The sequence below is a fragment of the Suncus etruscus genome, chromosome 19 (genome assembly GCF_024139225.1).
Source record: "Suncus etruscus isolate mSunEtr1 chromosome 19, mSunEtr1.pri.cur, whole genome shotgun sequence".
Classification (NCBI taxonomy): domain Eukaryota; kingdom Metazoa; phylum Chordata; class Mammalia; order Eulipotyphla; family Soricidae; genus Suncus; species Suncus etruscus.
In genome coordinates, this window is record NC_064866.1 from 3,829,203 (window position 1) to 3,973,381 (window position 144,179).

General features: G+C 40.3%; 3 protein-coding genes and 1 long non-coding RNA gene across 5 annotated transcripts; 2 read left to right on the forward strand and 2 right to left on the reverse strand.

The window, feature by feature from the left end:
* Positions 1-1,840: 1,840 nt before the first annotated feature.
* LOC125997548 (uncharacterized) lies at positions 1,841-3,315 on the reverse strand. The gene is made up of 3 exons (XR_007491660.1): positions 3,276-3,315; positions 2,501-2,572; positions 1,841-1,946 (listed from the first exon to the last, which is right to left on the reverse strand). It is a non-coding gene; the product is annotated as an uncharacterized LOC125997548 (long non-coding RNA).
* Positions 3,316-8,904: 5,589 nt separating this feature from the next.
* REG4 (regenerating family member 4) lies at positions 8,905-22,508 on the forward strand. The gene is made up of 5 exons (XM_049765955.1): positions 8,905-8,971; positions 13,345-13,442; positions 18,317-18,454; positions 20,847-20,952; positions 22,441-22,508. Exons 1-5 carry the CDS (start codon positions 8,905-8,907, stop codon positions 22,506-22,508), a joined length of 477 nt encoding a protein of 158 aa, XP_049621912.1.
* Positions 22,509-40,643: 18,135 nt separating this feature from the next.
* On the forward strand, positions 40,644-58,733 carry HMGCS2 (3-hydroxy-3-methylglutaryl-CoA synthase 2). 2 transcript variants are annotated; one of them, XM_049765924.1, is made up of 10 exons: positions 40,644-40,801; positions 43,858-44,312; positions 46,652-46,777; positions 47,342-47,506; positions 49,713-49,878; positions 53,064-53,234; positions 53,955-54,061; positions 54,765-54,890; positions 56,359-56,470; positions 58,721-58,733. In XM_049765924.1, exons 1-9 carry the CDS (start codon positions 40,698-40,700, stop codon positions 56,463-56,465), a joined length of 1,527 nt encoding a protein of 508 aa, XP_049621881.1. In that variant the 5' UTR covers positions 40,644-40,697; the 3' UTR covers positions 56,466-56,470; positions 58,721-58,733. The 2 variants fall into 2 exon arrangements, with proteins under 2 accessions (XP_049621881.1, XP_049621882.1); XM_049765925.1 differs by lacking the exon at positions 58,721-58,733 and adding an exon at positions 56,843-56,861.
* A 7,307-nt stretch (positions 58,734-66,040) lies between these two features.
* On the reverse strand, positions 66,041-102,719 carry PHGDH (phosphoglycerate dehydrogenase). Its single transcript, XM_049765923.1, is given in 13 exon segments — positions 66,041-66,564; positions 67,254-67,491; positions 68,313-68,443; positions 70,723-70,798; positions 70,800-70,856; positions 76,921-77,073; positions 79,611-79,759; positions 80,655-80,787; positions 88,325-88,423; positions 88,526-88,580; positions 90,994-91,059; positions 92,992-93,143; positions 102,520-102,719. Coding segments are annotated over 13 exon segments (1,602 nt in total). The 5' UTR covers positions 102,658-102,719; the 3' UTR covers positions 66,041-66,409.
* Between the last annotated feature and the right edge of the window lie 41,460 nt (positions 102,720-144,179).

Genomic DNA, 144,179 nt, shown 5'->3' on the forward strand with positions numbered 1-144,179 from the left:
ATTCCATGAAACTATCATAGGGACACACAACAGTTTAGTTCTCCTTTACTAGTAAGTAGTCACTTGGTTTTTGTCTGTCAGGAACAAAGCTCTGAATATCTGAACACACGCCTATGAATATATGTATTCCATTCTCTTGGGTATATACCTAGAAATTGAGCTTTGAGCTACTAATAACATAAATGTATACATAACAACTTTAAGTACTGTAATGTTTAATGTTTGTTTGTACGTCATATGAAGATTTCAGAACCTCCTCATCCTTACTGTACTCTCTTCTTTACTAGTGTGTTCTTTTAAGTAATACTAATAACAATGCTAATACTAAGGTTATAAACTATTTCCCCCAATATAAATATCATTTATGTGCAACCCTAAAATATTAAGAACTTTCTTCTTGTCTAAAGCTCAAGTGCTTCATCCTTTTACACTGTAGGTTACCATGAAGAATTTTTCAAAGAGGTTTTTTTTTTATATGTTGGTTGTGTTGGACATGTTTGCTTATAAGCTATTCTAGTACATAAAAACTGAGAGTAGTGTAATGAAGCCATGTGGACCAAAACATAGCATCAGATGCCTCCAGTCATGCAGGATAAAAAATGGAACTTGATAAACTAGATCATCTTGTAAGATTTAGAGGTTGCCAAGAATGACATTAGCATTAGGTTAGTTACTAAAATTTATTAACAAACAGGGAATGATCAGGGTGGAAAGGAGACTGGTGGTGAGGATGAGGGCAGGAAAGGAAGCAAAACAAGAAGGAAGGTTCATGGGGAAATACGGGAAGGAAGACAGTGGGAGGGAGAAAGTCATGGGAAAGAAGACAGTGGGAGGGAGAGAGTCAAGACTATAGGTGTGATATTTTTGTTTCTTCACTGCTTTTTGACCCATTCAAAAATGGCAGACAAGAAAAATAAGACCCCCAGCCCTGGCCTGTGGGTTCTTGCTGAGCAAGGTGGCTTTCCATCATATCATCGTTCTGGGAGCCAGTGTCACAGTATAATGCCAGTATATCAGAGACAAGCAGATACTCTGCCCAGTTCAGTTCACCTCTCACCCATGGCTCTTCCGGGGCATTAAGGTCAATGTCCTCAAATTCTGTGAATTCCACCTGGGGAAAGAGGCAGAATGGAATTTGTGGGCCAAGTGACCTTAGGAAAGACAGTCCCTCCCAGGCATCCAACAATGTACATGGGATGTTAAGTAAAGGAATGGTGTAGGTGGGCCCATGTGTTCCCAGGGAAATAATGGTTTAGAGAAAATGGAGGGAGAGAAGTCAAGAGCTTAGAGTGTTTGACTCAGGAATATAGAGTGGGGGTGTCAAACTGACTTCAACCTCTGGTCCACTGGTTTAAGCCATGGCCTCCTCTTCATCTCTCATGAGCTCCAGCACCTTGGCCCACGGCTCATCTTCTTGGGTGTTTTCCACCTCATTGCCTATGGAGGAGCATCAGGATGTCAGAAAACCCAGGAGCCAGAGCAGAATGGGGCCTGGGCTCAGCTCCCCGCGCCCCAAGGTGGCCTCACACTCCCTGGGAGCTTGTCACTCTGGATTTCACTGGGCTGAGCTTGGAGCTCCTGGTTTACCTCCTGCATTGTTTTCAGGAGACCCTGAAGGGGAGGGAAGAAGGTCATGAGGGCTCCAGGGAGGAAGCCAGCTCCAGGTCCTTCCTGCCATATAGCCCAGGCTGATCTCTCACTTGAGTTTTACTGAGCTGCGCTTCCAGGCTGAGTATCTTGTCTTTGTCCTCTTCTTTCTCCTATTGCAGTTACTCTATCTGCTGCTTCTGCAGGAGCACTTGTTACTTTAGCTCCTCTTTCTCCATGGTGAGCTTCCTCTAGCTGGCCAGGTGTTCTTCAAATTGTTCCAGGCACTGCTGCAGGTGGTAGACATTTTCTATGTGATGTTGGCGCAGGGTCAGCGCCTGCTGGTCCTGCTCTTTCATCTGTGGGCAGAAGGCCTGAAGTGAGGATTGGCAGGAGTGATAGCATGATTCTGAGTTTGGACATGTAAGGCCACTCACAATTTCAAGGGAGACAGGACATAGGACAATCCAATAGTTTCCTCTGCACGTCCTGATAAAATATCTTAAAACAAAAGAAGTTGGGCTAGTCTCTCTCTCTCTCTCTCTCTCTCTCTCTCTCTCTCTCTCTCTCTCTCTCTCTCTCTCTCTCTCTCTCTCTCTCTCAAGGCCACTGGATCCATCCATCTTCCCCCCACTCCTAGGAACCTCCACCCTGGTTTAAGAGTCCTGAGGCTCAGTGTTGCTGTGTGAACTGTGTAGTAAAGTGCATGTTAGTGCATAGCTGATACCATCCAGTATCTGCCTCATCCTTGACCATTACCTTCAGGCCTTTATGTCCTAGAGACCCAGGCAACCCCACTCTCCATTTTGTGATAAAACTGCCTTAGTCCTGTCTCTTTCTCTGGGCCCAGGAGCATGTCCTTCAGCCCCTCAGTGGTCCCTTCCACCTCCCGCCATGCTGGAGCAGGAGTTACCTTCCTCCTTAGGTCTACCAGTTCCTCCCGCAGCAGTGCGACTTTGGCTCCCATAAGGTCTTACTCTTCACACTAGAGAACACAGGAGGCCAGTGAACCCCTCAACAGACCCTCCTCGGAGGACTCATATTCTATTGTGCAAATAGGGCTCTCTGCTCTTTCTTTCCTCTTGGAATAGGGAGAGGAATGCCATGCTTTAGGGGTTACGACAAAGGGAAGACCCCTTTATTCCATCAGAGAGCAAGGAGGAAACAAGGAGTACAATCTGAAGATACCCAGCAGCAGCAACTTGTGTGTCTTTTCCCCAAGATTTCTCTTACTATGCTGTTGCTCATTCACTGTGCCCTCGAGTCCCTCTCATCAGGCCCACGAGGATAGAAGAAATCCAGAAGGGATGCATCCATCCTCCTCAATTTGTCTATTTTAGGAACTAGAACTAGCTTTCCATTGAAGGGGGTTGCTTAAAAAAAAGATGCCAGTGCTGAATGGTCCATCTGACAGAACATAGTATAATCCAACATGATATAGGACTGAAAAGTACAGATTCAAGAGCCTGGTTTCTTTAAGTTGCCCACCAACAGGTGTCCAAAGGCCACTACTACCCATTTGGTGCTAACAAAGTGCCAAAGACCAAAGTCATCTTAGAAATAAGAAACACACTGAAGCAGTTTCCGTCATGTCAGACTGAGCATAACATGGGCTTGTGGGGACCAGTGATTTCTCTGGATGCAATTCCCTCCCTCCTTACTGAAAAGCCACTCAGGGAAAAACTTACTCCTTCTGACTTCGGGCAATCCTTGACAGCAGGGGTGTCCTGCCTCTGATGTTCTTCTTAGCATACCTCTTGCCAGGGACGCAGTTGTTTTTTATTTCTATTTCATACTTTCTCAGATGCAGAAAAGCAAAGCAGTATGATTCTCATCTCCTTTTTTTACAGCCTATTGACAAAGTTCTTTACTAATTTTCCCTCAAAAAGGACAGTGACATGGCAGGATGTAGAATACTCAATAACTTTCAACTAAACTTGGGTGGGGAATGGGGAGGCATTTATGTCATTTAACTTGCTTATCCTCATTCCCAAACTCTGGCATAAACCTATGATTTATGTAGTAGAATATTGAGTATGTGAGTCTTTGGATGAGATGGTGGTAGTCGGTCACATTTTGCTTAGATCTTGGTTAGAGCCATTGTTACAGCTTACCTGAATCTTACTTCTGGAACCTGAGGTAAGCAAGTCAGACCTTGGCAAATTAGGCCACTAAACCTCACCTCCCAACGTTCTGTTCGTATTAAATGTTTTCTCTTAGGAGAAGCCCAACATAGTCTGTGGCCCTCACAATACTCATGGGGGTTATGTTTAGGGGACAGAAACTACTCAGAGGAAAACTACTTCAGGGGATCAGTTAAATTCACTCTAGAGAACCTACCTGATAGTATGTAATGAGAATGTGAGAGCAAAAGATTGAGCAGAAAATGCCCAAATTCCTCAAATGTAGAAAAGACAGGAAAAACTCAACTAAATTTTTATGCAGTGGATGGAGTAAATAGTGTGTTAGAAAGATTGCAGAGACCTGCCTCAAATCCTGTGCACAGCATACTGTCCCCAAGTATCACCTAGTGAGATCTCTGACCACAATTTAGTTTCAGCACCAAACAAAATAACTGTCAGGCGAAGTGGTAAAGGTTAGGCCACAATGAAGTCCAAAGATGGACCATAGCTACATGTGAGGTAACCAACTGCCCTAGCACCCCACTGGACATGGTAATACAGGAAATAAAGTAAAGCTTAAACTCTAGGTAGAGCCTTGTGGAGATGGGAAAATGGTCGAAGGCCAGGCTCTAGTCTAGAGGGGAACAATTCTGATTCTTCCTTGAGTTAAAGGTGGAGACCTTATGAACATGACCCAGGGTTTTGGGTAGGTGAAGGGATGAAGTTATGGGTTCAGTAGATTGAATCCTTGGGGGTCACCAACCTAGTTTGCCAAGGGGCTCAATCTTGGGGTACTTGCCACACACACAATATGGGGCTTTGGAAACACCTTAGGCTTGTCCTGCCATCTGCCCAACACTTGATTTCTTACTATTTCTTTGGCTCAAGCCAATTGCGCCTGCCTCTTCTGCTCAAGAAGCTGATCCAGGTATGGGGTTTGGGAGGGAATTTTGGGGATCCATCTCGGCTGATCTGTGGGTCTTCACCAAGATCCACCGCAACGAAAGACGTTTCCACAGTGACCGAAGGATGCACTAGAGATATGAGCTCTTGGGCAGAGCTCAGGGTCTCGAAACCTCATTGGCCAGTGAGAAATCCAGAACCCTGTGCGAGCCTGACCCCACCTCCTGTCAGTGGGATGATGACAGCTCAATGGGGATGACCCGAGCCTGTGTCACGAGCCTGGACAGGCACGAGATGCTCTCCAGCCACCATGCTCTCTCTCCCCAACAGGGGGCTTTGGAACACCAATGCCCACCAGCATGGAGGAGACAAGGGTCCCCAGAGGGAAAGCACCGCTTTTCCTGAACAGACCAGTCCTGTCTCTCCCTAGCTCAGCCCAGGACTTTCTCCTTCCCGGAAATCAAGTCCAGAGATCCCCATCCTTGATCTCTTCCCTGTAGGTCTTTCCTTTCCAGATGTCTTTCTCATAATTTTATTCTGAATATTCAATAAAGTATTTTAAAAACACTATTAGAAGGGAGAGAAAGAAGGAAGGAAGGAAAGAAGGAAGGAAGGAAGGAAGGAAGACGTGCAAATTAACTACCTAACTTCAAAAAACTAGAAAATTGAGAACAAAAATAGGAGTCCAAATTAATTGGAATGGGGAAAATTTTAAAAAAACTGAGCAGAAGTAAATTATTTAGAATTACACGAAGAGTGGTAAGTGCAGTTAGAGAAATAACTACACTGACAACTATCATAACAATGTGAATAAATGAGGGAGTAGAAAGCCTGTCTCGAGTACATGCAGGGGGTGGGGTAGGGTGGAGGGAGATTTGGGATATTGGTGATGGGAATGTTGCACTGGTGAAGGGGGGTGTTCTACATGATTGAAACCCAACTATAATCATATTTGTAATCAATGTGTTTAAAGATATTAAAAAATTAAAAATCCATTACAAAGGATCAATGAAACCAAGAATTATGTTTTTATTCTTTGACTAAATAAAATAAAAATTGATTTAGCAAGACTCACAATGAGAAGAAGCAAAGTAAAAACCATGCTAAATCAGAAATAATAAAGGAGAAATTAGAACTTCAGAGGTACAGAAAGATAAAATTTGGAAAGGTTCCTGTCAAATCTAGGAAGGGACAGAAGAATTAAAATATGGTTACACAACAAAAGATTTTCACTGGTGTCACAAAATTGAAGAAATTTCATTCCAGGTATGGGTTAGCTTCAATAGATTAAATAGTCCATATTCCGCGGTAGCAAAAGGAAAATCTACAATGGTACAAATCATAGAATAACTCAATGTATTTCTATATAGCAAAAATTGCATTCTTCCTGTCAAAATTTATCCAGTTACAGGCAACCAAATTTGGCATTCTGCAGAGTTGTATTAAGGCAAAAAATATCTCTTTATGTTTCATAATTGCATTTATACCATAGCTAGGAATCCATATAAAAAGAAAGATATAAAGAGTTGACATACGCTCTATATTAGTGTCAAAATTAGATAGAAAATTTCCAACATTTGGACTTCAGTTCTGCAGTAAACAAGTACCTGAGGGCATGTAAGTGAGAATACAAAGGGCTACTACTGGCTCTGCACTCAGAAATCACTACTGGCTTGGGGGATCATATGGGATGCTGGGGGATGGAACCAAGGTTCGTCCTAGGTCAGCACGTGCAAGGCAAACTCCGTACTGCCTCTGACACCACTCAGGCCCCAAGTACCTCATTTATTAATGACCAGTGAAAACACTCTATTGCAAAGTACATCATGTAAGCTATTTCAATGTAATTGCCCTTGGATGAGATTGAGATGTCAGTGTCTAGTTCCTTAAGAGAAGCATAAGTACATATGTGAAGGATCAGGTACATGTTAAGGTGATGAATTTGGTACCAGAAAATCTCTACTTCCATAAATACACAGTACAACTATGTAACCTACATTTAGCCTTGTGGCAAATTTTATTCTGCCAGTGAATAAACATCAGGATTCTCGAGAGTTGAAATGGGGGTTGGGGGGCCAGAGCAGTAGATAATACATGTAGTGAGTGGGGTGTTTGTCTTGCACATGGCTGACCTGAGTTTGATACCTAGTATTTCACATAGTCTCTAAAGCATCGCCAGGAGTTACTCCTGAGCACTGTTGGGAAGAGTATTAAGTACTTTTCTTGCTCCCTTCCATAAAATAGGGCATTTTTATAGGAGGGAAATAGGAACAAGGAAGTCAACACTATGCAGGAATAAAAGAGGCAAAACTAAAGGTAAATAAGATTAAAGGAGGATGGGTTTTTATCAGGTTACAGGATGCTGTCAGGCTTGAATAACATGTGATAAAAAAATATCTGTGCGCAAATAGGGCGAGGCTCCTCCCCCAGCTATTTACAATGAGATTTCAATGACTGAGATCCATTCTTCAGACATCTCTCATAAAGTACACTATGACTGTAGATAAAGCTTTTATGGATTGGTTATTAATTGTAAATAACATTATTGTCTATGATAAAATATAAAATAAAAGTCCTGAGGAGAGAAGATATAAAGGCCTGGACATTGAACAAGACATCTCAGGACACTGAAGAAGGTAAGAGTCATTAGGAACTGGATTGTGAGTTGGGTCATCTTTTCTGCAACTGAGGGGAGAAAGCTTCCTTTGAATATTTACTTTCTTTTGCTATAAAATTAAGGTCAGAAACGACAAGTTCAAATCAAGATGCTCCTAGTCAATCAGAATTTCAGTTATTGTTTTGTTTTATTGGAATTTTATGATGAGCATTGGCTTTGGTGTTATGCAGAGTGGATTCAATCTTGGTTCTGAAAGTGAGCATCTGTACTTTGGGAATGCTACTTAATCTCTACATAAATAAATTTAAAAAATTAACTAGAAAAAATGCTGGCAATATTAAGAGTCCACGGAGGCTTAGGAATAAGCATTTCTGTGCACTCTTAGTAGAACAAACCACACTGTTCATTTGAATGATGCTTTAGCCAAGGAGTTTAATGCAACATTGAAAATCTGTGAAATTGCAGCCCTGCAGATATAAATTTATTCCAAAGAGGGAGTCAAAATAGCATAAAGGTTAGGCGAATGAAAGGAGCTTCATTTTCACTTCTCTGTTTCTGATAAACAAACCTGGATATGAAATTATATAGTCCTATTACATAAGCTATATATATGTATGCATTGAACAATGTCAATAGGTATTAAATTTATAATTTATCCATGAGAAATTGGATTTGCTACTTATTTCTAGGTTTAAAAAAGTGCTGCATGTTTTGTTTGATGTCAGGAAATAGAACAAAGTTTTCCTTTTATTTTGAAAAACATGATAACAAAATAATCAAAAGTAAAAGTAAAATATGTGGCTACTTAAGTATAAAGTGAGGACTCTGGTTACAGCTCTAATGGTAAGAAATGACTTCATTATGACACTATCCTCACAATGTGAATGAATGAGGGAAGTGGGAAGCCTGTCTAGAGTACAGGCGGGGGTGAGGTGGGGAGGAGGAAGATTTGGGACATTGGTGGTGGGAATGTTGCACTGGTGAAGGGGGGTGTTCTTTACATGACTGAAACTCAGCTACAATCATATTTGTAATCAAGGTGTTTAAATAAAGATATTAATAGGAAAATGAAATAAAACTGAAATCCAGAAAAAAAAAAAGAAATGACTTCATAATCATCAACCTAAAATTTGATCAATTTTATGTTGAGTATATTGAATCATATATTAACTTTTAGTATGAGCATTTACAAAAAGTCTCTATTCGGATCGATTTTATTTTTTTATTTGACTTGATTAGATTGATATGGCTGCAGGAAGGCCAGCTGCCTCAACTGAGGGGAAAAATTGCCTTGAGCTCCCTCTTCTGGCTTCTTTGGAAATCATAGGGGCAGACTCCACTACACGGATTATTCCCAGACTTGTAAAACAATTGGGTCCAGTATAATCCAATCTCTAATACAGGCCCAGAGACCTAGCAGATGATGAGAAAACTTCATAAATTAAATTTCCCTGATCTCTACATTTAGTGTGAGATTCCTTTTATTGCATAATTTGGGGTTGCTTCAAAAACATTTTTCTCTTTGCATTTGTGATTTGACATCTAAAGTCCTTGGCCTTCGGTGCAAATCTGTTCAATTTGGTGAATCCGGAGCTGCAAGAAAAAAACTAGCAAGCACCCGGGAGTCTTGCAGCAAAAGGGTCTGAATCCGTTCTGTCCTAGGAAGAGAGAAAGATGGCTTCTAAAAGTATGCAGTTGTTCCTACTGTTGAGCTGTGCAGCCTGCACTGCAGTTCTGGGAGGTGAGTGCATTCTCAGCATATGCTCAGGCAGCACACTGTAATGGTCTTCCAGCCATTTCTACGGTAGTAAGGTACTGTCTGAAATAGATATTAAAGACTAGAATGAAAGACAATGTGATATGATAAGAAGGCAAAGCCTGGAGGGGCCAGAGCAATACTACAGTTCATAGGGTGTTTGCCTTACATGCAGCAGAGCCACGTTCATTCCCTGGCACCACACGTGATTCCTGAACTCAACAGGAATGATTCTTGAATGCAAAGCCAGGAGCAAGCCTTGGGCACCACTGGGAATGGTCTAAATGTCCACTCCTCCCAAATCAGGAAGTTCTGGAGCTGAAGAATTCAAACCTTGCCAATTTGTGCGCCACAGTTAAGTCATCAACTAAATATATATATCTTTTTTGTTTGTTTGTTTTTGGGTCACATCCAGTGGTGCTCAGGGGTTACTTCTGGCTCTGTGTTCACAAGTCGCTCCTGGCAGGCAAGGGGGACCATATGGGATGCTGGGAATTTCAACCAGAGCATGTCCTGTGTTGGCCTTGTGCAAGGCAAACACCCTACAGCTGTGCTATCCCTCTGCCCCCTAAATATATATCTTATAATCAGTTTTTTCAAGTCTATCATGAAGTGTGGTTGTAATGAATTTATGGTCACTGGCTTATAGTAGTCTTAAGTAATATCTATAAAGTTACCTAATTCATATGCCTGGTTTTCCTATTTGAACATATTAAGAATTCCGGGCCCGGAGAGATAGCACAGCGGTGTTTGCCTTGCAAGCAGCCGATCCAGGACCAAAGGTGGTTGGTTCGAATCCCGGTGTCCCATATGGTCCCCCGTGCCTGCCAGGAGCTTTTTCTGAGCAGACAGCCAGGAGTAACCCCTGAGCACCGCTGGGTGTGGCCCCAAAACCAAAAAAAAAAAAAAAAAAAGAATTCCAGTTGATGCAGACATTGAGCCTAATTATGTGGAGGGTCCTATGCCAGTCTCAAGTGCAAAATAACATGTCAAAAAACAGAAGAAACATTATAGAATCTTCTAGAAGCAGGGGAATAAAAACTGCATGAGTGTGGGGCCACAGTGTGGTACAACAGGTAGGACATTTGTTTTGCATGCAGCTGACCTTGGCATCCCACATGGTCTCCTGTAGCCTATAGTAGATCTCAAACTCAGAACTAGGAGTAACTCCTGAACATTGCTCGGTGTGGCTCAAAAGAACATCACAAAATCTGCATAAGTGAGCTAAGAATAAATATCAGGAACCATCAAAAATGAAAAATTAGAAAAAGACTCATCGGTTATATTCTTTACTTCTGAGGAAAAAGAAGCCCAAAGAAGAGTGGAAACTTGCTCCAAAGACACAGGACAAGTTTATCTGATGCTTTTCCTGGTTGTGCTCAGTTCAACTTGGCATTGTACTTGGGCATTGTACTTCTTTCTCAAGGGCGGGAAGGAAACAGGCATGAGCAGAAATTAGTTGTAAAGAGAGCTTCTAGGAAGTTCAAAGCTATACACCACTCCTGGGAATGCCTCAGCCAGAGGAATGAGCAACTGGAAGACAATGCCAAAAGAGGGTATTTTATTAGGTTGTTTTTCATGACGGGTGTCTTTTGCCAGAGGAAACCCTGCACATCCCTAGACTCTAAGCTTTTCTGCCTTCTACTCCAGGCTGATTTCAGAGAGATACCAGTTTTCTCAATCACTCCTGAAGCTCAGAACATGGGGCATTCAGAGCTTTCCTAGAATTATACTGCACTGCAAATACCTCTGAGAGAATGGTTTTTCATATTCTCCCCTACAGAGCTATATTTCATAGCCATTTCTAGCCAACTAGACTAGGTTCACTGGAATCCAAGGAAGAACAACAGAAGAAGGAGCAGTGTAGTTCCTTCCCAATTACTCTAATGCTGGCTTCCTTAAGAGCCTTGACATTTGTCCAAGCTACATCCTGTGGGAGAAGACCCTCACTCCTGGGTTTCATTAAACCTTTCTGGTTTCTCTCTCCCAGAAGAGATAGAACCAAAACCTTCCCCACTGGTCCTGCTGTGTTCTTCCTTGGATCTCAGTAAACCTAGGATTTTCTCCCAGAGACACTCAGTTGATGTGTACAAGCTAGTAATGGGGTACCACTCAGGGGTGGAGATTTTAATGACATCAGTGTCATACCTGGTGCTGCAGGAAGAGTAATAGAGGATGCATGCTATATTGAGAATGGAACTTGGAACCTCATGCATATCAAGCCCTTTGCACTATCCCTGGTCCCCAATATGGCATAAAAAGAAAATAAGGTAAAATAGACACTGACTTTTTGCTTTAAACAGGGCCTAGTGATTGAAATTAGGAACTCACCAGTAATTTCTTTTGTCCTTCACCTGAAGTAAACACAACTGCTTCAATAGGTGAGACAAAGAGCAGCATGATCCTGGAGACAATAAAAGAAACTTCCCCTAGTTACTTTATTTAAAAAAAAAACAATATTAGTAGTGGATCAGGGAGATGACACAGGGGTGAGGGCATGTGCTTGGCATGCATAGAAACTCTGATCTATCCCCATCATTGCATGGCATCCCTAGCACCATCTTCTGAAACTCCCCTTAGTAATGGAGTGAAGCCTTGGACTCCAGCACTACAGAACATGAGCAAGCCTCATTCTTGGGAATAGTTGGCCAAGTATTACCTGTAATGGCTCCTGGGCCCACTGAGCACTGCTTGGGAGTCAACTCCATCGAGTAAAGTCAAATGAAGATTTATACCAGTTGTAATGATACTAAGATTATTTTAGTTGCTCTAATTTATTAAGTGGGTGCCATTTAGTTAATGATGGCTATAGGGTCTGTGCTAATTGCTTTATCCCATTTAATTCCTCCCATAGTCCCATATAGAGATAAATACTTTTAGTTGATTAAAAAGTATTAAAGTGAAGTCTGAAAGACATTGAATGTCATCAGTGCTATATCCAGTAGCCAGCGGTGAAGTAAAAGACTTATTCTAGACAGGACCAGTGGAGTTATTTTGTCTTTGATTTTGTTTTTGCTACACACGGAGATGCTCAGGAATTACTTCTACATTCAGAAATTACTTCTGGCTCAGGGAATCATATGGGGTGCTGGAACCTGGGTTGACTGCATGCAAGACAATTGCCCTATCTGCTATACTTTCACTCCGTCTCCAAGACTGGAGTGAACGTATTTAATCTTTTACTGTCCATGCCCCTTTTGAACTTATTTTTTAAACCTCTACCTTGCCTTTCCCCATTCTATTTTTTGGCTCTGAGTTTTATTTGATGCCTCCATCAACATGATTTTCACTGGTGGCCCCCTTAGCACATCCTGGAGAGTCATGGGGGGCCATATGACCCCCTATTGAGAAATACTGGTTTAGTAAGGTGTCAGGAAGCAAAATCCTCACTGTTTGATTGAGTGGTAAGTGTCCCAGTGCCATAAGAGGTGAAAGGTTATTCAAGGGACATTGTTTCACGGTGGGGAGCAGCATATTGGTTCTCTTCGCTCTGATGTCCTACCTCACTCTGTCTGAAAGATCTCAGCAAGTCAACTCTCCACTCTGTAGAGATTTTTTTTATCAACTGTACACTAAGAATATGTAGATGCTTATCTATGTTTTTTTATAGCAAGGCATTCTGATTGAAGCTGTTTGTTCCCAGGGGCAACCAAATAAATACTTGAGCTCAAATCCCAAAAATAAATAAATATGTCTGCTATTTTATTTCTTTCTTATTTCTACTCTCCTATACTATTTCATGGTCCTTCTTTCTCACGCATTTACTGTGTGGTCTTGGGAGATATTAATTTATTCTCTTCAATTTCTTATATGGAATATCGGTATCATTAGAATTGTTGCTTCATATACATATTTACTGGAGCATGTGTATATGTAGTTAGTAAACATGTACACATAAAGTTAGAAAATATTGCAGAAAACTGGGCATGGCAGAAGCAAACCTGTTTTTTCTCGAGATGCCTTCCATATTGCTACTTGACTGTGGTGATTCTGCATGAGTTTAATATATTTCTTACAATTGTGCTTTCCGAAACTGGGGAAATATCTATGGAATGAGCCATTGAAACTTTATTTCCCCACTGATATTTTGGGTCTCCTGGGACTACAGTGTCATTCAGAAACAGTATCCAGAATCCTCAGAATATATGATTATTTTATATCCTCAATTCACAGTTTCCTGGAGGAGACTATGTGAAATATTAATAGTATAAAATTTTGGCAAAGTAGCAAGACTACTCTCCAAGGTCACCCACCTCCACTTCACTCAAAGTATTCTATGTCTGAAAACTAGATCAGGTCTGGAGATTGGGGATTTTTTTTTGTCTTCATAATATAAAATTGACATTCTTTACCTTTAGAAATCATCATGCGACCCAGCTGTACTACTGGATGGTTTTACCATAATTCCAATTGTTATGGGTATTTCCGAAAGCCAAGGAGCTGGTTTGATGCTGAGGTAAGAAATGTGGCTCTTGCTTGGATTACCTTTTTCAAAATGAAGGGTTGCCCAACGCTTCAGATCTTATTTGATTTAGAACCTAGAATCCTTCCATGACATTCTGAGGAAAGTTGCTTAGTAGGTAAAATAGACGAGTGTGTGTTCAACCCACTCAGAACGTAGGCCACAAGAACTTTAAGAATAAATAAGAAATATTCATTATCCCCAAGGAACCCATACCTAGTAAGGAACTCATAAATACATTAACAAATGGAAGATGACAAGAAACTTCGAGAAGGTTTAATTAAATTGCTTTGTAAGATTTATCAGAGAGAGAATGTGTTTAAAAAGACCTGAAGCATAGGCTCCAGTGATGTGATAGAAAGTCAAACTATTTAAACAAATAGAGATTTTTCTCTGAGCCCAATAAATGTTTTGCTTTTCTTTTGTGGTCCTTTGTCTGGAGATACCCAAAGAGGTAGTTGCAACTGGTTCCTTTTCAGCAGTGCTCAAAGCTTACCCAAAGCTTACTTTAGGGTCTGTGCTCAGAGATCACTCCTGGTGGGCCTTGGGGGATTATATGAAATGCTGGTGATTGGGGCTGAAGAGATAGCATGGCTTTAGGGCGTTTTCCTTGCAGTGGTCAACCGGGGAGGAACCCAGTTTGATTCCAGGCATCCCAAAAGGTCCCCCAGACTATGAAGGGCAATTTCTGAGTGTAGAGCCAGGAGTAACCCCTGAACACCTCTGGGTATGGTTCAAAAAACCAATAAACAAACAAATAAAGTTTAAAAAAAGAAATGCTGGTGGTCAGATAGTTGTCAGTTGCATACAAGGCAAATATCCTACCTTCAGTACTGTTGTTCTGGTCTTGCAATTGATGTGAAGAGTCTGAAAAATCTTTGCTGTTGTTTCCCTAAACATAATATTTTTGTTTTTTATATTAAAATTATAATTATAATAGTTTAGGTCACATGGATATAATAATGTTAACACTTATGGTTTTAATATACACAGTTACAAAAGCAGTTACTAAAATTCTCTACCACCAAAGTATTCAAGGCCTTTTTTACATCTCTTCTAGGCCATCTCTTCATCCTTTGCCTTCTTCCTCCATATTTAGTTTACTAGGCTCTGTAATCCGTGGTCAAGTGTTTGCTATCATTTGATATTGTCTATGTGGTTGTTTTACTGAAGTGATTTGTTGGAGGAATCAGAGAGTTATGATCTGTGCCAGAATGCTCTCAGAATCCCCATCCATATGTATCTAAAAATGAAAAAACTGAGAATATCAAAGTCTTTTGTGGTCTTAAAGCATTCTGGAGTAGTACGAAATTGTGACATTGACGGGGCCAGAATAACAGTACAGAAGTTAGTGTGTTGGCCTTGCATGTAGCTGACCTGGGCTTTATCCTTGACATCTATCAAGTCCCTGGAGCACCACCAGGAGTAATTTCTGAATGCAGAGCCAGGCCTATCTTCTAAGCATTGCTGGGTATGGCATAAAAACAATCACAAGTGTGATATTGAAATAAAATCCTTCAAGAAGTGTGAGCAGAAGTGGTTTTCTCAAGATAACATCAAGAGGTGGAACTAGCAAGCAGAACAACCTCCTAAGTCTACCCTTCTGTAATGATCTTCTGAGCTGATGTATAAAAAAATACTATATATTTTTTTAAAAATAGAAAACAGAATTAATTCAGAGGACTAGAGCATGAGAATAATCCCTTGAACTACATTGAGCTTCTAACACTGGTAGGGCAACCCTGATGACTGCCAGCACCACTGAACCACAATAGCAGTAAATCTTGGGTCAAAACACTGAACTTTGGGCCACATAGCTGAGCCAAGCATAACAGAGAGCATATTACAGAAGCCACTGAACACTACTTGCACTCCATTCCACCTCACCACACACACACACACACACACACACACACACACACACACACACAAACACACACACACACACACCTCTACACAAAGAAGGGTTTCTCTGTAGTCTGATTACTGAAATAAAAAAGACCTTGAGAAATAATTTGAAATCTTGGAAGGATATGTATGCTGATTGTTACCTGACATTAATTTAGAAGAAACCTAGAGGACACTGAAGTGATAAGACTTGAATCTATAAGTCATGAATGTACCCTTTTTTATTACTATACCTCAGTTTTATCACTTCTCTTGCTGCAAAGTGAGAAATAGCACTTTTAGCACTTTTAGACAGATTCTCAGCACTATATGATCTCTCTGAGTACTGGGGACCTTGATCTCCAGCACCCCTGACCCCAAGCAACACCTCCTCATCAGCCAGAGAATAGAATAGAAGGCCTATACCGTTGATTGAATATCACAAGGGCACCAAGTTCTGCTGGAGAATCCATCATCTCCCACATATAAAGTGTGTGGTGTGTGAGAAATGCTCATCTTAGATTTTCAAAACTAAAACTCTCCACTCCCATTCTAATTTCATAGGGATTGTTCCAAAGAGCAGAGGAAAAATGTTGTGGAAAGACTGTTGCTCAGGGGCCGGCGAGGTGGCACTAGAGGTAAGGTGTCTGCCTTGCAAGCGCTAGCCAAGGAAGGACCACGATTTGACCCCCCGGGCATCCCATATGGTCCCCCCAAACCAGGGGCAATTTCTGAGCGCTTAGCCAGGAGTAACCCCTGACCATCAAACAGGTGTGGCCCGAAAAACCAAAAAAAAAATAAATAATAATAATAATAAAAAAAAAAGACTGTTGCTCACTGGGGCCAAAGTAGTGGCAAAAGTGGTAGGATATTTGCTTTGCATGTGCTAACCTAGGATAGACTGTGGTTCCATCTCCCGGTGTCCCATTTAGTCACTTAAGCCAGGAGTGATTTCTGAGTGCATAGCCAGGAGTAACCCCTGAGCATCACTGGGTGTGGCCCAGAAACAAACAAACAAAAAAAACTAACAAAAACAACCCCCCCAAACACACACACACACACACACACAACAGACTTTTCTCATTAATTTATTGACTAGACTGATGGGATACTTAATTGTATAGATTCCTAGAAATAGATCCAGTGGCCCATGAAAATGACAGTAGAATCAATCACAGGCATAAATCTGAATTCTAAATCCAGTTCCATCACTACCAGCTGTGTCAAATTGAATGAGAAATGATATTTAAACTCTTTGAATCTATTTCTTCAATCCCAGGCATCCGCGTAACTGGTATACTCAGCAAATGTCCACTGATAACCTAGTCAACTGGGTCACGTATTTAAAAGTTGAATAAGATTATAATTATAAAAGCATCTTGGTATTTTTTTTTGTCTGTTTCTTTTGGGACACACCAGTTTGATGCTCAGGGGTTACTCCTGGATAAGTGCTCAGAAATTGCCCCTGGCTTGGGGGAACCATATGGGATGCTGGGGGATCGAACCGCTGTCCTTCCTTGGCTAGCACTTGCAAGGCAGACACCTTGCCTCTAGTGCCACCTCACGGGCCCCGCATCTTGGTATTTTAAAGTAATTTGTAAGTGTGAAAACAAGATTATCATTAGCTAATAATCACACCTAATTATTTTATTTTGAATAATATCTTTATTTAAGCTCCATGATTACAAACATGTTTGTTGTTGAGTTTCAGTCATAAAAAGAACACCCCCTGGGGCCGGAGAGATAGCATGGAGAGTAAGGCATTTGCCTTTCATGCAGAAGGTCATCGGTTTGAATCCCGGCATCCCATATGGTCCCCCGAGCTTGCCAGGAGTAATCCCTGAGTGATGCCGGGTGTGATCCAAAAACAAAAAAAAAAAAAGAACACCCCCTTTACCAGTGCAATCTTCCCACCATCAATGTTCCTTATCTCCCTCCTCCCCCACCTCCTGCCTGTATTCAGACAGGCATTCTACTTCTCTCACTCATTAACATTGTCATGATCGTTGTTAGTGTCGTTGTTTCTTCTAACTGCACTCACCACTCTTTGTGGTGAGCTTCATATCCTTAACCGGTCCTTCTAGCCCTCATCTCTATTGTCTCGACCACATCTAATTCTGAGCAAGATACCAAAAGCAAAGGCCAGAAAAGTGGCCACAGTCAAAGCTATGTGCTCTTTTATTTTCATTTAGAATTTGTGTTTAAAATGGCCTCTCAAGTGTGCTTCCACTCCCTGTAGGTGACTCTCAATAACAAGACCAACATTTTCAAAGCAAAGGTCATAGGATACAATGATGCCCTGACCCCGCTGTGCTTGTGTTTAACCAGGTCATACTCTGAGGCACTTGGGGACTTCAGGAAGAACTGTGCCCCATAATATTTGAGATGGAAGTAAAGAGGCTTGGGGGTGGGGTGGGACAGACCCAGCCTGGATGCAAATCATCCCTGGACAAGTCAGCCCTAAATTGGCATACTTTGAGGATATATTTGATGGCTAGGATTCTGCAGAGATGACCAGAAAAGCAGTAAAGCTGAGCCACTTGGTGTGGTGTGGCTACAATTGTAGGGAGAATTTGTGTGTGCAGCTCCCAGGGCTTCTAGCAATTAATTGTATAGCAGTTATTATTTTATTCATTTTAGAGATAAGAAAACAACCTCAGGCTGTTTCAACTGGGTTATAATAATTACTTCTAATTATTGTTGACTTACTAAATCCACATGCCCTACTGAAAAGACAAGACTAGGACTCCAGACCCCTTTCCAGACCTAAAAGCTCATGCTTTGGCCTCTACTCCTTCCTCTGATACCTGATATTAGAGGAAGTTATTTCTCCTCTGGTGACAAGACGTTTCCTATGGGGTTCAGATTGCATCCAGAGGAGAAGGGGACCTCGTGTACCATACTGTTTAGTGCACTGGATGCACTGGCTGTGCTTTTAATTTCCATGTATGTTTACATGACTTTTCCCTGACTGCTTACAGCTAGAGTGCCAGTCACACGGAAATGGAGCTCACTTGGCATCTGTTCTGAATACAAAGGAAGCCAACATCATAGCCGAATACATAAGTGGCTATCAAAAAAACAAGCCTGTTTGGATTGGCCTGCATGACCCACAGAAGGTAACTTCAGACTTGTATCACAAATGTCCCATAAAGTGCCAAACAATGGGTAGGGCATTTGCCTTAAACACAGCCATCTTGGTTCAATCCCTGGTACCCCCCAATGGTTCTTTGATCCTGCCAGAAGCAATCCTGATGAATATCCCGAATGGCTCCCAAGTTTAAGTTGTCCAAAAGAGAAATCTAGAGAGCTAGCTCATACTTGGCAAAGTCTCCAGGCCACATGAAGAATACCACTGATTTTCTTTTGTCATAAGCCTGAACTGATTGAGATCTAGTTTTGGGCCTCAGAGAAAGATATGATTTCAGTTAAAAGCCTTTAAAATTTGTACACACACACACACACACACACACACACACAACTTGACAGTTGACCCTTGAAAAACTTGTAATTTACAACTAATGACCACAACACAGTTGAAAATCTGAGTATAATGCTTCACTTCTCTCAAACTCAATTACTAATAGTCAGCTGTTGACCAGGAATTTCATAATAAATTAACCCAGTAAAAGAAAGTATCTTAAAGAAAGACATGGAGAAGAAAAAATACATTTATCCCACTGTTCTATAGTCACTGGTTTACAAAACAAATGATCAGTTCCTACATTAACATTTTCTTAGTTATATTAAACTATAGGTCTCATATATATCAATAGTACTAGGCATCAAAATTAAAAAATAATATAATAAAGACATTCAGGGAGAGCTCAATATGCTGAATACAAGCTTTGTTTACAGGAGACCTGGATTCAATTCCTGGTACTGTGTGTATTGCTAGGATCAACTTCAAAGCACAGAGCCAGAACAATCCCTAACCACTGTAGTATGTAGTCAAAACAAAAATGAACACATTTTTGAAAAGTAAACTCACACATAAAACAATTTGCACATTGATAAGAAGACATCAGTACAATTGCTTTATGATATCCTAGTGCAATGGATACAATTGCTTCAGAGTACTCACCAATGGTGGAAATGTAAGAAAAATTTTTATCTGCATATAAAATATAAGTGAACCTTGCCATTTAATCTCCTACTATTAAAGGGTCAATTGCATATTCAAATACACACAGATCTGCATAAAACTGAGCTTGATTAAATCTACAACACATCCTGAGTTGAAGTTGAAAAATTTCAGCTAATTTTTGTCTAGAATTATTATTTTTTAGTCACCCTTACCTTTTCCATTGGATTTCTTTCTTCCTCTTTTATATAAGAAACAGCACATTGGGTCTTACTTAGACTAGTAGTTTAGATCTACATGTGGGAATCTAGAGTTTACAAAATGTTTTTGTAGGGCTTCTATAATTTACTCAAACAAACACAAGAAGAGAACTCCCAGACTTTCTATTTTCCATAACATTTGTAGGTGTTACAAATATTTTATGTAATGAATTTTGCTTTCTTATACGTTTGTATTACTATCAGTCAGAGACAAAATAGTAATTTACATATATTTCTATCAGACAGTTCGGTAATATAGTTTCATTACATTCATTACATTTATTGTTCATAATAAATATTCTAGAATTTTTAAGTGCAAAGTGAATTAATAATATCTGACTCATGAAATTATCAAACTTTTTAAAATAAGTAACATTTTTAAGAATATAAACAAGGCCAAGAGACATTACAGCAGTTAGGGCTTATTCTAGATCTGGATTCAATTCCTGGTACCAAATGGTTCCTCAAGCATCCCTAGTTGCAATGCTCAAATCCCCCAATCTATACTTTCTTTGGTCCTTCACAATGACCCAGCATGTGGCTGAGAATCACTGGGGTGGGGGACCCACAGTCTCCCCAAGAGCATGTGGGAAACCCTCTCTCTATAAAAAAAAGATTAGTAAAATTTGATTATGTAAATCTGTAAATACTCATGACTAATTTTTTTGTTAAGTTCTTTAGCAATGCGTACATTCTCATCACCTTCAAACTCTTCATGATCCCTTGGCAATGAATTACAAGGTTTTATCCTAAATAACAATTGTGAGTAGGAGCATATTTATAAAAAAAAAAAAGCTGCTACAATAGCAATTTTCTAATAGTTGGTAATTAGAAGTAATTTAAATATATTAGAGGTATATTATGAAACAGCCTTACCATTTAAAATGCTTACAAAGCAAAGTACATGTTTTAATATATTGTATTAAAAGTATATATTTAAAGATAATAGTGTGATAGACACCAGAAATAAATATGGCCAACTATTGGTAATATTTTTTCTTGGGTTAAATGGAGTTATTTTTCTATTTTTTTTACTTCGTTGTACATTTTTTTGATTTCCCAATATTTTCATGAAAATGACTTTGTAAAGGGGCCTGAGGGGACCACTTGAGTGGCTGTTCACTCAACAACTGGCCTGTTATGTCTTTCATCTCCTCTTGTTTCTAGAGGCATCAGTGGAAGTGGATCGATGGGGCTGTGTATTTGTACAGAACCTGGTCTAACAAATCTGTGGGTGGAAACAAATACTGCGCAGAAATGAGCTATCATAACAGTAAGTTCTTTTTAAAAATTTTTAAATACCTTTATTTAGTCAACATGGTTTACAAACATGTTTGTAGTTGGGTTTCAGTTATAAAAAAGAACACCACCCCCCCTTTACCAGTACAACATGCCCACCACCAATGCCCCTTATCTCCTACCTCCCACAACCCTTGCCTGTATCGAGACAGGCATTTTACTTCTCTCACTCAGTACCATTGTCATAACAGATGTCATCGTAGTTATTTCTCTAATGCACTCACCACTCTTTTGGTAAGCTTCATGACAGCAAGTTCTAATGCATCTCCTTTGCCCATAACTTTTCACAAATCACAGTTCCTTCCTTTTACTTTTTAAAGGCAAAAACAAGCTTTTGTTCCCCTCACTCCAATGGCCTTGTCACAGATAATGGTCAACTTTGGCTGTCTGATCACTATATAATCTTTCATATCAAGTCAATCACTTACTGATATTTTTCTTTACATCTTACTTTTTCTGTTGGTTATTTTTTTTCTACTCTGGAGAAGTTTGCGTTTTCTCTGGAACTTCTCTGTCTCTCTGACACATTCTTTCTCTCTTTTCTCACATCTGTCTATCTCTTTCAATACAAAAATTGAAAATAATATTTTAAGTCACTAAAATTATTACTTTTTTCTTATATATCAATTTCTAATTTATTTGTTACACTATGAGGAGAAAGATGTCATATTTTGGGTAGCCCAGACTGTAGAGAACTTAGATTTATAGTGGATGCTTTTTAATGACCATTAAATAAAATAATAAAACAAACAGACAAATAAGCTTTAATACTAATATATTTTGTATACATAAACATTAATCTGGGTATTGTCACAGGAAAAACTGGCACTGTTGAAGATTTTCTAATAATCTAATAAATTTTTCTATAGCTTCTTTTTTTCTGGGGGGGTCCACCCTTCTCTTGGTGGATCCTTAAATTTCTGCATTCGGGTAATGCCTCAGTTTCTCTTCTCCAAAGAGCTCAATATTTTCATGTCAAAGAGATGTGGTCTTCATGTTTCTGGGCTACGTCAACGATAGAAAATTTCTGCTTTAAGTTTTTATTATTATTATTTCCCAGGGTCTCCTTACCTATCTGCCTAACATCTTAACAGCAACATTTAGATTTTTGCTTAACCAAATATCTGGATACCATATTATAGCCAACATGACATATATAGGGACCAGAGAGATGATAGCACAGTAGTGGGGCATTTGCCTTGCATGCGGCTATCTCGTTACTCCCATGTGGTCTCCCAGCCTGCCAGGGGCAATTTCTGAGTGCAGAGCAAGAAGTAACCCCGAGTGCTGGTGGATGTGACCCAAAAAAACAACCAATCAATCAAACAATAAAGTTTTTAAAAAAGATGACATATATAATTAGCCATCAAAGTACTTTATCCATGATTCCAGAAAGATGCTCAATATAACACCAGTAAACCCAACAAAAATGAATTAAAGTTCTCTCTTTATCCTTTTACAGATTTTTTAAGTTGGAACAACAATGACTGCAACAAACTCCAACATTTTCTGTGCAAGTACCGACCATAGGCCAAGAATCAAGACCTGCCAACTCTCACTGCCCAATCCCCTCTCTGTCATGATGCCTCAATCTGGCCATTGATTCAGACAGTAAACACAGACATTAAGTCTGACAGCAACCTCATTGTACTGACATTTTTAGGCTTTAGAGGCAAAGGTCTCAATACTGGCATAAAAGTAGTTTCCAGTTCTGTATTTATCTTCTGTTCCTAAGCCCTTTCAGATGATTCTACCATTCTCTTTCCCAGCACCTGCTGTCTCATGCTAAGGAGTATTTATCCACCACAGTAGAGTCAAGTCTTTGCCTCTGAGAAATTAAGATTTAAAGACAGTGGAAATGCTCTCTAGAGAAGAAAATAGTGAACCTGATAGAGGGTTAGAAGCATCCACTTGTATACTGACATCCTGAATGAACCCTTGAGTACCCCAGGAGTGACCCCTGAGCATAGAGCCAAAAAAATAACCCCTGATCAAAGCTTGGTGTGGTCCCAAAACAAAAAACCACAACAAAATAAAAACAGATGTGTCAACAAAGAGCAAGATAAATTTGAATCACTTTCAACTGAAAATTATTTCAATTAAAAAAATCGTAGTGATAAAACTATAGCAAATCACTGTCCTCGACACTGTAGAAAATGCCCAAATTTTGCATATACACATGGATTGTGGACATTCCCAAATATGGACAAGCAAAATTTTGCTATCAGAAGACTGAGATTAAAAACTCTGGAGCTGAATTTATTTTCATTTAAGCATATGGTATTACAATAATCCTTAATAATTATTGAAGTCAACATATCATTTAATTAAATTTTATTAAAATCATGCTGGGCCAGAGCTATATTACAGTGGGCAGTGGGTAGAGTGCTCGCCTTGTACTTCGCCAAACTAAGTTCCATCTCCGACATCCTATATAGTCCTCCTAGTACCACCAGAAGTAATTCCTGAAAGAACCAGAAATAAATCTTGAGCATCATTAGCTGTGATTTCAAAAGTTAAAAATTAAAAAGTGGGGCCGGGCGGTGGCGCTGGAGGTAAGGTGCCTGCCTTACCTGCGCTAGCCTAAGGAGACGGACCGCGGTTCGATCCCCCGGCGTCCCATATGGTCCCCCAAGCCAGGAGCGACTTCTGAGCGCATAGCCAGGAGTAACCCCTGAGCGTTACCGGGTGTGGCCCAAAAACCAAAAAAAAAAAAAAAAAAAAAAAAAAAAAAAAAAAAAAATTAAAAAGTGGGCCTGGAGAGATAGCACAGCGGCGTTTGCCTTGCAAGCAGCCAATCCAGGACCAAAGGTGTTTGGTTCAAATCCCGGTGTCCCATATGGTCCCCCGTGCCTGCCAGGAGCTATTTCTGAGCAGACAGCCAGGAGTAACCCCTGAACACTGCCGGGTGTGGCCCCCCCCCCCCAAAAAAAAATTAAAAAGTATGGTATGTTCAAAATCTCATTTCAGGAACTGTGAATCTGTTAGTGAAGACAGATGAAATTCTTTGTCACTATAAAACATACATTTTAGGGAAGGTAAGAGTTGAGATAGAGAAAGTGGTCCAGGGGTTGGAGCAACAATATAGCTAGTACAGTAGTTAGGGCATTTGTCTTGATCCCTAGCACCCCAAATAGTCCCCCAAACATTGCTAGGGATGACCCCTGAGTGTAGAACTAGAAGTATACTATGAGTAGCACAGGGTATGTCCCCACACACAAAAAAAACAGTGAACAAAATAAAGCTGATATTTTATTGGGGAATGTAATAATATACCTTATCATCAGAGTAATGTACCTTAGTAAGATACTTAGTAAAATAGTAATATACCTTAATGCCACAATTGACAGAAGACTACTTCAAAAACAAAAAGAAAAAAAGGACATTTTGGTTTATTTTATTACATAATGTTTAAATAGATTCGAACTTTAAGTATGACTTGACAAAGGACTCAAATAAAGTCACCAGGATAGAGTTTGGGAATAGACCGCAAATAAAAACCTCAAAATAGGGCCCGAAGAAATAGCACTGTGGCGTTTGCCTTGCAAGCAGCCAATCCAGGACCAAAGGTGGTTGGTTCGAATCCCGGTGTCCCATATGGTCCCCCGTGCCTGCCAGGAGCTATTTCTGAGCAGACAGCCAGGAGTAAACCCTGAGCATCGCCAGGTGTGGCCCAAAAACCAAAAACCAAAAACCAAAACCAAAACAAAAACCTCAAAATAGCCAGGAGTTGGGCACTCATTCCTATAAGCCAGAAAGATGGTCATGATAATTACCTGGGACAATAAATATCATATGCAACTACCTTTAAAGGCTAGAAATTTAGTAAACTTCTCATAAAGGAAAGGTCATTTCTCTCTCATATTATGCTTTTATATAATTTTTTAAACGCTATTTCAAAAGACAAAGCCCATGAATCCACAGAATCAAAGCAGGCTGAAATTCAACTATTTATTTGCTTATTAGACACATTCTTTTGTAGCTAACTAGAGTTAAATGAAATCGAATTAAAATTTTAAAAAATGGATAATATCAAATTTTTATGAAGAAGTAGAGTTCCAAGAACCCTCAAATATTATTCTTGGAATGCAAAATGTTGTCCTTTAAAAAACAACTTGGCAATTAAAGTTAGGCATGTTGAGCATAAGACCAAAGGATCTTACTAAGAGTAAAGACAACATAGGCCTACCAAAGGGGTCAATACAATTTCGGGAACTTGTCATCATTTTTGATGACAAAATTGGAAGTGAGCCTGTCCCAAAAACCTGGTATGTCCATATAGTAAAAATATTCTCACACACAGAATTAGACACATTTAAGAAGCATGATACTATGTGGCTGAAACCAAGAACAAATGACTATATAGAAACCCTCTTATCTGAATCTCTTTATAAAGCCAAACTATGGTGACAGAAATCAAAGAAATGCTTGTCAAAATTCACAGAAGGAACAAGGGATTGACTGCACAGAAAATTAGGGAATATTTTGGGATGATTATCTTTATTATAGTTTTGGTAGTTACACAACTGTATACATTTTTCCACCCTTCACACTGTAATTGTAAAAAGGAGAATTTAATAATGTAAATTAGATCTAAATAAAACTGTTGAAAAGGTTACTAAAGTAAAACTTTCTCAAAAGGAATGTAAAAATGCATCCAGAATGGGGGCCGGAGTGATAGCACAGTGGGAAGGTGTTTATCTTGCATGTGACAAACACAGAATGAACCCTGGTTCGAATTCAGGCACCTCATATGGTCCCCCGAGCCCGCCAGGAGCGACTTCTGAGGGCCACCAATTGTAACCCAAAAACAAAACAAGACAAACAAACAAACAAAAAATGCATTTAGAAATCATCTTCAGCATCTTCGCTACTTTCTTCTGGAGAGCATTATTAGAGTTATCAGTCGTCACAAAAATCTCACCCTTGGACAATTAAAAACATCTTTAAATCAGCACATGTGCTCCCAAGACACAAGCTTATATCCCCAACATGCTCATGTCACCTGCATCTCCCCTCTTGAGGTGTGTAGTTTCCAATTTTTATGCTGGGTCATGCACAGGGCTTTCTGTTTAACACATTCCTCTCTCCTTATCTTCTCACTCCTCCTTCAGTTGCCTTCCCATAACATCCGTTTTTACTCTAAAAATATTTAAGTCAAAACTTACTTATTTATAAAAAACCATCATATGCATGTCTCCACCTTAATCTCTTCTTCAAAACCTCACCCCTCAGCAGCAGAACTATTTACTTTTGGTTCCCTGATCCTTGCCCCACTGTCAACACCCTTTCTCCCATTCTCTCAGTACTGACACCATCTTCTTAGAATTCCAAGTCATCTAACCTACTGTTAATTTTTACTATTTTAGCAAACCCTAGTAGTAATATGGGAGTAATATGGGACATGCATTAATCACTTTCCCTCCCTACAACTGTATCTCAACCACAATGATCTGTTTGGGATGCTTTTCATCTGCTAATTTATGATTATGCCTATCTCTCATCAAACTTTAGCTTTGTTATAAAGTTAGGGCTTTAGACTTCACTCAAATGTCTAAGAAAGTCTACTTAGATATGAAAAAGCAAACTAACATCATGTAGTTAGAGTGGAGCAGTCTGGTAGAAGGAAATTAAGATTGGGAAACAGCTCTCATTATTTTCTTTCAACTATGCAAAGCTGGTCCATTGACCTTTGGCCATAGGCTTATTTGGCAACAGTAGAACAAACAATTCCTTCGAACTCCAACATTAACTTGTTCTATTTGTATCTGGATAATGTAGTTCCATGAACCAGGCATCAGTCTCTAAGTCACTTGGAACATTTCGGGGGAGTTGTAGGGGCCACACCTTTTGGTGCTCAGTGTTTACTTCTGGCTTTATACTATGGAATTACTTCTGGTGGACTTGGGTAAAGGTTTGGGATTGAGTCCTGCTCAGCCATGTGCAAGGCAAACACTATACCCACTGGATTATCATGCTAGCCTCATCACTGGGAACTTTTATCAAAGTTACAGTGAGCACATAAGAACAAAACCATGAAGATTTGTGTTCTACTTGAGAATAGTTATTTCAGGTTAATTTGCAAGCAAAAAATAGTCAATACATGTATAAACAGATTGTGAATGCAAAAGTCAGTTATATGACTGTCCTAAGTCATTGCCTTGCCCTGAATTCTAAGCATCTGTGGGGCAACAGAAAATAAGTTTCAGGCCAAAGAGAATAGAATTGTGGTGAGGGCAATTGGTTTGCATGCAGTCAATCTGGGTTTAATATCCAGCAGCCCATATGCTTCCCTGAATTTGCCAGGAATAAGCTTTGAGTGTAGAACAAGGAATAGGTGCTGAACATTGCTACGTGTAGTCATGCAACTAAAAAAATACTACATATAGGGCTAGAGAGATAACACAAAAGGTAGGGTGCTTTTCTTGCACCTATCCTATCTGGGTTCAATCTTTAGGGTCCTATGTAAATAATTGGTTTTAGTTTTGCCAACAAAACAAAGGAAGGTTAAGAAATGTATGTTTTGGATTATTTAAAGGGAAAAAGGAAAGAAAAAAAGGAAGAGGAGGAGGAGAAAAAGAAGAAAGAAGAAAAAAAGAAAAACAAAGGAGGAGAATAAGAATGAGGAAGAAGAAAAAGAAGGAAAAAGAAAAAGAAAAAAGAAGAAAAAGAAGTAAGAAGAAGAAGAAGAAAAAGAAGGAAGAGGAGGAAGAAGTAGAGGAAGAAGATGAAGAAGAAAAGAAGAAGAAAAGAAGAAGAAGAAGAAAAGAAGAAGAAGAAGAAGAAGAAGAAGAAGAAGAAAAGAAGAAGAAGAAGAAAAGAAGAAGAAGAAGAAGAAGAAGAAGAAGAAGAAGAAGAAGAAGAAGAAGAAGAAGAAGAAGAAGAAGAAGAAGAAGAAGAAGAAGAAGAAGAAGACTGTCACAGAAGCAGGCAGAGGGAGGGCGGGAAGGAAACTGGAGACATTAATGGTAGAAAATGGGCACTGGTGAAGGGCATTGTACATTGAATTACTGCAACTCTATCATGGAAAACTTTGTAACTGTGAAAAAACTATATCATGAACAACTGTGTATCCCATGATGCATAAATAATGCAATTAAAAATATATATAGGACTTGTGCCAGTGAGAGAGCTCAATGGGCAGGACTGTATGCTTTTGCATTTCAGAAAGTCCAGGTCAGTATCTGTTTTATTTAGACACATCAAAATTTAACAGTAGTGTCAGCTCAGTAATATCATGGAAAATCTGGTGGGAATGTTTCATAGAAATATACCCAGTTCAATGAAACTGAAGAGTAACACAGAATACTCAGTGAGTACTAACCACAGCCCAGTAAATCCTTACACACTGACTTTAGTAACACCAGAGAGAGATATAATAATCATTTCAAACTGACCTTATTGATAATCCAATTTTCTTTGTGTCACAACAAACAATACCAAGTAAATTTGTGCCTGCCAGGTTGGTGAGTGAGAAACTAAGGACACTGGTGAGGGGAAGGTCTTATTGTTGGTGGAGTTAATGCTTGAACATTAAAGTCTGAAATGACTACATTATGAACAACTCAATAATTCATAGTGTTATAATAAAATTTTTAAAAAGACAATATAAATAATAATAAATTGCTTGTAAAAACTGTGAATATCTCCACCACTCTTAACCCCAGGATATGGGAAAGAGGACAGAGAAAGAGAGAGAGAAATCAAGGCAGGTAGCAATAAGTGAATGGGCAATAATAAAGGGCAGATGCCAAGGGCCTCATGTCCTTTGGTGGTATAGAGAGGTGATACAGCTATATACCCAAGCCACAGAGTTAACACCCTAAAAGATAGTACAACACATAAGTCAACTTACTTTGCATTCAATACCCAAATCCAATATGGTTCCCTAAGCCTCTCCAGTAGTTATTCCAAGGGGCGGAGCCAGGTGTAATCCCTGAGTACTTCTGGATATGAAACAAAATACCAAAATAAATAAATACAAGCAGTTCACAATTTTTCTATTGATGTGTATTTTTTTATATTTAGAATATGTCCTCAGCTACCAACCATAAGGTTACACATAAAGATATTAGCCAGGACTTCACTGGAATTGTGGTGTATTTCTATCTAATTAATTGCATTTTTCTACAATAAGTTTATTTTTCTATTAAAGCCTGTCTCGAGTACAGGTGTAGGGGGGGGGGAGGAGGGAGATCTGGGAAATTGGTGGTGGGAATGTTGCACCGGTGAAGGGGGGTGCTCTTTACATGACTGTAATCATACAACTATAATCATGTTTGTAATCACGGTGTTTAAATAAAGATAAAGGAAAAAAATGTAAAAAAAATTTAAGTACTATAATTTACTTACTAGGATCATTAATTTTTTGAACAGAGTTGTTCTACACAATAGCTGTAAAATGTCAGCGTTTTCATTTGCTTCTAATACTACTAATTAGTAACTATTATATTTTTTCATTGATGTAACAATGATTTGGCAGTGTGCAAATGTAAATAAATTTTATAGGGGCACAGAGTTAGTATATCAGTTCTGCAACGAAAGTTCCAATATTCTTCCCCACTATTACAAGGGCGCTTTCCATCCCTGTACTACCCCCTGATTCTTGGTAATTTTGATGTTTGGTCAGTATCTAAGTTTTTCATTGCACATAGTCTGTTCCATTGAGTTTCTTCTTATTTCTCTACACCTAGCAATGTTTAAGGCTTACTCCTGACTCTACATGAAGGGATCACTCCTGACATAGCTTGGGAAACCCTAGCCAAAAAACCTGGGTCAGTTACATGCAAGATATACAAATGCTCTATCCACTGTTACTATACCAGAGCCCTGATTCATTTCTTTATGTGCCACATAGGAATAAAATTTGATATTTGTCCATTTAAAAAAAAAGATTAACATTTCTAAGTAATTAAGGAAATATCCTTTGTGTAGGAAAATTTTATTTTCTACCTAGTGCTTTTTCTTTTCTTTCTTTTCTTTTCTTTTTGTTTTTGTTTATTTAGGGCCATACCCAATTGTGCTCAGGGTTTATTCCTGACTCTCCACTCAGATATTACATCTGACAGTGCTTGGAAACCATATGGGATGCCAGAGATTGAACTTGAGTCAATTATTTGCAAGTCAAACTGTGCTATCACATGACAATGGCACTGTGCTATCACCCCAGCCCCTGCCTACTGATTTTTCTAAGAAATTTCGATAAGCAGTCATAATTTGGTACACCAGTCTTTACATGCATAGGGGTCTAAAGTCCTTTGTGATACTGCCTGAGCTAAAATATTTTCTTTTCTGAGTCTGTTTACTTTGCTGAATGGCATTCATAGATGACTTTTCCTCTAGATCTTGCCTTCCCATAACTAAACAAACTAATTTCAACAGGAAGGAAAAAGTCTTCCTCTACCTTTTTATTGACATGTAGTAGGGGAGGAAAATGTTTTCTGCTCTGGCATTCTGAAAGTTCAGGTTAGCCAAAATTAGATCATCCCCATGACCTAAATAGAAAAAATCTTTTATTTCCTCACATCACAATTGGGTCCAGAGTAATAGTATAGAGGATAGGTCACTTGCCCTGCACAGAGCCAACCTGGGTTCGATCCTTGGCAATTCATATGGTACTTTAAGCACTGCCAGGGATAATTCTTGAATGCAGAGTCTAGGGCTCACCCTTGATCACTGCCAGGTGTGGCCTCAATAAACAACTTCCCTCTAAAAACAAAGAAAATTGTGATTTGATGCCCTAGATAAATAGGAGGCAGCAATGTTTAATTACATATCTACTACTTTGCACTACTTTCATATAGTCTTTCAGATGTGTCATAAGTGTTAGTGCATTTAATCTCTTGTATATTTTAGAGCACTTTATATTTCCAACTCTATCTTACAAATTCTCTCTCCAATAAAGGACCCCCAAACTGTCTCCAGCTCCCTGTTTGAGTTCAGTTTTGTTTCTCTAAGTAAACCATGTATTAAATAACCCATTCTTTCCCAAATTGATTTGTTTTATATATTGCTACTTAACTTTTATCTTTATTAATATTTATGCAATATATTTTATTCCAACTATTCTCTTTCTTTGCACTCAGTAATTACTTTTGGTGGTGCTTGGGAGATCATAAGAGATACCAGAGATTGAACCTAGGTCAGCCATGTGCAAAGCAAATGCCCTATCTATTGTACTATCTCTCTGGGATCCAACCATTCATTTTCAGCTTTGGTATGCCATTGAATTTAGTAGGATTTTATATTCTTTTCTCTCTTTTTTTGTTTGATTTTGTTTTGCCACACCCAGTGATGCTCAGGGTTTACTCCTGGCTATGCACTCAGAAATCGCTCCTGGCTTGGGGGACCATATGGGACACGGGGGGGGGGGGGGGATCGAACCATAGTCTGTCTTAGGTCAGCCGCATGTAAGACAAGCGTTCTACCACTGCGCCACTGCTCCGGACCCTAGTAGGAGTTTCTTTAGATGACCTATTGTTAAACAGTGTTTTATGACAGATACCTGATATCATTTATTAAATAAATTTAACCCATCACAGCCCTTTGTGGCAAGCTTCCTATCATGGATCTCTTGGCCATAATCTCTATGATATTTGACTATTATTTCCATACTGTATCCTTCAAATGAGTCTGATCATTCTATATCTATCCATCTTTCTCTTAGGCAATTATGTGCTTTAAAATTGGAGAACTGTTAAACCCGGATGTTTGTCACTTCTTAACAAGATGGGGCTAGCACTCTGTTCTATCAATATTTATGTTGAACAACTTCTTTCATATTTCCATTTTTAAAAAAGCTGTTCTTGTTTTTCATTACATATATTAACCTTTATTTTTCTGGTTAAAGGACATATTCCATTTTTATCCCAAGGGATATCTCTATTTTTAATTAAAATTGTTATAATTACTGAAAGCCAATACCTGGGTAAAAAATGTCATGTATGAAACCTTACTAATATTAGTTTATAAACCATAATTACCAAATTAAAATGACAAAAAATAAAGATTGTTACAAGGTTCTTCTTATTCTCTTTTGGTTTTAACTTTTCCATAGACTACATGGCATTTACCAAAGTATTTAGCAGTGAAAATCTGGGGCCGGAGAGATAACACAGCAGCCTTGCATATGGCCAACACAAGATGGATGGCAGTTTGATTCCTGGCATCCCAATGGTCTCCTGTGCCCACCAGGAGCAATTTCAGAGCACAGAGCCAGAAGTGACCCCTGAGCACTGCCAGCTATTACCCAAAACCAAAATTAATAAATAACAGTGAAATTCTGAGCCTATTTAGACCCAGCAGGTTGGAAGAAAGTGGATTCCTGTCCTCAAAGTAGTTATCTTGCCTACATGATCACAAGAAGAGATCTTTCCAAAGGAAGATAACAGTGTTTTCAGAAACACTTAGATCTTTCCAAAGGAAGATAACAGGTTTTTAGAAAGTTGCTAATCGGTAGATTCTCAAATGACAAACTACTTCTTAAACCAATCCCTAGGGGCACATTCTATTGGATTTTCGAAAAAAGCAAGGCTTAGGGAGAAGAGGTAAAATGAGACCTAATTTTAGGGTCTACGAAGGAAGGCTAGGAGATCACCCCAAAGCCAGAACACCTGCTCCTCTTGTGTAATAGCAGTTGTCAGAAAGATAGTCCAGCAGGTGGGGTATTTCCCTAGTATGAGATCAACTCATGTTTGATCCCTAGTACTTCATATAATACCAATGCTGTATTTTCAACTCCAGGTGAGAGGGTCTGAAGCAAGGTCACTGCATGAATTAATAAACCAAGTCAGGCATAGGGGAGACAGAGAGAGAAAGAGAGAAAGAGAGAGAGAGAGACAGAGAGAGACAGAGACAGAGACAGAGAGACAGAGAGAGACAGAGAGATAGAGAGACAGAGAGATAGAGAGACAGAGAGGCAGAGAGAGACAGAGAGAGACAGAGAGACAGAGACACAGAGACAGAGAGACAGAGAAACAGAGAGAGAGACAGAGAGACAGAGACACAGAGACAGAGAGACAGAGAAACAGAGAGAGAGACAGAGAGACAGAGAGACAGACAGGGAGACAGAGAGACAGAGAGAGACAGAGACAAACAGAGACAGACAGAGACAGACAAAGACAGACAGAGACAGAGAATCATGGATTTATGTGGCTTCTTGTCTGGGCCTGCCAAATAGAAACCTCTCTTTTTTGACCAATTCAAATTCAATCAGCAGGGGAAGGGTTGAGTGAGAGACAAACATACTGATCCAGGGAGATTTTGTTATTCTGGGAACAACAGGAATGCATCAGCACTGTTTGATGGTCTGTGGTAACATAATCTTCGTTCACACCCCTTTAATGTTTGTATCAAAAAAGGTTAGCACATGAAAGATCAGATGAGAAAACCCAGTGAGATGAGGAACATCACTGAAATTCTTGGACAGTACACGCCTACACACTTGCCTTCCCTTGGTAAACATTGAGTCTCTTTACTCAACGTTCCATCTCATTTTAGAATTGGTGCTCAAAGTTCTTTCTTCTGATAAATCATCTGGATTCCAGGGCCTCTTTTGGAACTTTTCCCTGGACCTTTCACCTAATCACGTATCATAGGCTTCAGTCTACCTCCCTCACAAGCGGAAGAAACTCTGGAATCAAAATTTTAAATTCAACCCTAAGGCACACAAGGCAAGACTTGACAACGAAGAATCAGATTAACCAGAAATGAATGTACACCATTGTTGGAGCATTCCTTTCCATATCAGTATGTGTCAACACAATTTGAGGCACAGCAGTGATCTCTTTTCCACTGACCTACTCTCAGTTGCTGCCACAAATAAACCCTGTTCCGGCCAGTCAGGTCACCCAGTTTCTTAAATCTACAATATCCAAATCAACTTCAGAGAACTGCTCTGAGTTCTATATGTAAAGCATTTCAAAATCTATAAACATAGACTCTATTTATAATTGCATTGTTAAGAAATAAATAGGGTCTGTTTCCAAAAATATAAAGACATTTCTAGATCTTAATCAGAGATTCCTAAACTTATTTGGATATGACCCCTTTTTTAGATAAAAAAGAAAAGGTCTTCGGTGGCCCTAACTTCAAATCTCCCTTCCTTATATAAACAAAAAGCGCCCCCCAATGCACCTAAGACTACTGACCCCCTGCATAAGTCCCACACCTCAGGAGCAGGGAAGCAAGGAATCACCCATTTTGGAAAATATTGATAAAACTTAGCATAGAAATAACTTTCCTCTCCATTTTTTTGATGCCTAGAATTATGAATGTGTTTTTTCATTTAAGTTGAACCATAAAGCATGAATCTGCATCGGAGGGAATAAACTTCAATTAATCAGTCATGGTAACCTTTGATAAATACTTTTGAGAACATTTATTTGTTTGATTTTGACGTGGGGGCCCAACCTGCAGTTTGGAAATCTCTCCTGAGGTATGCCAGTTGCAGTGCTAGGGATCAAGCTGGTAAACACTACATGCAAGGCAAGTGCCTTAATCCATGTGCTATCTCTTTAGATCCCAAAATGATGAATCTCTGCGGGAGATTCATGTCAGATTTTTCTCTGGGCAGAAAATCCAGACGCCAAAAAACCTGTTTATTATGCTCTTCTAAATCAGTTCTCTTGGCAGAATTGCTTAAATAACAAACATTGTTTTTGCAAGACTTAACCTGAGCTGTTTGAACTTTTTTAATCTGCAGAAATCAATTTTTCTGGTTCTTAATGTTTACCTAGTCACTGACATTAGAACATACTAACAAATATTTTAATTTTCATCAACTCTCTTAGTTGTAAAATACATTGCAGAAGTTGAAGAATTGACCCCAAAAATCTCAAAATAAAATTAATATCTGCCTTAATTTAGGAAGTAACAAAATATGAGCTCATGTGTTTCAAAGGTGTCTTCTATCATCACGACAAACCAAATGTAATTTTCTTCAACACTTTGCATAATAAATGGGAAGACTGATTATTGGATTGTACTCAACTATATATATATATGTATAAGTATAGCATATGTGTATATATATAAGTATAGCATATATGCCAACTAATCTTTCTTTATTATGTAATTATCATTTATCATTTCTCCAACTTATACTTCACTTTAATGTGTTACTGGGATGCTCTCAACCTACAAATCTTCTTTTTATTAAAGTAACAATTTAACATTAGCTTCTATTATATTAAAATTCTACTTTCTTGGGGCCAGAGCGATAGCACAGCAGTAGGTAAGGTGCTTACCTTGCATGCAGCCAACACAGGATGGACCCCAGTTAGAATACTGGCATCCCATATGATTCCCCAAGCCTGCCATGATTGACTTTGGAGAACCAGGAGTAATTCCTGAGTGCCACTGGGTGTGACCACAAAACAAAACAAAAAACCTACATTCTTAGGTAAAATTTGGTTGAAAATTGGTGAGGATTATGTGCAAATTTAGGAAACTTTGAGTCAAAATGTATTCCAGCCATTATTAAATATAAAACCATACATTATCATATACTTTTTCAAAGTATCAGTTTCTTTACCTTTAAAATGGCTATAATAAATGCACCAGCTTCACTTATGAAAATTGAATAAAAATGCACAAAAATTTGCTTAGCAGGGCATGCCTATGGCACAGATTTTGCCAACTTAAAAGAGAGAAGGAAATAAAGTTGATTCACTTGTTTTCCAGTGTGTGCACAATGCCTTGTTTATTGTGCATTATTTATTAGTTTGTACACTAAAGTTCACACCCCAGGCATCGACTGATTTTTACTCTCAACTTTCTTAATAGTTGGATTGTTATTTATTGTATTTTATAAAAGTAACAATTTTCCAATCAATCGTATCTATCTTTTAATAAACTCTGAAGGATATCACCAAGAAGGGGAGAGTGGAGTTAGAGCAGAGAAGGGAACCACTATAGCAATGTTAATAAGAAATGATCGTTCTGGACAAGAACTGGGTACTCAAAGAAGATAAAGTAATATGCATGACATCCTTTCAAAAACAATATTTCCAATTATAGTGCCTAAAAGAGAAAGAAAGAGGAAGTTTGTCGCAGAAGCAGGCAGGGTTAGTGAGGGAGGAGGGGTGAGAGAAACTGGGGACATTAGTGGTAGGTGGTAAATGTGCACTGGTCAAAGAATAGACGCTGGATAATTTATGACTGAAACTCAATTAGAACCAACTTTGCGATTGTATCTCAAGATGCTTCAATTAAAAATTATTTTAAAAATATGACATGTAGGTGCCGGAGCAGTGGCACAGAGCATAAGGCGTCTGCCTCCGTGCACTAGCCTAGTAGGGACTGCGGTTTGATCCCCCAGGGTCCTATATGGCCTCCCAAGCCAGGAGAGATTTCTGAGATCATAGCCAGGAGTAACGCCTGAGCGTCACCGGGTGTGGCCAAAAGATAAAAACAAAAATATGACCTGTATAAGAAATTCTTGGAGTAATCCAAAATTGAGGGGCAAGAGAAAGAGGGTCCACTATGAACCAGTGATTTGGATAAAAAACCATGAAAATTTACAGTTCTGTAAAGCATATTAAAAATGAAAAAGTTTTGGAGCTGAAGAGACACTACAGCAGGTAAAGCACTTGACTTTCACACGGTCTACCTGGGTTCAATTCCTGGCATCATATATGGTCCCCAGAGTATTGCCAGGCATGATTCCTGAGCACAGAGCCAGGAGTACTCCATGAACACTGAAAGATGTGGCCCCAAAACCAAAATAAATAAACAATTTTTTAAATAAGAGGGCACAAAAAACCTTACTCGGTGCTCCTAAGATTTTTCAGGGCAACAATGTATGTATTAGTTTATGATTATGATGTGTGATTAAAACGAGAGGTCGTCACACTCAAAAGGAGAAATACAAATATTAGATGATCTTACTGATACTTTGTACAAATAAGAAATAAACCAAAAAGGAAATAAATCTAGGACTGGACAAAATCCAATAAAATCAAACCCTTACACTCTTAGAATAGTACTGTTTGTTGGGTGGAGGAGTGTATGAAAGTTCCCATGTCTTGTGGTAGAAAGATGTAAGTATCTTGGTGGCAGATATGGTATACCCTGAAAAATCACTTTTACACTCTTTGTAAAATAACATTACATCAATAAAGTGATGAGCTTAAAAAAAAAACTATTTCAATGGAATATTGAGGACAAAAGTCTGGAGTCAGTTAAAGAGAAAGTGAGAGGTAAATACATAAAACACACAGACTACATCATTTTTTAAGTGACATTTCTTATACAGAAAAGGGCCAGAACAAAAGCACAGTGGTAGGACGTTTGCCTTGCACATGACTAATCCAAGACAGACCTTGGTTTGTTCCTCAGAATCCTATATGGTCCCCCTAGCCAGGAGCAATTTCTGAGCACAAAGCCAGGAGTAATCCCTGAGTGTCACAGGGTGTGGCCCAAAAAGCAAAAAAAAAAAAAAAAAAGGGGGGGGGTGGGCATAGATTTAGTGACACACTTAGGAGGATTGGTAGGTTCAAATGAAAACCTTGGGTGTAAACTTCTACAATTGACTTTTTTTTTTTTAATATGTAGGTTCTTGATGTAAGCTTTGATGCCAAAGTTTCAGCCTCTACATTTTCTAAATTTTCTTAGGATTGTTGCTCAAGGATATATTAGGATCATATTATGAAGCTCAAGAAATAGTTCAGTTTTTTTGTCTTAAAAGGAAAAAATACCCGTAGAAAACTCACTGAGACCCAAGTGAGTGTCCCCAGACATTTGTGGCAAATAACATTATCACCAATAGGCAGAGACCATTTATAAATCAGGAGCTATCCTGTTTCTTTTCTGTTTACCTAATCATGTTATAGAAACATTAACTAAATCAAATGGGAAAGTGAGTTTGGTAACATAATTAATCAATTCAAAATCCACAATGACAAAGATAAATTTAGATCAGTGTTATTGGAAGATCAGGTGATGGGAATTTTTTATATTAATAATTTTTATTTTGACCAAAGTGGATTACAAATCATTCATAGTAGTATTTCAGGCACATAGTGACATTGAATCAGGGGCATTCCCACCACCAATGTTGTCCTCCCTCCACCCCTGTTCCCAGCATGCTTCCCATATGTCCCCTCCTTTGCCCGCAGGCTGCTAGTATAAGTTGTCCCTTCTGTGTCTAGCCTGTTGTAGATTGGGTGTCGATTCTGTTGTCGTTGGCTTTGGATTTGGTGTTCAAGTCTGATCATTTTTTATTTCTACTCAATGTTCATATGACTGTTTAGTCTTGGTACCCTCCATTATTTCCCCTTCAATTTGTGAGGCAGAACAAGATGGTTCAAGTTATGTGTTTCTATTTGAAGCAAAATGGAATGAACAGGAGAAGGAAGGACTTGAAAGAAATGGTTGGTTTTGGTTTTGGTTTTTAGTAGTAATGCTCAGGGTGAATTTTTGACTCTACACTCAGGGATTACTCCAGGCAGTGCTTAAGGGGGGACCATCTGGGATGCTGAGGATCGAACCTGGGTCAACTGTGTGCAAGGCCTTACCCACTGTACTATTGCTCCAGACCCTAAAAGACATGTTTGTGTTTCACCACCACTGCTTTGTAGCTGTTGGTCTTTAGGAAGTTTATACACCTAATAACAAGGAAATATTCAATCACCAAGCTAATCTTTTAAAAAATGTTCTGAGAGAGCTTGAGCTTCAAAGGACAGTGTTCTTTTTATGACTGAAACCGAACTACAATCATGTTTGTAATCATGGTGCTTAAATAAAGATATTTTAAAAAGAAATATTTAAAAAAGTGACCTGTACTTCAATTGTGACACTGACTTCCTTCCAACATGCCCAGATATAAGAGTGAAAACAAATGTAAGAAAACTCAGATTTTTGCTAGATGCCAGTATATACCCCCAACTATTTAGAAAGCTTCTATTTTTTATTTTAAATAATTTTTATTGTGACCAACGTGAATTGCAAATCTTTCACAATTCTATTTAAGATACAGAGTGACAGTGAATTAGGGACATTCCCACCACCAATATTGTCCCTCCCTCTGCCCCTGTTCCCAGCATGCATCATACCTTCCCCCTTTGCCCCCTGGACTTCTAGTGTAACAGATCCCCTTTGTATATAGCTTGTTGTAGATTGGGTATCTTGATTCTGTGTCATTAATTTTGGATTTGATGTTTAGGTTTGATCATTTTTATTTCCACTCAATGTCCATGCGATTGTTTGCTCCTGATGCCATCCACTCCTCTTCCCCCCCACTCCAATTTATGAGGCAGAACAAGATGATTGAAGTCCTGTGGTTCTTTTGGAGAAAAAAATAAAAGAAAGCTGTGAGAAGCCCATCTATATATTTTAAATATAAATTTAAAAGAAGAAAGAAAAAAAAAAGAAAACAAATCAAAACAAGCAATGACGAAAAATACAATAATCCAGTAAAAACAACAACAAGAAAGAAAAAAAGCAAGGGGTACTGGTGTGGCAAAGTTTGTGTGTGTGTGTGTTTGTGTTTGTGTGTGTGTGTGTTTTTGCATAGATACAGTAAGTACTGGGAAAATTAGAAAGGAAATTCCCTTGGCCCAAGAGTTACAGGGTTTCTTCACCTTGAAGCATACTGTCATGGGAACAGCTACAGGCTCCAGACACAAAAGCTATTAAAAGACACATTCAGTTTTCCTTTGTGTTGAAACAAGCTCTATGAAGTACATTTGCTTGTGCCTGCAAGGGGTCAGGCTTGGGTGGAAGGTGGTAAACTGGGGACACTGGAGGAAAGGTCACACTTTGTAGGACTGGTGTTGGAACACTGAAAATACAGCCTGAACTAATTGTATTGCATTGTGAACAACTTGGTAAATCATGGTGTTATAATAATAAAAGTAATAAAATAATCAAAAGAAAAAAGATGCATTTCTCTGGTTTTGAAATATTTTTTATTATTCAATAGGATATATTACAATAACATATAATCTCACAGAGAATCTTCTGGACCATTGAATGAGAGTAGCTGAAGAGTTGGAATTGAAAAAAAGTCAAGCTATACATAATAACCATAGGAGGCAGTTGTATATAAACAGGACCTCCTGAGAAAGAAATCAGAGACCTGCATTTCTTTTTTTTTCCTTTTTTTTAATATAATTTTTATTTTGATCATAGTGGCTTACATATTGTTGACAATAATATTTTAGGTACATATTTACATAAAATCAGGGGGGATTCCCATCACCAATTTGTCCTCCCTACACCTCCGTTTTTGTCCTACCTCCCATATCCTCTTCCCTCACCCCCAGGGCTGCTAGAATATGTGGTCCCCTCTGTACCTAGCCTACTACTTAGTAGTCTTGCACCTGTTTGGTCTTGGTGCCTCCCTTTTCCCCCCCTCTAACTGGGAGGCAGGACTAGCTAGTTCAAGTTACGTGGTTTTGTTTGAAGAAGAGAAAAGTAATAAACTGGGGCAAAAGTCTGATACGCCGAAAATGGGCGGAATGAGACTTGCATTTCTACACACACACCCCAAGAGCAGCATACCCATGTACCTGTTGGAGAGATGATGTTTTGCTTTGACTCACCTACGTTCAGAGGGAAACCTTTGGCCCAGTTTTTGAAGCCAAGGGAGTCTTGCTAAGCAGAGGCGGAGCTTCCAAGAGGTACATGCCTCTAGCTCTATAAAACCAGCTAGTACTGCTCTGGGCATCTCTTTGAAGAACTGGGAACTGCTGACTTTGCTGACTTGCAACTCTGAAAATGCAGCGATTATTGACGCCGGTGAAGAAGGTCTTGCAGGTAAAGCGAGTGATACATGAAGCCTCGCTCATGCCTGCTCGCCTGCTCCTAGCAGCTCACCAAAAGTAAGTGAAGTTCCCAGGGACTGTGTAGATGAACATTTAAGATGTGTCTTGGAAGAGGAGAGACCAAATATAAAAGCTTGGGGGCCAGGGCCAAGTGGACTATGATGCTTTGGTGGAGATAACTAAAAAGGACAAAATTAAATATCCAGGCCAAAGTCAATAACAATGGAATTAAGAGCTCCAAACTCTTCACAATCTAAACTTTAAATGGAACTGCTATACTGGGAGGGTGGGGGGGCCAAGGATGGTGGTAGGAATATACTCTGGGAACATGGTGGACGAAGGTCATCACTGGTGGTGGGATTGGCCCTGATTCATTGTATGTTTGAAACCCAACTATGAAGGACTTTGTAAATCACAATGATTTCAATAAAATTACATTAAATTAAAAAAAAAGATGTGTCATGGAAACAGTGCAGCATAGGCAAAGGGTCTATTCTAGGGACAACTTGACTGATCGCAGCCCACAGCTGGTAAGACTCTGTATCTTGGGGGGTTACTCATAACCAGATAACTCTGCTCAGATTTGGGAACTTCAGAATTCCAAGATCCCAAACCTCTAACACCCACTTTGCATAAACAATATCCTCCCAACTAAGCTGCAAAGAGTCATGAAACTACACAAATAGCAGGGGCCTTCTCCTCTCCACTGCCTTGACCCCCAGTGTCTAGAAAGTCTTATAGAATTCTGTGCCAATTGCAATGCTAGAATCACTGCATATTCTAAAAAAGCTGGGGGGAAAAAGATAAGTGTACTATTATCCATTGATTTCATGACTGAAAAAATAGATGTAAAAATAAGTGTGTTTTCATCATGTTTATACATAGAAATATTCTTTCTTGTTCACATGGGCACACACACACTCACTCCTTTTTGTTTTTGCTTATGCAACTTTTGTCTGGAACAAAGTCTGGAGACTGTGGTACCCTAAGCTTTGATAGCACAGCTGTTATTTACACCTCCAGATTCCTAAACAAACCACTTCAAAAGTCTAAACTTTAGAGTCTAAAGCCTTGCCCTTTATTCTCATTTAAACACCAATTTCTACGAATGCTTAAAAAAACAACTCTTCAGCCACTCAGTTGGGTTGTGGGTATACGTATCTTATCTCATTCTTCCTTCTGATCTGGGAGGTCCTGAAAATACTTTGCCTCCTTTTTTTTCTTTGCCTAAGCCCTCCTTCTGCACAACCCCTTCCAACCCAGTGGATGGTGTTTAAGAAGCTAACCTTGAAGGAAAGGAAAAAGTCAAGAAGAAATAAAGAATTAAAAGCCTGATGCATGTTCTTAAATTAAGCAACTCCAGGAAAAACACTATGTCAGTTCAACCAAATGTTTGCTTCTTAGAAAAATGAATATCAAGAAGAAATTCTTAACCCCAATGGTTTGATGCTACTGGAAGCTTCCTCATGTTAATTTTCTTGGAATGCTATGTAATTCGCTTCCAAAAAATAGTCAACTTGCCAGTGTGTTATCTCCCATGTGTTATATTATATCTGAACGCTAATGATCAGTATAACAAATATTGATACTGTCAGTCTCCTTCAGATGGTTCTATCAGATTACTCAGGTAAATTAGCTAAGTAGTATGTGCTTACAAATCAGAGCTTTACAAACTCCTGGGCATCCAGGTATTACTTGCATTAGATATCTAGAGTTAGAAAGATGGTGTATTTGAGGATTACAGCTAATGTCGTGTTGATGATTGAATGTATCAGATTGGGGATTGGTATCTTTGAATTGGACTTCTGGCACCATATTGTATAGGTTCTGACTTCCTATTTCCCCAACCCTCTGTGAAAATGTGTGTGTGGTGCCATAGTGTATATGTTCTGAATTTCCATTTCCCCACCCCTTTGTGAAATATATGTATGTGTGTGTCATTGCAGTTCCCAGAAAGGGCATATTTTTATTTCTCAGGATTGGCTTTATACTAGTGTCAAATAAAAAATACCAGACAAATAGCCAGTATGATTGACCTTGTGTCTTTTATGGAAAACAAAAACAAGTGAAATGAGTCTCTAAGACAGCTACAAATGTTACCAAGTGACTAGTTTTTGAGAGATTTCCTGAAAAAAACTTAGCTTTGTGACTGGAAAGAGAGAAGGCAGTGATCTTGAAAATGTTGGAGTGATGATCAGGCTGAGGGAGACGTCAGCCAGCCAGGCACAGATCAAGCATTAGCTAACCATGAGCTTCTACGTTGCTCATCCACAAATATTTGACAGTACAAACTCCATTTATTCGGGGACACTACGTAAAAAAGGCAGATAAATGAACTTCAAACACCTTTTATCAGACATGGGTGGACACTTGTCACTTTGATTTATTATCATATGATTTACTATCATGTTTCCCCTTTGCCTCACTGATCTTCTTGTTGGAAGAATGGGGTTGCTAGAAGCCCAGAATCCTATAGTTTCTGTGACTTAGAGAAAAATGTCTAGAACCAGGAAGTCATCTTGCTGTCCTTTCAGTATTAGAACTCTTGTAGTCATGCGTGATTCAAAGGAACTTAGTGTTCCCAGGAGTGTCACACACTGGACTGATATGTAAAGATTAAATATTTTTTAACTTTATTTATTTGTTGATTGATTGGTTTTTGGGCCACACCCAGAGGTGCTCAGAGGTTCACTCCTGGTTCTGTACTTGGAAATCGCCCCTGGCAGGTTGGGGGACCATATAAGATGCCAAGAATTTGAACCAGGTCCCTCCCAGGTCGGTCACATGAAAACCATATACCCTACTACTCTTCACTCCTAAGATTGAGTATTTAGAACAAGCAAGAAGCAGGAAGTTACCTTAAGCATAACACTTCATCAGTGTGTTCCTTGGCTTTGTCATCCTCAAAATGAACTATCACTTAAGTGACATCCTTAAGTCAAGAAAGGTTCCTTACTTATAGCTGGAAAGAGAAATTATATTGTCGCCAGGGTGACCAGAAAGCAAATACAACATAAAGATACAACAGTTCTAAATTTGTATTCATCTGAATGATCTCTTGAGGAAATTGACTAGTATCATCATTGAGATTTTGATTTTTCCTTACACTCCAGGTTTTCTACAGTTCCTGCTGCTCCTTTGGCCAAAAGGGATACTTGGCCAAAGGATGTGGGCATCGTTGCTCTGGAAGTCTATTTCCCAGCCCAGTATGTGGATCAAACTGACTTGGAGAAGTATAACAAAGTGGAAGCAGGGAAATACACAGTGGGATTGGGCCAGACAAGGATGGGCTTCTGCTCAGTCCAAGAGGACATCAACTCATTGTGTCTGACAGTAGTCCAGCGGCTGATGGAGCGCATCCAGCTCCCATGGGATGCTATAGGCCGGCTAGAGGTGGGCACGGAAACCATCATAGACAAGTCCAAAGCTGTGAAAACAGTGCTCATGGAACTCTTCCAGGATTCTGGCAATACTGACATTGAAGGTATAGATACTACCAATGCTTGCTACGGTGGCACTGCTTCTCTCTTCAATGCTGCCAACTGGATGGAATCAAGTTCCTGGGACGGTATGTACTGTCAGGTGCCTTATGAATTGGAGGCTAAATTCTATCCATTTTGCTTTTCAGTTCATCAGGTGATTTTATCTAAGAAAAAATTATTCACACAATTCTGCTATTACTTTAGATATTCCATTAGGTTTATGTCCACACAACCATTCGTTTAGTAGTTTTGTATTGAAGTACAAAGGCCTAATAAATTAGTATTTTTTCTGCTTTACTAGCGAAGAAATGGAGAGCCTAATATCTGACATAGTCAATCACTTCCCATTTTATTGATTGTATCTATTTCTCTTAGGTTTCTCTTGAGTGTATTAAATATTGGTGATGTTGAAAAGTTTAAATAAGTGTAACCAAGTGTTAAGGGAAAAACATCCTGGTAGAAATAAACCCCAGAATTATAGAATAGACTATTCTATTCTAAAGAGTATGTCTCTCCTATTACCTGAATTCCTAAAAATTACTTGAACAAACACAGCCTCACACCATATCTTATTTATATCTTACCTCAGTGTTATATTGGACAAAGATCTCTTGTGATAACAAGAAAAGATCTGAAGAAAATGGTTAAACTTGAGTGTTAGGATCTCATCCATGTCAATAATGGCTGGCAAGTTCCTTACTATGCTTTAGGATTTTTTGTTTTGTTTTATTTGATTTGGGTCATACCTGGCTGTGCTCGGAGGCTATTCCTGGCTCTGCACCCAGAAATTGCTGCTGGAAGTCTCAGGGGATTATATGGGATTCTTGATTTGTACTCAAAATAGCTCCTGGATCGAGGGACTATACCGGATGCCAGGAATTGAACCCACATCCGTCCTGGGTCAGTCATGTACAAGGCAAACACTCTACCACTGTGCTACTGCTCCAGCCCCAACACTGTTGGAATTCTTAGGAAAAATGTTGTTAGTTTCTATTAATCTGAGTTGTAATCCCGACACCTTTATCTAACATCAGCCAGCTATGTGACTTTGGGCAAATGACAACTTTAGGTTTCCATTTCTTTATCTATAAAAAGAGGATAACTATCTCATAAAGAAGCTTATTGTAGAGATTAAATTACATAAAATAGGTCTTCCAATGCAACACTAGAGTGAAATTAGGGGACTTACCCAAAGTTATGTAGAATACTAAAATTAAAACTACTCACTATGTACTAAAAAATTACTGTGAAAGATTTATAATTTATTTTGGTCAAAATAAAAATTATTTAATTAAAAACTACTTTTTTTCTCTCACATATTCAAATCTTGCCGACCATATTTCCAGAGAAATTAAAACAAATAGTTACAATAGCAATATTTTATCAGGGCTGGAGAGATAGCATGGAGGTAAGGTGCTTGCCTTGCATGCAGAAGGATGGTGGTTCAAATCCTGGCATCTTATATGGTCCCCTGAGCCTGCCAGGAGCGATTTCTGAGTGTAAAGCCAGGAGAAACCCCTGAGCTCTGCCAGGTGTGGCCCAAAAACCAACCAAACCAAACAATATTTTATTGAATTATTAGTCTATTATAGAGTTAACTATTATGCATCAGTCTGTTTAGTGTCATCACTCAACATAAATTCTTTTCATAATGAAAGTTGTACTGAGTCCTTCAAAACATGATACAAGATCCATTCAGAATTAAAAATAAATGGAAGAGATTGGAGTGATAGCACAGTAGTAAAGCCTTTGCCTTGCAAGCAGCCTATCCGGGACTGACCCTGGTTTGATCCCTGGCATCCAGTATGCCCCCCACCAAGCCTTTCAGGAGTAATTTCTGAGTGCAGAGCCTGGAGTAACCCCTGAATATCTCTGGGTGTGGCCCCAAAACAACAACAAGAAAACTTAAAAAAAATGAATGAAAATTTCACATGCTATAGATGAGTGATCTTAAAAAAGTCATTTAATATATTTATATGGTAATATATTTATCTGTAGACAAGAATATTACCTAAATTATTGTAATGTTTCAAGAATTATTTAAGAAAAAATAAGTATTTAGCTATTACCTCAAGTAATCTTATTCCTGACGTCTTGACATTTTATAATTTAGAGGAATTCTTAGAATCATGGAGTGCTATAAGTTAATTGGTTAAAAGCCAAAATCTGCTCAAACATGTCAATTCATAAACTTTCTATTGATTTTAGGAACACAATTCTGAGAAAATGATCACATTATAGCTAAAGCAACGAGACACTGTGTTGCGACCTTTACATTGCAAATCTATCATAATTTCACAAGAACATAAGCTCCTTGGGACAGGATTTTATTTATGGATTGATCCATCTCTAGTAGCTAAAATTGGATCCACCACAGAGTCTATTCAAGACCTTCTGCTTATAATTATTTCTCTTCTTATTTCAGGTCGCTATGCCTTGGTGGTCTGTGGTGATATCGCAGTCTATCCCAATGGTACCGCTCGTCCCACAGGTGGTGCAGGAGCTGTGGCTATGTTGATTGGGCCCGAGGCTCCTCTGGCCCTTGAGAGAGGTTTGTAATAAATGGTTATTTATTACATGGTTATACTATGGTTATTGCTATGGTTATGTGGTACTAAGAAACTTCAAGGTATAGCCTATATCAGAGTTCCTCGTCTCAAGCAGATGTAGACACTACTTAGGCATACAGCAACCATTTGAGGATATACTGGCAATCAAAAAGCAGAACTTGCAGTAAATGACAGCAAGAAAAAGAGAGATCATCAGTTTCCTTTTTTGCACCATCATACACTAGGACAATGGCATGTCATATGATGGGGCTGAGGCTGCCAACACAGAGAAGTAATTGACACCAAAAGATAAAAGAATAAATTGGGAACCAAGGGAAACTATTGGTATCTATTTCAGGGCTAGTTAAACCCATAGACATGTGGAAAGAGATATACAAATTTCATTTATGACTGAGCAGCAATATATTCTTTTTCTCGTTGGAAAATCAAAGCATGTTGAGTGGACTTAGACAGATAATAGTCAAAAGACTGTTTTTTATCCCATATTCTCTGCTCAATATGGACCACATTGTATTAATCCTTAATCCTACTGTGTATTCTTTCAGGGCTTAGAGGAACTCACATGGAGAATGTGTATGACTTCTACAAACCAGATGGGAGTACAGAATACCCAATGCTCGATGGGAAGCTTTCCATGCATTGCTACTCAAAGGCCTTGGACCGATGTTACGCATATTACCGCCAGAAAATTCAGAAACAGTGGAAGCAAGGTAAGGACAACCCCCACATGACCAAGAGTTTACCCTAAAAACTTAAGGCACGTTTCTGAAATGCTGTTTCATCTGCTCTTGTTACATTCTTCCCAAGGGCAAGATTTGGATGTGCTTCCAAAGTCAAGGATTAAAATGCCTCTAACTATAGGCAAATGAAATAAAACAAACAACTCAGGGTCAAAGCCATCTGTAAATGTCAGCCACTTGGAACTATAAATTGAGCTTTGCTACCATTTAAGTGGAGAATGATTTCTCTCTTGGCTTATTGTTGATCACGTTCATAGTTTTGATTATTGTTAAAAGTCTTCCTGTATTTTCAGATGCTAACATCTTATCTGTGAATTTTTTTTGTGAATGGCAGTTATAAGTTATTTTATATTTACCTTAATTTCTGAATTTTCTGATAAAACAGACATAGATTTTATAATCAAAAGTAACTATCTTTAAGATATATATAAACTTAATTTTTAATAATATCTTTATTTAAGCAGCATGATTACAAACGTGATTGTCATTGGGTTTCAATCATAAGAACATATTAACTTATTTTTATTTTGTTTTATCTTTGTATTAAACTTGATTGATTGATTGGTTTGAGGGCCATAACCAGCAGTGCTCAAGAGTTATTCCTGGCTCTGCATTCAGAAATCTCCCCTGGCAGGCTGGGAGATCCGTCCCTCCCAGGTTGACTGCATGCAAGGCAAATGCTCCATTGCTCCATTCTAGCCCTTGTTTTGCTTTTTGAATTTTTGGTTGTATCCAGCAGGTCTCAAGCCTTATTTCTGGTTCTGCACTCTGGGATCACTCCTGGCGATGCTCAGGAGATCATAACTGCATGCAAGAGATACACTTTAACCATATACTATCTTTCTGGCCCCAGAAAGATTTTTTTCTTAAAAAAATTAAAGAATTCTTACTTGGTTATCCAAGCTCAGGAGGGCATTTTCAACAGGCAAGTTTCAAGTAAGAAAAGATATATACTGAAACTATGAATGCTCTAAGGTTGATGTAAAGAATTACTTCTTGCCCCTTTGCATTGTATAGGTAGGATGTTATTTGGACCTTTGTCAACATCCACTGTAAAAAAATGCTACTGCATAGTTGTTCTTGCCTTCTCTAAATTCTTGTGCAAACCAATTTTTCTTCCTAATTTTGATATAACTTTTATAGATGTTACTTTGAATTCGGACTCTCTCTCCATGAAGAAGTGTCTTCTTAAGCATGAGTGAAATGACCTGGATTGCAAAGTAAAATGCAAATATGGTTCTGTATCTAAATCCAGTCATTTTCAAACTGGGGATCTGTGAGCACCTTAAAAAGACCTCACATGGGCTGGAGCCATAGCACAGCAGATAGGGTCTTTACCCTATCAGGTTTGATCCCTGGCATCCCAGATGCTCCCCAAAGCCTGCCAGGAGTGATTTCTGAATGCAGAGCCAAGAGTAAAACCTTAGCGCCTCTGAATGTAGTCCCAAAACAAACAATCAAACAAAATAAATACAAAATAGCCTCATATTTAGAAGATTTTCCTTCTCTGGAAAATATTCCAATAGGTTGAGCCAGGGGGAACTATTTGCCATAGCAATTGGTGATAGGAGATAGGAAGAATATATTTCTTTCTTGTCTTTCTTGTAGAGTAGAATAGAGTACTTGGTAAAATGCAGATTTGATGAATGAACAAGAGTTCTGTGTGTTTTCTGGAAGTAAAGTTAGTTTCCTAAGAGAAAATTTATTTCTCTTTATTTTTTATTTTTGTCTATTTTTGTTAATAACATCTGTATTTAGACATCTTGATTACAAACATGATTGTAGTTGAGTTTCAATCATAGAAAGAATGCCCCCCTTCACCAGTGCAGCATTCCCACCACCAATGCTCCCTATCTCCCTTCTCTCCTCGACCCCTTGCCTATATTCTACTTTTTTTTTTTTTTTTTTTTTTTGGTTTTTGGGCCACACCCGGCGGTGCTCAGGGGTTACTCCTGGCTGTCTGCTCAGAAATAGCTCCTGGCAGGCACAAGGGACCATATGGGACACCGGGATTCGAACCAACCACCTTTGGTCCTGGATCGGGTGCTTGCAAGGCAAACGCCGCTGTGCTATCTCTCCGGGCCCCGTATTCTACTTCTTTAAAGCTTGGAATGTGAGTCTAAATGACTCCTCCACTTCTCTCCCTCAAACCTTGCTTTTACACTTTCTCTTCCAGCTGGCATCGATCGACCTTTCACCCTTGATGATTTACAGTTTATGATCTTTCACACACCCTTCTGCAAAATGGTCCAAAAATCCCTGGCTCGCCTAATGCTCAATGACTTCCTGTCAGCCAGCAGTGACAATCAGGCCAGCCGCTATAAGGGGTTGGAGGCCTTCAGGTGAGTCTCTTAAAAGTAGCCTAGAGGGTGGGAAGGGTGTAGAAGATGAAATTCAGACCATCTGCCCACTGCTGGGGAAGAAAAAAAAAATTCTCACACACAGTAGAACTAGCTCCAAGAATTTATATGGGTTAATTGGTTATTGTTTCCTGAAAAACTTTATGTCAGAAACTACATTGAATTCACTGGCACTTATAAAACTAGTAAGTATAAGACTCTTTAGAGAATCCTATTTCTTAGGAGTAAAGAGGATGTAGCTAAAAAGTACAACCAAACTAGCATTTTTAACCAGTAGAAACAGAAACATGGGTGCATTTTTATTTATAAGTTAGTATAGTTCTCCACTGAGTCACTCAAATAGAATTAAGAAATAGGATATTATTTTGCTCAGTTCAATGTTTGCCTCTAATCAATATTAATCTATATTGATTTAATATTGAGAATGTGTGATGTACTTACTTCATTGCTAAATAATGGGGATTGTAGGACCAGAGAAAATAGTACAGCAGGTAAGGTGCTGGCCTTGCACATGGCCCATCAGGGTTCAGTCTCCAGCACCCCAGGTTGTCCCTCTAAGCGTCTCCAAGAGAGTGGCCTTGAGTCACTGTATTCTATTTTTTTATTTTTTTCCCTTTGAAAAAAAGTTGATTTTTGTTTCTCTATCTAAATTTTTTTTGTTTTTGTTTTTTCTTTTCTGCTCCGCTCCTTCCCTCCCTCTATCTAAAAATTTTAACTCAGTTGGACTCATATGCAAAGTCTATTTCTTGTACAACCAGTCATATTACTACCCCATCTATTATTTTCCCTTGCAGTATTTTCAATTGGCCAGTACATAGTAATTTTTTTCAATACAATGTTTTTTTTTTTTTATTTTAAACTATTTATTTAGTGATTGATTGGTTTTTTGGGACACACCTAGCGGCACTCAGGGGTTACTCATGGCTTTGCACTCAGAAATCGCCCCTGGCAAGCTGGGGGACAATATGGGATGCTGGAAATCAAATCACGTCCCTCCTGGGTCAGCCACATGCAAGGCAAAAGTCCCATTGCTGTGCTAGCTCTCCAGTCCTTGTCAATAAAATATTTAGGCTTAGTTTGCATAAAAATTTGTCATAGCTTTTGCACCACCTATGATTCCTAGAATTGATCACTGAAGTTCCACTTTAAATTTTCCATTTACTCTAATGATCTGAAACTATCTTGTATATTTTCATAAATATATCAGGTTCTTTTTCTATCAGAATTAAATTACCTGATCTCTGTGTTGTATTGTCTCGTCCTCAAACCAGAAACTATACATTGTAAAGCCTGAGCTACTGACCTGTGCAACCTGCTCTTTCAACTTTATTCGGGGTGGAGGGTGGGGGTCACATTTGGCGGCACTCAGGAATTACTCCTGGCTCTGGACTCAGATATTGCTCCTGGCAGGCACAAGGGAGGCTGGGATTCAAACTACTGTCCGCCTTGAATTGGCTGCATGCAAGGCAAACGCCCTATCGAAGTGCTATCTCTCTGGCCCCCTCCTCTTGCAACTTTTGACATCCTTAACTTTGCCCACATTTCTGGGCACTCCTCTAACTTCAGATAGGTGGAGGTGTAATTTTTAGTTTTATATCGTATTTGTTACCATTTACAGTTGTTCTTATAAAGTGCTAAGGTGTGAGGAATTCATTTCACCATAGAAATTAATCTCAGCTAAATACAAATCTTTTATAATGATGTATAAAGACGCAGAAGCAGGGCTGCACAATGGGTAGGGCACTTGCCTTGCATTTGACTGACCTGAGTTTGAGCCCCCAAATCACACATGATCTCCCAAACTTTGTCAGGAGTCACAAGAGTAAGTCCTGAGCACTGTCGATGTAGTCCCCAAACTACAACAGCAAAATAAACTAGAAAAAAATAGTAAGAAATATCAGAATCTAAATTCCACCTACTTTCTGTATCACATTTTTATTGCATTCTTCATTTGCTTATACTCACAGAACACACTTGCCTTCGCAAACATGCCAGACCAGCTCTCATAAGAACATTGTGTTTGTCCTATTTTCCATTGGCTATTTACGACTCTCTTTAATTACATGTTTGTTTGAAAAACAATTAAATTAAAAGTCATAAAAATAAGAAAGCAGGAGCCTGAGTGATAGCGCAGCAGTAGGCCATTTGCCTTGCACGTGGATGGTCCAGGACGAACCTCAGTTCAGTCTTCGGCATCCCATATGGTCCCCCAACCCAGGAGTGATTTCTGAGTAAAGAGCCAGGAGTAACCCTTGAGTGTCACTGGGTGTGGCCCCAAAACCAAAAAAAGAAAAAAGAAAAAAAACAATAAAATGAAGAATGAAAATTAGGAATGGAGAAATTTGAACAAACTAGGGCACATCTTAACACAGTGGTCCTCAAACTGTGACCCATGGCTCACTGAGGAAACTTATCCAGACTTCTGGGTGTTATTGCCGCTGCTGCCTGTCCTGCTTAGTTTATCCAGGGCCAGCAGAGCATATTGTGAGATGTGTGCCCCAATCTCTGACTCCCTCTTTTCTCTGTCTCTCAACTCCTCCTCTCAGTCTTGGGCAGAGGTCCTCAAACTATGGCCTCACCAAAAGCAGACCCATAGTTCCCACTGAAATACTTGTAAGTTTGTTGGTTTAACTTTACTTGTTCTTCATTTTAAATATCCTATTTGTTCCTGTTTTTTTTTTCTTCTTCAAAAATAAGATATCTGCAGCATGCATAGGAATTTGTTCATAGTTTATTTGTAACTATAGCCTGGCCTCCCAATGGTTTGAAGGACATTGAACTGGCCCCCCTGTTTAAAAAGCTTGAGGCTCCTTGTATTATCATGTCCTAACATTTGAAAATATTATGCCTTTCAAATTAATGTTATAGAAGATGAGTTAATGCTTTTAAGAAAACTAGCTAAGGATTATACTGAACATAAAGTATGATTCTACTTCCCAATACTGTAATCTGTAGAAATAGAATGGATTCCATCGGTCTACATGCTCTTTCTAAAGGGAAGCGTTATTAGTGATAGTTTCTCTTTATATTTTTCTGTCTTTTCAAATATTCTACAGTTGAAATGTGTGCACAAATGTCTTCTTCAGAAGCTGTCACTCTCTTTCTTGCTGTCTACCTCCCATCCTAGGGCCTCTTATTTGTTCTCTTTTCTTTTGACTCCCTTGCAGGGGGCTCAAAATAGAGGACACCTACACCAACAGGGACCTGGAGAAAGTATTAGCAAAGGTCTCTTTGGACACATTCAACAAGAAAACGAAGGCTTCTCTTTACCTGTCCACGAACAATGGGAATATGTACACCTCATCTCTGTATGGTTGTCTAGCTTCTCTTCTGTCCCAGTGAGTACTGAATTTGGTCACACTCCCCCTACCTTCCAGTCGCTCCCCCTCAGAATGGTTGGAGTGAGAGGGTCAGCCAACCTTGGTTTCTCTCCTGGTTCAGATTTTTTTTTTATTTGGGGGCCCAGTGGTACTCATGGATCTGCACTTAAGAATCACTTGTGGCAGTGTTTAAGGGACCATATGGGATGCTGGAAATCAAACCTGGGTGGGATGCATGTAAGGCAAGCATCCTACCCACTAGAGTATAACTCTGGCCCCAGCTCAGATTTTTTTTAAAGAAGATATGGGAGAAAAAGAGAAAGAGGTGTGTGTGAAAGGAAGATAAGTGGGAAAAAAGAAAAATAGAAGATAAGTGGGGAAAAAACATGTGCTTAGAAGGCACATGTTTAGGTAAATTTACTATGTGTATTAAGTAGTAATCATGCCAGTAAAATTTAGTATCAGAGAATCAAAAAATCCTCTGGAATACAAAAAAACAGATGATTTTGCAAAGTTCTAATTCATCCATTGGATATATCTCTATAGTTAGTAGAGCATTATGGTCTAGCTTTCAAGCCATAAACTAGGTGACATTTAAATCTACTTACCACTTACTAGTGGTGTAATTAAAATATATCTATGTGTTTCATTTCTCTGATATGTAAAGTGTAGGTAACTTCTTTGAAATGCAGATTTTAATGCTGTTGAGTTGTTGGGTTCTAAATTTTTTCCCTGCAGACATTCTGCCAAAGAGTTGGCTGGTTCCAGGATTGGTGCCTTCTCTTACGGCTCTGGTTTGGCAGCAAGTTTTTTTTCATTCCAAGTGTCCCAGGATGCTTCTCCAGGTGAGTCCTTCTCTCTGTCAGGTACATTTGCACATCTGCAAGACAAGATTCTCTCTCTCTCTCTCTCTCTCTCTCTCTCTCTCTCTCTCTCTCTCTCTCTCTCACACACACACACACACACACACACACAAGCAGGAACTTCTTTTGTCTTTTTCACAGCTATCATTTGGACAGAATTATGCTAGATTAGAAATTATGCTAGTGATTAGAAACACTCTTTGAAGGGATTTCAGCGAGAGTAAAATTGTCCATTTTATGGATTTGAAGCATTTCCCTCTACAACTTAGATACTAGATCAAAAAGTAACAAAGGTGGATATGGAAAACCCTGTCCGATTGTCCTAGCAGACATTTAGGTCAAGTTACAACTGCTTTAAATAGGGCAGTTGATAGATTTGAGATTTGAGCTATCCAGTAAATATTTATCTAGTAAATATATGTGACAAGAATGTGTCTCTCAACACTGTAGGTAGCATGACTAAATGTCATATTATATGTTTTGCTTCTATTGTTTGTTGACCATTATTATTTTCTTGGTGTTCTAAGCCACACACAAAGTGATAGTTTCCAAACTATGAAAACCTGTAGAGCCTGGCTCATTTTTGACCAGTAACTATGATTGATTGGTTTGTAGCAGTAATTATGACCATTAAACAATCTTTTTTAAACAATCTATGTTTAACAATCTTGCCTTTGTACCCCAGGCTCCCTCTTGGATAAGCTAGTGTCTAGTGTATCAGACCTACCACAACGACTGGACTCCCGGAAGCGTATGTCTCCTGAACAATTCACAGAAATAATGGAGCAAAGGGAACATTTTTTCCACAAGGGTAAGAAAACGGGCAGGGTGAAAGCCAGAGAAAACAATATTTTTTTCTCAGATTCTGTGTCAAGACTTGAGAGTAGGGATTCATCGGAAGACTAAGATGGGTCAAGATGAAGACTTTGATGGATAAAAGAGATATTAAATATAAAGGGGCAGAAAGTCAGAGAGATAGTACAATGGGTAGGGCTCTGCCTTGCACATAGCAGGCCCTGTGTTCATCCCATATGATTTCTCATATACTGCCAGGAGTGATACTGAATGCAGAGGTAGAACAACTCCTGAGCATCACTGGATTTGGCCCCTAAATAACCCCCAAATGGTCTGTTTGTTGTTGTTGTTTTTTTATATAAAGGGACAACATGTAGGTAGAGAAAAAGAAAACAAATTTGGAAAGAGGTAGGACACAGCATGTGACTTTCAACACTAGCCATCCAAAATGGAATATTGAACAATATAGTCTCATGGAGGCCAGAGGTATAGTAGAGTCTTTGGAAATTCTAACTATGCAACAATTTTAAAGAAAAGGCCCAACTTCGGAACTAGACATCCAAATCTAAATTGACATTTGATGCCCACTAAATCTTTATCTTTGGAAAAATTATTAAACTTTCCTTAGTTGTTTCATTTCTAAAACCATAACAAAGTTGCAGGCTTGTCAGATTCAATGAATTTATATATGTGCATACTTTATCCACAAATATTATTATTGTTTCCTCCCAAATGGCCCCCTTTCTTTTCAAAGATGAAAATGAAAAGATGAACAAAGGAAGCTAAAACAAGCTCAAATTAAGATGATCGTTTGAAACCCAGAGTAACCATAATATCTCAAGTGAAACTTGAGACACAGGGTTTTCAATTTTGTCTGGAAAGGGGACAGAACATATAGAATGATCAATGTTCCAGGAAAAGTAGGCCTAACAGGCAATGATCTGGAACAGAGTACATGTGAGAACAAAGAACAACAATTAGAATAAAAATAGTAATGAAAAAATGTAATAAAGAAAAAAAGAAACAAAGAAAATTAATAAAAAATAGAATCACTGTAATAAACAATATTAGACATAACACTAAAATACTACAGTAAATAAGTGCCAGAAAACTAAAGGCTAAGATGAAACCATCTATTAGGAAACTGGTAATTCTAGGTAAGTTCTAGGTTAGTTCTAGGTAGTTCTAGGTTAGTGCTAGGTAACTCAAGGATAAGGTATATCTAGGAAAAGGGACTTGATAAAAATTTTAGAGGAGAAAAGGCATGTTTACTGAAGATTCATAGCCAAATCTTGATAACTAGATCCAACATGTTTACTTTTGTCTCTTCTGCTGGCCCAATTTGCCATTGAGTGGATCTTCTAGTCCCCTCACTACAGAAGTCTAGAGAATTTCATTAGGAAGCTACGCATATCTCTATTATTCTATTCCCTTCCCCAATCCAATAGAGCTCTTTGTGAGTACTGTCTTTTCTCATTCCACAGTGAATTTTTCTCCACCTGGTGACATAAACAGCCTTTTCCCAGGCACTTGGTATTTGGAGAGAATAGATGAGCTATTTCGCCGAAAATATGCCCGGCGTTCTCTCTAAAGTTGGTGAGTGGAAATTTCCAGGGTTGGCAATATCAAGTTCTTCCTCTGGGTAACAAATATAGTTCTGTTACTATACAGAGGTCAGGGAGACTCTATTTAGTGTGTCAAAGAGACCCTGAATCATCATGAACATAGGAATTTGTATCATGAAGATGAACTCAAATTCTTTTGCTCTCAAAGGCAAAAGCTGGAGAATAGCCTTATTCTTAACCTCCAATCTAAAATGTGAAAAAAAAAGGAGTCAACTCGTTTTCCAGGTACCCTCATAATATTAAACCTTCCATCCCTTAATCAGAATTTATTAGAAACAAAGTAAGAGCTCACAAGGATATACAGATAGTTGGTCCAAAGCCATGGATCTCTTTAGTCCAAAAGGTGAGATCAACAACAAAGATGAAGTTTCAGAGAAGATATAAGTGAGTTGGGCATAAACCCAAAAGAAAACAGCATTGGGAATTCTTTTAGAGCCAGAGGCCTCTTCGGTGTGATGAGGTCAGGGAAGGAAAGAGCATTGAGGCAAGAGAAGAAATAGGACAATTCTTTATGCTACTTTATATAAGAAAAAACAAATAATCAGTAGCTCATGAATGCTAATATTGGCCTTTAGTTTTACCATCTAGATTGATAAGTCGAGAGGAATAAGAAACATTTTCCCTTACAGCCAGAAGTCCAAACATTTTTTGATCCCCATTCTCAAACATTACTTCTCTGTTTGAGTGTTGTAATAGATAAAAAAAGAGAAAAATATAAAAGATTATCAAGAGCAGGGTGAGGCACAGAAGAAGAGGAAGATGTCTGTAGATGAAGGAGGGTCCCATATAGAGGAAGGTGTCCTCTCACTATGGACCACTTCCCATATTTTCATTAGTGTTTCCCTCTCTACTACTGATAAAGTGCTATCTCTGAGGTGGTAGAAATGAGGCCAGGAGACAAAGGACCAACAGACCATAGCTGCAGATTGGGGGAAAATTGAGTTCTCTGTATTTCACCACATAAATGTTGCCGATTTTATGATAAAAATATTTTTGCATAAAGTGTGGGCTGCACAAACCATTATGCTGTGCAGCTTCACTTTTTCTATCATTGTGTGGGTATACTTAAAAATAATGTCTTACTAAACTCTTTGGTACAATGCTAGAGTTCATGGATAACTCATGAACATATACTATCTATAAACACAGTTTTGGTTATGCAGTGATATATACCATACTGTATCCACCATACTGTGGCACTCCCAGTCTGCTTGCTTTCTTGCTTGTTTGTTTGAAATATGGTTCTTTTTTTTATTAATATCTTTACTTAAACACCTTATTACAAATATAATTGTACTTGGGTTTTAGTCATGTAAAGAACACTCCCCTTCACCAGTGCAACATTCCCATCACCCTTAATGTCCCAAATCTCTCTCCCCCCACCCCACCCACTCCCCACATTTATACTCTAGACAGGCTTTCTACTTCCCTCATTCATTCATTCATTCATTCATCCATTCATTCATATTGTTATGATAGTTCTCAATGTAGTTATTTCTCTAACTGCACTCATCACTCTGTGGTGAACTTCATGTTGTGAGCTGGACCTTTCAGCGCTCCTCTTTTGCCTCTGAGAATTATTGCAAAAATATCTCTTTATTTTTCTTAAAACCCATAGATGAGTGAGACTATTCTGAGTCTATTTCTCTCCCTCTGACTTATTTCACTCAGCATAATAGATTCCATGTACATCCATCTATAGAAAAATTTCATGACTTTATCTCTCCTGACGGCTGCATAATATTCCACTGTGTATATGTACCACAGTGGACAAGTGAGTCGCCAAGAGAGAGGAAATTAATATATCAAGCAAAGTTCAGTGCTCAGAAGTAGAAGATAGAGGCAGGGCTAGGAGGGAGATGGAGATGGAGAAGCAGAGACAGAGAATGGAAGGAAAATTTGAGACTTTTCAAGGGAGGGTATCCACATAAGGTCCCTTTCTCTTTGGGTACACAAACTTTCCAGGTACCTAGGCAGCACTGTGCTTCCCAAGGCAGGCCAAAAATTGGTGCTCTTGTCCTTTCTCATGCTGGTTTCTCACTGTGACATTGGGCATAGACACCCCAGGAAATTAGTCTTGCAGTTGGGTATAAAGAGATGCAGATTAGACTTCTTTATTACAGGACTTTTTCTACACAGGGGTTAATCATAGGGTTTAATCTAGATGAGAGTTCTGATTAATTGATCATTTTTCCCTCTTTCTTTCTTTTTTTTTTGACAGACCTGTGGAGTAGTCCTGGGAATAGCAGAGCTTTTGCCTATAAATAATATATTTTTTAAAACCCCACTCTTAACTAGTAAATAACCTTGGATTTGACTGTGTCTCATAAGCACTGACCCCATAGAGTGAGGCCCCCTCCATGTCTCTTCCTGCTGTGGTCACCGTCATGAGCTGATGGAGCTGGGTTTTCATCTGTGCATGAAGGAGATGAAGACCCAGACTTGAATCACTGTCAGGAAACGTGGCCAACCCTCGTGCTCTTCAAGATCCAGATAACTTGGTTCCATTTTGTTATTGCATCTTTATTATTATATGTTGGTACTGGTGTAGTTTCATTCATTTCTCTTGATTTCCATGTACTTATCAATTTTTGATCTAGTATGAAGCTAACATAATATAATCATAAGATCTCGGGGTCAGGAGGGGACTATGAAGAGAGAGCACAAAGGGCCAGATCTTGTGTTTTACATGAAGGAAACCCAGTTCTATCCCTGGCACTACTCAATTCTTCTCACCCTCCCAACATCACTGCAGTGATCTCTTTGCAATGAGGCAAGAATAGCTCCTGGGTGTGTCAGAGAGGGGGAGGGAATATCTCCTTGATTGTGTATGAATCATAACTCCAAAACTTCTCAGTGCACATACAGGGAACCTGGCAGACCTCTGGCTAAAAGGACCCCAGAATCCCCGACCCATCACAGCAGTTATTTTGCTGAGCTTCACACTTCACTCTCTCTCCCTCTCTCTCTTCTGTACTTCCCTGAATGAGAAATACAGTGAAAAAAAAACTGCTGGAAGTGAGGAAACCCAGCTTCTTTCCTTAATGTAAAGATATTAAGTAGAGGAGAGCTGACATACAGAGCCCAGAAAGCCAGAAAGGAATTCCAGAACTCATTGGTTATGTCTTCTCAGATCATCTGGGCAAATATACTCAGGGCAGATGTCAATGGCTGTACTGTACTCTTTGGGCCTCACCATCTCCTAACATTTAAGTTTTTTGGTTTGGTTAGAGCCACAGTTGGTAATGCTAGGAGTTACTCTTGGTTCTGCACTCAGGAATTACTCCTGGGAGTGTTCAGGCTCATATGAGATGTTGGAGAAAAAAACCAGGTTGGCTGCATATAAAGCAAATGTCATGCCCACTATACTTCACTCCAGCCCCTGTTTGTTTTTGGCCCAAAATGGTGATGCTCAGGGATTACTCTTCACTGTATACCAAAGGAATTACTCTGGACAGTGCTCAGAAAACCCAGAGATGGAACCTGAATTGGCTGTGTGCAAGGCAAACATTTTTACCTGATGTGCCATTGCTCTGGCCCCCACTTCCCTCCAAAGTTTTGATACCTAACAGAAAAACTTACTTCTAGGCTGTGTGCTCCCCCTGTTATAGGACTTTGACCTCCAATATTCTCTTACAGAACAGTCATGGTTCAAGCTTGTTCTTTCTACTCATGGTCTCCCTTAAACATGTATCTCCATTGTTTATTTCTTGGTATTTTGGGGGGGGTTGTTTAGGGGTCACACCCGGCTGCACTCAGGGGTTACTCCTGGCTTTACGCTCAGAAATAGCTCCTGGCAAGCTCAGGGGATTATATGGAATGCTGGGATTTGAACCACCGTCCTTCTGCATGCAAGGCAAACACTTTACCTCCATGCTATCAAAAAGATACCATTTCTTGGTATCTTTACTTGCTTTTTCCACTCTAGAGAAGCACATATTTTTATTTCTTGAGCAAGTACTTCTCTTTCTCTCCCCTTACATTGTTCTATAAAGTGATTCCAATGGAGGTCTCAAGTGACTTATATCAAGTAAGGAGGAGAGGAAGGATAGCCTCAAGGAGCGAATCTGCCTCTTTCTTTCTATTCCACCTCAACTACCTGGGAAAGTGGCTAGGAAGATTCAGGACTCTGAGCCTTGCTCTAACAAGGAAAGCAAAGTCAATCCTAGACCTTACACAGACCTTTTGAGTTTGTTGCCTTCCCTCACAGAAAAGAATTTCAGGATTGGGGCTGGAGCAATAGCACAGCAGTAGGGAGTTTGCCTTGTAGGCAGCAGACTCAGGACGAACCTGGGTTCAATCCCTGGCTTCCCATATGGTCCCCCAAGCCAGGAGTGATTTCTGAGCACATAGCTAAGAGTAACCCCTGAGCATCACTGGGTTTGGCTCAAAAACCAACCAACCAACCAACCAACCAACCAACCAACCAACCAACCAACCAAACACACTTCAGAAAAGTGCATTTCTTCAAAATAGAGAAAGCCCCAGTACTATAAGATGATATGCAGCAATTAACCCAAAACAAAGGCGTCCCCCCATCTTTTTTCCCCCTGTAACCTCTTTCTTGAACATGTAAAAGCCCACCTGGATCACTCTTCCCTTCCTCACCCTGCTGGTGAGAGCCACTGGCTCCATGTTTCTTTCCTGACTGGCTTGGTTTATTACTTCTTTGCCGCTACTGTCCTTCTTCAGACCCCTCTGCATGGGGTTTAGAAACATGGTGCCTTAGTATGACCTCACAACCTGTGGGTTATATTTTACACAGTACAATGTCCTATAGTTAAAGCATAAAAATACACACCTCAAGAGGAAAGATGTGGGCAACATATGCTCAGGTACTGTGTACCCAGGCAACATGTGAGTGTAGTTCATTTGTTATAAGTTGAGCTTTACAGAGTTTTCCCTGCCTGTCCCACATGGGGCTCCCACACAGGTAGAACAGGTAGAATGAGTATTGTTGCTAGGGTGGTTGCCGGAAGGTAGTTCAAGGTTTTGATATTCCTTTGCTGACATTTATTCCTGCTGGAGCTTCCTTGGTTGTGTTGCTGGTGGGATCATCTCAAGGTTTGGCATGTAACCAATGATAAGATAGCTCCAAGTTCTGTCTCTTGGTTTTCTTTCATCTCAAGAATTAACTTTTGTGTGTGTGTGAGCCCCTTCCCTACCTGCTCACTTGACTGCTTCATAAGTTTCAGTAAAAAATAATCTCACTTCACACACACTCACACACACACACACACACACACACACACACACACACACACACACACACAGTTCATGAATCTGTAGAGTGGGAAAGGGGGAAGCCTGGAGTGCTTCCAGTTACGAAGTTTCCTTGGTCACAGGTGCCAGAATAAGGTGACAGGGAATCTTATTTTGGAAATGACTGACTGGAGGGGAGAAGGAGTCTCCCATAGGTTACTGCCATAAGATACTGGACCTGCCTACTTGTCTCTCTGCCCAAATTGTGTTTGTATCACAATAAACAGCAGAAATCTGAGACAAACCCCAAATTGGGGTGCTAATCCAGGAGCAGCTGACTCCTTTCCAGGGGTCTGTCTTCAGACATCTGCTGATCTCTGTTCAAGTCCACCAGCACAGCTGCAATTTAGAAGCCCCAGCTCTTTGCATTCCTCCTGGGCATTCTGATTGTGGGGGAGAAGGAGCTCCTCAGTGTTGCAGGCAGGCTGGACTCTCCTGGGCTTTTCCTACAAACTCTAGAGTGGTGTTTGTGGTTCTGGAGGAAAAGCCCATGTATGTGGCCTTTTTTGTGTTGAGATAGTCTGGCTTTGATGTCTATTAGATTCGACTTTTCACTACTGGCTTCTAGTTACTAGGGACTTCCATGTCTCCTGGTGCTGGAGTCATTTGAACACACTGTAGAGGGGGTTTTAGAAAACACTTAACTGGGTTGCAGGAGCTTCATCCAGTTCCAAATTGGAACTGAGCATCCATCTGCCAAATCCCCCTGAACACATCCAGTTTCTCTCAAAGATGCTCAACTACTTAATACCACCAGGGGGTAGCAGAGGTACCTGGTTTCCTCTCCAGCAGTTGCCTCTCAGCTTTTTTTCTTTCCTTCCTCCTTCCTTCCTTCCTTCCTTCCTTCCTTCCTTCCTTCCTTCCTTCCTTCCTTCCTTCCGTCCTTCCTTCCTTCCTTCCTTCCTTCCTTCCGTCCTTCCTTCCTTCCTTCCTTCCTTCCTTCCTCCCTCCCTCCCTCCCTCCCTCCCTCCCTTCCTCCCTCCCTCCCTCCCTTCCTCCCTCCCTTCCGCCATGATTAGTGGGACTGAGAGGTTCCGGGTCCTATTATAGTAGAACTGAATGGTCCAGCCCAGCAAAATACGAGGTAGCACTGAAGTTCCCCAGGAACATTGAGCTAGCTCAGTTTGTTTTTTAATGTGGATCTCAGAAGTTAGCATTCCCCGGTTCTCTGGGTCCCACATAAGCCCTGGCTTCAGTGGAAGGCTTACAGAGGTTTCTACTTCCCAACCTAGATTCACAGAATACATTTCATTCTGAAATCTGAAAGTAGAGATGCCCCCCAAATCCTGGGCATGTTTGAGAAGTGGACAGCACTCTTTTACCTAGCACAACTGGATTTGCTCATGAATCTTGCCTTCTTGCCATAGAATTGAGTGGTGTAAGGAAATTGTTCCCTAACTTCCTGTTTCCCTGTGCCCAAAGAGTTATTTTTTGAAATATCCAACTTGGGTTTCTGGATGGTTCTCTCCACAGGAGAAAACAGACTAGGGTTATTTTTGTTTGTTTATTGAAAGAGCCCCGAAGGTACTCAGGAACACTCAACCTCATGGTGTGGGATGCAAGATTCAACACTTCATTGCTTGACCTCATAGTGCAGCTGCTCAGGCCAGTATTCATCTGTTGTGCAGAAGTCAGGCAAGCATCGTATGCTCTTCACCCCCTTGTACTTTCATGGGTAACACTAAGCTCATTTTTGTTTGGAGGTTACATCCAGTGGAGTTTAAGGGGCTACTTACCCTAAGTATTTTGCTTGAGGATTTATTCCGGCATCGCTAAGGGAACAATTCCAGCATTGTGTGGTGTGGGGGACTAACCCCACATACAAAGCATGTGCCATAGCCCTTTAATCTATCTCTGAACTCAAAATATTTCTTGCAACAGTTCTTCGTTTTATTCATGGCTCTATACTTAGGAAGCACTCCTGATAGTGTGTGGCTATCTTCTCCCCAAACTTCTTGTTTGTCCCACCTGAAGGATCAGAACTACCCACATCTGGAATGGTTGGGTAGAGGAGTCTGCCTGGGAGGAGAGAGGGGGTAAGAAAGAGAAAGAGGAGAATATGGCAGCAAGGAAGATGGAGAACAGCTGAAAGGGAGACAGAGAGCTCCTGAGAGAAAGAGGCAGAGAGCCAAAGGAGAAGCAGCAGAGAGAGGCTTCTAGAAAAGTTTAGCATAGAAGCATGTGAGGAAATAAATGCACCTGGCGGTCAGGGTCGTGAAATAAAGCTGGCTGACTCCTATGAAACTTTAACTGCCTGTGAAATTATTTCTCTGCTACTCCCCTTCTACAGACCCACAGTGGAAGGTACCATGCCAAGAAAGGCCTCACCCCCAAAACAGGACTTTATATTTTATATTAAAGCAGCAGTAATGCACAGTAGACTTTCTGGAGAGCCAGGAATAGCAAATACCTTACGCACTATACTATCTCTCCAACATCTAAGTTCAATTTTTTTTTTATTGTTTTGAGATCACATCCAGTAACACTCAGGAGTTATACTTCTGGCTATGTGCTCAGAAATTGCTCCTGGCTCAATAGACCATCTGGGACACTGAGGATTGAACCCAGGTCCATCCTGGGAAGCTGCGTGCAAGGCAAACACCCTACCACTGTGCTATCGCTCTGGCCTCTGAGTTCAAGTTATAAGTTTGTGGCTCAGGGTTAAAGTGCATGCCTTGCATGCATTCAATCCCTAGCACCAAAGTCAATCATCTTATAAGTCATCTCAGCTTGTTTTTCAAATTCCTCCCCCAAGTGATGCACAGCTCAATTTCCAGGAGAGAATGAGTCATTTAATATGCAGAGACTAGAGCCTACAGCTGGCTGAACCCTCACTGGAACTGAAAGTTCAGTGGCATAAGTTCGGTGTGAATCTTTAGGTCTGTTCTGTCTACTTTTTTTTTTTTAAAAAAGGGAAGACATGAAGAAGAGAAATTCATCAAGTACCTTCAGCATCTTCCAAAAAACAATTTAGTCTATTAACTATTGATTTGGGCTCAGTAGAAGGACTCATTACCCCTTACAAATAAAGAAACAAAAACTTAAGGTCAATAAACACTTGCTTGAAGATCAAGAGTGCTGGAAGCCAACTAGACTGTTCCTCCCTCTGATCCCCCATATTAGTTTCAGCAAAGCCAAACATACATGCTCTGGGTCACCACTGACCTCAGCATTGTCATGTCACTTGTGTTTGCCCCTTTGGCCTTTGGCTCAGTAATGGAATTGAAGTCAGTCTTGGGTTCCTTAAATTTTTTTCATGGATTATTTTTTTTGGGGGGGGCACACCTGGTGATACTCAGGGGTTACTCCTAGCTGTGTGTTCAGAAATCGCTCCTGGCTTGGTGAACCATGTGGGATGCCGGGAGATCGAACCACAGTCTGTCCTAGGTCAGCTGTGTGCAAGGCAAATGCCCTACCACTGCGTCACCGCTCCAGCCTCATGTTTTTCATGGGTTTTGAGGTCACACCAGCAGTACCTAGGAGTTACTCCTGACTGCACTCCAGAATTACTTTTGATGGGATTTGGGAGACCATATGTGATTGCAGGGATCAAACCTGGGTTACTTGTGAATAAGACCAGCGCCCTACCTGCTGTACTATCTCTTTGGCCCTGAGGTTACTTCATGCTGCTGCCAACCACAGTTGCAGAGTGTCTGGCATTCTTGACACAAATGGGTTTCTCCAACACTCACAATCATGGTAGAAGCAGATCATCCCATGCTAATCATCTGGTGAATACTCACCTGAGGTCAAAGATCACTGCTTTGGAAAATAAAAACCAAATCCACTCTCCCACCCATACGTGCCCAAAGATGTTCAAACCCATATGTTCTTGCGTTCCTTCCCCTTTATGAAACCCTCTCAAACATCTCAGATACAACCTTTTTAGTTCAGGGGGCTCAGCAAGATTCACACACACCTCTAAATTGTGTCTCCTCCATCCAGCGATTGCATATCCTCTGGCCTGCCAGATGGAAATTCTGGGGTCAGCCTGAGTCTTCTTCTTTTTGGTTTTTGGGCCACACCCAGTGACGCTCAGGGGGTTATTCCTGGCTCTGTGCTCTGAAATTGCTCCTGGCTTGAGGGTCCATATAGGATACCCAGGGATCGAACCCCTGTCTGTCCTAGGTCAGCACTTGCAAGGCAAATGCCCTACTGCTTGCACCACTGCCTCAGGCCCCAGCCTGAGTCTTAACCTTCCTTTAGTACCTTGCCCAGTGCCTGAAACTTAATGTGGTATTGTACTTGTATTAAAATATGGTTTTACAGTAATGTTGCATTATCTAGGTTGAATTGTTTATTAGTATGTAATTCCCCAAATGGAAGGGCTATGAAATACCCTAGAAATATAAACAGAGATGCTCCAAAAAGTATCTCTCCCTACCCTACCTCACCACCTCCCAAACTCAGGATTGCCCATGTTTCCTGGAGTGGGTCTTCAGGCTAATAACACTGCAAAGGAAGGAATTTGGGGCAGGCACTTTATTAGGTGGTTGCTTCTGTTCCAGAAAGGCTGGATGATTCAGCAATCTGCAGTGGCCTAACCAGTACCAGCCCCAGGAATGAGGCTCTGTTCTCCCTGCTAAGTGTGGCAGGCCAGCTGCATCTGAAAAGTCGCCGAGGCTGGACTCCAAGAAGCATCTCGGGGTCAGAAGTGAATCTGAAAAGCCTCTGTCACGTTCGGCTTCCATGCATCCAGGTTGGGCAGTAGGGAGGAGATGCCCATGACATGCCAGGTGGCCCCATCTGACACCGCGGAGGTCTGGTAGGATAGTAACTGCACACCTGCCTCTGCAAGAAGGCCTGAAAGCAAACAGATCTCTGCATTGGCACCAGGATGGAGGAAAGAGAAGCAAGAGGCCGCCATCTTGGATTTCAATGTCCAAGGTACAGAAGGGTGAAGAATTTGGAAACAAAGATGAGAAAAAAAAGCCCATACAATTTCCCTCACTGTTTTTGGAGACTTTAGGGAGAACCCTAAAACCCTGGCTGGGGGCAGGGCAAGGGAGGTCCAGTTGCAAAGACCTCACGGAATCTCCCAACTTGTTGGTTGTCAATTCTACCCAGACCAACAGCAAGGAAGAAAAATAGAATTTTCTGTGGGAAATTGGCCAAGATGATGAAATTAGGCCTGCTGAGATCTATGGGCACATGGACTGAATTTAAAGTTCAATTTTTCAAATTTGTTACAAATTCTGAGCAGGCAGAGCCCCGGAAAAGCAGGGCAGGTCCCCAAGATCCACCACTGATGGAGAGAAGGAAGTAAAGGACCCTGGAATGGAGGCAGTTAGGCTGGCCTCTGGGCAAACATCCTGCACTCAATAAGTGAGTTCAATGGACACAGCTCCAAAATGTGCTTTACTTGGGGTTGCCCATACTTGATAACCTCAGCTATCTCCTTCTCTGAAGGAGAAAGAAAAGTCTATGAAACCCAATGCCAGAACCCCACTACCATCATACCTGTTAGCCCTCCCTAACCCCTCCCTTCTCACCAATCATGGTAGGCAGCATGGCAGGGCTGAAGGACTGAGCTCGGAACATGAGCAGCGGCAGGCCCCGGCGGAGAGGCACTTCTGGTCTAAAGACAGCTCCATTGAGCGCTTGGAGCACGGGTGTAGTACCCTGCACCAAACCCACTGCCTGGTAAGGGGTATCTGCCAGGGCCACAGTGAGCAGGCCTTCCCCACTGCCCTGCTCCCCTGGCACGGCAGGGTTATGCGAAGTGGTGACCTGCAGGGAGAAGACAGGGAGGCAATCAATCCCCTTGCTATCTCCCAAAACCCCTTCTTGGGTCTCTAGGTCAGTTGGGTAGAGTGTCAACCTGGCCAGCAGGCCAGTGGGTAGGGGACAGGCAAAAGGGTTGAGCCTGGTGGCTCTGAGCATTATCTTCCTAGCACTGTTAAGAATCCCTAAAAAGGACAAGAAAAAACTTGGTGAGAATTGGTAAACGCTTGGGTGGAGGTGGGGGAAGGAACAGGGGATAATGAGGGTGTAGTGAGGGATCACATAGGGCTCCACTTTTTGCTTTTGCCTGGAAAGCACAGACAGACCTGGGAGGGTGACACCACAGGGTAGCCCTAGGGTAGCAGAGACTAAGAGAGTATAATGTGGAACCCCCAATTTGGCCAGCCACTCAGTTGCTGGTATGACAGCGACTGCACACCTACCTGCCTCTGCAAGAAGGCCTGAAAGCAAATGGATCTCTGCAGTGGCACCAGGATGGGAGAAAGAGAAACAAGAGGCCGCCATTTTGGATTTCTATGATCCATGGTTATAAAGGGGCTTTGGAAGCAGTGCCAGAAACCACACAGTCTGGGATTTTTCCCAGATTGACTTCAGCCATTTCATTATGGCAGGCTATGAAATGGGAGGGAGAGGTACTGTTCTGTAGTTTCCAGACAGCCTTCTCTCCTTTTTTGGCAGATGAAGAAATCGGGCCTCTCTTGCTCAGGCATCGCCATTGATTCAAGAAGATCCAGGGGTTCCTATTCTGTGGGAAAGGCTCTGAGGGAGGCTGGGAAAGTGCAGGGGAGAAGTTGGTTGGCACATACATTGAGGCCGGCCTCCTGTACCAGCAGCTTGGCGTTCACCAGGTTCACATCAGCCTGCTTGGAAGCTTCTTTCAAAAGGCCAACAATGACAGCAGGACTCAGACAGTTCCCCGCATTCTTCAGGGATGTTCCTGGGAGCGGGACAGAGAAGGCAGATAAGGCATTGGCCTTGCATGCAGCTGATCCTTGTTCCAACCCTGACATCATATAGAGTCACTTGAGCACCGCTAGGAATAATCACTGAGCACAGAGCCAGGAGTAAGTTCTGAGTACCAGTGGATGTGGCCCCCCAAACAAATAATAAAGCACACACAAACACACACGAGAAAAAGAGAAACTCTTCTGTAAAACTCAAACCAACTGCACTGCTCCCCAATCACTAGGCCCTGGCGGGTCACTATCATTTGAGAAAGGACACAAATAATATCTTTTTTTTGGGGGGGGGGGTTTGGGCCACACCCGGTTGTGCTCAGGCTGTCTGCTCAGAAATAGCTCCTGGCAGGCACGGGGGACCATATGGGACACCAGGATTCAAACCAACCACCTTTGGTCCTGGGTCGGCTGCTTGCAAGGCAAACGCCGCTGTGCTATCTCTCCGGGCCCACAAATAATATCTCATTCTTCTCTTGAGCTGGTACTCATGCGTTGCCAGCCTTAGGAAATGGGAGTAGAAGAGGTGAAATAAAACCAAAAGCTACTCTGTTCCCTATGGCCTGGGTAATAAGGTCCCAGCCTTCCCCAATGGAGGCCTCATCCTCAGCCTTCTCATCACATCTGCAGAAGCAGCTGGAGTCTGCGCTGTGCCCCCGTGAGGCCAAATGAGGGCGCTTTCCTCTTTCACTTAAGGTTGCACACAGGCTGGCAGCAATGGCAAGGACACGCTTTCGTCTGCCACAAAGCAGAAGCCCCTGGAACCCCCACTTCTCAGTTCAGGTTCACAGGCTCAGAGAAAGGTCATGTAGCAGGTAAGCCACAAGACTGACATCAGAATCAAACCTAAGGCGCTGTGTCTGGGACTCCCTGACCCTCATCCTATGGCCTAGAATGAATGCTCTATGTGGCCTCTCTTGTATCATATTCACTTTTATTTATTTTATTAAATTGGATTGACTGATTGTGTTTTGGCCATACCCAGTGATGCTCAGGGGTTACTCATGGCTCTACACTCAAAAATCACTTCTGACAGGTTTGGGACCATATGGGATGCCATGAATCAGACCGGGTCCCTCCTGGGTCAGTCACATTCAAGGCAAACACCCTACCATTGTGCTATCTCTCCTCCCCCTCATATTCTTTGTTTTTGTTTTGTTTGTTTGTTTTTAGTTTTGGGCCACATCGGGCAGCGCTCATGAGTTACTCCTGGCTCTATGCTCAGAAATCACTCCTGGCAGGCTCGGGGGGACCATATGGAATGCCAGGATTCGAACCACCATTCTTCTGCATGCGAGACAAATGCCTTACCTCTGTGCTATCTCTCTGGCCCCCCTCCTATTCATTTTTAAAATACTATAAAAAATATGACTTGTGAGGCCGGAGAGATAAGCACAGCGGCGTTTGCCTTGCAAGCAGCAAGATCCAGGACCTAAGGTGGTTGGTTCGAATCCCAGTGTCCCATATGGTCCCCCGTGCCTGCCAGGAGCTATTTCTGAGTAGACAGCCAGGAGTAACCCCCTGAGCACCGCTGGGTGTGGCCCAAAAAATATGACTTGTGAGAGGTAATACAAGATCAAGGCACTTGCTTGCACACCGGCCCACCACAACTTGATTCCCAGCATCATGAGTGGTCTTCCAAGCAACACTAGAATAAGTCCTGAATTCAGAGCCCCCCCAGGAGTAAGCCCTTGAGCATCTGTGCACTATGCCTCCTTAAACAAAAAAAACAACACCCCAAAAATCTCAAAAATCGATTGGTGAAAAGGAAGTCCTTTTTCTCAATAGCCTTGTGTGCTTGTTTGTTCGGGGGCCACACCAGCAGAGCTCAGATTTAACTCTTGAATCTGTACTCAAATTATTTTTGGTGGGCTAGGAGGGACCATATGAAATAACTGGGGATCAAGCTCAAGTGGACAAGAGCCCTACCTGCTGTAGCATCATCACTCCAGTCCCTCAATAATCTTTTTTGAACAGGTCTGTGCTCTGTGCTTGGGGGTTGATGCAGTGCCAGACATCACTCCCTAACCCCAATGCAAAGCATGTGCTCAGTCTGCAGAGCCTCTCTCTAACCCCCTCCCAGTGACTTTTGTGCTCCCCCTTTCCCCTTGCCCCCACAACACTCAGAATGTGGGACGCGAAACCACATGACCAGGGGACTTGAGTCCCTCACTGATCCATGATAAAATTGCAGTGATTAAACCCGGGGGGTTGTAAATTTAGAGTTCTTCTCCCCGTCTTCTGAAGCGTCCTCAGTTACCTTGTGTCACTATGTGGATGGTTCCTTTGGGGGACCCAGCCCAGGATCGTATCAGGGTCCCCAATGCTTCTGCCAGGACCAATCCAAGGTTTTGTGTGTGGAGAGAAAGCACTGGTAAGGAGCTTGAGCATTACCTGCAGAGAAAGGAGGATCAGGGCTGAGATCAGAAGATAGGAGGAAGACAAGATAACAGCTACTCAGCTCTGACCCCCAATTTATTTATTTTTTCAGTTTTCTAACTATGGTTGACAATGCTTAGTGATTATTCTTGACTCTGCACTCAGGAATCACTCCTGGCAATGCTCAGGGAACCATATGGGGGAGTGGTGTCCAGGGATTGAACCCATGCAAAGCAAGTACCCTCTCAGTTGTACTATCATTCCCACCATCCCAACCCCAAATTAAAGCCTTGTTGTCAAGACCTGGCAACATGTCGAAAGCAGAGAGCAGAGGGTCACACAGGCTGGGGGTTGTATGAATGTGTGTATGTATTTGTGAGTGTGGGTGTTGTGTTTGGGTGGTGCATGTGAGACAAAAGCCATCAGCCACCAATAAGAAGACAACAACATGTTCCTCTAGCTGAGGAGAGCTCTAGGATCAAAGATTAAACTCTAACATGTTGCAAGGAGGGAGGATGAAAGCATTTGCCCCCGTACTGAACTGCTACACCTTGTTTAGGGAGGACATGTGTCTCTTGTTTGGGAGAATCCACATGTAGACAGAGTACATAGGGCCATGGAGCACACAGAAGGAGACTGGGAGGCCCCTCTTGTGGACATCTCCTTCAATTTTTTTATCTTTATTTTCAAAATAGGATGTGTCCAAAGTCACGAAACATGGTGACTCAAAGTCATAATAAAGTCGTGTTATCAAGAATACAATACAAAAATCCCTTCCCTCACACCTATATTTATTGCAGCACATATTCACAATAGCCAGACTCATGGAAACAACCAAGATGCCCCTCCAACAGGATGAAAGGCAAAAGAAACTGAGGTACATATATACAATGTACTATTATGCAGCCATCAGGAGAAATGAAGTCATAAAATTTTCCTATACATATGGATGTACATGGAGTCTATTATGCTGAGTGAAATAAGTCTGAGGGAGAGAAAAAAATGCAGAATAGTCTCACTCATCTATGGGTTTTAAGGAGAATGAAAGACATTCTTGCAATAATTTTCAGAGACAAAAGAGAGGAGGGCTGGAAGTTCAATTCATTAAGCTCACCACAAAGAGTGGTGAGTGCAGTTAGAGAAATAACTACACTGAGAACTATCCTAACCATGTGAATGAATGAGGGAAGTAGAAAGCCTATCTCGAGTACAGGTGGGGCTGGGGTGCAGAGGAGGGAGATTTGGGGCACTAGTGATGGGAATGTTGTACTGGTGATGGGGGGTGTTCTTTACATGACTGAAACCCAACCACAATCATGTTTGTTATCAAGGTGTTTAAATAAAATATTATTAAGACATAAATAAAGTCGTGTTATACTTTCCATGATGTTTTCACTCCTCAAACACTACCTCTGTGAGGTCCACTGGAAGGGACATTTATACACTGGACAGTGAAAGGAGGTTGACAACACATATGCATCTAAGATAGTAAGTTTGGGGTTTTATCAACCAGAAAACACTATGAGGCCAAAGCCAGGAATGTCTTGAATATAAATTTCTGTTCCACATGAGGTTAAGATGCTATGGCTCTAGGTAAGTACTTTTACTAGCACCCTTTGAAAGAGAGACCCATCTAAAAAGGACTGAGTTAAAAATCTGGCAGGTGGTAGAAATCCAGCCGGAAGCTTAAGATGTGACAGAAAGAAAATACTCTTCATATCTTGTCTTCATAAAGACATTAACTGGCAGAGAGTTAAAGCAAGTATGGGCTTACGTTGGAAATAGCCTGGGAGACAGGACTGTCCAGCAAACCTTTATGTATAGGCACTGGGTCTGGGGGCTCCCTGGGATGATTTCTAAGGGGGAGGGCACAAAAAGGAGCACAAAAAAATGCAAGAGAGGAGACAGAATAAGAGCAACCCCAGAGTGGGAACAAGAGACAAAGCTGGTCCCGAAGATCATTTCATGCCTCACTTCTGTCTACTGTGCAAGGCCACAGTAATAGGAGTGCTTGTGCCAGCTCCTCTGAGTAAAAGAGGCTTCTAGTATTTTCTAGAAAACAAAGAGGGAGAGTCTGGAATAGCCAGATGTCTCCAGGCACTAACAGGACTCATATATTAATCTGTGTCTGAGATTAGAGCAGAACTAACCTGCAGTAAAGAATTGGGTTACAGAAATTTCCAATGTGTCTGAATTGTCTTCAGCTATCCAAAAATTCACTTTCATGTGGAATATGCCCTACCGAAGCACACTGACAAGGAAATAACAAAATGAATTCCTAGAATTAATAAACACTGATGATTTCCTAAGGGAAAGGGGCAAGAAGAATGAGATAGATGACCAGAGGGTCTTTTGGTAGTGGCAATAATGTCAACTTATAGATGTACATAAGTGTGGAGTGAAATCTCAGAAATTCCAGAATATTGTAAATCAATTATTGGGGGGAGGGAATAAAAAAACCCTAACTTTAAAAAATGTCTTTCCAAGGGGCCGGGCGGTGGCGCTGGAGGTAAGGTGCCTGCCTTGCCTGCGCTAGCCTAGGACGGACCGCGGTTCGATCCCCCGGCTCCCATATGGTCCCCCAAGAAGCCAGGAGCAACTTCTGAGCGCATAGCCAGGAGTAACCCCTGAGCGTCACAGGGTGTGGCCCAAAAAAAAAAAAAAAAAAAAACAAAAAAAAAAAAAAAAAAAAATGTCTTTCCAGATAAGATTGGGTGCATTCAGGGTTTGCTCCTACCAGGAGGGAGCACTGTCAGGAGGAACTCCTGAGCATAGAGCTGGGAGTAGCTCTTAAGCACCAATGAGTTAGGCTCAATGCTTCCTGTAAAAGGAAAGGAGACTTTCCATTCTGGGGCTTTATTATATTTTTTTAGTTTAATTTTTTTTTGGGGGGGTCACACCCGATGGTGCTCAGGGGTTACTCCTGGCTCTGTGCTCATAAATCGCTCCTGGCAGGCTTGGGGGACTCATATGGGATATGCCAGGATTTGAACCACTGTCTGTCCTGGATGGGTTATCTGCAAAGTAAATGCCCTACTGCTGTGCTATCGCTCCGGCCCCTACATTTGCTTTAATCTAAGTATTTTGAATGTTTTGCCCTTAAGTAACAAGGAGACATTTGTGTTTCCATTTAATGTAGCTGGTTTTCCCTTTCATGAAAAGGCCTCAAATGTCTTTCATAATTCATATTACTATGAATAATTTACAGGCTTTGACCACTGAAGGCAAAAAACCCCCAAAAATCCCACATTTACAAAAGCTTCAAAAGGAAAAACAGAAGGGCTGGCAGAAGTTATGCTTCAATGTCAGCCAAAATTATCAAGAAGAAATGAACTGGGCCAGAGAAATAGCACAGCAGTAAGATACCTGCCTTGCATGAGACCAATCCAGGAGGGATCTGGTTCGATTCCTGGCATCCCATATGGTCCTCCAGCCTACCAGGGGTGAAGATAACTGCAGAAGCCAGGAGTTATCCCTGAGCACCGCTGAGTGTGGCCCAAAAACTAATCAATCAATTAACAAATAAAGTTTGAAAAACATGAAATGAACCTGCTCAGAAACCTAGATGCTCTGTGCCCTGAACTATCAGCAGAGGGAGAAACACAAAGGCATGAAAACACACTCCAAGTGTGTTTAGAAGCATTTGCTCTTTGGGTTCCAGGTCAGCCTGTCCTACCCCACCCCAGAGGGCCCTTACTTCTTTGGGAGGTGAAGGAGCACGTGGTACACAAAGCCAGGCAAGCAAATCAATATGGCAGGATTGATACAGGAAAGAAATCATTCTGTCTCTCTTGAGCCACAGCTCTAAGCAATGAGATATCAATGCTGGCAGGAAACCAGAAGTGCCAGCTGCTGCCAAGGCTGAACTCCCTCCCCAAAATCACTCTCCGCACCCACTCACACTCTCTGGCTCTCATTTCATCAGGAAATGCTCAGGCAAGGAGATATCTGAGCAACAAAGGTGCTTTATATTGTGGGTTAGTCCTTGAAGACTCAAAACTTGGCTCAGAAGAATGTGGCTGGCTTTCTTTGTTCTTTTCCTTCCTTCCTTCCTTCCTTCCTTCCTTCCTTCCTTCCTTCCTTCCTTCCTTCCTTCCTTCCTCTTTCTTTCTTCTTTTTCCTTTATTTCTTCCTTCTTTCTTTCATTCTCTCTCCTTTCTCTTTCTTTCTTTCTTTCTTTCTTTCTTTCTTTCTTTCTTTCTTTCTTTCTTTCTTTCTTTCTTTCTTTCTTTCTTTCTTTCTTTCTTTCTTTCTTTATTCTCTCTCCTTTCTCTTTCTTTCTCTGTTTCTTTCCCTCTTTTCTTTCCCTCTTTTCTTTCTTTCTTTCTTTCTTTCTTTCATTCTCTCTTTCTGTCTTTCTGTTTCTTTCCCTCTTTCCCTTTCTTTTTTCTTTCTTCCTTCTTTCTTTTTTCCTTCCTTCCTCTCTCTTTCTCTCATTTTCTTCCTTCCTTCCTTCTTCTCTCTTTCTCTCCCTTCCTTCCTTCCTCTTTCTTTTTCCTTTCTTTCTTCCTTCTTTCATTCTCTCTTCTTTCTCTTTCTTTCTCTGTCTTTCTGTTTCTTTCCCTCTTTCTCTTTCTTTCTTTCTTTCTTTCTTTCTTTCTTTCTTTCTTTCTTTCTTTCTTTCTTTCTTTCTTTCTTTCTTTCTTTCTTTCTTTCTTTCTTTCTTTTCTTTCTTTCTTCTTTCCTTCCTTCCTCTCTCTCTCATTTCCTTCCTTCCTTCCTTCCTTCCTTCCTTCCTTCCTTCCTTCCTTCCTTCCTTCCTTCCTTCCTTCCTTCCTTCCTTCTTTTTCTTAGGATTTAAAGAATAACATTCAAATTCCAAATTTAGGCTATAAACAGTGAACGATGAATACAATATGGTTTTAAAATATGAAAGATTTTTATGGAGGGGGATGACTGGGGAGGGCCCTTATTGATGGGTCTGGTGTTGAATGTATAAATGGAAGTGTAACTACCTGTGTAGTTAAATCTTGGTACTACAGTGAAAATGGTTTTAAAAAATATGAAAGATAAAGGATTTGAACTGGGCTTTTTTGTTTGTTTGTTTGTTTGGTTTGATTTGGCTTTTGTGGCCAGGCCAACAGTGCTCAGGGGTTACTCCTAGCTTTGTACTCAGGGATCATTCCTGGTGGGATTCGAGGGGCCACACTGGGAAATGTGTGGAATGGCACGGGAAAAATCAAATTTGGATAGTCTGTATGGAATGAAGCTGGAAAGACCAAACAAGTCTTTATGAATGAAGGGGGGCAACAAGGATCTCAAGATCTTGGGCTTCCTTATTCATGAAGTTGGTTGGTAACCAACCCCCAAGAGGCAAGGGATATCTAAAGATTGAAAGAGTGTGGCAAGGTAGAAAGGTAAGTCGGGCTTGGCTTGGAGAATGGCATATGCCAAAAGGGTCCAAGCTAAGCAGCGAGGAGCAAAAGACAGAAAATCACAATGCAAGGAAAGAATAGAGTTTGTGTGTGTGTGTGTGTGTGTGTGTGTGTGTGTGTGTGTGGTGTGTTGGGGAGATCTTTAGGGAAAGACAATAACCAGGATTCTAAAATGGAATGAGACGAAAACAGAAAGATAATACAGTAGGTAGCGCATATCCTGTCAGCCTGGGTTCAATCTCTGATCCTAGAGCACCCACAGAAATGACTCCTGAGCACAGAGTCAAGAGTAACCCCTGAACATCACCAGATGTGGCCCCCTAAAAAATTAAATAAATGAGAAGTGCTCAGGGAATTTAGCAGTGAGATCCTCCGAATGAGGCATTCTCCAATGGCCGCTTCCTTACCCTAAGTGTCTGCCCACCTCCCTGGGCACTCCCTCACTCCAAGGCCATGTGGAGAACAAAGGGCCCTTTCTTCAGAGGCAAGGACCTGGGACCAGCCCCAGTCTGCTTCCAGGAGACAAAGTAACAGGATTAGGCAGGGTCAACCTCCAGGGCCAGGCGAAAAGAGGGTGGCCCATCCCCCAAAATCTTGGGGTGGAACTCCTTACTTCCAAGGCTGAATGTGATCACTATGGCAGGCTTCTCATTCCCAGAAGTATGATGCCCTTCCCCATGACACGTCCCCAAGATGGTACTTACAACACCCGTGAGAGATTTCCCCTTCACCATGTCCACGAACTGGATGGCAATTTCCTCCCCACAGCGGCTCTGGGCTTCCTTGGTGCTGGCCCCAAGGTGGGGACAGCTGATGACATTCTCATGGTCCACCAAGGCTCGGTTCCGAGGTGGTTCCTGCCGGGAAAGACACTTCTTGGCCCCTGGCACCCATGGGCTACTCAGGGAAAGAGGGCATTTGTATTAGAAAGAGGGTAGTAGGGATGTACCTTCTATGCCCTTTCAGGAGGCTCACGGATTCAGTAATCAGCTCCTCACATAGTGTTCTACCATGCACAGTGGTCAGATTTTTTTGTTTTTGTTTTTTTGGGTCACACCCAGCAGCACTCAGGGGTTACTCCTGGCTCTGCACTCAGAAATCGCCCCTGGCAGACTGGGGGACTATATGGATGCCAGGATTAGAACCACCGTCCTTCTGCATGCAAGGCAAACGCCCTACTTCCATACTATCTCTCCAGCCCCATGGTGGTCAGATTCTAATCTCAGCTCCAACACACTGGCTAACTCCGTGCCTTCAGTAAACCCTGCAAAAACGAAACACCATTCTCCCTTCCCAAGAAAGAAATTAAAAGGCCCCATTTTCTAATGTTACTGGAGTGATTAAATGCATATTTCTTTTTTAAAATCTTTATTGATTGATTGATTAATTGGTTGATTGGTTGTTGGACCACACCCAGCAGTGCTCAGGGGTTAGTTCTGGCTCAGCACTCAGAAATCACTCCTGGCAGGCTGGGAGTCCATATGGGGGCCGGGAATCGAACCACTGTCCATCCTGGGTTGGCCACATGCAAGGCAAATGCCCTACTGCTGTGCTATCTCTATGGCCCCTAAATGCGTATTTCTCAACTAGACTTGTTACTCGTGTTTGTCCTCATCCCATTGCATGCACCTTCACCTCACTGCCAGCACTTAGCCCAGTGTCAGTCTCCCAACAGGAACTCAGGGCTGGTGTTGGTTCTTCCCCAAGACAGGCTGTTCACCTGGGCACCAATACCCCAAATATCTTCCTAGCCCTGTTTGCTGGGCCTGCCTTTGAAGTAGCACTGAGGCTCCATATCTCTTAGGGTCTTTCTTCCTAGAGCGCTCTCAGCTCCTAGTGAGTGTTGGCCATATTGCCCTGTGATACTCAGTCCCATATGGTCAGGGAAGATGGAGGATGGTGCTACTAGGAAGGAGTCACTTAAGAGTCAACACACACCTGCCTCCAAAGCACTGTATAATTAGGAATGATGATATTAATCTACAGTGTGGCCTGGACAAGGAGCAGAAGGTTGACCTGGACAGATGCAGAGATGGGCTGGAGTCCAAGGTCTCAAGGCTAGTAACCAGCAACACCCATCTGCCTACTCTGACCTGCACTCCTGACACTGAGAGAGCATTTCCTGAGAGGAAATGCACCTGCATCACCAGCCGGAAGTGAGAGCTGTGAGGGAAAAACAGATGAGCAGAGACCTAGGAAGAGCAGCCGCTAAAGATGGTGATGGGGTCGAAGAATCAGGATGTTTCTAACCATGATCATTTTTCTCCTAGGGAAAATGAATTTGTGGATACTGGAGTGGAGTTTTTTCTTAAGAAGGATTTTAGCTCCTCAGAGACTCATGGTAAGGGATTACCACCTTTACTTGGCCTAAATTCTTCTCTTTATCCAAAGCCAATGACAACAGAATCCATATCTATTCGACAACAAGCTAGACACAGATGGGACCACTTATACTAGCAGCCTGGAGGGTAAAGGAGAAGGATATGGGGTGCATGCTGGGAATGGGGAGTGGAGGGAGGACAACATTGGTGGTGAGAATGGTCCTGATTCACTGTCAATATGTACCTAAAATATTACTGTGAAAGATTTGTAATCCACTTTGGTCAAAACAAATATAATAAAAAATATAAATTTGTATTGAATCACCATGAGATACATTTACAAAGTTGTTCATGATTAAGTCTCGGTCATAAAATGTTCCAAAACCCATCTCTTCACCAGTGTACACTTCCTGCTACCAATATACCTAGTTTCCCTCCTACCCATAGACTGCAGATATCTATCGCAGATATTTTTCTTCTCTCTGTCTCTCTCTTCCCCCTTTGTTCTTTAAGCACTGTGGTTTGCAATACTATAAACGAAAATATGCCATGCATATCACTCTATTTTTTTTCAGCACCCAGTTTTTGTTCAGAGGGATCATTTCCAACTATTATTGTCAGAGTGGTCCCCTCTCTGTCCTAACTGCACTCCCCTCTGCACCCCTGCCTTTGTGGGAAGCTTCCTATCGTTGACCAGTCCTCCTGGTCATAGTTTCTATAGTCTTTGGGTTTAAATAAAAAAGAGTGTGGCAATATTGCTCTAAACTCTTAACCTAAGAACCAATTTGCTGCTCTGTTTCTCTCTAAACATAGCAAGAGTCAAGGAGACAGACACAGGAAGTTGAGTCCTACTTCAAGCCAGAGTTTGGCAGAAAAATAAGAAGTCTGCCTCTGCTCCTTATGGGATATGATGTCTTATGCTGAGGGACATAATACTCAAAACTCTAAGGTGTTCCTTTTGCGAACACAACTGTTTCCTTTCTAAGAATTGAACATAGCAAGCCCAAGACCTACAAACATGGCCTTCCAGGCCACAAGCCTCTTCTGCCTCCCCAGGAACAACAGGCACTTACTTCTGTGAACACATCGAGAGCAGCTCCAGCACAGTGACCAGACTGCAGGGCCCGGAGTAAGGCCCCTTCATCCACAATTCCTCCCCGGGCACAGTTCACCACACGCACCCCCTTCTTGCACTGAGCAAAGGTGCCATCATTCAACAAACCTGGAAGAAGAAAGATGCTTTATGCAACAAGTAAGGATGCAGTGTCCTGAATGCTCTTCCTGAACTAGAGTTACCCAAGCTCCCCTCTGCACAGCCAATTCTGTCCCCAAGGGCCTCTCGTCCTGCCAGGTAAAAGCCACTCTGGTCTTACCTCTCACCTCAGACTCTGGGGCAGAATTTAGGGCAAACTCTGTTTATTTGTGATTTTGGAAGTACACAGTTAACAGTGTTTAGGGCTTACTACTAGTTCTCTGCTCAGCATCACTCCTGGTGAAATTCTGAGAACCATATGAAGAACATGGGGTCAAACACATCAGCCACACATATGGCAAGCACCATACCCAATGGCAGTGATGCAGACCCTTATTTAGAAACTTCTGAAAGGGGGACTGGAGCGATAGCACATCAGTAGGGCATTTGCCTTGCATGTGGCTGCCCAGGATAGACCTGGGTTCAATCCCCAACATCCCATATGGTCCCCCAAGCCAGGAGCTAAGCGCAAAGCCAGGAGTAATCCCTGAGCATTATGGGTGTGCCCCCCAAAAAAACACTAAACAAACAAACAAAAGAGAAACTTCTGAAAATTTCCTAAGACATTATTGTTCCCAGTAGGTGCTAGAAGCAGAAAGGCCTGCAGTAGCCCCAGAAGGAACCCTAGAGTTATTGATCATACTTGTTCATACAGCTCACCAGCTGCCATTTTTAGCCAGTAGCCTCCTATCCTCCTCCATGTGAGGCAGAGCTGACCAGCAAAGCATCACCATGTTCCAGACTAACAGAAAGCTGGGTAGGACCTACACACAGTTCAGCTCTTAGTGATGCAGGAGGTTCTGAGCACCCACCCTTATCTGCTCAATGGCTGCCATGGCCACTTCATGGGGAAGGGTGCATCTACCTGTGGTGGAGGGCAGGAGAGGCGTATGTACCGTGATGAAATCACACAGAGGCCAGATCTCTTCCAGGGGCAGCTGCTGAACTCCAAAGGAGGCAGAGACCTCAGGGGAAATGATGGGGTCATACCCTATGGTCTGGTCAGGAGAGAAAAAGAAAAAGAAAATGGCATCAACGATGACCAGTGAGGAGCCCTGTTTACCATTTACCATCAATCAAGCTCTATTACCAGGGTTTTTGCAAACATTATTATTTTCTTTTATTTTTTGATATTTTATTTAAACATCTTGATTGCAAACATTATTATTATTATTATTATTATTATTATTTGGTTTTTGGGTCACACCCGGCAACATGCAGGAGTCACTCCTAGCTCTAAACTCAGAAATCGCTCCAGACAGGCTCGGGGGACCATATGGGATGCAGGGATTCAAACCACCGTCCTTCTGCATGCAAGGCAAATGCCTTACCTTCATGCTGTCTCTCTGGCCATGCAAACATTATTTTAATGATTAAAACAACACAGTTCATGGGCTATAGAGACATAGCACAGCAGTAGGGCATCTGTCTTGCATGCAACCCAAAAAGGTCCTGGTTTGATTCCTGGCATTCCATGTGGTCCCCCAACCTGCCAGGTGAGATTTCTGAGTGCAGAGCCAGGAGGGACCCCTGAGCACCGCTGGGTATGGCCCCAAAACCAATCAATCAATCAATCAATAAACAAATAACGTTAAAAAATAACAACACAGTTAAATTCTTTGTACATTAATTTTTAGGGGTTCTACCCAGCTCTGTGCTTGAGAACATTTTTAGCTCTTGTAGAAATACATATTTAATTATAGAGTCCTGAGTTTTTTATCTTCCATGCTGCTACTTCAGCTGAGCCTCCTTCATGAGTCCTCCTACACCCCTGAGGCAACCCCTTTTATTAGCAACCACAAACCCCTCCCAGAAATAAGTTAGTCTGACTATCAGGTAAGATTACACAGGAAAATGGGAGATAGGATGACAAGCTTTGTGTCCAGAGGATCATTTCTGGGGATCAATTTGAGCTGGGCCACATGCAAAGCAAGTGCCTTAACTTGCTGCACTACTTTTCCAGATGGTTATTTAGACTGTGGAGTTCACAGAAATGGGACTAACACAGTAGGATTGTGCAGGTTTCTGGAAGTGTCTGTCTTCCTGATCAACCAAAAAAAAAAAGAAACCCAAGAGCAACCATCAACCATAACTGCTTGGAAAAAGTGAAACTTAGAAGTCCTGAGAAAGTCAGGAGCCCAATTTAGGAAAAAAAAAAAACAGTTAAACTCGTGGGGGACAACCAGAAAAGGGGGTTGGCTGTTCTCAACCACCTTGTCAAGAAACAGGAAGGGGGCACAGTGAAAAGGAAGTGGGGGAGGTGACAGGGCAGGAGTGGGGGAGATACAGTGCAGATAAAGGGGACCAAGCTGTGGTACCATCTCGGTTGTAGAATTCATCATTTCCCCCTCCCTTTCCTTTGCTTTTCAACTTTTCCTCCACAAATGTCTTTTGAAATTAGGGACACATTAAAACCATTTTAGAAATCATGTGGATTCTAGGTCAAATGCATCAAATGCAGCCCTTCTAGAGAAGAAACCAAGTGACCCCAGCAGAGGCATTATGTTTTAGGACCCCATTTCTCTCCCTTAGCTTGGTAGGTCTACCCCAAACCATCGGCAGGGACTCAGGGAAAGAACTTACTCCCTGTGTCCTATCGAATCACAAGCTCAGCCCTGTCAATGATCTACATGGGCCTACCCTCATACAGAACCTGCTCTGTCCTCACTCTTAAGAGGGACAGTCCAAGAGAAGCTCCAAACTCATGCCATCACAAATCTTCTTTGTCTGCAGGGTCAGAAGCTCGATGAACAATGGCCGCAATCACATCAAATGCAGAGCTACTGTGTTTTCTCAGGGAGGAATAAAGGCCAGCATAAACCATGGTGTTATAAAGCCAAGGCTGATGAAGCGAGTGACCAGAAATCTATGACCTCTGTGATATCAGGAGTCACACTGGGGAGCTTCCCGGGTTCTGGCTGCTACCCTGGCAGAGCTGGCCTCGTGCCCCAGAGCTGTTGGGGAAAGGAAATAAGCTTCTCAGGAGGTTAGCAAGGTCTTGACTCAGCTATCTTTCAGAGTCAGGGTTATTATATTCATCTGCAGATAAGACGGGGAAAGAATTTGACTGAGAAAATACTGTACTTTTCTATTGGACATAGTTCAGGGAAGGGGCCTTCGTGTTTGGGCAGCAGAAAGACAGTGGGCACAGCAGACACAGTTCCATAAAAAGTGAGATCAAAAGTCATAGAGGGAAGTAAAAAAATATGTCAAAAGTGAGCGAGGCAATCCCACAGTGTAAGATATCTTCGCTGTTAACTTTGCTGGGTATTTGTGAATCCAAGAACAGTCCCCAGAATGAGAAATTACTTCCCATCCCCTTGTCCCCTTTCGGGGGAAGACCTTGGTAATATTTATCCGCAGCAAATAATAATCCACACAGACAAGAAGGATAGGGTGTAAAAGATTGGGCAAAGAGAGCCAGAGAATCCTCCTGCAGCCGGCAGCTTTCGCAGAAGGCCCCTCTCCCCTGTCTATCAAGCTATTTATTGCCAACTCCACAGCGCCCCACCTGGAAGGGCTAGGTGGGGCAATAGTCACAGAACAATCCTAAGGAAACACTTTTATATACCACAATTCCAAGGATAATCTTATGGAAACTGTTTCATATATTATACCACAGAACCCTAGTTCCTGCACCAACTGCTGGAACTCTCCCTGCATCCATAAGGCACCTTTCTAGAACTTGTGTCTATGTGGGAGATTTTCAACAATCACTGTATGGGTCAAAAGGAATGCTAGATCATCAGCCTGTCCTAAAAATCTTCTGTCTAGTGACAGGCACTAGTAGTGACATGTTCAGAGGCCCTAAATTCAGGGCTGAGATGAGGGGAGCAGGTAAGGACACCCCGAAGTTGAGTTTGACTCTACCACATACTGGTTCTCTCTGATCTAGAATCTATTTTTTTTTGTGTGTGTGTGTGGGGAGTTGGTTTGGGGCCACACCTGGTGATGTTCAGGGGTTGCTCCTGGCTATGCTCTCAGAAATCACTCCTGGCTCGGAGGACCATATGGGACTCCGGGGGATCCAACTGCAGTCCGTCCTAGGTCACCCACGTGCAAGGCAAATGCCCTATCGTTGCTCCACTGCTCTGGCCCTTAGAATCTATCTGGTGACTTGCCTGGGCCTCAGTTTTCTTATCTTGAAAGGGGGAAAAGTATTGATCTCACAAGGTTACTGGAACACTGACTCAGGGACAGAACACCTCAGCAAACACCAGCTGAAACTAAAACAATCAGTGACAACTGGTGGCTCAGGTCCAACGTTCATCCCTCTGTGCTCATGTCAACCACAACAGCACAAACTCAAAGGCCACTGCTGCTCAGAGAAACTGGCCTATTTTTCAGAGAAATGGTAAGGAAAGGCAGAGATCAAGTCCTGGTTGTCTTTCAGTCTCTTAGAACCTTTGGGGGACATGAATGAGTCACAGCTGAAGCTACCACCTACATTTAGTAAGAATGGCCTAACCATTTATTTAGACTGGTATGAAAAAGTGGTGCAGTTTCATGCAAACACAAGGCCTCCCCCATGCTTGGAAGTCTTCACACAGATGCTAGTGGTCTATTAACAGCCTAATCAGTGATAAGAGGTCAAATAAACAGCCAGATCCTAACTTAGGATAAGACCCCCAGGTGCCAGGAAAAGAAAGAGATTATAAAGATAGTTCCCTTGCTTTGCAGATATGCTGCAAAACACCCCCCTTCCCCGCCACCCAAAGTAGCATCCTCAAGGTAGCGCCCCTGAGATAGGCTTTCAGGTTCACTTTAGTTCTCCAAGTTTCCACAAAAATCCCAAACTTGTCATTGGACACCTTTCCTGAAGCACTGCTCAGGACCATTCCACAGAGAAGGTGGCAGCTCACTGGATGAGACATGTGCAGAAAGCACTCAGCATCTCTGTTTTTCTTGGACATTCATCTCTAGTCTGTCCCTTCCAGGCTGCAAGTGTTGTTCCTCCCTGGACACTCCCCTATAGTACCACTCAGCTCTTCAAAGGCCGCCATTATGGCTGCCAGATTTGGATTGGTAGTGATCCGAGTCCCTTCAACTTTTTCTTAAAAGGAAGAGACATGAGCACCTTCACTGCATTCTCTAGCTCCAGAATCTTATCAACCATGAGACCCTGAATGTTGACAGATCTCACTGGTGGTCTGGCTAATACAGAAAATACAGCTGTCACTACTTCCCTAGCTCTGGAAGTCATACTTCCTTCAGTGCTACCAAAGCTACATGACCTCCATTCAGCTATTAACTGCACTGCACAATGGTCCTTCTCCTTCCTAAACTCACTTTTGACAAATCCCTCTTCATCTAACATTTACATCGCAGCTTGGGGAGGGGGTATATAGAGTGGAGGTATATATATTCTAGATACATTTCCCATTAGGGAGCCAATTGTTATAGTATTCTTATGCTTTTTCTCACCTACTTATTTCTGCATTCTTACTTTTTTGAGAGTGGGGTGGTAGGTCACACTCAGCTTTGTTCAAGGATCACTTCTGGTGGGTTTGGGGGACCATGTAGGGTGCCAGGATTTGAACCTGGGTTAGCTGTCTGCAAGGTAAGTGCCTTAGCCACAATGCTATCTCTCTGACCCCTGTTCTCTTAGTTATTAATAATTATCCTGATTCTTGTACCTACAAATGACCTATCATCCAAGGTGCTAAAGAGAATTTTGAGCAGAATCCTACAATGACCTGTACAACTTCATATCAGAGACAGATTCGTTCTTCAACCTTTAGCACCCAGGTCATGATCTCATCTCAACCTCAAGGACATCACGAAGATCTCAACCAACAAAGTCTTGCTCAGGAGTCCCTATTTGCAAAAAATGTCCAGTGTTGAGGAACTGTGAAAATGAAAAGCTATCTATACAAAGTATTCTATCCAGCAGTGTAAAAGTATGGTAAGTCTGTTTAGTCTAAGACTTACAATTTTACTCTAAATACATGCACAATCTGTTAGCTCTCTAGGCACAGAATCGAATGCGCTTCTTGCATTAGATTCATAGAAACCCACAGGAAAAAGTCTGAGGGGATACCTGAAAACTTGAGGTATCTGTGAGAAGCCTATAGTTGAGACGGCAGTCTTAGCTACGGTTTTTACTTTTATGAGAATGCATTCACTTATTATGATGATGAAATGTAGTTTTATATGATCAAGAAGATGATATCTGGAATTTCCATCATCTACTGGTCTATTTCCAAAGGGTGAACAAGGAATGTCCTTCATTCATAGTCACTGTGTATCGTAAATAATTCTGTGTAAATGAACTTCAGTCACAATAAAAAAAATAAATAAAAATAAAAAAAATATAATTTGTGTTTAGTAAAAACTAATCATATGTCCTATCTGGATACTTATCAGTTATCTCTTTCACAACATATCCAAAAATCTTCCTTCCTTGTCCATTAAAAACCATGCTTTCCACAACTGCTGGAATATCAGCTGAACTTTGAATGACAGAATACCTTCGTCCAATTACAAAATTCACCAGTACCTAGAAATATACTGGAGGACTCAGTTAAAATGAGCATCTGAGGTTACCAAATGTAGGGAGCTCTAGAAACTGAGTTGACCCTCCATAGCATTCTATGAGTAGATTCTTTGTGTACATTCGACACAAATGTCCAGAGGCATAGGCCAGCATTCACAGCATCCTTGAGCAATCTCTTCCCATCAAATATTAGCCTGAGGGGTATCCGTTACTTCCAGACCCTGATGCCCAAGGTTTAACTACTCATCTTCTATGTCTCTCAGAAGCAAAATAGCTGCTCTGTGCCAGATAAATAGGCACATTTACCAATTTCTTCAATTATTCAGGAATTGAGATGAACCTTTTAGTCTCAACTAAATTGCTATAAAGTGCTTGACTATGATATTCTGGATCTAGAATGTGTGCGTCATGGAGCCACAGGAAGAGGAGTGGATGTAAAATGATTTTCACTGACTACATGACCTGCTCCTACCCCAAACTGCTGTTTCATCAAACATTCACTTGTCTGGTGATATGTGTTGAGTTTTGCATAACCCCTGATCTCCTTTTCAATCAATGTCAATTTTCCATGAGGTAAATCTCTACTTAATCTCTTCCAAATTTGGAGGGAGAATAATGGGATCTTGTTGACCCTGTATTTCCTTATCATGATCTGTATTCATAACAAAGTGCTCTCTCAGGAAACATACACTTGAGTCTGCCTTTCCTAGACCATTGGCTGACATATTGGTTTAAATAAATATGGTAGGAAAGTGGGCAGGAAAGGAAGAAAGCTGTTCAATATGGTATAAAGATTTGTAAAGCTATGGAGGTGAGAAAGGAGAAAAAGAGGAGGGAGCAAAGAAAAATTCCATAGACGTGCAATGTGAAATTTTTCAGATTTACAAGACTCTTTGCCTAATGTTTAACTCAAACCTCCTGGGTGCTACAGCAAACATGGTATGGTCTGTCAGCAATCTCAGACACTGTGTTCCTGGCCGGTTACTCCCACAGATCCTTATCAGGGTTGAGTGGCCTCCACTTTGCAAAGTCTCTGAGATGAACCTGGGAGTAGCTGGCAAGCCCTCTATCAATCTACACTGGCAGGGGTCCTCAAACTTTTTAAACAGGGGGCCAGTTCACTGTCCCTCAGACCATTGGAGGGTCTGACTCTAGTAAAAAAAAAACTTATGAACGAATTCTTATGCACATGCATATATCTTATTTTGCAATGAAGAAACAAAACAGATACAAATACAACATGTGGTCCGCAGGCCATAGTTTGAGGACCACTAACAGTCTACTTAAGCCACCAGAACATAATAAAGCATATCTGGAGGGAAGCTGATTTGTGAGAGATGAAACATGAGAGATAGATGAGAACTCTTAATCACTCTGGGCTGAAGGAACAGCTTTAGCATCTCATAGATTTCATATAAAGAAAGTTCAAGGGGCTGGAGCAGTGGCACAAGTGGTAGGGCATTTGCCTTGCACATGCTAACCTAGGACAGACCTCGTTTCAATCTCCCAGCATCCCATATGGTCCCTCCAAACCAGGAGCAATTTCTGAGTGCATAGTCAGGAGTAACCCCTGAGCATTGCCGGGTGTGGCCCCCAAAAACCAAAAACTCAAATAAATAAATAAATAAATAAATAAATAAATAAATAAATAAATAAATAAAAATAAACGAAGCTCAAGGTGAGTAAACCATGGCTCAATTTGTTTTTGTTTTCTAAATTATTACAAGTGACAGAGTAAGACAATGAAGACCTTGCAGGAGGGGACCACAACGGACAAAACACAGGCTCCTCTCTGCTTCACATGGATCCAGGTCAGTAGATCCTTCAATGTCAAAGAATCTCCAACATGTCTTCCCTGGAGCTGATTTCTAGAGGCCAAATCTTCATGCCATACCTTGCTCCCTATTTGGCTTTATTTAATCAGAGACTTCAAATAGGGGGAGACTCTGAGGACAAAATCTTTAGCTTCTATCACCAAATTGCTTCTTTCAAAGTTTCTTCAGGAAGTTCCACACCCCCAGGACTCCCCAATTTCTTACCTTCATTCCAAAGGACTGCATCCGGGTAGCCACCTCTCGCCCAATTCTCCCTAGGCCAAGAATTCCCAAGGTCTTTCCATTCAGCTCTGTTCCCATGAACTGCAGTCAAATAGGCAAAAGGCAAAGAAGCAAACGTCAGACCCAGGGGTCTACCTGGACTCTGAAGTGGGGTGTGGGGGTGAGGCAAGCCTGGATGCTCACCTTCTTCCTGTCCCACTTGCCATCTTTCATTGATGCTGTCGCCTGGGGAATCTGCCTGTGAGAGAGACACAAGATCAGTAGAGCCATCTACTAAGGTTCCCTGGCTGGAGCAGGAAGAAGATATAGCATAAGAGTTGTAAACACTGTCGCTGACTATTACTTCACCAGGGGCCCAAGTTCAGTGGGCTCTTCAAAATGACCAGAGGAAGGTCCAAGAGGGTGGCAAAAGGAGAGTCTGGCAAGATGTGAAGGACATTATAAGACATTCCGAACTAGGAAATAGGAAGCAGAGTCTGACTCTCCCTCAGCCACTGAGAATGGCTCTCTGTGTGGGTGAGTCCAAAACAAGAGCAGATGATGATTCAGGGTTTGTAAGAATGTCAAAATGGGATCTTGAAGAGTAATGTCATCTAGTGCTTCTAGGAAGTTCAAAAGCTTTCATTTCTCTCATTCAGGGATTCAGGGCCACCACCTATGAACATCTTCCACTGTCTGAGGGACAGTGATTTACCTGAAGATTTTCTTAAGCCCCCAAACTCTCAGGCAAGATTGGGGTGGATGTCACAGATCAGACTTTCATTCCTATACATGCACGCACACACCCACACACACACACCATACCCCAGCCTGTCTTTTCCTATCATGAACACAAAAGCCATATCTTTGCATTTTCTGCAGGAAACAAAGGGCAAAATTAAGAAAAGTGTTATGAAGGACAAGATCACACAGAATCGTTGGAAGCAAGAACACAACAAATAAGGGTCAACACATATAAGGAATATCTACAAACTACAGATATTGAAATAGTGAAATCCACATTTGCTTTATCTCTCTTGTTTTTCCTGTGCTCCTTTTTTGTTTGTTTGTTTGTTTTTTAAATCTTTATTTAAGCACCAGATTACAAGCATGTTTGTAGTTGGGTTTCAGTCATAAACAAAATACCTCCCTTCACCAATGCAACATTCTGGACCTTCTGCCTTATGTTCCAGGACCTACCATCTGGTTCATTTAGGTGTTCTCCACCTGGCTGACCCAGTGGCCTTGCCATCCCCACCCCTGCTCTTGCTCAGGCCTGGCGGACAGACCATGAGCCACATCAGAGGCTGAGAGCACAGTAAGTCCTTCACAGGTACATTCCTCTGTTTTGATGCCTCTGTAATGAAGGAGGTCAAGGATGAGTGGCTGGGAATGTACTTCCTTTAAACTGCAAGTTTTCATTAATTAGTTTTAGCTCTGAACTAAAGGGTGGGGGGAGATTATCTCAACTCTTGAGCTTTTCCCTGTTGGGAGGAGGACACAAGCAAATTAGAAAACTGTACTGAGATCTCTCCCGTGTCCTTCAAAGCCCTGAAACAACCAAGTAAACACACCACCCGTGGCTTTATTTTATTTTTGGTTCTTGAGCCATAGTGGCAGTGCTCAGGGCTTAATCCTGACTCTGTGTTTGGGGATCACTCCTGCTGGGTCTGGAGGACCATAGAGGGTATCAGGGATTGAACCCGAGTTGGCTATATGCAAGGCAAAGGCATTCCCCACTATACTATCACTCTGGCCCACCACCTGTGATTTTAATAGCACAGGTAAAATGGGGTACCAGGCCTCATGCCATTAATTGTGCCAATTGTTCCGATCCTCTTTTTCTCCTAAATGCCTCCCACTCAAATCTCCACTGACCAGTGAAAAACAGGAACTCCTAAGGCAGAAATATCAGGAAAGTGCTAGAAAAACAATGAACTTCAGGTCTTCCCTGAACTCCAGAAGGTCTTAATAGGAGAAGACAATTTTTCTTGGCTCCAATGAAGAAGTGGAGAATCTTGGCCCTCTTCTAATCAGAAACCTGGAGAAATTTCAGGCTCACCCATCTTCTCTGTAGCCCCCCCCATTAACTACAAGCATGAGAACTGCTGTTGAACAGCAATATCTGAGGCAATCATTTTTCCAGTCTACTATCCAACACAGTAAGACTCATCGAGATTAGGTGCCATAGTCATTGAATCCGAGAGTTGCCCTTCCACTCAAATGACTTCCACCCCAAAATTCCTACCTTAAATTCAAACTTGGGACTTAACCATTAAGATTTTGGTGTTATAAATTCACGGGAGTCCAGGACAGTTTTCTTTCCATTCTATCATAATACAAACCTATAAAGACAGTTCCCACTGTGTAAGCCCCAGGGACCGGGGAAATCAGAGAAACTAAACTCTACCTTGGAATCTAAATAGACCTCTAGGCATGAATGAATGCTCTATTTCAAGAGTGTTTTTCAACAATTTCACAAGAATCTTGCCTCTAAGATCAATGAATGGAGCCAGAACCCCAGTAAGAAATATTCAGTAGGAGATCAACTGCCTTGAAATGTCTTAACCATCTGCAATGCTGTCCAATTCACCAAATATTTCAAAGTTTCTTCAGGTCAGTTTGCCAAAGGAGCCATGATTTACTGATTTTCTGGGAACCCAAGCACTTACCTTGCCAGACACATGATCATCCCACAGGTGAGTTCAGCTGCACTGAGACTGTTTCCGTTGGGAGTGCTACAATCCAAAAGGGGAGACATCAGTGGCCCAGCCCTGGTTTAAGAGAGAGTCCCCAGAATACATATTCTGCATCTCTGGCTTTAAGAACTCACCAGCTTTTAATAAAACCTCCCAAATGTGACACCACGCTGAGTTCTCTGCTTACCCCTGCCCCAAAACAGAGCGGACGGAAAACCCCTTTGCCTTATGGTTTCATACAACAAACAAACAAACAAAACAGCACAAAGCCGTACATACAAACTTGCTCTTTTTAAGGTAAATAAATGTTAACTCCCTGGGGAAACACATGTGTCTCAGCCCTTTCCTGGTTCCTGTTCTTTCTTAAACTACCTGTCTTCAATAAGCCATCCATTTCCATTTGCTCCCTACTCATTCATCTCATACAAGCTATGCCAACTCTGTACAGAAAATGCATGTACCGCCGTAGGTGTCCCTGGCTGGCTTCCATTAGAAGCAAAGAGTATTATTTCTCTCTTCCTCTTTGACTTCTCTATCATCTCCTGAAAGGTTCTGACCTAACAAATATTCCTCACACCTTCCAACAGAACATAAGGCTGACTTGGCCCATTTTACAGAAAAGAGAGCAGACACAAAACAATTTCCCCTTTCCCGAAGTTTTTTTGTTTTGTGCTCGCTTTGGCAGCACATATACAAAGTTTTTTGTTTGAATTTTCTTTCTATGTCTTTGCTTTTGTCTGGTTGGGAAAACTTTATTCATAAAATGTAAATATGTTCAAACCACCACCCCCTCCAGCAAAAGAAGGTCCAAAGGAGACAGAAAGTCAAAAGATAGTATTTTAAACAATTAAAAGGGGGAGTAGGAGAGGAAGGTTAGAGAAATAGTACAGCAGGTTTGGTGCTTACACAGGTTGACCTGTTCAGTTGGGCCTCCCATATGATCCCCAAGCACAGCCATAAATAATTCCTAAGATCAAAGCCAGGAGTTACACCCGTAGCATCACTGAGTGCAGACCCCCCCAAAAAATTAAATAAAAATAAACAAAGTAGGGGTGAGGAGGGGAGTCCAATTGGCCAGAGAGAAAATGCAATTGGCTGCAGTACGTCCTTTCCAAGCCAGATTTGGAACTGTGCCTGTGTTCCTCCAAAAACACTATAATTAAATAATCAAAAAGATCAAAATAAAGTAGCCTCTGAATCTATCGATTCCGTCAGACCTCCTGGCTTCCTGGATGAAACAGCCGTATGGGAACTGGGGAGGAAGAGCAAACCGAGGTGCTCCAGGAAGGACATAAGTGAGGTGATCACTTTTACTTCTGGGCATTAAGTCAGTCAAATGACCTGACTCAACTGGGGCGATGGAAGGAAAAGTAAAGAAGTGTCCCTAGGGAAGAAAAGAGACGTGGAACAGAGAAGCAGAGTGGGGATAATCTTGCCACAGCAATGTTGAGTGTCAGGACCGGAGCCAGAAACGAGGGTCCCCTGGCACTGATGTGGCTTCTGACCCAGTTTGCTGCAAGAACAGCTGTACAGGGAGAGGGCACGTTGGCTCTCTTGACCCTGAAGTGTCAAAAATCAACTGGGGTCCTGGTGCAGGCAGAAGGGTTCAGGGAACTGAGGAAGAGAAAGCACACAGAGTCACACAAATAGCAAAGGTTGTGCTAATCAGAATTAGGGTGGGAGTGGGGACAGGGGGTGACACAGAGAAGAAAGCTAAGGTCGCCAAGCCAGGCCACATAGTGAAGGCCATAATAAAGGGGGCAGAGGAAGGCCAGGGAATACAGACTGAGTCGTGAGCAGTTTTCTCATTTCCTTGCCAGGCTGCCACCAATGCCAGGAACCAATGGAGGGGCCCACTAAACGCTGATCACCTGTCTAGACTCAGCCTACCCCGACCCCACTACAATCCTCACTCTAACCTGCTCCCTCTCAAGTCCCCCCTTCTTCACCCACCCAGATTCCCCAACTTACTTCATCACCAGGATGCCCTTCCTCGTAGCAGCCTCCAAATCCACATTGTCTACTCCCGTGCCAGCCCTGCCCACGACTTGCAGCTTCTCCGCCGCATTGATGACATCAGCGGTCACCTTGGTGGCTGAGCGCACGATGAGGCCCTCACAGTCCTGAAGCAGAAGGAGAAATATCTGGGTTCACCTGGTCAATCTTGGAGACCAGAAGAACTATAAACAGTACCTGCTGGCTGATACTTAATATTCAAAGAAGAAAAGGCCTCCCAAGATTCCCAGGGAGGGAACCTCAAATCCAGTTCCCTCCCCCATTTAGGTACTGTGAGCCTGAGCTCTGGGTCCCCTCCAACAGAAATGAAATGAGATCAGCAGTTATGGTGCCTTGTCCTGATCTAGCTAGCTAGCTCCTCTGCCATCAGACCCTGAACTACTGAAGAAGGCAAATTCTACTCTGTAAACCCTGGCTCTGGTGGGTGGAAAGGAGGCAATAAATGCTGGCTAGCTGCATGGAAGAAAGGGAGTAAATAAAAGGTAGCAATGTTTATCCCTCTTCCGATTATTTACCTAAAGAAAATGAAAACACCAATTCAAAGGATATTTGATCTCCATATTCATTTCAGTGTTGGCTGCAAGTATGAAGTGCCATGAGTGGGCAAGATGATAGGTTGGGATTGGTTGCAGAGATAGGACAGGGTTGAGACACCTGCCTACCTTGCATGCTGCTGACCCTGGTTCAAACCCTAGCACTGCCATGAATCATCCCAGAGCATAGAGCCAGGATTAGCATCTGAACCCCCACATGTGTGGCCACCCCCACAGCCCCATTAAGTGAACATGATGAGGCAGGAGATGAATACGATGGAGTCATCTATAAGAAAAGGATGGGCCCGGAGAGATAGCACAGCGGCGTTTGCCTTGCAAGCAGCTGATCAGGACCAAAGGTGATTGGTTCGAATCCTGGTGTCCCACATGGTCCCCCGTGCCTGCCAGGAGCTATTTCTGAGCAGACAGCCAGGAGTAACCCCTGAGCACCGCCGGGTGTGACCCAAAAACCAAAAACCAAAAAAAAAAAAAAAAAAAAAAAAGAAAAGGTGAAATGCTGCTATTGACAACCCTATGGATGAATCTAGGAGGAATTGTGTTTAGTGAAATAAATCACATTCAGAAGTCAAATATGATGACTTCTCTCTTCTGTGGAAAATAAACAAAACTAGTGAAAAACAAATTACAACAAATTACAAAAGCAAATTTATAATCTGGAAGCAAAAGCAGTAGTTATTTGGAGGGAAGAAAGAATTGGGTAAAAGAATGTAACTCTATGAGAAAAGATGGATACTAGTCTCTTCTTTCCTTGAAAGTAATCTTTTTATGATAAAAATAATATTGCCTATACAAGTATAGATTTATAATGCATCACCTGACACCCATGTATTAAAACAATGTGAATTCAACTAAAATAAATTGAGACCCAACTGTTGAAAAAAAAATATTTAGTAAAACAAAGATCAAAGTATAGAACATAAAGGAATAAAAAACATTAAATTACTGTCAGTTGATCAGAAAACCAAGCAAGGTTAGATTAAAAATAGACATTAATGATAAAGTAAGACTTCCTTGGTTCATTGTGGTCACTTTACCTGGCTGAAATAGAGACCAAAACTCTTTTTCTTAGACTTTTTCAGAATCCTATAGTCCAGAATCCAGAATTTTCACAAACTAAATGTATTGCCCTAACACTCAAAGAAAATCTCCAGGAAATGTGATAGGTCCTGAACCTATTTCAGACCATGTCCTGAACTAACAGTGCCAGATCAGTGAAGAAGCAGCAAGGGTCGTCAGAGAAGCAAATAGGACCTCAGGAGGACAGGGTTCTGGTCCCATGTCTGCCAAGAACAGTCGGATCATCATCAGCACTCCATTCCCATCTGTACAAAAACATATTTTCAAAGGCTGATCAGATCTTGCTCAGGTCTGATCATGAGAGTAATATTTGATCATGAGACATGTATTTTCTCTGTGTTTTCTTAAGTGAAGTTTGCTCAGCTGGAGCCCATGCAAGGCTGGCTTTCTTCCAGCCCCACAGGGATCCAGCAAGCAAAGAAAACTCATGGGTTGACACTTATTATATATATATGATATATATATATATATATATATATATATATATATATATATATATATATATATATATATATATATATATTTGGTTTGGGGTCATAACCTGGCAGCTCTCAGGGGTTACTCCTGGTTCTGTGCTCAGAAATTGCTCCTGGCAGACCTGGGGGACCATATGGGATGCCGGGATTCAAACCACCATTGGTCCTGGATTGGCTGTTTGCAAGGCAAATGCCCTACCGCTGTGCTAACTCTCCAGCCCCAAAACTTACTATATTGAAGTCTAGGAACAGGTTTAGACAAATGACATAAATGGAGTTTTATATGAGGGAAGTGTAATATGCTGTACATAGGCTAGTACATAGTCCTGGAGGATTTCTAACACTGCAAGAATGGTTCACGAGCAGCTACAGAATTATGTCTCAGACAGTGTTTGCTTCAAGCCTTACCTCAGAGAGCTGAACTCAGAATTCTTTATGGGCACTCCACATCCTACCCTCCCTCACATGGATAAAGTTCTAAGTAGAAACTCAAAATGTGAAATTCAAAGACTCCTATACAAGTAGGTAGTTCAAGCCTAGCAACATCAAGACTGCCCAATTCTCCTCCACTTTCCTTCCCTCTTCTTCACTTCTTCCTTCCACTTATGGGGTTCCTGGAATACAAGTCTTTGAAAATAAGCTAGGCTCTGTCAATATGGGGTTAAGTCACAGTCCCACTCCTCAAGGTGCTCACAGTGACAGACTCCCTGACATTCACTGCCACACATTCATCTTCGAGTGTACCAGTGCGAGAACACTGAAAGGTCAGAGAAAACTTGGGGCTGGCTGCCAATATCAGTATGAGGGCCCTGCCAATACCTGACTACAATAATCAATCTCGCTGAAAACCAGTGAGTGCCTGGCAAAGAGGGGTCAGCACAGCCCTTTGTGCAGTGACAGAGCTCACCATGGGCCACAAAGAAAAGTATTCCCCTTACAGGTCACAAATACACAATTTAGAGGCAATGAACTTCTATTCCATGAAACTATTGCCAATACCCCCAATTATTGACCATTCACTCCCTCTATATTTATTTCTTTTTGTTTTGTTTTTGGGCTACAACCGGTGATGCTCAGGGGTTACTCCTGGCTATTTGCTCAGAAATTACTCCTGGGTTAGGGGACCATATGGGACACCAGGGATTCAACTGAGGTCTATCCTAGGTCAGCCGTGTGCAAGGCAAACACCTTACTGCTGTGCTATCACTGAGGCCCCTTTATCTTTATTTCTTTGAATATTTCATTTCAACTTTATTCCTGTAGTAAAATTTTCATTTCTTCATGGAGATTTAAATTGAGCTTTAACTTTTTGTTTGTTTGTTTGTTTGTTTGTTTGTGCCACACCCGGTGATGCTCAGTGATTACTCCTGCCTCAGCACTTAGGAATCACTCCTGGTGGTTCTAGGGGGACTACATGGGATGCCAGGGATGGAGCTCCAGTTGGACAAATGCAGAGTAAGCATTGTATGCACTGTACCATCTCCAATTCCTCAATTTTTATTTTTTTGTTTCATATTTAGCTATTCTTTCTCAGACCCACAGCTTGGATTCAACGTGCTTATTTTATATTCTTAAAACAAGAAATACATATGAAAATATTTTCTGTCTTCTCTTCTACATCTCCATGGGACCAGCATCATCAGCTTGGGCATTAGGCATATAAACCATTTACGGGGCCAGAGGAATAGTACGGGGTGGGGGACTTGTCATGCAAGCAGTTGACTTGTGTTTGCTCCCCAGCACTGTAGATGGTCTCCGAACCCTGCAAGGTATATGACGTTAGAAGTAAGACCTGAGTGTTGCCAGGTGTGTCCCTAAAAACAAACTAAATTAAAAATAAAAACACCAAGGGATGGGAAGATAGTACAGCGGTAGAGCATTTGCCTTGCACGCGGCTGACCCTAGAGGGACCAGGTTTGATTCCAGGCACCCATATGGTCCCCCAGCCTGTCAGGGACAATTGATTTCTGAGTGCAGAGCCAGGAGTAACCACTGAGCACTCCTAGGTGTGGCCCAACAACCAATCAACTAAACAATAAATAAAGTTTAAAAAAGACAAATAAAAACATCAATGAAGGGACCGAAGAGATAGCATGGAGGTAAGGAGTTTGCCTTGCATGCAGAAGGTTGGTGGTTCAAATCCCGGCATCCCACATGGTCCCCTGAGCCTTCCAGGAGCAATTTCTGAGCATAGAGCCAGGAGTAACCCCTGAGCACTGCCAGATGTGACCCAAAAACAAACAAAGAAAACATCAATGAAGCACCTACTAGGAGCTCAGCATCACAGGCATCAAACTTTACATCATTCTTAGAACAGTTCTAAGGAGATTATTTTTTGGAATTCAGACAAATTAAAGAACGTTTTAAATATAATCATTCAAAGAAAACAAAGGGGCATTTTTAAACTATTTTTTTAAGATGGAATAACTTTTCAGAGATAAGGCACAAGTACTAGAAGCTATAAAAAAAATATGAACATATTTGGTGACATTCAAAATTTAAATTTCTGTATGGTCCAAGATCCCACAAATGAAGTTGAAAGAAAGTGTTGGGTGTTATACGGGGAGTTTTAGTGCGATTAAATACAGTAAAGACAGCATCAAAAATGATTAAAATTTCCACTGGGGATGGAGAAAGAGCTCAAAAGGCTGGAGCCCTTGGTATGAAGAGTCACTAGGTTTCATTGCGTGATCTCCAAATCAGCAGTGGGGAGACACTTGTGGACTCCTATCAGCACCTAGCCAAGTACATACCCAGGGGTGGCCTTAGACCTCTGGAGAATTGTGAAGAGCCATTCCTATGTACCTGTTCCCCCACCCCCCAAGCAAAAGAAACAGGAAATTAAGGTTAAGCACATACTTTGCATTTAGGGGTTCTAGGTTTCATCCGTGGCACCTCATGGACCATTAACACTGCCACCAATGATGGCCAAGCACAAAGGCAGGAGTAGGCCCTGAGCATGGCCAAAGGCCAAAAAAAATAAACAAAACAGAAACCTCCTATAAATTGCTATAAATTGGGTTTTAGGGGCCAGATCAATGGCGCAGCGGTAGGGCATTTGCCTTGCATGAGGCTGACTCTGGAAGGACCACTGTTTGATCTCCCCGGCATCCCATATGGTCCCCTGAGCCAGGAGTGATTTCTGAGCACATAGCCAGGAGTAACCCCTGAGCATCACCAGCTGTAGCCCCAAAACAAAAACAACAACAACAACAATAAAAAAATTGGGTTTTAATGATAACTAGTAAAATGTAAAAAAGTATAAGTAAGCAATTTATAGAGTACAAAGTGCCAGTCATTTATAAGATTCTGAAACTCGGGTCAGAGAGATAGCATGGAGGTAAGGCGTTTGCCTTTCATGCAGAAGGACGGTGGTTCGAATCCCGGCATCCCATATGGTCCCCTGAGCCTGCCAGGGGCAATTTCTGAGCATAGAGCCAGGAGTAGCCCTTGAGCGCTGCCGGGTGTGACCCCCCCAAAAAAACAAAAACAAACAAACAAAAAAAAAAGATTCTGAAACTCAAGATTTCAACAGAAGATTGAAATTGAAATTGGAACATTTTCAAGCATCCATTGACAACTTAAATATTCAGAGCTGGTGAGAATGGAAACAGGAAAGAAGACTGCACACATTTTTGGAAGCACTTTTGTGTGCAACTATATCTAAGTATTTCCTTTCACCATCACCAATGGCACCTTAGGTCACAGCTAACACTGGAGAAATAAGCTTCCCTTGAAGTGGCCATCCAAGGGTGAAAGATCAAAGTTCAACTCACAAAAAGGGGACACAGAATAGGGACCTTTCCCAGATATCACAGTCTTATTACCTCACTTCTACAGCATCAAGTTCTAAGCCAGGTCCTTCTCCTGGTGCTCTCCCAACTCATTTCCAAAGAGCCAGCCATTTGAACCTCTCTCTATTTTTCCTTAATGATATCTTTATTTAAACACCTTGATTACAAACATGATTGTAGTTGGGTTTCAGTCATAAAAACAACACCCCTCTTCACCAGTGTAGCATTCCCACCACCAATGCCCCCAATTTCCCTCTTCCTCCACCTCCACCTGTATTCAAGAAAGGCATTGAATCTCTCTTTAATGCATCCATCACCCTCTCTAAACTCCACTTACCAAAGGGCAGACTGGTTAAAGAGGCGATACAACCCCCCCCCCAACAGTCTACTATATTTTTACAGACCTTGAGAGGCAGCATAACAATGCCAATGCTTTGTTTAATATGCATAACTTTAGGCAGGATCAAGGGAGATTTACCCTCTCCAGATGTATAACCAAAGTTCACCTCTAGACAAAGAGTGTCCAAGGCTTTGGACTAGCCCCATTTGTCCTGTTTTCAAGGCCTCTTCCAACTTCAACTTTCTACCCCCAACTTCCTTGGATTTGCCTTGCAATCGCATAATCGAGCGATTTGATTCAGCCAGTCAGCATTTTCTTTATTGGCAGTTCCTGTGTTCCTAGCTCTTGCTGAGAGGCCCAAAATGGTGCCATCTTTGACTCAAGTCACACATCTCTCCAAGACTCTTCTCCACTCTCCTTGCTTATACAATATCTGTCCCTTTGCAAATCTGCCTGCATCTGCCATGCAGTCTTCCATGCTCAATTATAACAGTTATTCTAACAGTATAATTTCATAACACAGTTTTTCCCTCTTTGACTTTCTCAGGGCTGGAATGCATCATTCTCTGCACCTTCTCTGCTGCCTGCTATTGTCTGAGTAGCTTTTGGGGGATGCCCCGGGATAAGGATGATGTGGAATGGCACTCCCTCTTAACTGTCCTCTCAGCTCCTGGGCCCCAGTTGCCACAGGGTTGAAAAGCAGCACAGCAAGTCACTGATTTGCAAGATTTATACCTGTTCCTTACAAACTATGCCAAATCAGCCACGGCAATCCATTACGTTCCTCATGTCTGTGCATGCTTCCCTTCCCAATGAGAAAAGGCCTGGGCCTAGAGGGATGAGTCTAGTAGCATGGCTTCAGCCAGACACTGAAATCACAGGGGAAGTCAAAGAACTTTGGGAAATGGGTTGGCAGGAAGAAATCATTCAAAGAACTAGAGTTCCAACTTTTAATATGGGAGTTCCAGGTTTGATTTCTGGCATTACCTTGTCTCCTGAGCACCCCACCTGTAGTGACTTAGAATTAAAAAAGAAAAAAAAGCACAAAAAAAAAAAAAAAAAAACAACTCCCACATCATGTTGCCTGGTTACAGAGAATGAACACTGACTGATTAAGTAGATGATAGTTTAATTAGGGCAAAGTAAATCTAGCGCAAAGGCTGAAAACTTGCAGTTTTAAAAGAGTCTTTTCAAAAGATAGAAAGACAGTTGGCAAGGAAATGAAGTCCCTTATCTTTTGTGACATTGTGGAATCATAGCTATGCTCCGGCGAGTTAAACACGTTTATCACTCTTTGCTTTGTGAATTCTGACCAGTGCTGTTACTGCTATTTTATTAAACAAGAGAAGATCAGGAGGTATCTTGTATAGGAAAGGCATTATTTCATGGACTTTGTACACATTCTTATGTATATAGATATGTGTATACTAATAATGCAAAAGTAGATTTCTCACTGGTTTAATGGCTCAAGTTCAACTTTAAATATTCCTGTATTTTAGGTTTAAGACGTGACCTCAGCTGATAGAAGCTTAAACTTTGTGAGTACAAGACAAAAATGCTTTCTATTTCAAGTCAGTGTTTTCAAGCTCTTTTGACCAAGATTCATAGCAGGAAACATCATGATTTTTATACTCACATATTTCACATACCACCGAGCATACAATATAACTACCATGTAATTTAAAATAATTTTATGCCACAGGACTAAGTCATACTTTGCATGGCTCTCATTTGAGAGTTCTTCCTTTGCATGCTAAAATGCTAGTCATGACCCATTCATTTTGGCTTCATCCCACACATGTGAGTTCTGACTTTTTTTCCTTAATGGGGGATAACTGTTCATCCTGACTATGGAGTTGGAGAGGGAACGGTGCTTGCTCGGAATTCCAAACAGTTGGCAACAAGGGCCAGGCCAAGTCCCTGAGCATGAATGAAAGAAACCGGGGGAGGCAAGGAAGCCCTTCGCACAGAGCTCCCCAGAGACAAGCACTCTCCACTGGGCTGCCTCGGCAAATAGCAAAGCCAGCACAGAAGTAGGAGTGCAGAAGAGTGCCCATGCCTACATAACCGCCAGCCTCTGTAGCCAGGAGTTTGCGATGCTTTTGAAATCCCTCTCCAAGTTTCAGGTCTGGATTCCTGCGATCTAACCTTCCTCACTCCATTCCTTGTGAAACCTGGTTTTCTTCATTCCTTGCATAAATGCCTGTCCTTGAAACCCCCAACCAAATCCCCCTTTAAAAAAATTCTAATTTTTTTTTTTTAAAAAGCCCCAAGTCCAGACTTTGCCCCAATTTGGCGGTCTGGTGAAAATGAAAGATGAAAATCCCCAAACTCATACCCCATCTGTAGGTCACTGCAACAGAGACAAAGTCAAGGCCCTGAGAGGTCTGAAGCCCGTTGGTGCTAAATCACAAAAACAATCTTGGAAAGACTACAAGGACACTTCCCTGGGTGATCTAAACCCTGTTTCCCTGTACCCCCAATAAAGACAAATTCAAATTCCACCAAAAAAAAAAATATCCAGCATATCCCACTCAGGACTTCCAGAGCAGAGCTTGCAGAGAGATCAAAATTTGCTGTGTGTGTGTGGCTTTGGGATTGGATTCTGGTCCAAAAGGGCCATTTCTTTCTAAGTAGGGGTGAGGCCCACGTGCCCCCAAAAGCCCCAGGAGGTTCTGGCTGCATCTCAGCAAGCTGCCTTGTGGGCGGTACAGGCATCCGGGCGCCCCCAGCCCAGCCCAGCCCGCCCCTTTTCTCCAAGAGGCGGTGAAAACTCAACCCAGTCTTGCATCAGACTTGAAAGGCCAGGAGTGGGGGGTGGGGGGGTAGGCATATTTTTGCAGCCTCAGTCCTGGCCTCCTTCTCCTCATGGTGCTCAGAAGCCAGAAGCCTGGCTGGGTCCCAAGCAAGGGAAGCAGAGCAAGGTCTTGGAAAGCCAGAACTAGGTTGGAGGGGCAGGGGAAGGGGGTAGATTTTGGCTCCCCTCCCCCAGCACCCTATTGCAGGCATCCCTGGAGCAGATCTGGCAGGACCAGTTGTAAATGCCAGCACCAGGCAAGGCTGACATGGCAGGGAGGCAGACACAGAAGAAACACGCGGTTGCAAACTGAAAGGAAAGTATGCATGCTGTGTGTTCCCCCCATCTTTTCTCCCTTGCACCCCTCCAGTTCCCCCCATCTCAGGAAGCCCCAGGACTGGCTCCTGGGGATGGGGTGGCCAAGTGGCCTTCCTCCTAGCCTTACCTGCAGTTCTGCTATCAGCTCTTCCTTGCTCAGGTTCTGCCTCTCCACGACTTGCAGCCCTCCATCTTGCAGTATCTTCCTGCAGCATGGGTCCAGGCTATCACTGATGAGCACTTTCCGCAGATTTGCAAAGGCCATGGCTGGGGATAGAGCTGGGAAAGCCTCTGCTCTTTCTTGCAGGGAAGGAGCTGGCTGGCTCACTGGGCTGGATTTTCTGTCTCCCGCTCCCCCTTACATCTCCCCCTGGCAGTCTCCTTTTGATTGGATCCAAGAGCTCCAACTCAAGAGGCTCCTCCCCGGGCCTGCACAGGGTCCCCGCCTACTTGGTCATACCCTGGCGATGAATGCGTTTCTCAATCTCTGCCCAAAGCCCTGCCTTGCCTGCACCTGGTGAATGGAGATTGTGGAAGTATAATTTGTGCTGACTGGCTGATTCCGAAGGGAGATATGGAATGCATGCTGGGAACAGGGTGGAGGAAGGACAACACTGGTGGTGGGAATGCCCCTCATTCATTGTCACTAAATGCCTTAAACATTTCTGTGAAACAGCTGGAATTCACTTTGTCTACACTACAAATGAAAAACCAACCAACACACAAACAGAACTCTTTCCTTGGGAAACTGAGAGATAATACTGACTCTTTTGCATTGCTTATTCTATTATTTTTTTTAAGTTTCTTTTATCTTTATTGAAGCACGCTGATTACATACATGATTGTAGCTGGGGTTCAGGCATTTAAAGAATGCCACCCACCCCTTCTCTAGTGCAATCTTCCCATCACCAATGCCCCCCCCCCATTTCCCTTCTTCCCCACCTCTCCCTGCCTGTATTTGAGATAGGCTTTCTACTTCTCTCACTCATTAACACTATCATGATAGGTAGTGTAGTCCTCTCTCTAACTGCATTCACTACTCTTTGTGTTGAAGTTTTCAAAAATCATTATTATTATTATTTATTGAGGACATTGTGAATTACAGTTCTTTTACAGTTGTATTTCAGGCATATACTGATAGCGATTTAGGGGCATTCTCATCACCAGTGAGAACCTCTCTCCACCCCTGTTCCTCATTTGCACCCCAAACCTCCACCTTTAGCCCCCTGGACTACTAGTGTAACAGGTTCATTTTATATTTAGTTTGTTATAGTTTGGGTCTCTTGATTATGTTGCGGTTGCATTTGGCTTGGGTATTTAGATCTGACCTCTTTTTTTTTTCCCCCTTCAATGTTTAAGAATACTTGGCTTCTGGGCCCCATCCACTTTTTTTTAATTCATGCTTATTATTTTAATTCATTCATTTCATCCCTTAGCAAGCATTTATTGAAAAAAAATCTCTGTGCTGAGTGCTGAAGGTTCCTGAAATACCAAACAAACAAACAAAAATAAAAACACAGAAAAACAACAGTTCATTTGCCACATGTTAAAGGATAAAATGCATATGTTTTCCAATGTTAGTAAAACTTAGTTCCAAATGAATGATTGGATGAGAATCATAAATTTATTTTTTAGTTTTTTTTGGGTCACACCGAGCAGCACTCAGGGATTACTCTTGGCTCTATGCTCAGAAATCGCTCCTGGCAGGGTTGGGGGGCCATATGGGATGCCTGGATTCGAACCACCATCCTTCTGCATGGAAGGCAAAAGCCCTACCTCCATGCAATCTCTCCGGCCCCAAGAGAATTATAAATTTTTTTAAAAAGCCATAAAGGGTGCATTTAGAATATCCAGGTTTTATCCAAGTTCCCTATTTTCTTCATCCTCCAACATCTTCTTTGATTAGGAAAAAGAAAAACAAAAAGATGTGCTAATGTATATATTGGCCAAGAAACCAGATCTTTCCAGATCTTGACTCCTTTCTTTCTTTTTTTTTTTTTAAACTACTTTCTTTTAAGCTCCAGCAAACACATGTTCTTCCATTGTTCCCATTTGGTATAAATGTTGAGAAATTTCTGTATGTTATTTAAGGTTTTTTAGGATCAGAAAGCAAATCTAAATGAATCTGAATTCTGTCTCATAGGCATGTCCAAGCCTATTTACAATTGTATGCAATTCATTGTCCAATACATTCATAAAATTGAAGTGCTAGATTCTTATTTCACACAGCTCTGTAAAAAATCAACAGTACAAAGCCTGGAAAGTTCAAATTTCTGTTTTTTTTTTTAAGAACATAATTCACCACCGTGAATTACAAAGTTATTCATGACTGGGTTTCAGAAATAGAATGTTTCAACACCATTCCCTTCATCCGTGTCCACTTCCCTTCACCAATACAGTCCCCACTCCACTACCCACATGCTTTTCTCCATGAGAGGTACTTTGTACATGAGAGGGAGCACATTTGCCTATGCTCAGGGGTTACTCCTGATTCTGTACTCTGGAAATACACTTGGTAGCGCCTGGGGAATCATATGGAGTGCTGGGGATTAAATTAGGCAGAGCAGTCATGGGCAAGGCAAGTGTCCTACTACTGTACTGGAGAAGTGCTTTTTAAAAATAATAATAAAATGGAATATTATGCAGTTGTCAGGAGAAATGAAGTCATAAAATTTTCCTATACATGGATGTGCATGGAATCTATTATGCTGAGTGAAATAAATCAGAGAGAGAGATAGACATAGAATAGTCTCACTCATCTATGGGTTTTAAGAAAAATGAAAGACATTATTGTAATAATACACAAAGACAATAGAAATAAGGGCTGGAAGGGCCAGAAAGAGGGGCTCACAATTTGAAGCTGACCACAAAGAGTGGGGAACACTGTTAGGGAAATAACTACACTAACAACGGGCATGACAATGTTGAAGAATGAGAGAAGTAGAATGCCTATCTTGAATACAGACAAGGGTGGGCGAGGAGGGAAGCTGTCATTGGTGGTGGGAATGTTGCACTAGTGAAGGGGGATATTCTGTTTATGACTGAAACCCAATTACAAATATGCTCGTAATCATGGCACTTAAATAAAAATTTTATATATTAAAAAAAACTGTCACTGGTGGAAGGTTGTTGTACATTGTATAACTGTAACTCACGAACAAATTTATCTGTGAAAAAAAAACTGTAGTATGAACAACTTGATAATTATGGTGTTAAAAAAGAAATTTTAATAACTGTGCTCAAGAAATGATGATAGCAATCATTTCACATGTATGTAGGCCAAGTTATCACACTATTTACCTTAAATGTGTAATGATCAGTAGGTCAATGACTGCTCAATAAAAATAAAAGAAAGTACAAAAAATAAATAATAATATCTTTGACACTGGATTTACAGTTCATTGCCAAAAGAATGTCCATACATGACATTTTATTACCTTTTATCTCCAGCGTGGGAAAATTTAAAATAACTGATTTCTTAGGCACAATTTAGAATTTTGACCAATTTCTCCTATAGAGGAAGATCATCTGTCTAATCTGTTATTTTATTTGCATAATTTCATGTCTGACACCAGAAATGTTTTTATAAATGCTGTGATTTACCAAATTGTTCATAATACAGTTATTTCAGGTATTAAAGATTTAAACACTAAGTCCCACATTTTAGTACTCCTAAGTATTCAAATTCTCTTCTCTGAGGTATTCAGTAGAATGGGGAGTTCTGAGGAGAGACAATACTTAGTCTGTCTAGGAGTGGCTACTTCTGGCTCTGTGCTCAGAAATTGCTCCTGGCAGGCTCAGGGGACCATTTGGGATGCCGGGATTTGAACCAACATCCTTCATGCATGCAAGACAAATGCCCTACCTCCATGCCATCTCCCCGCCCCTCCTCTTTTCATTTAATGCATAATCTAGACACTTCACTCTCTCTAAAGCAAGACACTATATTCCTTTTCCCAAAGTCAAACTTCAAGGGTATCTGTCTGAACTCATAACCCAGAGATACTTTCATATCTGATGTTATTTTTTATTTCTTTCTTCTCTTTTTCTTTTCTTCTTTCTTTTTTCTTTCTTTCTTTCTTTCTCTTTCTTCCTTCCTTCCTTTCTTCTTTTCTTTATTTCTCTCTTCCTTCCTTTCTTTCTTCTCTCTTTCTCTCTCCCTTTCTTCTTTCTTTCTTTCTCTCTCTTTTTTTCCTTCTTTATTTATTTTTCTTATTCTTTATGCACCACCTACTTTCACAGCAGATTAAAGCCACATCCTGAGAGACACTTAAAAAGCTATTAATAAAATAATCACACTCTTAAAAAAAGAGTGTGACATAATGAGATATGATGGAAGAGGTGTATTTTAAAATATAAACATGTGCTTTTTTTTAAGAGCCCAGAGGATAAAAAGAGGGTAATTTTTTTTTATTTTTTTCTCTTTATTTGAATATCTTGATTACATAAATGATTGTGATAAGGTTTCAGTCATATAAAGAACACCCCTCTTCACCAGTGCAACATTCCCACCACCAATGTCCCAAATCTCCCTCCATCCCACCCCACCCCCAACTGTACTCTAGACAGGCTTTCCAGTTCCCTCATTCATTCACATGGTTATGGTAGTTCTCGGTGTAGTTATTTCTATAACTGTGCTCACCACTCTTTGTGGTGAGCTTCATGGAGTGAGCTCCTGTTCCAGCCCTCCTCTCATTGTCTCTGAGGATTGTTACAAAAATGACTTTTATTTTTCTTAAAACCCATAGATGAGTGAGACTATTCTGCATCTCTCTCTCTCCTTCTGACTTATTTCACTGAGCATGATAGATTCCATGTACATCCACGTATAGGAAAATTTCATGACTTCATCTCTCCTGACGGCTGCCTAATATTCCATTGTGTATATGTACCACAGTTTCTTTAGCTATTCGTCTGTTGAAGGGCATCTTGGTTGTTTCCAGAGCCTGGCTATTGTGAATAGCGCGAAAAACATGTGCTTTTTATTAAAATAATAAATAAATAATGCATTATGGATTTAAAAAAAGAGTGTGCAAAGAATATGTATCGAATAACCTTAACCATAGTAAGTCACAAATATTCCTCTATTCCATTTCTAAGCGTTATCTTCAAGTTAACTCCAAGTACTTTCTATGTTATATATAAAACAATTTCAGGCCTGCTTTCTCACCCATACTCATAAGATCACAAATATAACTTTATATACTGACAACAGTTCCTTGCAGCACAGTCCACATTGAAGAGGTCTGAAGAGACTGCATCCCCAAAGGGCATTACTGAATACCTACAACATGCAGTATACTGTGGCTTAACATTAAGGATAAGACATTAGCCATAAGACACAGAGTCTCCCCTTAGAAAGAAAGAAAAAGTATTTGAAGTCTAGAACTAGAGAGATGCACTGAGTGCCTTGGGAATAGGAAAAAGAACCATCCAGAACATTAAGGGGCTATTGGAAGTCATCTGCAAGGTTACCTTTGAATTGCTTCTGGGAGGCATACTGAGAAGATGGTGACCAAAGATGGGAAGATAAGTAAAATTAAGTTGCTCACAATTACCAAATATTGAGAGTGAAAGTGAAAGTGTGGGTTTTGCTTTGGAAGTTGAAAACCCACCAGTAAGTTCCCTTGTCTATTCTCCTGTTTGTGGTGAACAGGCAAGTCTGTTATTCACTTAGGCCTTACTCTGAGCACCTGAGATTGTAGGAGCTAGACATGTCCAGTTCCATGTAGGATATGGCTCAAGAGGTCTGGAGTAAACATTCTACTTTTCTACTTGGATCCCAGATATGATCAAATTCACAGGGTAATAAAGGAGATTTTAAAACATAGATTATCATCAAAAGAATGAACTGAATTAGATTTGAAGAGCTTCCCAGAGTAAAGGAACACTGGGAAAATCACCTTCTAAAACAGTTTTCTTCACTAAAATAGTTGACTATAGTTTGCTCTACTTCCTAAGGATGATGTGAAGATTTTTAATTTTTTAAAACTTTTGATTGATTGATTGATTGATTTTGGGCCACACCCAACAGTGCTCAGGGGTCTCTCCTGGCTCTGCACTCAGAAATCGCCCCTGGCAAATTGGAGGACCAAATGGGATGCCAGGAATAGAACCCAGGTTGGCTGCTTGCAAGGCAAATGCCCTATTGGTGTGCTATCTCTCTGGCCCCACATGTGAAGATTTTTAAAAGATTATGTATACAAATGAGTGTGATCTGAAGCAGGAGCTATATAGTAGAGCAGAAAAGGTACAGTGCATATGAGTTCAGTCTTCAGCATCTAATTTGCTCCCTTGGCAATGCCAGGAGTAATTCCGGAGAGTCCCACTAAACCCCAAACCAATGAGCACATCTGTATTTCTGTTTTTCATTCATTCATGGATGCACTCATTCATCATCAATATCTATTTATGAGAGTTTGTGATATGCCTGGCCTGACTGCAGGCCTTGGGAATAAAGCTCTAAACAAGATGAACAATCTCTGTTCTCTTGGAAGCTTTATTGTCTTGAGAAAAACAAACAAACAAAGGGCATGCTTTAGTATAATAAAGAATATTAAACTGAGAGACATAATAGAGAAACTAAGACAAGGGATTGCCTATTTGGCTAACTGATGAAGGAAGCCATTTCTAATAGATTGAAGGAAGAAGGAGCAGTTTGGTAGAGAACTAAGGAAACAAAGTTTTAGGCAGAGGGAAAAGTAGAATGAAGCTGGCACATTCAAGGAACTTGCCCTCAAATATTTAGATAGCACAAAATGCATTCCTCCTCCAAGACCAACCACTGGAATGCTGCTGCTGAGTAAGTCCCATAATGTTCCTGCCCTCAGGAACTGAATTGTGAGTGGTCATTCAAGAACGCACAATCAGAGAAATCTGCAAAGGCAGTTTTGACACTAAAATCTGAAAAATGAAGGAAGAACTTGGGGGAGAATATTTGGAAGAACCTTTGGAGAAGAGAATAGAGGCAGAAACAAAGTTGTTCAGGTAGGAAAGACTATGGCTTTTCCTTCCAATAGCTGTATCAAAGCACTCTTGTAGAAAGCAAAGAGGAATAGACACTGCCTAAGTGGATGAATTATTAAAGGCCAGACCACTCAGCGCTGTGAATCAATTGAACTCTTGCTGATGCAAATGATATAACTGTAACCTAACCTGGCTTAGAAAAAAAGAAGAGAATATTCAAGGTCTAAAACAATCAACAGGAACAGAAATAAGCTCTTTGGTTATCCCTGACTTTCTGTGTATTTCTCTCCCCTTTTCTTCAGGATTTCTTTTTATTGCCAGAGAAGCAACATGTGGCAAGAATGTCAGCAATTGGTGAAGTAAACAAGATGTGGCTGTATATTCTAACAGTTGGGTAATCCAAGAAGATTGCACTCTTTTTTTAATTTCTACAGCTGAGCCCCTCAGTAGGTCCACTTGGTTCATTTGTTAGACTCATACTGACTGCTATGGCCAGTGGACAGTATCTGCTGATTTCTCAGTCCTGAGAATTCACTTCATCTGAGGAAAATTTAGAGCAAAAAATAAAATGTGTCCAGTAGACAAGGGACATAACACAGAAGTTAGGCGCTTGCCTTGCTTGTGGTGAACTCTAATTTGATCTACTCCATCGCAAATATTCTCCTAAGCTCTCTGAGGAGTGATCCCTGATTATAGAGCCAGGAGTATGCCAGATGTGTCCTCTAAAATATATTCATTTTTTAAAAATAAAAGAAGAAAAGACAGGCCCCTGAAAGGGAAATTTAGAGCCCCTAAACCCAAAGAAAGAATGATAATTGGAGATCACACTTAAGAGTACCAATCATTGAGCATTCTACATAATCTAAATTTTATTATTCTAAATAGGACTGAACACAAAATATTTATTATAAGGCAGTATAAGCATTATCTAATTTTTGTAATGATTACTCCATATTAATGCACACATACAGTTCTATTTTACAGAATCATTATTTGTCTCTTTATGGTGTGTTGGCAAGGATACTGTGCTAAGAGTGATGCACAGAGTAGATAGTCCTTTAGTCAGCATGGGAAGCTACTTAGTCAAAAACACTTAACATTTCAAAAGGCAACTGACAATGAAAGTTAAGAATCCATGAATAAGGGATGAAGTCAGCAACCTGAAAAAACAACTTGTTCATTCTGAGATTTGCATGTCAGAAAAAGAAGTAGTGGGAACCACCAGATGACTTAAACACAAGTGAACCTTAACAGAAGAAACATTGGGGAAGAGGCTTGTAAAATAATCAATTAAATTACTGGGGGGAGAGCAAGACTATATTAATAAAAAATGGTTTGCATATTCAAAAAGATAGTCCTCACTGATGATAAGTATAGCAATGAGATTATGTCACTGGACAATCATTATTAATGCAATTGCAAACCAAAGAATCTCAATAAAAGTACTTTATTGTTTATTATTATTATTATTTTGGTTTGGGGCCACACCTGGTTATGCTCAGGGGTTACTCCTCCTGGCTTTGCACTCAGAAATTGCTTCTGGCTTGGAGGACCTTATGGGACACCAGGGGATCAAACTGTGGTCCATCCTAGGTCAGCTGCCTGCAAGGCCATTGCCCTAACTCTGTGTCACTGCTCCGACCCCAATAAAAACATTTTAATTAAATTTTTATGAGATGTGGGACCGACGAAGTGGCACTAGCGGTAAGGTGTCTGCCTTGCAAGCACTAGCCAAGGAAGGACCAAAGTTCGATCCCCCGGCGTCACATATGGTCCCCCCAAGCCAGGGGCAATTTCTGAGCACTTAGCCAGGAGTAACCCCTGAGCATCAAACAAGTGTGGCCTGAAAAAAAAAACAAAGAAAAAATTTTTTTGAGATACAAGGTTAAAAATTCTCAGTCATACAATGTTCTAATATCCATCCCTTCACTAGAGTACATTTCCTACCACCAATGTCCATAATTTCCCTACCGTCCCACCTCTCACCTGACTCTATGGCACTTTACTTCAGTCTCTTTTACAATAAAACACCTTGGACATTTTATTGTAATAATGTTTTGCTGTTAAAAATCAACAACAGATAGTTCAGAGTGAATCACGGCTTATATTGAGCGAAGTACCTGAAATGGAAGAGAAAGGCAGTGCAATGTAAATTAGTCAGGAACGTTAAAATCAGTAGTGATGTATACTTTGATGCTATGAAGAAAGAACTCATCAGATATTATTGTCATCTGCATAAAGATATCTCTTCTCACTGTCCAACTCCCTTTCTTTCCATTCTTCTGAGCAATCTTTTACATTCCCAAAGCCACTGGATTAGTCTGTGTCTCTTCCTGGAACCAGTTGTCTGGAAGCCTTGTGGCAAAGAAAGAACAATTCGAAAGTAAAAGGCTCAATTTTGAACAGTGAACAACATGGGTCAAGGACTGTGGTCACTCAACTGAAAATGCAGTTATTCATGAACATGGGAGCATTAGGTTTTGTACTCTGGTGTTTTCCAATTCAATGGCTACTGCAAATCTCTGAAACTTCATCAACACTAGGAGCTGGCCAAGTCACATCTTAAAACATATTGTCCAAGAAGAAACTGTGAGCTTTTGTTTGGAGTTGGGTATAATCAGACAGTATTTTTAATATAATTTTTATTTTGATCATAGAGGCTTACATATTGTTGACAATAATATTTTAGGTACATATTTACATAAAATCAGGGGGGATTCCCATCACCAATTTGTCCTCCCTACACCTCCATTTTTGTCCTACCTCCTATATCCTCTTCCCTCACCTCCAGGGCTGCTAGAATATGTGGTCCCCTCTGTACCTAGCCTACTACTTATTAGTCTTGCACCTGTTTGGTCCTGGTTCCTCCCTTATTTCCCCCTCTAACTGGGAGGCAGGACTAGCTAGTTCAAATCACATGGTTTTGTTTGAAGAAGAGAAAAGTAATAAACTGGGGTAAAAGTCTAATACGCTGAAAAGGCTCTCATCATCGGTTTGAGAGATGAAGGAGAAAAAGAAGGTGAAACACTCCACCAGTACAAAAAGAAGTGCCAAATATCCAGTGAGGACTCCAACAATAGTGATAAGCACCACAAAACAAAACAAAACAAAACAAAAAAAACCACCACTGGTCTTGAGATAAGAAACATGGCAGAGCACATAAAAAAGAAAAGAAAAGAAGAGAAAAAAATAAGTATAAATGGGGGCAACAGCTTCAATAACCACACCCAAACAAAGAAATCAACCAAAAATAGATAGGTAAATAATAATAATAAATAATAATAATAATAAATGAAGGTAAAAATAATATATAAAAAATAAACAATGTCTTGTGCTTTTTGCTTTTTTTTCCCTCCTGCCCTAGCACAGTAAATATTGGGGTCATTCGAAAAGAAACTCACTTGGCCTAAGAGATATGGGGTTTCTCCGTCCTTGGAGTATATTGTCATGGGATTAACTATAGACTCTGTTCAGGCTCATTTACTCTCCCAGTGGTGCTTTTGTGGTGTTTGGAAGACTTCTGCTTCGTCCTGGGAGATGAAATAAGACCTCTGTATCTAGATATCTCAGTATCTGCACATTTCCAGGGGTGGGACTTATGATGAAGTCAGTCTTTGTGGTTCTAGAAGTTCCATTCCCTCAGTGTAATCAGATAGTATTTATGTGAGATCTCAAACTCTCTTCTCCTCATCTTCAGCTCCTTCATTGCAAAACCTATTTAAGTCACTGAAAGATCTGGAAAGAACCACAAAGTTCTTTTCTTCACAATGTGCAAACAACTGGGGGCAGGGGTAGGGGGGGAATTCATGCTCCTCAACTCTATTCATGGGGTTCATAGGATTTTAGACATCTCTTGTTAGAGCCCTATATATTACATGTGTTTGTAAAAATGTGCAGCAAAATGTAAAGTAGTTGTGATAAAAATCAATATATTTAATGTTTATTTTGAGGTTCTAACTAACTAATTACTCAGGAAATACCACAACTACCAGAGGGGTTGGTTACATTATTATCCTTACTTTACAAATAATAAATCTGAGATATATTTAAAAAATTTCCCCAACTTTACAGTTTCAGAGTTTCTGAGGAGAGAAGGTGAAGAAATTGAGCTGTATATAGCAATATTCTGGGGGTGAGTTACTCCTAGCTCTGTGCTCTTAGATCACTTCTTGTGGTACTCTGGGGATTGTATGTGATGCTCAAGATTGAAACAAGGTCGAGCTACATGCAGGGAAAACACATGTCTCTCTGGTTTCTCAACTTTACAATTTAGAAAATTAAAATCAATTTACTGAAAGCTACACAACAATAAATCATAAACATTGTATTACAGCATTTCTTTAAACAGCTGGTTCAATGTCTAATTATATTGTTCATTTGGCTGTCAAAATTGGAGTGAAGTTTCTTCCATCTTTAAAATACTATCTACTGGGGCTGTAGAGATAGCATGGCAGTAGGGTATTGGCCTTGCATGTGGCCAACCCCGCATGGACACGGGTTTGATTCCCAGCATCCCATATGGTCCCCTGAGCCTGCCAGGAATGATTTCTGAGCACAGAGCCAGGAGTAACCCCTGAGCGCTGCTGAGTGCGGTCCCAAACCCAAAAATAAATAAATAAATTTAAAAAACTATCTACAATTTAGAAACAGCAACACAGAAATCTTAAATGCTTGAACAATGTCAGCAGGGGAAATTTAGGGATTCTATATTGTCTGAGAAGTCAAGATATTAGTATTTACTGGTATGACTGATCCTTAGTTGTAGTAAACAGGATAAAAATCTCAGACAGATGCTCAGAACCTTTTATTATGTTACCTTGTAAGGAAAAATGGAACTTACAGATGTTATTAGGTCATGAAGTTTTACATAGGAGGATTATTGTAGATTATCTGGGTGGACAGATAAATTTAGAGTTCATCAAAATGAGAATGCATTCGGAGTTAGGATGAGGGAAAAAGCCATATGGTGGTGTGGACGACGGCACCCAGTCAGTAACCCAAAACAAAGGTGTTCCCACATCTTCCTCTTGACTTTAAACATTTCCTTTGCTATGTAAAAGCCCACCTGGATCACTCTATTCTGCTCAGCTCTGGTAGATTTTGTTCTGAGAGAATAAAGAAAAAGCAGTTTGGCTTGTCGCACTCAGAGACACCAGGAGGAAGAAGTCACTAACTCCACGACTCTCCTCACTGGCTTGGTTTATTAATTTCCCAAGGCCAGCTGCAACAGACCCATCCACCTGGTGGTGGAGATACAGTGTGTGGGGATTAATCTCACAAACCATGGGGATTTGTTTTACAGTGGTGGAAGCAGAGATGAAAGTGCTGAGCCTTAATAAGAAAGGAAGGAGCCACAAGTTAAGTGACTTCTGGAGACTGGGAGGAGCAAGGCAAAAAGATTCCCTCTAGGGCTTCCAGATGGAAACTGCCATGTTTGTTTTTAACCCAGTGAACTGACTTCAGACTTTTGAACTCTATAATTCTTACGATCATAATCGTGTTATTTTTACTATCATTGTTATTATTATTATTGGTTTCAGGGCCACATTCATCTGTGCTCAGACTTTACTCCTGGCTCTGCACTCAGAGATCACTCCTATTGGACTCTGGGACTATATAGGATGACAGGGATGCAACTTGGGTCAGTCACATGCAAGGCAAGCCACTGGCTGTACTATCACACTACCTGTGCTGTGTTATTTTAGATTAACAAATTTGTGATAATTTGTAGAAAGTAGCTATTAGAAAACATATGTTTGGGGTTGTAAGATAGAGTGGAGTGGATAGAACATTTGCCTTATATGTGACTAATTTGGGTTTAATCTTTAGTACCACATATGGTTCCCTACAGTATTACAAGGAATAATTTTGCAGTGCAAAGCTAGGAGTAAGCCCTCAGCACAGCCAGATGGGACCCAAAAACCAAAAAGAAAAAGAAAATAGGTATGCCTGAATACTAAAAATGAAAGGAACCAGGTTTCATATAAAACAAGGTGTTTAAGAAACAGAAAAGCAAAGTAGTTTTAGAATTTAGGAAGGGCATTGGGACAGTAATGAACTTCCCTACTCCTCAAAGAAACTAGGGTGTTTGGATTAAATCAAACAAAAGACTGGAAAGTCCCAGTTAAGACTAAAATTAAAATGGGGGTGGGCTGGTTGGCTCAATGGATAGATGGGATGATGGATGGATGGATAGATAGATGGATGGATGGAAGGATGGATGGAAGAATAGATGGATGGATGGAAGGATGGGTTGATGAAAGGATGGGTGGATGCCTAGATGAATGGATGGATGGATGGATGCCTGGATGGATAGATGGTCAAATGGATGGATGGGTGGATGGAGAAAAGGAGGGAGAAATGGATAAATGGAGAGATGGAGAGAAGGATAGAGGGAGTGAAGAAGTGAGGAATGATGAATGGAAGTATTGACAAACAGGACCAGAAAACTCTCCCCGCTACCCTATTTCCAACCTCTTCCTCCACTATCTACTTCCGGGAGTGATTAAATTACTAGGATTGCCTGAGACAAAGAATGAGTGAAAGCAAAAATGAAGGAAATACGTTGCCAATATGCTGTGTTCAAAGGGCCAGAGTCAGAGCTGTTGGAGTTTGGCACTACAGGTACAATCTGACAGAATAATTTAAGGGAGATGACCCTGAATCACAGGGCAATCCTGATCTAGTCACTAAGATGGCGGAGAGAAAAGGGAAGGAGCAGGTTCCTCATTCATTCTTCCACAAACTATCTTTGAGTAACAGAGTCCTTGCTCTAGAGGACCTGGCAAGTCTTAACCAACTCATCACACAAATAAGACAATAGCCACAACTGAGGTCAAATGTTATACAGAATTGTTGAAACTCTTTAGGAAAAGAACCTACAACTTCTCAAGGAGAGAAAGGTTTCTCTGAAGGAAAGAGGCACAGGTGAGATTTGAGAGCAGAGTTAAATGCTAACACTGTCCTTTGATCCTTTTCATGGGAAAGAGACAGAATGAATTCAAGTTCTAATCATTCAAAGAATATGCCCCCTGACCTCAATTTAGGTTTATCTTTTAGGCCTAGATGAAGTGCTGCCTTGCATGACAAAGCTAAAGTAAAATAGCTGAAAGGATTAAACATTTGCCTATTAACCCGGTCCCAGGAGAATTTTAGAATATATTTCTATGGGAAAACAATAGTAGCTAGCATGAAGCAAAATAAAATTCCCTATGTTTAGAATTCCAAAAAGTTGCAGGTTGCAAGAGGAGGAAATGTAGCTCATGTGATAAGAAAAACATTTGTCTCATATAAGCTAAAAGAAATATTTTCTAGATACATAAATAGACAATATATGTGTAAATGGGATAGAGGTATTTCTGTAAACAAACGGACAAATGTATACACATAAACAGATGTGCTTGATATGTTATATATAACATTTACTATATATAATGTGTATCATGTTTTAAATAGTAAAAAACTCGTTTTAGAATAGTACAGTTTTAAATAGTTTTAGAATAGTAAACAACAAAAGCATTGATATTTTGACCTTTGGGCCCCATACCTTGTTGAATTGCTTATTTGTACTAGTTATTTTGTGTATAGTTTTTGTAACACTTATTAATGTTGATCCTTTTAATTCTATCTTGGTGCCCTTTTTTCTTTTTTCTTAAACTATTTCATTTGATAATAATTTATGATACTAGCTAATGTTTTTTTATAGTTGCTTTTTTATCGCATTGAAAAGGATTATTTTTTCCTAAATTACTAAGTTTGCATACTAAGGAAATTTTGATTTTTGAAGGCTTTTTTTTTTTACAAATAATCATGTAAACATATAATTTTTTCTTACCACTGATGAATTATGTGAGTTGACATTCTTCAATTATCAAATTGCTATAACAGTTTGTCTTGATTTACAGAGTGAGGGCCTTAACATGTAAGTTCAAAAGCAAAACTGTATTCAATTTTCTTTCATAGAACTGTTTTTGTGATTTTTAAAAACACTTGGGGGAGGGCACACCCTGTGATGCTCAGCAGTTACTCCTGGCTATGCGCTCAGAAATTGCTCCTGGCTTGGGGGACCATATGGGACGCCGGGGGATTGAACTGCAGTCAGTCCTAGGTCAGACAGATGTATGCAAGGCTAACATCTTACTGCTTCACCACCGCTTCAGCCCCTGTTTTTGTGATTTTAAAAATTTGGTATATACATGAGAGGAAATGTCAAGAAAAGAGATTTTAACAAAGCGAAGCAAATGAAGGAAAAGAAAAGAACTAAAAACAATGTCTGATCATGCATAGTCTTAGAAATACTTTTGTACTTTATTTACTGAGAAAAAATTAACATCTAATTTTATTCAAATATATGTATATATGTATTCACCCAATATAAAATCCTTTACTCACACTTGATAGATTAAGCAAGTTTGACTGCAAAATTTCTTTTATTACATTTTATTTCTTGTAGACATTTTACACCTTCTTTTACATCTACATTCTATCCTATACCTGTCCTTCATTCCATTCTATTTTACTTTAAGACAGAATTCTTTATTATCTCACAACAACAAAAAAAATCTATTCATTATACATTTCTTTACACTATTTTATTGCATAGTTCTAAGATTTCAAGTCATTGAGTTCTATTCTGTGGTTTAATTTTTCTCTTTCAAGCAAGTTTACTGAATTTAAAAGTTCCACAATTATGTTTCTGGGTAATATAGCTCAAGAGATTTCATTCTGTGTAAATATTAGTCTAAAATATTGTAAAACCAAGTTGATTTACTTTTCTGCTTAGACAACATGCGATAGTTTCAATTAATAAGCACAGGTGAGATTAAGATCTTACATTTTATTACTTTAGAGATGTATATTTTAAATCAAATCAGTAAATTTTAAACCATTTCTTCTTTAAACAGTCATTCCTTTTATGCATAAGATAGAGAAAAATCATCCAATAGAAACCCACCCAGAATTGGAAAAACATGATAGAAAAATTGGTAAGGATAAAAAATAATTAGGATCACTCTGTTCCATATATTTAGGATACTTAATGAAGAGTTGAACATGTTACTCTTTCACACCCAGTAGCTATTGAAGACAATGAATTAGGCACATGCTTTGCATGTATGAGGCCTTAGTTTGATTCCCAGTATCAAATGATCCTCCAAGCACTGACATAAGTGACTCCCAACACAGAGCCAGGAGAGCACATCTGGGGTTTGGTCCCACATCAAACAAACATACAAAAAAAAAAGAGCGAGAGTGAGAGAGAGAGAGAGACCCCCACTCAAATTTCTAGATAGGGAGAAAGAGAGAGAGAGACCCCCACTCAAATTTCTAGATAGGGAAACTATACTAAGTATGGGGGTTCACTGAACAGAGGTAGATTAAAAAACGTGGTAGAAAATTCTGGATAATTCAGAAACATCAATATAAGCTACCTAAAATTAAATATGCAGAATACCATGGGAAAAATAAATAAGTTTCTAAGAAAAGACAAATGACCCAATATACATTGAATTCAAAGAAAAGAGGGGGAATGGAAAGAAGAAAAATCTTTAATAGTCAATTTTTCCCAAGTTTGATGAATCCCATAAATCAACAGATTCAGAATATCAAGGAATCCCAAACTCAAAATATAATTAAAGTGAAAGAAAATGTGAAATGAAAGAACAAAAACAACAGTCAGCCCAAGCAATAGTATATTGGGTAGGGCACTTACTTACCTTGCATACAGCTGGCCTGTGATTGCTCTCTGACACCTCATGGTCCCTTAAGCACGGCCAACTTGTGTGATCCCTGAGCATAGATAGAGCCAGGAGTAAACCCTGAACACTTCTGGGTATGACCCCCAAACCAGGCCCCAACCAAGAAAAGGGACCAGTGTTGTCCTCCCTCCACCCCTGTTCCCAGCATGCATCTCATATCCCCCTCTCAGCATCCCCGGGCAAAAGTATTAGTGGTCCCCTCTGTGTCTAGCTTGTTGTAGATTGGGTATCAATTCTATTGTCGTTGGCTCTGGATTTGGTGTTTAAGTCTGATCATTTTTTATTTCTACTTAATGTTTATACATCTATTTGGTCTTTGGAACCCTCCATTATTTCCCCCTTAATTTGTGAGGCGGAACAAAATGGTTCAAGTTATGTGGTTCTGTTAGAAGGAAAGAAAAAAGAAAAAAAAAAGGGGGGGGGCAAAAATCAAACAAGCAAGAAAAACAAAACAAAAAAACAAACAAAAATGAGAGGAGTCCTTCTAGAGGCTATTCAATGTCACTATGTACCTAAAATATTACTGCGAGAGATTTGTAATCCACTGTGGTCAAAATAAAAATTATTAAAAAATGTAGCCAAAGGATAATGTCAAAACATATAGAAGTAAATAAAAAAGAATAAGGTTATACATGAAGGAACAAAAATTAGAATGAGGAGGGATTTCTCATCAAAACAAGCAAGAAGCAAATGGCACATTTTTGATTATTTTTAATATTAATGTCTTTATTGTGTTGCAATATTATAAAATTTCATATATGTATAATTGTCACCACTCTCACCACAAAAGTCCCAGTGCCACTCCACCACCAATGAGACCCATGTATGCTTCCTAGAATCCATTCCATGATAACATTCATATTCATAACCAATTTGATCAAGCTATTTCAACAACCAGTTATTAGATAATCTATAATATATGAAGACAATGATTACTTTTCTGTATTTCTAGAGGTAGAGATTTTTAGGAGATAAATTATATATATTAATTTATATAGATATATATGGATTGGCAGATAAATTATAAATTGGCATCCCAGTAATCAGATTTTGTCTCAGAAGCTCCATGATATAAAGATATAATATAAATATATGATATAAAGATATATAATGATATAAAGAGTTCACATTTCAGCTTGGCACTACAATCGCTAGATGACAAACCATATATAGATCACTTCTCTATATACCTCATTATCTTCCGCTAAAAAATAAAATAGCAACAGTTGTGAAAATATTCTTTAAAAAATAAGAAATACATAAAAATGAATAAAAATACATGTCCTGGGCTGAAGCAATAGCCTAGCAGATAAAGTGTTTGCTTTGTATGCAGCCTACTCAGGACCAACTAGATTCAATCTCCATCATCCCATATGGTCCCCCCAAGCTGCCAGGAGCGATTTCTGAGCACAGAACTGGGAATAATCCCTGAGAGCTGCTGGGTGTGGCCCCAAAACAAAACAAAACAAAACAAAAACTCAACACATGTCCTAAATCACATTGCTTATTTCATTGCTCAGTGATGATAAACAGAAATACCTATTGTTTTGGTCATAGAATATATATGTACATATATGCTTTTCAAAAAGACATGTTTTTATATATTATCATTCATTTATTTTTAAATTATTTTATATATTTTTGCTGAGCTTGTTTCCTTGTAACCATTTGGAGGAATGAGTGAGTGCCTTCCAAATGGTGCCCTGGGGGCTGGGCCACTTTCTGTAATTCTTGGCTGACTCATTTGGTTTAGTGCTCAGATGGATTAAGTAAATAGCATAGCTGAGGCCAGCTGTTACTTTTCTGGGCTGGGATTACCTGAACTTCCCTGATAATGTTGGGGCCTAGATGAACCATGTGGTGTTAGGGATCCAACCTGGGTGGCTGGCCGCATGTTTTGTAAGAAACAGAATGGCTGGTTGGACAGTAGAGCTGGGAGAAAGACATTTCCAAAACCATAATACTGAACTGAATACAGAAAGACCAAAAACTCTTAAGTAAATCACATTTTTTGCGGAAGGAATAATATGGCTAAAAGTACCAAGTGCATGAGAAACAGTGACACTTCTGGGAAACTTCGAGTACGTCGGGTACAACGGATGTAAACTGAATAGAAATGAGGCAGAACGTAAAGGAATAGATATTGACAGGTCCGGAAGAGCATGCAACCAGTCTATTATTTTTAAAAAAAGAAATAGGAAATCACAGAAGAGTAGTGATTAGGACCAGGCATATGTAGTGTGTGTGTGTGTGTGTGTGTGTGTGTGTGTGTGTGTGTGTGTGTGTGTTCACGCGCGCGTATTCCTGTATTTGAATGCACACACAGTACATGACATGAATGTTATCAGGAATATTTGAGAAATTTTTAGGTGAGGATGTTGACAGCTTCAATAACATTGTAATAGCCTTTAGCAGTGGTCCTCAAACTATGGCCCGCCATATATTGTATTTGTATCTGTTTTGTTTCTTCATTGCAAAATAAGATCTATGCAGTGTGCATAAGAATTCGTTGATAAGTTTTGTTTTTACTAGAGTCAGACCCTCCAATGGTCTGAGGGACAGTGAACTGGCCCCCTGTTTAAAAAGTTTGAGGACCCCTGCTTTAAAGCTATTTGTATTGCCATTTTCTTTTACTCTTCTAAGTGATCATATCTACTGGATGTCTTTGTTTTTTGTTTTTTAATCATTACACTTATTTTCAAGTATCCTTGAATGGTAAGTATAACTTATTTTCTTCTACTTGCCTCATACATGTCAACTTTATTTTTAGTAGTTTCTTTATTTAAATACCGTGATTACAAACATAATTGTAGTTGGGTACTGGATGTCTTTGGACCAGTTCAATGCTAATATCTTAAGCTAATGAACAAATAAAGTAGCACTAACACAGTTTATCCCACTGATTCACTGAATGGGCTGAGTCAAAAACATTTCGATATGTTATTTGTGAATAGTTGGGCTAGCTAGTACTAGAATTTTATTTTAATATATTTTATATTTTGTGTCAAGAAACTTCAGGTAGATATTATAATATAAGCAGTAGTTTCCATTCAATTGAATAAACAAGGGCTTATTTCGAATATATCCAACAAGACCTTGTAGGGAGGGCAAAAATTAACTTTGAAAGATCAGAAAGAACTCTGTGAACCAGAATGGAATGTTGTTGCAGAGATGAGTTTGGTGCAGAAAGCAAGTGAACAGGATGCAAATTAGAATCTTACCCAATATCCCTGAGGGGCAACAGAAGCTCATGAATAGTTATTCCAAAAGAGTGGAAAAATTGGCTTGTTGAAATTTGGAGGGGATGACAATAAACTCTATTTCTCCAATGAACCTTTCCTTCAGGGGTATGGCAGATCTTGGCAGGCAGCCTCATTTCTCACAACTCTACTGGGTCTGCCAATTTTATGGGGCAGCATTCAACATGCTGTACTGCAGTCACAGCAAGGAAAGATGTGAAAAGTCTTCCCAGGGCTACCCCCAGGGAAGTGACAGCCATTCAACCATCACAAAGCTTTCACAGAATCCATTTGTTCCTGGACATAGTGAGTGCTCAGTAAACATTAAACATTTTTATAGGCTACTGTCTGGAATATGATAGTTACCACCTAATTATTTTTAATGGAACAGATCTAGAAATAGTCTGCCTTTGTTTCTGGACCAGAACTTCTGATGTCACTTGATACTTCCAAGTCACCACAACAAATAGACTAACATCATTAACTGAGTTTCTGAGCATATTACCCTGTGGATAGTAGTGTTACTTCTTCCTGAATTCCATGTACCTACTAATACCTGGATGGTCAGAACCAACCACAGCTAGGAAGGAAGGGTCTTTGGTTGGTTATTAAGGTGTTGCCTGGGGAAAGGGGAGAGACAGAGCAGACACAGCAAGGAGGGATGGAGGGCAGCTGAAAGAGGCTGCTTAAAAAAGCTCGGCATAGAAGCCATGTGGATAAATGCATATGGCAGTTAGGGTCATGGAATAAACTGGTTGACTCTTGAAACTTCAACTAACTGCGAAATCTTTTCTCTGCCATTATCCTGCAACCTTAGATCCAGCAGCTGAATGGTGCAGGGGTCCTCAAACTTTTTAAACAGGGGACCAGTTCACTGTATTTCAGACTGTTGTAGGGCCAGATTATAGTAAAAACAAAAATTATGAACAAATTTCTATGCACACTGCATATATCTTATTTAGAAGTGAAGAAACAAAATGGGAATAAATACAATATGTGGCCCACGGGCCTTAGTTTGAAGACCTCTGGTAGAGGCTCTAGGCCATGCCAAGAAAACCCCCCCACCCTATATTTTATATTTAATTAACAGTTATTCACATGAGTCAGATTTCTCAGGCTTCTGAGAATTAAGACTGTTAAATAACCAATTTCTAGCAATATAATGAAAGTGTTGTTGATGATAAAAAAAATTCCAGTCTTATTCCTTAAAACCTTTTTTATTTTACTTCTATATTAGGAGACTAAGATGCTATAGGACTAATTCCCAGCCTGTCTACCATACAAGTACAGGAAATAATAATTGATTCTGGATATAGAACAAAAAGCAGGCATCTACATGTATTGGAAGTGTACTGCACCATGAAGCATAAGGTTGCTGACACCTAGAATCTCTATAGAATTTAACTCTAAAAGAATAAAACAACTCAATTTTAATGGGCAAAGGGAGTGAACAGATTCTTTTACAATATAAAATGTAAAAATAGTCAATATACATATCGAAAGATGCTCAAAACCACTAGTCAGTAAGACCATAAAAATAAAACAAAGATGGGACTGAAGAGATAGCACAACAGTAGGGCGGTTTGCCTTGCATGCAGCTGACCCAGGACGGACTGTGATTGGAATCCTACATCCCATATGGTTTCCTGTGCCTTCCAGGAGCGATTTATGAGCACAGAGCCAGGAGTAACCCCTGAGAGCCACTGAGTGTGACCAAAAAACCAAAAACAAAAAAAGAAAAGAAAGAAAGAAAGAAAGAAAGAAAGAAGAAAGAAAGAAAGAAAGAAAGAAAGAAAGACTATACCAAAAATTTACTAAAATGATTAAAGTGTAAGACTGACAATTCCAAGCTTTCATGAAGTTATGGAAACTACTAGAACTGTTAGTGAAATTATGGGTGAAAATGCAAGATGGCACAGTCATTTTAAAAAGTGCTATGGCGATAACTTATAGCATCAAGTGTAAACTTACCATTTGGGCCAATAATTATGCTCATAGGAAAACCATAGGAGATTATTCATATTATTTAAAAACTGGAACTTACCCAAGTGTCATTCAACTAATGAATGAATAAAGATCTTATGGTTTATCTAGCTAATGCGACTGACTTGACAAGAGAAGGAAATGACAATAGAAGAAATGAGCTACTAATACCACCATCAACTTGGATTATGTCGAGGAAAGGATGTATACCACAAAAGCAATATGTAGAACATTGTACTTTGCATATAAATTCATGAACATGCAACATTTGTCTAAGTTAATAGAAAGTTGTCGTGGCACAAGGTTGAAAAGGTATCAGATACAAAGGGGCAGCAAAAACATTTTAAAGGGTGAGAAATGCTTATATTTATATTGTCATGGTGGTTATGCAATGGAATATTGTTACTAAAAGTTAATCACACTGAACCATTAAAATGGGTGAATTTAATTTAATTTATTTATTTTGTTTTTGTTTTTGTTTTTTTTGGCTCACACCCGACAGTACTCAGGGGTTCTACGCTCCTGGCTCTATGCTCAGAAATCGCTCCTGGCAAGCTTGGAGGACCATATGGAATGCCGAGATTCAAACCACTGTCCTTCTGCATGCAAGGCAAATCTACCTCCATGCTATCTCTCCATTAAAATGAATTTAATTTTATGAAACTCTCACATGAACGCTTTTTTCTCCTACCCTTTCCTAGATAATAGTGGTAAACATTTATACCTGTGGACAGGTAAAAAATTGGAGAAATATTTCATAGGCCACATAATCAGAAAAAGTGGTGTTATTATATAAATAGTTGTATAACAATAATAGTACCTGCATACTATGTATTAAGTCTGCATACCATGAGTTAAATTTTGCATACCATGTGTTACAATATTGCATGCCATGTGATAAGGGCAATAACTTTTCTGAAAACTAGCAGGAAAAATTGGGGGAATGGATATGTGCCACACCTGGCTGTGCTTATTTCTGGCAGTGCTTAGGCACCAGAGATCAAACTCAGATTAGTCATGTGTCAGACAGGTACCTTAACCTCTGTACTATCTCTTTGGAACAGCAGGCAATGTTTTTAGATCCCCACCAGCCTGCAGACTTGGTGTTGAAACCACCAACTTAAACTACAGAAAAAAATCAGTAATAACCTAAGTGTTCTAAGAGAATAGTTAGGTAAATTATACCATAATATATACTAATTAGCACCAATGTAACTGTGAGAACTTTGTTATAACCTGTATATATGTTCCAAATATGAAATTAAACATACAACTTATATGATATCTGTGAGGACTATGTTATAACCTACTCATATGTTCGAAATATGAAGTTAAACACCGAAGAGATGACAAAAAGGGCTAGAATATATGCTTGTGTGAACCCTCTGGGACTGCATAATCCCCTTAACACTGCCAGAAAAAAAATAATCAAGTTGAGTAAAAAGTGAAAATATGAAAGAAAGAACATGTTTAGAACTGCCTAAGCTATTCTAATTGGAAAGCACAGACACTTCATGTTATGTTTATCTGAGACTTTTAACATTCTTTGAAGACTATACTGCCAGATGTTTACATACGGGACAGAAATTTAGTGAGTAAGCCTTCTTTCGAGAGCTCAAGAAATAGCTCAAAGGGCTGGAGCACATATCTTGCACATACAAATCTCATAGTTCAATCCTGCATACTTCATATGAGCACTCCTGGGTGTAGCCTGGTTCCCTCAGCGCTGAATTGTAGGGCTGAACACTGAAACATTGAGTCCACACACTACATGGAGAATAGCTTAGAGACCCAGAGATCCCAAGGAGGCCCAGGAAAAAGAAAAAAAATCCCTTGATTCTAAGGAAAGAATCAACTTATTCATGCTCAGTTTACAACAGAATTAAAAAAAAAATAGAAAGAGCGGGGATAGGGTGGGGAGGAGGGAAATTTGGGACATTGGTGGTGGGAATGTTCCACTGGTGAAGGGGGGTGTTCTTTACATGACTGAAATCCAACTACAATCATACTTATAATCAAGGCGTTTAAATAAAGATATTAATAAAAATCAAAAACCAAAAAAGATGTCCATTTATTTAAGAAAATCTTGGAAGTTCTTAGTTATAACAGAGGCAATAAAAGGAAATGAAAACTCAAATTGTAATAAAAATAGAGAACTTCAAACAAAATAAACCAACTGATAATATGGACACTGTATTGTACTTAATTTGTCCTTCCAAGCTATGGCTTTGTCCTTTCCAAATTATGGATGCTTGAGGGAAAGCTTCTAAAAACCACAGAGCAGAGAGGTCTCTCCATGCTGAGGAAATAATGAAAGGAGAGAGTTGAGTTTCTTTCTGTGGTTTCCTGGAGTTCTGAACAACATTGGCAATAAGAGACATTTCTCGTAGGAAATGCTCAAAAGAAGAGGGGAAGAGCCCAAGTGAAACATGAGAGTTGGGGGAATTCATTACTGAGACTCAACTATGTGGGAGATTATTGGGGGACGGACTCTGAAGAATGAGTAAGGGTGAAGTGGCAAATATTATTCAATAACTGTTAGTGTGACTTAATTTTCATTCCAAGGCTAGTTTCCCTTGTAGACACAAGATTTCATAGTATGCCTCAGTGAAAAATATAAACAAACATTTGCCATCCTGAACAGATAAATCAAAACATAGAAAACAGTAGGTTCACAGATCTTTTTCTTTTTTGTATAGCTGTTAGTCATACGGTTGTTGTTTCATAGAACATGATATTATTCATAGTTCAAGCCTCCAGTTATTCCTTCTGAAATTTATCAATATTTAAGCCTTCTTTTCCACTCCAGAGACTAGAAACATAAAAAGAAGTTTCAAGATTGCTTCTGAACCAAGAGTATATTCTAAAGCAAGATGGTCCATCATTAAGGATATTTTGGAGTTAATAATTTCTTCTCACTTTTAATTTATATCTTCCTATCATTATATTTTCATCTCCTATTATTTGATAGCCAGTGCAGCATTCTCTTGATATTTATAGCCAGTGCAGCATTCTCTTGGAATTTGATCATGACCAGTTCTATACAGTGACGTCTGACGCAGCAAATAAAGAGAATTTTTCTTGGCCAGCATTGAGAGGGTGAGTCAGCCAAGCTTCAGCTTTATTACCTGATACTTCTAGTCTGTCCTGAATCCCTAGTTCACCGGTGTTTTTAACCTTGATTAATAAAGAATGTGAATCTGGTAGTTTGGACTAAATGATAGGTTTTCTGACACTTAAGGATTCTACTTCTTAATCCATTAAAGTCTGATAAAGAAGAGAGAAAGATGTTTAAACATTACCAATGCAGGGCTGGAGAGATAGCACAGTGGTAGGACATTTGCCTTGCACACAGCTGACTCAGGATGAACCAGAGTTTGATTCCTGGCATCCCATATAGTTCCCTATATGCTAGAGCCTGCAATTTCTTTTTTTTTTTCTTTTCCTTTTTGGTTTTGGACCACACCCAGTGATGCTCAGGAGTTACTCCTGACTATGCACTCAGAAATCGGTCCTGGCTTGGGGGACCATATGGGATGCTGGGGATTAAACCATGATCCATCCTAGGTTAGCATGTGCAAGGCAAATGACCTACCACTTGCACAATTGCACTGGAGTGATTTCTGAGCACAGAGCCAGGACAGGTGTGGCCCCAAAACTCAAAAACGAACAAATAAATAAAACAATTAAAAATTAAAAGACAAAACAGCAAGATAATTATTAACTTTATCATGCAGTAAAATTTATTAAACTTAAAATTGATTAATGGATTAAAATGAGTTTTATTCGTTTGAGAGTCTCATAACTTTTTAAAAAATAGCTTTTTTAAAAAAATAAGACTGCCCTCCTAAGGAAAAGGCTCAAAACAGAGACATGATCTAATTCGAGTGCAGAACCTGAGCATATGGCAGACATCTATCTCTAAAAGAACAAAAGGCAGCTGCATGTCATATTGGGTATTTTGGGGTTTTCAGGGTGATGGCTTGCTAAGTTTCCAGGAGAGAAACATGTTTCTCTAAAGAGAATCTCCATTTCCTAAAACTGCAAAGAAATAGCACTCCGAACTCTAGTACAACTGGGCGAAGGTTCTCAGTTGATCTCATTTAAAAATGAGCCATGCATAGCTGTAGACATTAGCTAGAATGCTGTGAATGAAGAGGAATTTAGGGTGCTTAAAAGTCTTCTAGTTAGAGAATCACAAACACAAGTTCCTTTTTGTCCATCCAGTGAAAAAGTAACTTGAGCCAACGTCGGAAATTCCAAAAATGTCACATGATTATTCAGTTTTCCCTCGTTGAGTTTTTACTTTCTTTCTGAGCATGTAAATACTGTCTTGTAGCAATGAGGGTCCATTAAAAAAATTTTTTTTTGGTCCTACTGGACCCATTTAATAGCTGTTTCCTTGAGTAGGGAGACTTTTCTAGTTTTCCCGAGTTAGGAAATTTTAAGTTAAAGGAAATAGTCAGGGGAAGAGCTGAGATGACAGAGGAGAGTTAGAGTTCATATCCTAATATGTATCTTTTTTTTTTTTTTTTTGGTTTTTGGGCCACACCCGTTTGACGCTCAGGGGTTACTCCTGGCTATGTGCTCAGAAATCGCACCTGGCTTGGGGGGACCATATGGGACGCCGGGGGATCGAACCTCGGTCCTTCCTTGGCTAGCGCTTGCAAGGCAGACACCTTACCTCCAGCGCCACCTACCCGGCCCCCCTAATATGTATCTTGTGGCACTTAAAAATGGACCGAGTCCTCTCTATATCAGAAGTTGATTAGACTCCAGGAGAATTCACTCCTGTCCCTACTGTATGCTAAGGAACCTAGTTGTAATCTCAACCCTCTATCGTTGGTTTTATCCAATTAGTTGCATCTCACCACAATCAGGACACCTCATTCCAGCCATATGGAAGATCAATATTTGCTTCTTCAATAAACAATGCATGGATGCCTATAATATTTCTATTATGCAAGGTGCTCAGAATTAAAGACAAAGAGGGACTTCACGATGCCGGAGGTGAATGAAATTATTGCCAAAATCGCTTGGTAATTTAAAATGTTTCCACCAGATGGAGCTCAAGAAACTTACAGTCTAACAAAGCTTTAAGGAGGGACGACAAAAATTTTATTTTAATTTTGAGATTTTTTTTTTTCATTTAAAGTAAAATCTTAATGCTATTAAATCCACAAATATGCTAAATATATACTCAATTCTATTTATCTAAAACACACATTTGCAAACATACAATTTGCAAACATACAATTATCTATTCTCTCCACGTCAGTGCCCATTTCATTTTATAGTTTGGAAATGGAATAATAGATTCCCCTTAAATTGCAAGTCAACAGGTGTTTCTTTACAGTTAACTTTAGCAAAATTCATACAAAATATTCATTAACAATGATCTTCTTTACTTGTTAACTTACAAGAAAACACCTCCCAAACTGCATTATGTTAAAGTTTCTGAAAAACTGAACTACACAAATATTGAAAAGTTAAAAATTCCTAATTTTTTTTATTCCTGGTACCACTACCACGATTTATATGGGCATTTACATCAGAGCAATATATCTGATGTAATGAAAAGAAAAATAAAAAGCTACAACAGATAAAAGACTTCTGGGACAACAAATTTGACTCCCTGGAAGAACAACTAGTGTGTTTATGCTCTGAGCTGCTACTAATATTTATGTTCTGTCAGGATTTCTGTAGGGTTCTATTATTTTCTGGGGCAATAGATCCACAAGCCTTTAGGTCTGTCTTTACTTTTGCAGCATAAGCAGATGAAGATGCTGAGCTCTGGCTGTCAAAACAGAGATCTGACGCAAGCTGAGTTATCTACATAGATCTTCTCTTACTTCATGGATGAACCCATCTACTATTAACTAGAGTCTCAATGATCTAGATGAATATATACATCAAGGCATCTGTAAAAGTTTTCTATTTTCTTTAGCAGTATAATGAATGTAAACATGTTTGCATTCTTCATTCTGGCATGGCAAAAGAACTAAGTAGAAGCTCAACAAGCATTTGTAATATGATGAAACTTAGAAATGGAATGGCATAGTTCAGAGAAGAGTTGGACAGGGCAATCTGGAAGGGTCTAAAGTCTGTCTGTGGAAATAACAATAAAGTGGTATATTTTAGAAGCTTGAATGTTTGACCAGTTTCAGGAACTGGGAGAAAGGTCTGTGAGAAACAACCTGGGCCCAGGCAAATGTCACATCGATGCCAGTCCAAAGAAATGCTTGGTTATTCTCAGAATTCAACAAGAAGCACAGGAAGTGTCTAAAGAAGGAGATAGATTTGTCAGAATTTTCAGAGCAGACACCAGTTAGAGATTTACCAACTAGTTAACGTTAGGAAGGTCTAGAAATGGTAGCATCATTTTTGTCATGCCCAGAACCTAGCAGATGCTTAATAAATATCTTTTAATCAATAAATAAAGAATCCCCGTGGTTTGGGCCGGAGAAATAGTGCAGTGGTTATGGAACTTGCTTTGCATGTTCTGGCTCAGATTTGATTCCCCAAATCCCATATGAATCCCCAAACAATGCCAAGAGTGCAGAGCCAGTAGTAAGCCCTGAGCGCCACCAAAAAACAACCAAGTAAACAAGCAAAAAAGATGTCCTGCTCCCTCGTGATAGTTTGATGGGAGGGGGCTATATCTTACATGATCTGTGAATTTAAAAGCTCTTGTGTGCAAGATAGGCCATCAAGAAACAACTTAACTGTAATCCCTTTGTATCAGATATAGCATTTCTCATAGGATTTATAATGCCTAAAAGATTTCAAGAGAAGCAAGTAATATCATCCTAAAAGGTTTTCCACTTAACCTGTCTTCCATTTATTTCATGCCTTCTTCATTCTTTTGTTTGTGATTTCTTTCTTCACTGCCCTTCTTGTTAAGGGAATGAAGCCTGCTTTGCCCAGATACATAAATCATGTTTAAAAAGGAAACACATTGTTTTTTAAGGCACATTTGTTCTTCTGCTATTCAATAGTTTCATAGATCAACTGGAGCATGCTAAGTTATTGATGATAGCTAAGTAAATTATTAACATAAAGGCAAAAATAGTTCTATGGAATTCAAACTCCCTAGATCAAAGGTGACAGCCCACTTACCAACACTTTGTATCTAGATTTCTATAGGAAAAATTCTTTAAATCCATATGCCACAACAGATTTGTTTTAACGACTGTGATTTGCTCCTACCAGATTCTTTCTGCTTAAATTAACACAGCCAATCTGATAGATATGATCTATGAGAAAAGTCATCCCTTTCAGGATCAATTACCACAAAGTCTTGCAGTTCTCTCATTAACAATTAGCTGTAGGACTCTGGCAAAAATTGCATCTGTTCTGATATGTATTGGCTTAAGTGAAATGTTCATATATTATAATATAGTCACTGGATATACATACTAGTATAAAGTATATAAACTGAACCTTCCTCTGATATTTCATGAAAAAAAAAACAGAAAAAAATGTATACAGCTAGTCTTGATTGCCTGTAGTTTCTTTTTTTTTCTTTTCCTTTTTTTTTTCCAGTGTGCTCTCACTCTCAGAATTTTAAAAGTTCAAAAGCCACAAAAACGTGTTCTTTAAATCAGAATTCTTGTAAACCTATTTAACTTCCTCAAAAAATGACCTGTTACTTTGGAGTTTGGGTCACAGATTATTGTTTATTGTTGGTCAGATTCAAGAAAAATCTAGAGGGAGGAAAAAATTTTGAACAACTAGTGTGTGTTTCTTCTCTCTCTCTCTCTCTCTCTCTCTCTCTCTCTCTCTCTCTCTCTCTGTGTGTGTGTGTGTGTGTGTGTATCTGTGTGTGTACTTCAGGAAGTCTTGCAGCTTTCTAAATAATTCTCAGAATATTTATGTATACTTCACACCTATTAAAATGGCCCAAATAGTGTTAGTGGGAGTGTGGCAGTGGTGTCAATTTTGCAAAAGAGATGCAGCAACTAAAACACTCAGATATTGCTTGAAAATTGAATTTTGTAATTACTTGGGAAACTAGATAGTATCTTAGGAAGCTGAGTTACTGGGCTAAGAAGATAACTCAAGAACACATGCGCATGCTTAACTTGCCTGAATCTCTCCTGAGTTTGAATCCATGTCTTGCATAACCTTCCAAGTACCATCTCATGGAACTGAAAGCTCCCAAGAGAAGACAAAAGATGAACTACTTCTGCCTATGACCTTGCAAACTCCTCAGATATATGCTCACCAGAAATGCATCCCACACTGACTAGATCTCATGAAGTAGAAAGTCTTTTGGAACAATATTAATTCAAACCGGAAATGACACAAATGATCAACACATGTGAAATATTCATGGTGAACGTTCATACAGCAATGGTGATAAGTAAAATGAGGCTTCATATGACCTGGATCAGTATACAGAGAGGAAAAAAAAATAAACCTAAAAAAAAATAAAACTGAATTTGGTTCCACTTAGTCAAATTTCAAAACCAGACCAATTAAAGTGTTAAAAGCCAGGGTCATGTAGCTTTAAAAGTGAGTAAAAAGCAGGAGGCGGTGATGAATTTGGGGTACATGGGTGTGATCTTTAAGAGATGATTCATTGAGTTTTCACAACTGTGATTAGTAAGCATTCCTGATTGTACATATACTTAGGTGAAAGTGGTTTAGTTGAAAAAAAAAAAAGCTGAATGTAATTATAGTCTGTATGTCCAGATTATAGGTAGCTTTATGGTATTATAGCCAAGAGTCACATTTACAGAAATGATTTTAATTATTATCCTGCTGCCTATAACCATTCCCTAGCAGAAAGACTTGTGCTCTTCATTGTTTGTTTCTTCAATTATTTCTGAGAATCCCTCCAGCTACAAAACTTGAGTACAATCACCAGTTTTGGAAGGTTTGTTTTTCTGAGACTTGCAGAAAGTTCCATGTAAGACAAACGCCCTACTGCTGTACGATCTCTAAGACCCTCTTAGACACTGAAGGCCCCCTATTTTATAAATCATTATCATTATGCCCATATCTAGATCTGGTCTTATTACCTCTGCTTCCCTTCTTTTGACTTCCCAGTCTCTCTTCCTATCTTCCATGTTCTTCTAATTGATCAGTTAGTTCAACCACGTGTCTGTTTCTTTGAGGAGGACTCCTAAATCCTAAACCCCTAATACAGTTCTAGCATTTCTATTACACAGCCTTACTCTGTAGAGTTCACAGGTTCCTTGGGAATGACAGGAGGCTAAGCCTTGAAATAGTTCCTTCTAACTTCTCTATTTACCACACTCTTGACCCCAACATGGGCATCTTGATTTCTGGTCATTTCCTCTCTACATTTCACTGAACAACTCTGAAAATTTCTGAATTACAGTTACATAAAGACCCTAGTAATTTTTCCTCATTTTCGGAGAGGTCATATCTTGCTATGCTCAAGTCTTACTCCTGGCTCTATACTCAGGGATCATTCCTGGTGGGCTTAGAGGAACCTATGGAATGCTAGAGCTTTAACCCAGGTCAGCCATATGCAAGGCAAGCACCCCATTCATGGTACTATAACTCCTAATTTTCTAATTAGCAGGGAAATGCAACTTATTCCAATTTATCCAGAACATTCCCAGGCTTAATACCCCAAATCCCAAGCCCTCAATACTTCCTCAGCCCTAGTGGTTACACTGGTGACTGGTTTGGTATTGTAATTATGTGCATGAGAAACTATGATTTATTAATAGTATTATAAGAATCACAATAAATTGAAAAAAACTTTCTCAGACTCAAGGAAAGTCAGATGATTGGTTACCTTACCAGACTGACTTCTGGGTTCTAGAAGGGACCCCACAAGAGACATATAATGTCTGTTTATATTTTTCAAAATCTTCCAGAGCAGTTGAGAACCCAATCAATTTAGAGACCACAGCACCTTTTGGGAATAACGTCTTGTATCATTACATGAAAATTATTTGGCAAGTTCTGGAATGAAAACCAAGAATTTAGAATTTAAGCAACCTGGTGACAATTGAAGTCTAACATAAATGTGGCAAACCATATTTCTATACCTCACATGGACCATGCCTTTCCAATTCATAGGAAGTTTGGACCACAAGGTTGTGTACGAGTTTTCCAAAGCAGGCTCCTCTAAGAAACAAGATCCACAGTCTTGGTTAGAGAGTCAAAAGCTGAGAAGTGTCACAAATCACTACTAGTGTGGAAACTCCACATGGGCAACGGGCAGTCAGCATGTCCAAAAGGTCCACTCAGAAAGGTCCGTTCTCCTGGAGGGAGGTTTGATCTTTACAATGAGTATCAAGCCAGGGAAGAAAATTCACCTTCTAAAGATCTGCTGCATAAAATGAAGAAGAGGATGAACTGGCTAAAGTATTCTTGAGTAGAACGCAAGTTATCAGTTGATGAAGTCGAAGAACTATGGCTATAAGTACCCAATGTTTCAGGAGGACACTGAGTGGCATTGATTTTTGGCAGTAGTCCTTAAGCACATTCAGGTGAAGAACAGTCTGAAGTCAAATAGCCCATCACAAACAAACTCTGCCTCATCCAAATCTTGGCCCCCTCCGAAAGTTAAATAAAGGAATATGTTTGTAATAGTTGATTTTTGTAAAAGTATAAACTTTTATACTTTTGTAAAAAATAAACAGTTATAGAAAGAACTAAGAGGGTCTTAGAGATCGTACAGCAGTAGGGCGTTTGTCTTGCATGCAACCGACTCAGGACGTATCTGGGTTCGATTCCCAGCATTTCATATGATCCCCCGAGCCTTCCAGGGGTGATTTCTGAGCACTCTAGAGCCAGGAGTAACCCCTGAGCACTATTGGGTGTGGCTCAAAAAACAAACATAAAATAAAATAGAAAGAACTAAGAATATTTTCCCCACAATTTAAAGTTTTCCTGGGTAAATTTTACTGTTTGGTTCAAAGTTAGTTAGGAAATAATAACTCAGGCTAAAGTAATGGTACAAGGGGTTAGGTGCTTACTTTGTGTGTTGTTGTACTTAGTATAAATATCATTCCCTGAGCACTGCCAGGAGTGGTCCTTAAGCAGAGTCAGGAGGAAGGAAGCCCTGAGCTCTGCTGGGTGTGGTTTCCAAACTAAAACCAACCAACAAACAAAAGTTCCTGTCTTTAGAATAAAAGGAAAGAATTTGAGATTTTCTTCTCTAAAATACAAGTAAAACTAAGGGTTTGTACCTTAGTTCATATTAGATCTGTCTGTTTTCTTTCATTAAAATGTCAGTTAAAATTCAATTAAAATTTTTCCATCACCCTTGCTTTTGTTCTTTCTTCGAAAATCTGTTATTTTAATAGTTCAAAGAATATTTTTGGTTTTGGGGTCACACCCAGTGGCGCTCAGGGGTTACTCCTGGCTCTAAACTCAGAAATCACTCCTGGCAGAAATCACTCCTGGCAGGGGACAAGGTGGGATGCTGGGGATTGAACATAGGCCTGTCTTGGGTTGACCATGTGCAAGGCAAATGCTCTACTGACCACTGTGCTATCACTCTAGCCCTCAAAGAATAATTTAATATCCAATTTATTAGTTGTTTCTCTCAAAAAGAGCTGAATTGATTTCCATCTTTGGCATAGGCTGACTTATTCCTATTCTTGTGCTAACAGTTCTCTTCTGGATGATTTTTCTGGAGTGAAAGATCCAGGGTAGCTGTTTATACTCTGTAACTCAGAGCCCAGACTTCTATAGTCAAGTTTTATTCAGTAACCAAAAAGGGTACCTATTGGCAATAGGAAGAAAAAGATGAAGAAATTCCATTGGAATTGTATGTTCTGTTGATGTTCTAAATAATGGCTTTGTTGAAAACCCTCAGTTCTAGACTCTGCTGGGCCCCTTAAGCTAGGCAGACATTTTGGGGCTTCCCCCGGCTTTCTTCAACCTGGGAACTTTGATCTTCTCTGGCATTCATCCCCTGATGGCTTGCCTCTGCTGAGGTGAGTCTTTCCGGGCCAGAGTTGTAGATAAAGCTGAATGCGGGGTCCCTTAAGCCCACCTATAAGGGGTCAAAACAGAGGAGCCTTCACTTCATGGCTGCACACTCCACCTAGCCAATAAATACCACCACAACATGTAGAAAAATCCACAGCATAAGCGTGACAATGGGGAAACTATGCAGACCAACATCAGCCATAGAGAATGAAGATGGAAACTCTGATGACCCAACAATGGCCAACTACCTAAGCAGTCTTTCAGAAATGGAGTTTAGAGAAGAAATATGGAGGATGCTCACAGAACTCAAATAAAGTATAGATCAGAACACTATTAAAAATCAAGAGAATATAAAGATAGAACTCAGAAAACTCCAAACTGAAATATCAGGTCAAATAACAGGTCTGAAAAACTCAGTAGATGAATTGAAGAACATAATGGATGAGCTTTCCAACAGGTTAAAAGCAGCTGAGGATAGAATTAGTGTGCTGGAAGATACAATGCATACAACATTACACAGCAGAAGAGATTGGAAAAAGCCTTAAATCAAATGAGCAGACAATGGAGAAATTACTCAAAGAATATGAGCAGATGAAAATAGAAGTCTTTGATAAGCTCAACAGAAACAACTTTAGAATCATTGGAGTTCCAGAGACCCAAGAAGAAAATCTCCAGGAAGAATCAACGGTCAAGAACATCATCACAGAGAAACTACCTACTACAGAGCTAAAGAAAACATGTGACCAAATCCTGCATGCCCGAAGAGTACCAGCTAAAAAAGACCCCAGGAGAAACACCCCAAAACACATCCTAGTCACAGTGAAGAATCCCACAGATAGAGATAGAATACTGCAAGCAGCAAGATAGAAAAGGAAAATTACATTCCAGGGAGCATCCTTGAAAGTTACAGCAGACCTGTCACCAGAAACACTCAAGGCCAGAAGGCAGTGACAAAACTCAATGAAATAAATGCTTTGCCAAGAATACTGCACCCAGCAAAACTCACTTTCAGGTTTGAAGGAAGTATACATGGCTTCACAGATAAATAACAGCTCAAAAACTTTACAGACTCAAAACCAGCCTTAAAAGAAAAACTGAAAGATCTACTCTAAAGACAAGACAGAACAAAAAACACACCAAATTTCTACACAAAGATGGCAATAAATCCCATGACAGTTATTTCAATGTCAATGGACTAAATGCACCCGTTAAGAGGCACAGAGTGGCAAAATGGATCAAAAAACTGAAGCCAACCTTCTGCTGCCTACAAGAAACACACCTGAATAGTCAGAATTAACATAGACTCAAAATCAAAGTCTGGAGAAAAATCATTCAAGCAAACAACACCCTTAAAAAAGCGGGGGTGGCCATACTAATATCAGATGACACAAACTTTATACTCAGAAAAGTTGTAAGGGACAAAGATTGATATTATGTACTAATCAAGGGATATGTACAACAGAAAGAAATCACTCTCCTAAACATATACACACCCAATGAGGGACCAGCAAAGTATTTAATACAATTGTTGACAAATCTGAAAAAGGATATCAATAATAACACAATAATTGTGGGAGACCTCAACACAGGCTTGTCAACACTTGATAGGTCAACCAAATTGAAACCCAACAAAAATATACTAGGCCTGAAAAGAGAAATGGAAGAAAGAGGCCTAGTAGATATATATAAAAAAAAATATAGGACACTCCATCCTCAGAAACCTGGATACACAGTCTTTTACAACGTACACAGGTCATTCTCCAGGATAGACCACATGCTGGCACATAAAACATACCTCCATAAAATCAAGAAGATAGAAAAATTCTGCAGGCTACCTTTGCTGACCACAAGGCTCTGAAGTTAGATGTGAACTACAAAGGGGCACAGAAGAAAAAATTTAACACCTGGAAATTAAACAGTCTACTACTGAATAGCCAGTGGGTCCAAGATGAAATCAAAGAAGAAATCAAAAATTTCCTGGAAACAAACGATAATGAAAACACAAACTATCAGAACCTATGGGATACAGATAAGGTGGTACTGAGAGGAAAATTTATAGTTTTGCAAGCACACATCAGAAAGGAAGAAGGAGCATACATGAATAGCTCAATGATGCAGCTTATAGAATTAGAAAATGATCAACAAAAGAAACTAAAAATAGGGAGACAGAAGGAAATAACAAAGCTGAGAGCAGAAATCAATTACATGGAAACCCAAAAAACAATCCAAAAGATCAACGAAAGCAGAAGTTGGTTTTTTGAAAAAAATAAACAAGATTGATAGACCATTGGAAAAACTCACAAAGCAAAAGAGAGAGAGAAACTTGATAACACATATTAGAAATGAAAAGGGGGAGATCATTACAGATACTGCAGAGATTCAAAAACTATGCCACTAAATATGAGAATTTTAACGAAATGGATAAATTTTTGAACTCATATAACCTTCCACGGTTGAATAAAGAAGATGTAACATATCTAAACACCCCCATCACTATTGAGGAAATTAAAACTGTAATAAAAAATTTGCCCAAAAACAAAAGCCCAGGCCCTGATAGATTCACGAATGAATTCTTTCAAGCCTTTCAAGAGGAACTACTACCAATCCTGGCCAGGCTCTTTTATGAAATCGAAAAAACAGGAACACTTCCAAATAGCTTTTATGAAGCCAACATCACCTTAATACCAAAACCAGATAGAGATGCTGCCAAAAAAGAAAATTACAGACCAATATCCCTGATGAACACAGATGCAAAGATCCTCAACAAAATCCTGGTGAACAGGATCCAGTGCTTCATCAAGATCATTCACTTTGATCAAGTAGGTTTCATCCCAGGAATGATGTTAAACCATCAGAGGATGGTTTAACATCCGTAAATCCATCAACATAATACACAACATAAACAACAAGAAAAATAAAAATCACATGGTCATATCAATAGACACAGAAAAAGCATTTGGTAAGGTTAAGACCCATTCTTGATGAAAACTCTCAGCAAGATAGGAATAAAAGGAACCTTTCTCAATATAGTTAAGACCATCTACCACAAGCCAGTGGCAAATATTATCCTCAATGGAGAAAAACTAAAAGCCTTCCCTCTAAATTCTGGTACAAGACAAGGCTGTCCTCTCTCACCACTCCTATTCAACATAGTACTAGAAGTAGTTGCTATAGTGATTAGGCAAGAAAAAAATATCATGGGAATCCAGATAGGAAAGGAAGAAGTCAAGCTCTCACTGTTTGCAGATGACATGATAGTCTACTTAGAAAACCCTAAATACTCTACCAAAAGGCTTCTAGAAATAATAGATTCATATAGCAAAGTGGCAGGCTACAAAATTAACACACAAAAATCAATGGCTTTTTTATACACTAATAATGATAGGGAAGAAATGGACATTAAGAGAACAATCCCATTCACATTAATGCAACACAAACTCAAATATCTTGGAGTCAACCTGACTAAAGATGTGAAGGATCTATACAAAGAAAACTATAAAACACTGCTCCAAGAAATAAGAGAGGACACGCAGAAATGGAAAAACATACCCTGTTCATGAATTGGCAGGATCAACATCATTAAAATGGCAATACTTTCAAAAGCATTGTACATATTTAATGTGATTCCTTTAAAGATACCCATGACATTCTTCAAAGAAGTGGATCAAACACTTCTGAAATTCATTTGGAACAATAAACAACCTTGTATAGCTAAAGCACTCCTTGGGAAAAGGAATATGGGAGGCATTACTTTCCCCAATTTTAAGCTATATTACAAAGCAATAGTTATAAAAACAGCATGGTATTGGAATAAAGACAGACCCTCAGATCAGTGGAATAGGCTTGAATACTCAGAGAAGGTTCCTCAGATATATAACCACCTAGTTTTTGATAAAGGAGCAAGAAATCCTAAATGGAGCAAGGAAAGCCTATTGAGCAAGTGGTGTTGGCACAACTGGTTAGCCACTTGCAAAAAAGCGAGCTCAGACCCCCAGCTAACACCATGTACAAAGGTAAACTCCAAATGGATTAAAGACCTTGATATCAGATCTGAAACTATAAGGTATATAAAACAACATGTAGGTGAAACACTCCAGGCATCTAAAGACTAAAGGCATCTTTAAGGATGAGAAGCACTCTCCAAACAAGTGGAAGCAGATATAAACAGATGGGACTATATTAAGCTGAGAAGCTTCTGCATCTCAAAGGAGATAGTGCCCAGAATACAAAGGCCATCCACTGAGTGGGAGAAATTATTCACCCAATACTCATCAGATAAAGGACTAATATCCAAAATTTACAAGGTACTCACAGAACTATACAAGAAAAAAACAACTAACCCCATCAAAAAATGGGGAGAAGAAATGAACAGACACTCTGAAAAAGAGGAAAGGCAAATGGCCAAAAGGCACATGAAAAGATGCTCAACATCACTAATCGTCAGAGAGATGCAAATCAAAACTACTATGAGGTACCACCTCACGCCACTGAGATTGGCACACATCACAAAAAAGGAAAACAAGCAGTGCTGGTGGGGATGTGGAGAGAAAGGAACTCCTTTTCACTGCTGGTGGGAATGCTGTCTAGTACAACCTTTATGGAAAGCGATATGGAGATTCCTTCACAAACTGGAAATTGAGCTTCCAGCTATACCACTCCTAGGAATATACCCGAAGAACACAAAAATACAATAAAAAAATCCCTCCCTTACACCTATATTCGTTGCAGTGCTATTTACAATAGCCAGACTCTGGAAACAACCAAGATGCCCTTCAACAGATGAGTGGCTAAAGAAACTGTTGTACATATACACAATGGAATACTATGCAGCCGTCAGGAGAGATGAAGTCATGAAATTTTCCTATACATGGATGTACATGGAATCTATTATGCTGAGTGAAGTAAGTCAGAGGGAGAGAGAAAGATGCAGAATGGTTTCACTCATCTATGGGCTTTAAGAAAAATGAAAGACATTTTTAACAGTATCTCAGAGACAAGAGAGATGAGGGCTGGTAGGTGCAGCTCATGACATGAAGCTCATCATATAGAGTGATGAGTGCAGTTGGAGAGATGACTACACTGAAAACTATCATAACAATGTGAATGAATGAGGGAAGTAGAAAGCCTGTCTCGAATACAGGTGTGGGGGGGTGGGGAGGAGGGAGATCTGAGAAATTGATGGTGGGAATGTTGCACTGGTGAAGGGAGGTGTTCTTTACATGACTGTAATAATACAACTATAATCATATTTGTAATCACGGTGTTTAAATAAAGATAATTATATATATAAAAAAAAGAAAACCCCCAGTTCATCCTTGTGGGGAAATTTGGAAGATCACTTGCCAACCTCAATTAGAAACTTTCTCTAGTAGAAAATTTCAGAGAAATGGCTGATAGCTTTTTACTAAAGTGCATATTGTTTATGGGGTTAGCATCAGGTAAAACTAAAATGTGGTTGCGGCCAGAACAATAGTACTGTGGCAGAAGTATACTTGCCTTGCACACAGCCAACCTGGGTTCAATAACTGGCATCCATATGGGTCTGTGAGCACCGCAAGAAGTGATCGCTTAGTGTAAATCCAGGAGTAAGTCCTGACTGAACATTTTTGGGAATGGCCCCAAACAAATAAACAAACAAACAAAACTCCCAAAACAAAAAAGTGGAGGTCACCTTACTGTGATTCAGGATACTACATACATACAATCCTTTGAGCACCACTAGGTATGCCCCAAATTGTCACCCCATATTCCCCAAAAAACTAAATGTGGGGGTTATACTCTGGCAAGGTCTCTTTCTCTCTGTTACTCTCTCTTTTCTCTTTCTCTCTCTTTCTCTCTCTTTCTCTCTCTCTCTCCTCTCTCTCTCTCTCTCTATCTCTCTCTCTCTCTCTCTCTCTCTCTCTCTCTCTCTCTCACACACACACACACACACACACACACACAAGGCTTGGCTTAGTCCTTAAACACTTATTTCCCAACTTTTTTTAGGATAGAAATCATCCTAAAATACAGTTGTTATCAAATGAAGTAAAATATGAAAGTATTTGTCAAGAGTAGACTGCTTCCAAATTATATTTATTTTTGGCTAATGCTAATCTCTAGCAAAACAAATTTAGATGCATTCTCTAAATATCCATTTGAGGGCACCCTTTCATTTCGAATTCCTTGTGCAGGTCTATTTTATAATCAGCAGGTGGAATTCCAAGGTTCCTTTCTTGACTTAAAAGACAAAGGAAAGGAAAGAAACACTTGATGCCTTCCAGTCTTGAAACTGGACAAGGGGGCTGGACAGTCTTGAATTGGACAAGGTAGGGATGTTGCCTTGCAGGAGGCTGGGCCAGTGTTTTGCATCTGCATCCCATTTGGTCTCCTAAACCCAAGAGTGACTCCTGAGTGCATAGCCAGAAATAAACTCTGAACACTGCTGTACGTAGACTAAAAAGACAAACAAACATAAAAGAAATTGAGCATGGTTATCGCTTATTGTCATACTCAAACATCCTAAGAAATCTTTTAGTTTTAATGTTCATTTTTAGGAGACTATGTTATGACTAGTATGGCAGAGGTAAATGATAAATTATGTATATGTATCAGCTATATCAGAATGTACATATGGGGTCAAAAATCCCTCTTGAAGAGACACAATGAATTTTAGCAGAGGTAGATGGTTATTTAAAATCTATTTTGTGAACATCATTTCACTTAGTCTCTACCATAGGGCTTAGCAAATTAATTTCCAAAATCCAAATTTATTAGGCTGACTGTTACTATAGGTCAAGTTTTATTGGCCATGCTCATTTTTTTTGGTTTGTTTGTTTTGTTTTGTTTGGGGGGCCACACCCATTTGACACTCCGGGGGTTACTCCTGGCTATGTGCTCAGAAATTGCTCCTGGCTTGGGGAGACCATATGGGATGCTGGGGGATTGAACCACAGTTCGTCCTAGGCTAGCACTTGAAAGGCAAATGCCTTACCTCTAGCGCCATCACTCCAGCCCATGCCTATTTGTTTTTGTGCTATGTTCTTTCATGGAATAATGGCAGGGAGCACATCCATATCATATGGTGCAGAGAATCTAAACTATTTGCCATCTGGTTCATTACAGAAAATATTTTGTTGGCTTCTGCTCTATTATCTACATGAGATGAAAGCTATCTGCATCTTACTGACAAATAAGCAGAAACTCAATAAACCCTTCATACTACTTAAATAAGGTAGAGTTTATCTACCTTATTAAGATTTATCTACCTTATTTACAGGCAGAATCTCAAAATAACCTTCTTTCCAAAGTCCTGGCTCTTCCAGGAGTCTCTAAATAATAACTTCCCAGTTTATCAACTCCCAAGTTTATAGTGAATCTCATTGATAATGGATCTCACTAATAAGAATGAAGTTATTCTGCATTGTTTTCAAATATCGATGCAATCTAACTTAGCTTCTTTTTCTTACCTCCTCTCATAGTGATCCAAAGTCTATCTGCTCCCATCACTGTTTCCAAGTAGAGCTTTTATTGCCTTGCTCTGTGTCTCCTTCTGATTTCACTGCCTCTCAAAAAGGCCCCATTTTCTGTCCCATGGTCCAAAAATCTTCTCTTCTAACTTAGCAATGATCTCTCCCTCCTGCTAAATCAATTGTTTAATTTAGTACTCATTTATCACTGGCTTCCTAAATTACCTTCTTAATATTCACTTCTTATCTTTTGAATATGCATGAACTTCTTGTGAGAGAGACTGCGTGCCTTCAAATCCACACTTGGATAGCCAGCATCATCCACTTTGGTGCTATATAATGCTTAAAAATCATCATTCCATGGAAACCAACACTGTTTGCCTTCTGAATGACTTAGCCTAGAACCTAACCAAGAGCACAACATTGGCATCTGGCTATGGGGTGTTCACTATGATAAAAATGAAGTAACTG

Excerpts from the sequence above, each read along its gene's own strand:
- REG4 (XM_049765955.1), top strand. The coding sequence starts at position 8,905 with ATGGCTTCTAAAAGTATGCAGTTGTTCCTACTGTTGAGCTGTGCAGCC. Across the intron at positions 13,443-18,316 it reads GGAGCTGGTTTGATGCTGAG|CTAGAGTGCCAGTCACACGG; the intron begins GTAAGAAATGTG and ends GACTGCTTACAG. Across the intron at positions 18,455-20,846 it reads GCCTGCATGACCCACAGAAG|AGGCATCAGTGGAAGTGGAT; the intron begins GTAACTTCAGAC and ends TCTTGTTTCTAG.
- HMGCS2 (XM_049765924.1), top strand. The coding sequence starts at position 40,698 with ATGCAGCGATTATTGACGCCGGTGAAGAAGGTCTTGCAGGTAAAGCGA. Across the intron at positions 54,062-54,764 it reads GTCCCAGGATGCTTCTCCAG|GCTCCCTCTTGGATAAGCTA; the intron begins GTGAGTCCTTCT and ends TTTGTACCCCAG. Across the intron at positions 54,891-56,358 it reads GGAACATTTTTTCCACAAGG|TGAATTTTTCTCCACCTGGT; the intron begins GTAAGAAAACGG and ends CTCATTCCACAG.